Source organism: Cupressus sempervirens, chromosome 1 (assembly GCF_028749045.1).
Source record: "Cupressus sempervirens isolate cs-2001-9-10 chromosome 1, ASM2874904v1, whole genome shotgun sequence".
In the NCBI taxonomy this organism is placed as follows: Eukaryota; Viridiplantae; Streptophyta; class Pinopsida; order Cupressales; family Cupressaceae; genus Cupressus; species Cupressus sempervirens.
The window spans coordinates 772,841,534-772,985,712 of NC_143118.1; the positions used below are offsets into that span (position 1 = coordinate 772,841,534).

Sequence of the window (144,179 nt, forward strand, 5' to 3'; positions counted from 1 at the left end):
GATATTGTATAAATTGTTGTCGGTGCAATAATTGTCACATTTTTTTGGGCTTTCTGGCTTTGATATGTCTTTTCATCCACCATGTTTTCATCATAAAAAATTGTATAAAATCTAGGAAAATATTTTGTTGCGTGGACGAGAAATGAGTTTTCCTACTTTATTGGTGGCAGATGATAGTATTATCTGAATTTGGTCATCCACCCATTAATACCTTGGGGAATGTTTCTTGTTGACAATTGACAATCTCGACTTTACCCCATCTACTAATTTTTAGAATTCATTGCGTGCGGGTGGAGAGTCACTTGTTCTTCTCTGTGGTGGGCATAGTTGCAAAGGAAAGCTTTCTCTATATTAGTCTTTATGTTTAGGTATTTTCCTATTTCTTGTTGCAAATTTTGAAAGATTATGTTTTCAACATTCTGTTGATTCTATTATATTGTAATTTTTTTTTGTTGATTCTATCATACTGTAAAAAAAATTCATCCACTTTACCGCGGTGTAATATGAACATTCGGTGGTATGGTAATTTCTTAATTTTTGCAGTTTGACAGTTATTTTTTTATACTCTTCTGATTTTTGAGTTGTATAGATAGGTTTTTGTGGATTTCTATACGATTGTTGAGGGGAGGCATTTTTTTAGAAACTTGAGCGACCCATCTTTTGCGTTTTACTCAAGTTCTTTAAATCAACTTTTCAACTATTGTAATTTGGTCCACTTAAGCATATATTTGATGTCTTATGTTACCAGATTGATTGCAAAGTCCAGTCAGCTCCAAATTATAATGTATATATATGTTTACCGAGCACTTCCATCAAAACTGTTAGTTCATTCTAGATCCTAATTTAGGTTCTCATCATCATTACATTTCCATATATTTTGTGCTTTTTATAAAAATGTTTTGCTAGTTTCATTTGGAAGCTCACATGATGTTGAAGAAGATAGGCGATTTCAGTTCTTAGATTTGGTAAGCATATTTCATTGTCATCTATTGTTGACAATCTATCCAAGTCACTATTATCTTCTTTTAATCTGCCTTCAATGAATATTTCCAATACTACAGAAATACATTACGAGTATTTTTTTTCTAGTCACTCATGTTATCTTTTCTCTCTTGGCTTTCGATTAATTGGGCCTTTTAATATCATAATTAACTATATTCTAGTGCAAGGAATGTCATCATCCACTCTCAAACAAAGGATAAGTTGCCATACAAAGTGACACATATCATGACTATAAAATGTTAACACATCATGTTTATAACAAGTGTTATTAAAAACAGAAATGAAATGGAAGCAATAATATTGGATCCAAATTTTTTGCCTGTATACATATATACGAATTAAAGAATTAAAAAAATTCCTAGATACTATTGTTATACATTAGCATTGGACTTTATTCTTGAATTCTAACTTTGATAATAACCAATTTTAGGGGAACTGCAATCTCCTCAAGTAATTATTGTTGGCATTGGGAAGGCCAATGTAAATTCTCAATATGTTGATTCAGTATTTGTTAAAAATTAAGTAAGCGTACGAGATGCAAAGGTCCATTGTAGGTGTACAACGAGAAGTGTACATAGCTACAGGCACACTATGATATATGCTATCTAATTGAAAGAGCACCTAATCATTCATCGCAGAAGCATCTATAACTGGCTGACAAATCCTTCATTGTAGGAATCATCGATTTATAATAAGTCTATAAATTTTTAAACCTTGTAACTCCTCGACAACTGATTCAAGTTGTACAATTGATTTCTGTTAAAAGTATTTGTCTAAAGCTGCAAATAACCAAGGTAAAATGATAGATTCCTATGTGTCATATTCAATAAAGAAATTATTTGCCAACAGAAGTAATTGTCCCAAGAATTTAAAATTTAATTCATTGGCTAGGTTTCAACAAAACATTAAAAATTTCTAAAGTGTATAGAAGAGTCAATCCTCATGGAATTCTTGTGCACTTAGGGTCATTACTAAAAAAATATTTCATAAATAATTTGGAATACCCTGCACATTCTAAAAATTTATAGATTATTTTGTGGATGTTACTGTCATGACAATCCCCCCCTTCGAGCGTAGAAGATTTGAGGAGTGAAGACAAAGTCTGAAACATTCTTGTTACTCGTTTAAGCCAATTTTAGTTTGTAATCTTGTTAAAATATGATTAGTCAAATTATATTTTTCTTCATTAAATTTGTACAATGTTAATTATAAATTATTTTCTTTTTTCTATTTTATTATGATTGAGTTATGTTTTAGTTTAAGAACACAATGTCATTTAGTTTTGATTATTTTCACATGAAAGATATTATTATGTAAACATAAATTAACTTAAAATTCATTAGGTTTTCATTCAGTTTTTAATATTTTTACAATATTGTAAAAGAAGATGATGAGAATCAAATTTATTTAAAATTGTACAAAAATCTAAAATTTAGTTTTCACAATACAGTTTTAAACTCCTTGCCTCAAAAAAACTAGTTTTTAATTAATATGACATGGAGATGCCTTAACTGAAAAGAAAAAGAGTCACATTACACTATTTCCAGAAGCAACATGCCACTACAGCTTGAAGTCACATCAATTAACCATCACTCAAATTATTAGAAATAAAATAAAATAATAATAATAATGCAAGATTCATCTTTAAATCTTGTGAGGAAAGAAGCATTGTAGGTCTTCCCTTTAACAAAAACCCACACAAACTTAAAATGCTAAGTATTGGTTAAATTTAAAATTAAAATACATAAACAATTATCATATGCATTGCTTCAGTCTCCTGCATGATTAGTATAGCAATCTAGAGGGTAGATTAAGATAATAAATTGCAAACTTATATACAAAGAAAATGAAGAAATCGTGTTTAATAATTTTAAGCTTTAAAACATCTAATTGAATAATATTTTGAATATAAAAGTTTGGCATTAGATAAATTAATAATGTTTAATGTTATTATAAAATTTTAAAAAGATGAGACGTTTTATTAGTACCAAAAAAAATATTTATAGAAACAAAAATTTATCACAATACATACAACCCAGCTAGCACCTGGAGACGAGGATCCAATTTATTACAATACATATTAATTAATAATCTTAAAATTTTATTTCATTTAAAACAAATATTTATAATGACATGCATCAATATACATATGAAAACAAAGACATACAAAAGAAAAAATAATTGAAAGATGAGATGGAGAATCTAAAGATACAACACTATAAAGTCAACAATTTAAATTTTGAGAGTGAGAATTGATGAAAATGATGTCAAAGTAAGTTTCACTTTGAAGTACAAAGACAAAATTATTGATGCATTTTTTCCCCACATCGCAAATACCACATACCACGAAGATATTCTAATGTGGATTGTTCATTGTCAAAGCTCAAAGCCACTTTACATTTTTGATCTAATATCAGTTAAATTGTCAAAATCATCTACAAGATTGGACCAATGTGAATCAAATTCCAACTTATACAAATTTGACTAATATCTTTCCACATTTGGCAATGTATCTGTCGTGAATCAGAAATCAACAAAATTGAGAAAGTAAAATTACACAAATAATATACTCTTTGACAACTAAAGATACTTGTAAAAAATGATTTTATTTGTCCTTGTCAATACCTTCTTAACTATAATTACATATTTAAAAAAAAAAAAAATCTTTCAAATGCATAGACAACCATGTTTCTTAAGACTTGTATAAATAATATTTTAGTCAATAGAATACAAGCAATCATACTTTAAAATCATAAAAGATTAAAATTACAAATAAACTTTTGGCAGGAACTTGACGCTTGTTAATATTGCAACAAGACAAGAAATCGTATTTTTATTATTATGATTACAACAACGTTCACAGGAATATATGTCTTTCGGCGCTTATGGACGTAATTGTTGTCTTCCTCACTCTTACTGATGATTGAGCTTCGGCGGAGGCAAAACCTTAACGAAGTAGTTACCAGGATTACGAGGAGAAAATGTGTCGTTTTCGGCACTTGTGGTCAGAAAGATTTTGTAAGGACAGTAACAGAAAGAAACAATGTTGTGCAACGATGTTCAATGCTTTACTCACCTTACATGGCTACACCATGTTTAAAAATACAGACGCGCCTCGATTATTTGACAGAACAGAGGCGGAATTCTGAAACAATCTTACTTTCCCATATTTCAGACTTCCTCATAATCATATTGGGTTATCTTTCCAATCTGCCATGGCAGTAGGAAATGGGGATTTACCCCATGCTGGTCAGGTTGAGGTGGCCCAACCAGCCATGGAAATGACAAATGGGGACTTGCTCTGTTCTACTCAAGTTGAGAGTGGTTTCTGTGCTGGTCCATCAGCCATGGGAAAAACAAGTAAACACTCCATCCACTGTGATCGATCAGCCCTAGAAAAGGCAAGTGAGGATTCGAACTATGCTGATCAACTAGCAGAGAATGCATGGAAGCTCAACTTCAACAAGGTTTCAAGGCCTGAAAGGGGTGATAAGCCTCAGCGAGGAATCCAATGTCTGAATATCGGTTTGTGCTTGTTTCACTTTCCACCATCTTATGATTTTTACCTTTTTGAACTTTTGTTTGAGTCTGTGCTGAAATCAAGAATACCCTGTTTGATTGATTTTCAGTAATCATAATAAGCTGATTCACTTCATATATTTTTAGAAAAAAAATAATGGGTTAGTTGAATTATAGCTCTAAGCTAATATGTTAAGAAAAATGTTACTTGCGAACAATCAGACTCATAGTATATTTCTGAGTAATGTTCAACGGTTGACCAGTAAAACAGTATTTCGTACTGGAGGAATGGGGTTGCTGTCAAAAGCTTTCGGAATTATAATTTTTTTTTTTTTAATATTGAAATAATGCAAATTACAAAGGTAAAAAGAGCAGATGACGGAAAACTGCTCGAAAGAATGAAGACAACATTACAGTGGAGAAACAAGAGGCAAAACAACCCACAGGGGTACATAGAGAAGAGAGCACAATTTCAAATACAATTTATCAGAATTCGGATAAGAGGCTGTAGACTATGAAGCACACCATTTTGCTGATTCTTGATTAGCTGAATTACTTGGTGCTGGATACATTGGACCTGATATGTTATCGTGGTACTCTTCCTGGAATCCGCCTGCAATTGAGAGAAAATAGAAGCAAGACAATAAAATATGTCTGAATAAAGTTTTAGAAAAGCAAATTCCTGATGATCATAGGAATTATCAAAAGTTGCTTTGCACCGGACTCTCCAGATGTGCAATAAGATGGTTTGTCGAACACTTTCAGCAATGACATTGTTTCGAAGCCCAACTCCAAGTAAAGCCTCCTTCCAGTTTAGGTAATGCCAAAAGATAGCAGGAAGACAATGAAAAACAGAGTTCCATAACTTCTTCGCAAAAGAACAGCCCCAAAAGATGTGATACATGTCTTCAAATTTCTTGCAAAAAGGACAATTAATGGGATTTCCGATTAACCATGATATATTTTAGCCTGCTACCAACTGGTAACTTGTGATGTAATATCTTCCAAGCCATTATTTGTGCCTCCGTGTTAATCTTTGACTTCCAAATTTTAGCTGAGAGTTTTGCCCAGAACTTTTCAGTAAATTTACAATTCCATTTGCTGTTCAACCGAGACTTCATGGGAAGATTAGGCAGCAGCTGTAAATTAATTTTCTTCAGAGGAAAAGACAAGAAAGGAAATGCTGAAAGCCATAGCCAGTCTTTGAAGAAATTGCATTGAATAGGGGTACACAATTTCATAGACAATTCTGGAGGCACTAGAGATTTCACAAAGATAAAAAATGATTTGTATTTATTGTTTAGATTAAATTGGGCTCTAATGACATCCCATGGCAGCCAATCTAAAATATTGAAGTCCCAAAGATCTCCCACCGTGTTAATACCTTTTTTGGACAGCAAATAAGATAATTTAGGAAAACTCAAGGCCAAAGGCTGATCATGATACAATATATGTCTGTTCTACCAAATAGAAGAAGTGGAAAAGCTAAAACCATGTTGGAGATGTATATGAGCAATGTTAGTATGCTAATAGAAACCAAATTTAAATAAAGTTTCTACAAACTAAACAAAATTCATAAGCTTCAAGATAGACTAAGATGAGCTCTTAATTGAGAATATGAGCCATTAATGGGCTCTCTCAATAAGAAACTCTCTTGTTGAGTAGCTTTGTCTAAATAGATAGGATGTATGCTCAAGCTTATGCTTCAAAAAAGGCTTCAAATGGAGTTGGAATTTGGGTGTGAGTGTATGGTTTTGATATAAAATGGCTTCTTAAAATGGCATTATGACTTTACTTCATGAATTGTGTTATTTTGCAAAGGGGAAAGATTCAATTTATAGGCAAAAGGCTTGAGGGATTGAGGGCTAAGATGCAAGGATGGGAAAAAGCTCATGGAGGGCTCAGATTGCATGAGAGGAGAGCACATGGATTGTGCTTCCTTACAACCAATCAGAGAGTGACACATGTCACAGGGTGAGAGGATGGAGGAAAGAGGAAGGATGAGTCAACAAAGGAGGCTCAAGGGATAAAATTTTCATAAAGACCCTCATAATGGCTTGTAAGAGCAATAAAAAGGCTTGGAAGAGTCATTTATGGCCTAGTGGGCTTCATAAAGTTTTATGGTTGAGATATTTTGAGGGAGATGAGAGCAATTTCGACTTGGGCTTGATTAGGAGGGTTTTAAGCTTGCTTAGGATTGTGCAAATGATTAGAGGATGAATTAGGATGGTTTAGGATTAGCTTAGGGATAGGCAAGTGGATGGCATTTAATGAAGGTGGGTGAAGGAGGAGATATTTGTTAACTTTGGCTTGGGTTAGTAAGTTTTAACCCATGTTTAGAGAATGTGACAAGGTTAGGAGGGGATTAGGATTAGGTTTAAAGACATCTTCTAGAAGAGTCTAGAATTTGGATGAGGATAAAGACTTTCTAGAATAGTCTAGAACTTCCTAAGATGAGGATGAAGACTTTCTAGAAGAGTCTAAAACTTCTTAGGATGAGGATAAATTAGATTTTTAGGAAATAAATAAAGTTTTATTTATTTCAAGGGTTTGGGTTGAGGAGATATTTATTAAAACTTTTTTAATAAACATGAGGATTAATATTTAATCTTAATTAAATATTTTGAGTTGGGATTAGGGGTAGGAAATGATGGGATTAGCCTTTAATCAAAATTAAAGAAGGATTAGAAGATTTTGGAAGAGGTTAGTGGTCTTAAGGAAATTGGCCAAGTTTTGGGCAAAATTTTATTTATTTATTTATTTTGGATTTTTTGGTCAATTTATTAATTAAATAATTAATAAATAAGGAAATAATGTTTAAATAAGATTTAAACATTTTTGGGAGGGATTCTTTAATTAAATATTTTTAATTAAGATAAAGGGATTTAATGGCATAAAAATAAATAAATTAATTAAATAAATAATTAATTAATAAATGATGATGTCATAAAATTTTTTTCAAAAAATAAAAATACTTTATTTTCTAAAGGTTTTTAGGTGTCTACATTTTGCCCCTTTTTGATGTGATGCCGCAAGTGGCATGGCATCAAAGATAAGAAAATAAGATGCCCAAGGCTAGAGCAGAAGAGGAGAGAATGGACTGTGAGATGCCCTCTCAAGAAGGCGGCGGGGAGAGAAAGCGAGGCTCGATGGCTTTTTGAAAAGTACAAGAATCCGAGATGAGCAAGAAGACTCAGATTGGCTTAAGAGAAGAGGTTTAGTTAAATCAAACTCTCACTACGGGAGAATGATAAAGGGAGAATCAGAGGCACAAGAGGAAGCAAGCTTAAGATCTCAAGGATTGCAGAGGATGAAGGAGCGGAGCACTATAAAAGGAATCCAGGATGGGGAGATGGATGAGGGGACTAAAAAGCTGATGCAAGAGGATTTCAAAGAGTCAGATTGGTGGAAGATGGGTTTCGGAGATCCCTAGGACTAGGATTGTGGATCTCGAAAGATGAGGCTTGGTAGATTGATTTGGATTGGTGGATTCCTAAGACTAGGATTGTGGATCCCTAAAGCTAAAGGTGAGGAGTGATTCAAAGAGATATTGATGCATAAGCTGAGGTAGGAGAGACGGATGCTAGATATGGATGGGGGATAATGGAGATGAAGGAAAACCATTGAAGCTTTTTGAGCGGGGGGATACTTCAAAGAGAAGTACCACCATGTAGTTGAGCACTAGATTTGCTATAGGACTGTTGGTTAATTGCCAAGGTTACCAAAAACATCAAGGCCTTTTCACCAACTGTCCAGAGGACTGATGGACTGACTCAAAACAAACACGCAAGGATTGCCCCAGCATCACACATGAATCTCGAAAGAATCAGAGTGGAACCGACACTGGGTAACCCACAAGCAAAAAAGAAACAAACGAAAGACTTGATCAAAACCGTACGCTCAGAGTGCCCCATTCGCAGCATACCATGATATGGAAGATCGTGGCAACCTTGAGGAGGGAACAAAAAGATTGCTTGGAAAAGATACTTCAAGACCCAAAAGGGAAGATTCCAAATCAAAAGAAAGCGAAAATCCAAAAGAGAACCGTTTGCCAACGAGATGGGTAGGACGAGGTACTAACAGACCAAGATCAGACATGAGGAAAGCTATATCCTGCAAGGACCTATCGGAGAGCACCTAAGCTGGTGGATTTGGATGAGTGATGCGTCTAACAAGCTGAACTAAGAAAGATAACACTTTGGTGACAGGAAATCTAGCTAAAGGATGCATTGGAATAGCTAACCAAGATGTGCGATGGGTGCAAGATGCTGATCAAGGACGAACTGACACGAACGCTGGATAGATACAATGGTACTAAGCTAAAGAAGATGTACAAGCTGATGGATCAAGATATGTTACAAATGTACAAGTTTGTTCATGTTTTGGTTTTTGTGAGATGGAAATGTTTCTGAAGGATGGGATGTCTATAATAGGTGATAGGTGGATAGGTAGATGGTTTGCGAAAAGCTTAAGTGAAAATGGGATTTTGTGTGTGCATGTGATAGTATACAAGCTAGGATACAAGATTATTTACAGGCTGGAATATGGTACAAACTTTGAACAAGATTCGGATATACAAGGTATGGTACAAGATTTACAAGGTATAATACAAGCTTTGGTACAAGATTTTACAAGCTGAGGTACAAGATTTTACAAGCTGTACAGGAGGTATTTACAAGCTCCATTAGATTTTGGATATTTGGTTGGAACACCAAGGGAACAAGCAGGTGTTTTATGGGATGGTGGGTGAATGGATGAGGGATAGGATAGTGATAGATAATGGATTAGTCTTAGTACACAAGGCGCCTGAATTACCAGGTTTTCACCAAGGTACCTATCCAAGGCGCTTGAATTGCCAAGTTTTCACCATTGGACGCTTATTTCTCTTTACTATTTTTTTTGACTTTTTGACTTTGGACTTAGCTGGAATGATTTTGGCTTCCATCAGCTATTTTGGCTTTTTTGGGATTTTCACTGGCTGTTGGAATGTTCAATTTTGTTGCTAGTTGTTGGTACACCAGATGTGTGATTTATGCAATAGATTGGATTAGATGGGATTGACGGTAGGAGATGGAGGGATGAAAAGGTTAGAAAGGAGCATGAGATGGGGATGCTTGCAAGAGCAACATTGGCACATGTTGGGACGAGTGTGAAAAGAGCATATGGGGGATAGATGGTAGATGCGGGCGTGATGGAGGATTTGTGGAAGTGTGCTTGGGGATATAGGCACCCAAGATGGAGTTAGGAGATGGGGGACATGAGTCATTGGATGGAGGATTAGCAATGGTGGATGCCATTATGCATTGGGTTTCAACTTTTTTCTTTGGGATTCGCATGGTTTTGGATTTTCTTTTCATAGGCTTTTGCATTGTTTTGCATTCTTTGATTGGATTTTGCCTTTTTGGAGTATGTTTTTTAGAATAGAGATATGATTGCCTAGGATGTGGATTTTTAGCTTTATGCATTTTGAAGTTGGCATTTACATTGCTGTGGTAAGCTTTGGGAAGATGGTTAGGAGAAGCTTTGTGAGATGGAGAGGATATGGGAGAGCATGTAGGGGGATAATGATGGATGATGTGCCTCGATATGTGCCTTTGCTGATCTTGCATAGGAATGGAGGGAATAGGATTTGAATGATGGCTGATAGGAGGATGGAGGATGGTAGATTTTGGGACATAGGGACCCAAAATGGATTTAGCGGATGAAGGGGGGATATGGTAGGTTGTTTTAGTTTGCAAAGATGGTGGAGGGGGGATGACATAAGATTTTTTGAAGGAGTGATGGGAGGCTGGCATGGGGGGTTTGGAGATAGGCTTGGTTTGGGGGTGTGGTGTACCAACACCTTTAGATGGTGAGCCTTTGGATACATATCCAAGACCATCAAATCCTAGATTTTTTTGTGCAATAATAGGCTTTCTTATTCCTTGCTCTTGTGGTCCTAAACCTTGACCTTGATAATGCCATCGATTGAGCATTTGAACTAGCTGAGGATACTTTTTGCTTGCAGAAAATGGTGGAAGTGCTTTATCAGATGTACTGCAATAAGGAGATATTATTCTTAATTCTTCTGCTGAGAGGAGGCCACTATGGATGAATGTAAGTGAACCAAGAGGGTATATTATAGATGGTGAAATAGCTTGGATAGGTGGTAAGATGGAAGCATGGAGTGGAGGAGATGGTAGGATAGGATCATGATTTAGCTGATGGGATGAAAAGATATCTTGCAGTAGAGGAGGTATGGCTTGAGGTTTTGGAGATGGAGGGGATAGTGACTGCAATATGGATGGAAGACATGGTACGATGATATCTTCATTTATGCTTTGGGGGATGTCAACATGCTTTTGGGCAGGATCTTGATAGGATTGGTTTGGAGTGGATGGTGCGATAGGAGGTGAAGGGATGGACTCTTTAAAGGCAGCGGATGGATAGATGGGAGATTCAGTAGTGGAGATGGGTGAGTAGAAGATGGATGCATAAGGGTCATTATGGGAGATTTGGGAAATGCTTGGAGGTGATGTAGATAGGATTTGGAGGGATTTGACAGGTGTTGGGATTTTGACGCTTGTGGGAAGTGGAAGGATTTTAAGCAATTTGATGGATGGTATGGGGATGGTTGCTATGGGAGATGGAGGTGATATTATAGATGGGGAAGCTTCATCACTGACTACTTCACATGGTTGGATTAGATGACATGGCTTATCGACTATTGGAGGCGGCTTTTCTTGTATTTCCTCTAGGAGATTCCTTGGAGACTCGTGTGTCGGAGGTGGAGGTGGATTGACAGGAATAGCTAGTGTGATGGGGGTGGAAGATTGGAAGCTTGTTTGATTGGGTGATGGAGGAGAAGCTGGGATATCAGATGGCATGACTAGATAGTTTGGAAGAATATGTGGATTTTGGGGGATGCTTGGGGGAATGTTTTTAAGGCTTTCAATATACTCATCATAGCCAACAAGATTTTCATCATCATTGGAATAGGAGGTTGCGGGAGCAAGGAAAATACGACCGAACACATCATGATAGGTTTGGGATTTCATGTTTTGATGATGAGTCGGATGGGGATGGGGTCTTGCATATGGATGAACACGGAAGCTCATGGTTGGATTTGGATTAAACGCAGATTTTGGATTGGCTAATGAAGGATTTCCTAGGGAGAGTCAAAGCTGTATGACAGACCTAAGGAGGATTGGCTGGAGATTTTTGGCTTTCCTGTGGATGGAAGACTTCAAGGGCATGCCGTCAAAAAGTGAGAGTTTTGCTTTCCTATGCGCTGGATTTGCTGGTGGCTGTGTCAACTTGAGGATAGACTAATGATCCTATGGGCATGACACGAGATTGACCACTTGTGGATCCCAACCTTTAGCTCAAGGTGATGAGGGATATAAGTGACAAAGCTGGATTACCCTAGACAATGCTCTGTCAGAGGGATAACCTTGGTGAGATTGGTTGATTGGTCGGATTGATTGGATAGCAAATTCTAGCAGAATGACAACAACTCTCTAAAGGCTTGGGTGTGATTTTGGATTGGGTTGCTAGCTGGCTGGGGGGGATGATTTGGAGAGACTTTGGATTTGGGATTGTTCTAAAGCAAGGAACTAGATAGATTCGGTTGCAGCGGGGGAGCTTGGATGATTTTTTGATGAGGCAGTGACTGTGCTAAGTATGCCTTTAGCTGGGAGGTTTCTGCTTTTTTGGGATTTTGACCAAAGTTGGCAAACATTCATTCAAAAGCTATCAACAAACAAGCAGACAAAATTTTGGAGCAAGCACGTCAAACACACCAACATCCTAGGAAGCTTTCTACAAGGATGAAATTTGTTATAGCTAGGGAGTCCTCGATATACGCAAGGTACATGAGGCCCAAATCCGTAGATGAAACCAAAAAGATGTCACACAGCCGAGAGGAGCGGTAACCCACTTCTCCTCTTTCACTTCTCAAGGGTATAAAGTTCCTTGAGGCTTAGCCTAAGTGACGAAATCTTGATTCCAAGAGAGGTGTCTTTGGATTCACCTCCCGATTTTTATACTCCGTCGGAATGCTGGAGTTGAGGTCGTCTCAAGTGGTGATGAAATCCCCAAGCAGGCCTCCTAAAAAGTGTAAAACAAGACCACATACATGATCTTGGGCTTTAAAAGACACGTATTTATTCCAATTGATGATTTAGATTTTGTAAGCTATGATTGAAGACACTTGTGATTATGGCATACAATGTTCATTCCAATTTGACAGCATCGTCAGCATAATGGAAGTCGAGAGATCGTCAACATAAGAAATGCGAGCATCATTGAAAATGCGTCAAAACCATGCGATGTTCATTGATTGTTTAGGCATTCAAGATTGAGTGTGAGTTTGTTTTAAGCCCAAAACAAAGATAGGTGAAACTCGATTTGTCAAGCGCGTGCCCGGAGGCCCTCAACGTCAAGAGTTGTTCAATTTTTATGCCCAAATGAAGTGTTAGCGAGACTAATGCGCATTCAAGGAATTTTCTAACTTAGAAAAACTACTAAAAACCCAAGTGAGTGGAGTTTGATTTGTATGGAGCACTTAACACCCTCTTAGGTGGACCCATCCCCATAGATGGCGCTAAGATTGCAATCAATGGTTAAATTGATGGGTGATTAAAGAGGGTGAGTCCAACGACAAACTCACTCAAAGCGTTTTTATTTGTTTTTATAACTTAAAAGATTACAAAAATGTAGATCCTTTTTATGCTCCAAAAGATGATTATTTGATCTATGGCATTCAAGATTGGATTTGTTGTTTTAATCATGCATTCATAAAAAAAAACAAACTTGATTTTAATCCATGGCACTCAAGAGTGATTTTAGCAACATGCATTCAAAGATAAGTGATTAAACATTCAAGTTTTTTCCTTTGAGCATTCAAGATTGAGATTTTGTGTGTTGTTTTAAGAACTTTGAAGTGCTTTGTTTTAACCTTAGATCATTCAAGATTGTTTTGGACTCAAAAGTGAAAATGACTCTTTGGACTTTGGTTTTCATTCAAGATTTTGTGTTCTAGTTTGCATGTTTTAAGCCCAAAAATGATATTCCTAGGTTGTTTTGATGCATGAAAAACCTAAGAAACATTCAAGATTTTGCAACAAGACATATGTTTGGAACAAATAACAAAACTTTCAGGACAATTTTTGGCAACCATTTAGGATTCTTAGTTTTCATGAGATTTTGGTCCCACCGGGCGTGCCAAAATGTATATGAGCAATGTTAGTATGCTAATAGAAATCAAATTTAAATAAAGCTTCTACAAACTAAACAAAATTCATAAACTTCAAGATAGACTAAGATGAGCTCTTAATTGAGAATATGAGCCATTAATGGGCTCTCTCAATAAGAAGCTCTCTTGTTGAGTAGCTTTGTCTAAATAGATAGGATGTATGCTCAAGCTTATGCTTCAAAAAGGGCTTCAAATGGAGTTGGAATTTGGGTGTGAGTGTATGGTTTTGATGTAAAATGGCTTCTTAAAATGGCATTATGACTTTACTTCATGAATTGTGTTATTTTGCAAAGGGGAAGGATCCAATTTATAGGCAAGAGGCTTGAGGGATTGAGGGCTAAGATGCAAGGATGGGAAAAAGCTCATGGAGGGCTCAGATTGCATGAGAGGAGAGCACATGGATTGTGCCTCCTTACAGCCAATCAGGGAGTGACACATGTCACAGGGTGAGAGGATTGAGGAAAGGGGAAGGATGAGTCAACAAAGGGGGCTCAAGGGATAAAATCTTCATAAAGACCCTCATAATGGCTTGTATGAGCAATAAAAAAGTTTGGAAGAGTCATTTATGGCCTAGTGGGCTTCATAAAGTTTTATGGTTGAGATATTTTGAGGGAGATGAGAGCAATTTCGACTTGGGCTTGATTAGGAGGGTTTTAAGCTTGCTTAGGATTGTGCAAATGATTAGAGGATGGATTAGGATGGTTTAGGATTAGCTTAGGGATAGGCAAGTGGATGGCATTTAATGAGGGTGGGTGAAGGAGGAGATATTTGTTTACTTTGGCTTGGGTTAGTAAGTTTTAACCCATGTTTAGAGAATGTGACAAGGTTAGGAGGGGATTAGGATTAGGTTTAAAGACATCTTCTAGAAGAGTCTAGACTTTGGATGAGGATAAAGACTTTCTAGAATAGTCTAGAACTTCCTAGGATGAGGATGAAGACTTTCTAGAAGAGTCCAGAACTTCTTAGGATGAGGATAAATTAGATTTTTAGGAAATAAATAAAGTTTTATTTATTTCAAGGGTTTGGGTTGAGGAGATATTTATTAAAACTTTTTTAATAAACATGAGAATTAATATTTAATTTTAATTAAATATTTTGAGTTGGGATTAGGGGTAGGAAATGATGGGATTAGCCTTTAATCAAAATTAAAGAAGGATTAGAAGATTTTGGAAGAGGTTAGTGGTCTTAAGGAAATTGGCCAAGTTTTGAGCAAAAATTTATTTATTTATTTATTTTGAGTTTTTTGGTCAATTTATTAATTAAATAATTAATAAATAAGGAAATAATGTTTAAATAAGATTTAAACATTTTTGGGAGGGATTCTTTAATTAAATATTTTTAATTAAGATAAAAAGATTTAATGGCATAAAAATAAATAAATTAATTAAATAAATAATTAATTAATAAATGATGATGTCATCAGGAATTTTTCAGAAAATAAAAATACTTTATTTTCTAAAGGTTTTTAGGTGTCTACAGGAGAGAGCCATCTCTCCATTTTAAAAGATGGCTGACCCTTTGCCAAGCTTTCCAAATTGACTGGAGAGAAGGTGAAGCCTTAATAGACAAGAAGGGAGCATGAAGTAACTTGTCCAGCCACCCCACTCCTTGCCATTTTCCTCTAACTGTAGCAAGAAAAATCCTATTCCGAACTAGGACTTTCCAAGGTTCATCCCCTTTAGCAACTCTAATAATCCATTTCGCTGCCAAACAAAACCCTTGGGTTTTCGGGTCAATTAATCCCAAGCCTCCTTTATGCTTTGGTTGTATGCAATGAGACCAAGATGTAGATATAAACCCCTTACCGCCATCCCATTTAGTCCATAAAAAACGTCTAATGATTTTTATTAATTCCTCATAACCTTTGTTGGAGGGCATCCAGTTGGATGAATAATAAACATGCGTGGCCAAAAAAATCTTATTAGCAACTTGGATTTTCCTAGCAAGAGACAGAAATTTATTACCCCAATTAAAAAGTTTGGATTTGACTCTATTAAGATACCAAGTCCACATATCAGAAAGAGTGACTCCTAGACCAAAGGGAATCCTAAGATATCTCATAATTTCACCGTGCTTAATATGCTTCCAGTCACGTGGAATCCAATGGGGAATATGCCCATCTCGAATCATCAAAAATTCTGTTTTTTCATGAGCTAGCTTAGAGCCAGAGACAACACAATATATCTCTAAAACGTCCAAAGTATTAGAGATCTCTTGCTCAGAGTTTTGTAAAAATAATAAGCTGTCATCAGCATAATGTGAGTTAATAACAACAGAACTTTGGGGAATAGAAACACCTGAGATAAGTTTCAGCTTTCTTGCACCTTGCGACATATAGCCTAATGCATCATCAGTTAGAACATAAAGGTAAGGGGCAAGAGGACATCCTTGACGAATAGATCGTTGAAGAGGAAAAGGATCAGTCATCATATTATTGATAATGATTCGAGAGTTAGCATCTTGAAATAACATACGAACATGAGCTTGAACTTTAGGGCCAAACCCCAACCATTTGAGCATGCTCAAAATAAAATTCCACTGGATTCTATCATAAGCTTTATCAAAGTCGAGTTTGACAAGAATAGCATTTTGACACGTTTGTTGGGCCCATTCGCATGTTTCCCATGCTAAAATCAAATTATCAAGAATATATCTACCAGCAATAAAACCAGTTTGTTCAGGTCGAACAATTTCTTGCACCACCGGTTTAATCCTATTAGCAACAACTTTTGCAATAATTTTGTAGGAAGTATTCAGAAGTGTAATGGGACGCCAACCTGAAATAGAATCTTCATTTTTCCCCTTGGGCAGAAGTTTGATTATACCACCATTAATAACGGGACACAAGGATCCTCTCTCAAAGGCTTCTAGGTACAAGTAATAAAAATCTTCTTTGATGTGTTTCCACATTGCTTTGTAAAACTCCATAGGAAGCCCATCGCTGCCCGGACATTTATAAGGAGCCATATTAAAAAGAGCATTTTCCAGCTCTTCCAATGTAAGGAATCTATCAAGATATCTGCTGTAATCAGCAGCTATATGCTGAGGTATGTGAACTTTAACAATATCTTCTAGAGCCTCTTGAATGTTTGGCCATTGATCATCTTTGAATAGATGTTCATAAAAATATTTAAAAGCTTCGCATATTTCAGCCGGGTCAGTAAGAAAAGAACCGGATTTGTCTTTAATGGCACCAATCTTTTCCTTTTTGTGTTTATAATTGAGATAGTTAAAGAAATATTGTGTACCCTTATTACCTTCTTTTATCCAATGTAATCTAGATCTGATTTTTGCTCCCTGACCTTTATAATTGTCCATCTTGCGCAATTGGTTTTCAGTACCAGCAATAACAGATTGAAGGTTTATGTTATTGGGATCAGCACTAAGGAGTTTTCTTGCATGCACAAGTTTACCTTGGAGAGATCTTTCTTTACGCTTCCGCTGCTAGGCCATTTTTTTTCCAAAAGATCGAAGGAAATTAGTGCATTGAGAAATGGCAAGACACCACCAATCAATCCAAGAATCTCCTTCTTTGGGTTTAGGGATAGAATTCCAAATCTCCTCAAGGGCAGCAAGGCAAGTAGGATTCTTTAAATGAGAAACATTTAGTTTGAAAGGGAGGGAACTCTCTGAAGTTAAATTTTGAGAGAAACTAATGCTGCATACAATAGGGAAATGATCAAAAAGAGTAGAAGACTGATCCACTTGAACACAAATCCTCGACGGATCATAAATCAGCGAGAGACTAGAGGAAATATAAAACCTGTCCAACCTACTTAATTTTCTACTATCTCCCATTCTGCAGTTGGACCAGGTATACCAGTTCTCTGAATGGCTAGCAAATTTGTCATGAATGGGGTCAATTACACCAATGGAGTTACGACAGAACACCCAGCTATCAAACTCATCTCTGCTAAGTTTTAAAAAACTATTCCAGCTGCGTCCTGAGAGTATTCAACCATTTTAAAGTCTCCTCCTAAAATCCAATCAGCATTGGGTAAATTATTAGCCAACCAGTCCCATAGAGAAAATTCTCTCTTTAACAAGATTGGAGGCATAAATAGAACAAAATCCTATAAGCTGTCCATTAATAAGCATAAGGGCCCAAGCACAACTATGGGAGGGATCTTCTCCTTTGTCAATGATATAGTTTGAAACCCAAGGAGCCATCCCAATGACAGCACCACCTTTGCCATCCAAATGAGCCGTATGGAGAAATGTGGCATATTTCCATATATTATGTAAAGAAGCATTAAGTCTAATATCATTGATTTTGACCTCTTGGAGAAAGACAACATCAGGTCTCCACTTGATCACCATCTCTTTAACTTTATATTTGCGATGAGGGAGAGAAATCCCTCTGACATTCCAAGACAATAACTTAAGTTTCATGAGATAGGGGAGAGACATCACCTTGGGCCAGCACACTAAAACTATTGTTAAGGGACAAATCATGTTCTTTGAGGTCTAGACTTGGAGAGGCGGAAGGGGATCTGGATCTGGATCGAATTTGAAGAGGTGGGGGCTCAGAAGAGAGTGGTTGGGGAGAAGTATGAATCAAGGGCAAAGAAGATGGTTTGGACAAAGATGGAGAAGATGGAGAGGGTGAGGCATGGGGGGAGGATATGAGTCGCGGAGATGGACGAGTGGGTGGGGTGCGAGAAGAGACTGGGTGTTCTTTCCTCTTCCTCACAACCCTCCAACCATCTGACATGACAATGTCTTTATATGAAGGGGCAGATTCATCAGACACATCAGAATGAGTAGAAGGGATGGGGGAAGGAGGGGAACTATTAGTGGCAACTGGAGCATGATGATGAACACGATTACTGAGTGGCGAGGTCTGCGCCATTTGAGCCATTTTGTTTTTCCTGATGGGACAATCACGAATCAAATGGCCTTCCTGTCGACAGTAGAAACATGCATTTCGCTTATTCAAATAAACGATTGGCTGGTCTAATTCAAACCCAAGACCAAATAACTTAATGTTTTCAGGTAGAGGGTTATTTAGATCAACTTCCACACATGCTCTAGGATGCACCCTTAGGCTTGAAAACTTGTCCTAGTTATGTTTGCACCAGATGACTCTGCCTAAATAAGACACAATGTCTTTCAAAAATGGTCGGAATGCTAAGTTAAGAAAAGGCAATTCAACCCACATAGGGTAGTGGGAACGAGAAGGCTCTTCAGGATGAAAATTAAAAGTCCAGGCTTGCAGGTAGCAGATTTGTCCACGTATAACCCAGGTACCATACTGTAAAACAGCCTGAGCATGTTCAGCTGATTTAAACATACAGGAGACATACCCTTTTCCTAAACCTCTTAAAGCCTCAATCTCCCATCCCCGACTTTCCCAGTTATAACGAGCCCATTTATAAAAATCTGCCTCAGAGGGGATACCCTTGATAAAAAACAAGATTACAGTTCTGTTTTGGCATTCATCAATAACTTCTACAACGTCATCAGGAAGCTGAATTTCTAGAACTTTACCAGGCTTTTGGTCAGTTTGTTCCTTGTCCGCGCCAGAGTTTTGGTCCCTTTGTTCCTCTGAAATCTCCAACTCTTTACCCACACAATTCGTATCTCCTTTGTTTTCTAGTTGTTTTTCCTGTTGATCTTCTGCCGCATTAACATTTTCCTCCTCCATTATTGCGTTTGGACTGCTCCCCAATAGTCTCGCCTCAGTCTTGAGGCGCATTGCAACGCACAGAGATGGAGCTAGGGTTTGAAAACAGAGTACGTTCCTGTTTGCGTTCGCTCGTCCGTTCCTCCTCGTTCGTTCGTCTCGCTACTTTTTCCGGAATTATAATTTTGTTGACAACTTTTGTTTTGACTCTGGCTTTTTTTGTCGCTGGCCCAAACTTTTTTATAGGCTATGATTTGGAACTGCTTGCGGGCTCATATTATATGTATATTTTGTTAGCTTTTAACAATCATTAAATATGAGTTGATCCGCTTCATAAATCTATAGAAATATGCGGATATAAGTATCATTTAGCTGATTGAGTGAGAACTGAAAATATAATTATGAATATTTACGTTTATGTTAGCTTTCTGAACATTGTTTTAATCTAGGAATGGTATTGCTTATTAGAGTTATTGCGGAGGTTATTGCTGATTTTTCCTTGACCCACTAGACTGGGTAACATGAATGTTCAACTGAGTAGTAGACAATAATATAATATCTACCAAACCCAGTAAGTTGTTCTGCCTGTAAAGAACATCTCGTTTGATTTTTTTTACAGTAGTTTCAGTGATGATATAGTTACTGGTGTAATCGAGCAGAAACGTCTTTATCGTGGTCTGCAAATGAAAATTTTGGTGGTTTTTGAGCAGCGATTTCAATGATGACAATTTGATGGTTTGAAAGAGCAGGAATTGGATTTTATATTAGTTATCTTTACTAATTCATTTTGAAGACTGTATTTCCATATCCTTTTTAAAGTAGCTTAATTTAGTAAGGATAAATCTTTATTGCGCTTCAAAACAAATTCAAACAGCAGAATCCTGTAGTAAAGAAGACTAACAACCGAATGTGTTTTGTTTCAATCAGTATATCCCCGTTGCTCATACATAATAAAAAGATCATAGTGAAATCCAGAACATCAGCCCTTGCTCTCCTCCGTCCTCTGGTTTTGGATAGGCTATGTTTCTGTTATCGATAGGCCATGCTTCCAGTGGTATTGACACTAATTAAGCGCAATGAAGAACCCATAATGTTGGAATTGTACCAACAAGGACTTCCTGACGAGGAGGTCTCCACGGTCACACTGTTGTTGGACCCTGCACAAATGAAACACATCTTTCAAAAGCCATTTGGATTTTTTTTTGGTGCATATATCCAGAAAACCTCGGTTTTTCCCTTAATTCAACTGAGAATTTTTTAAGAAGGTTTCACTTCATTCCATCCGATTGTATCTTTAATTCGTTTAATGCCTACTCTGTTCACAGGCTCCTGTGAGTATTTTAAATCTTGCTTGATTTTCATGTGATAACTCTGTATACGAAGTTTGAGTGTCAAACGATATTAGACAAATGATATTGATGGTATATCTATTTAGTAGTAGATTGCTCTGTAGCCCCTAGATAAATTAGGCTGCTCGTTAATTGCTATCCTCTCTAATATGGTAGGCGCTGTCGCAGAGATGGATAAAAAGAGATTGAATTTGTGGTTCTCAGCAATGAATCTTTAGTGTTCTTTGACAACACACTTGCGGGCAAAATTATCCTTCCGTAAAGTAAAATTGGTACTAGTCGCCATTGCAAATTCAATGACAGTGTATCTATTATTCGTTAATTGTAATGGATGTAAAAATCAAATATGCAGAGGTATGTGACGCAGCTGTCTAATGATCTATTCCATGCAAGTGTTGGCACTCTGGGAATTGAATCAGAGGCTTATATTGAAAACATTAAATTATAATTTATAACTAATCAATAGATGCAGAGGCTCTTTTGATAACTTATACCAATGTTAGTCTTGTGTGATTTGTCATGGGCAGTGAGACAATGTGGTTCAATCAATTGAATGCCTACGAAGGAGTCGTTTGGTGTGGCAATAGTCTTTTTTCCCCAATCAGGGGAAAATTTCTGGAGATAACTGTACCAGGAAATATGCAAACACCAGATCTTCATTGTTCAATTCTGGAAGTACCTTTTAACGTATGTTACCCCAAGTTTCCAGAATGGGGGATGGGGGACAGGGAAGGGACTTCTGGGACATTTTTTGTTGCCGGAACAAGGAATGGCCACACACACACACACACACACACACACACACACACACACACACACACACACACATATCTGAATTTTTAAATATATTCATGAATTTCACATTCATCATAGCAACATAATTTAAAATAGTCAATACCATTCATCAAATAATCATAGAACATAGCTATCAGCATCAAATCGAATCATCATAAACATAGCACAATTTGAATCATATAAGAATACTAAAGTCTTAGAATAGGAACATAGGATGAAATCAAATGAATCAAAAGAGAGAAGGAAAAGCATCATAGATTCATATATAAGGCTGCAAGTTTCAAGTTTCAAGTTTCAAACTTTCAACAAAATGAAAACATCGAAACAGTTAAAAGACTTAAAACTTCTGTAGTATCAACTAATAGTGAATAAACTGTGGAAAAAACAGACTTAAAACAATTTATAATAATTATAAATAGGGGCAAAATAAGCCTAACGGTGCCCTTGTAGTTGAAATAATGCCGCCCATGCTGTTGGAAAAACCTTGCTACCTGCAAAATAATGCTGCCTGCAACCCTGCCATCGTCCGCCAGCATGGAATAGGGAAAAAAGAGAGTTTCTAAATATATTAAACCCAAAGTAACATATGTTATTTTATTATTAACATTTTCATGTGTTCAACATGTGGGGCCCATGTGGGAAAAAATAGTTTTTAACATTTTTTGGTTTAATTTTTTATTTTAAAATAGGAAACTTTTCGCAGTCCTTGGGATGGACAAGAAATGCCCAGGACGGTCAATGCAGTCCCCAGGACGGTCAACGCAAGCTGGAAACGTGTTTCCTTTTCTTCAGCTTAGGTTGGGATGACTTGGAAACGTCTCCGGTCATCACCAAGTCCCCAAAACGGATATGGTTTCGAACTTGGGGCTTCGGGCCGGAAACACGTCCCAGGTTAACGTAGCTTTTAACTTCAACATGTTGCTAATTGTGCACAGCTAGGGGTTTAATCTATTTATTAAGTTACGATACTATAGGATTTAAATCTTAAAAAGAATAATTGCAGAGTATTCCTAATTGATGAGACATTCATTGAGCCTTGGAGTATTTAACTTTGTTTGTTCCCTAGATAAATCACTCAAGTTAATTTGTCTAAAATTGGAAGTGAGGAAATTTAGAAACTGCCTAGTTTGGATTCTTTTTATTTTTAGTTATTTACCATAGAGATCTATGTTTACAATAGGCTCATGGGTTGCAAATTTGACATTTATACATTCAATGAGCATACACCTTTCCTTTCTTAGCAAGCTTCTAAAACATATCTCCATTAGTATTGTAAACCAGACTCTTTATCTTTTGTTCTGGAGATGCCTGCAATTATATGAGTTACAACACCATAACCTTAAGTGGTTTGGGTTTACTTACAACATCGAAAACTTGGAACATGATTTTGGCTGTATGTCTTTCTTTTGTTGAGTCTTAGTTACCCATGTGTGTTTGATGATGTGTTACATTCACCAAACATCAGTTAGCATTATGTTAAATTTTGATTAGATGTATTACCATTCAGGAAGATGTTTGCAAAGGCAAAGAAAGTAGGAAATGATAACTTATTGTTATGATTCTTTGTAATGTCCCCTTTATGGGATTGTCCTATTTTTTTGCCCTAGAATCACAAATTCCATTAAATTAAGAATTGTAAGATGGTTAGAAATCTGACTTTACCATTTAAGATGCCTTTCAACAAGGTAAATCCTGAATTACTTTGTAAACAATGTCAACTGATTCTACCTTCAATTCTAGTGGTTTGACATGTTGTCAAACACTTATCATGCAAGCTCAGATACCACTGTAAGGAGCTTTGCTGGCTCACTTCAAAACTATGCTGAAGAATGCCTTTTTTTGTGTTTTGCATTTTTGAAATTTGCAATTCTCTGTCTTTTGTTTTTGAATATATAGAAATGCTCATAAAATAACACAAGTTGAAACTAATATGAAACGCCTGCACAATGATCGCAATTGCAATTATCAAATTTTCAAATTAATTACAATGCAAATAACTCAATTATTAAGGAACCTAATTTAGATAATGGCATTGGAAAAACAAGTTGCAGCAGAGGTGAATGGAGACTGTGGTATAGCAAAATGCCATGCTAATCCCTATAATTCTCAGCCTTACGGAAAAATGCTGCAAGTAGTGAGTTGTAATGCTGCTGGAGACCAACACAGCTCACAGCTTGATAACGCTGTCCAATGTGCAATGATCGCACATGTAAATAAAGCCCAAATGCTGCTTCAATCAGGTAATTGCAGCACACGTAAACACTGTTAATTACAGTTGTATAAACGCTTGCAATAATGGTGTCCAGACTTATTCTTCTCAACCAAATTGTAGCAGATCAAATGATTGGATGATTTACAACAGCATCATCCAATTCTCAATAGATGATACACAATTCACTAGTATGCAAACCTAGCTCAACGTGCAAACAAATTTGAGGAAGGGAACCAAATGATGCAGAGATAAATTCAATGGAAGCAAAAACAAAAGGAACCAGCACCAGAAAGAGATAGATAACAATATTCTTTAAATTGATTCATCAAATGAATAGTATATACACTTTCTCTCCTATAGATTTCTTCTCCCCGTAACTTGGTATCCAAAAACTTCTATCTAGAGCAACTTCACTAAAAAAAAACTTGTCCAACTCTAAACCTGAAGACTCCATTTATACAAGCTAAAATGGTCTAGGGAACATTCTAGATTATTACATAGGAAAACTGACCCTACGAGACCAAACGGCTTATAGAAAGATCTAGATCCTTATCTCTTGCCAAAATGGCTTATAGATTGTTCTAGAACAATATAGAATAGGGTAAACTGACTCCACAAGGACCTGTACAAATCCCAAGATAAACTCCTCCAGTTGGTTCGCGCAGAACTGATGCTCGGTAGTGACTGATTGGCATATGTACATTCTTTATTTGGGTGCTTCTGCACCATACTCCCGGGGACAATGGAATCCAAGTCCCTTGGATTGGCCTTCCTCTTTCATGCCTTCCAATTCTTTGGTATTTGCTGTTTGTACTCTTGACTAGTATCCAAATCAACTGTCATATGTGCATAAACTTTTGCCATATTCAAATGGAACTCCTAGAAACCTACAATGATGGATTAGATGGAACCTCATTAAATAAGACTTCACCAATTTGGGTTACTGTAGAAACTGCTGCATCCTTTGTTGTGATGTCTTTATGCTGCAATATCTCCATGCTTGACAAATTCATCACTATTGGAGCCTGCTCTATCCTCAGCTTCATCACAAGTCTTTTTCCTTGCTGCTAGTATCCTTTTGATAGGCCAAACCACCTTCTTTCTTAAATTCAAATGCCATTTCTTGGTTGCATTAAGGACCATCACATCTAGCTTTTTATGAACCAGGTCATCACAATGCTCATCAACCATTTCAACCTCTTTTCTATCTTCAAGAACTTCTGTATCATAAGTTTCATCAAAAACATGTTGTTGCTCACCTTGTATATCTACATCACTGTGTTCATTTGGTATGTCAGCATCGATCTGTTCATTTGGTATATCAGCATCAATGTGATCAGGTTGTTCTTTCAACGGACAACTCTTCTCTTCCAATGTCTCAGTACAAGCTTCTGTAATCTGAATTGGTTGATGCTCCAGATCTGTATTTTCTTTTTCCATATTTTTCTGCAATTCTTCTTTTAGTCGCACTGAATTTTCTTCATGCTTTCTCAATTCCTGTGTTAGAAATTCCATTCGTTCTTTTATCTCTTGATCTATTCTAGCTTCCTCTTCTCTTTTCTTCCTTTTCTCTTCCGCTCTTTTCCTTGCTTCTTTCTTCTTGTTCTGAAAATCCCAATATGAAACTCATGCATCGAATAGTATCTTTTGATCATGAGATAAATCTCCTCTTGTGACCATTGTCTCTTATCTAGGTTCTCTCCACTCAACCTAGTCTTTTGACCACACTTAACGGGTTCTTTCCTCAACCTGTTACAAAATCCAATTCGCCTTAGAAGCTGAAAGCTTTTCCCAAGCTTTTCCCAAGCGCCTTAGGATCTTTCCCCAAGCTTTGATACCAAAAATGATGCAGAGATAAATTTAGCAAAAGCAAAAACAAAAGGAACTAGCAACAAAAAGAGATAGATAACAATATTTTTCTAATTGATTCATCAAATGAACAATATATACACTTTCTCTCTTACGGATTTCTTCTCCCCGTAACTTTGTATCCAAAAACTTCTATCCAGAGCAACTTCACTAAAAAAAAACCTATCCAACTCTAAACCTGAAGACTCCATTTATACAAGCTAAAACGGTCTAGGGAACATTCTAGATTATTACATAGGAAAACTAACCCTACGAGACCAAAACGGCTTACAGAAAGATATAGATCCTTATCTCTTGCCAAAATGGCTTATAGACTGTTCTAGAACAATATAGAATAGGGTAAACTGACCCCACAAGGACCTGTACAAATCCCAAGATAAATTCCTCCAGTCGGCTCGTGCAGAATTGACACTCGGTAGTGACTGATTGGCATATGTACATTCTTTATTTGGGTGCTTTTGCACCACCAAATTTCCTCCAAACTCACGTTGAAACCCTTGGAGCTCAATATTATCAAAACAAAGATGCAATAATGGAATAGGTCGATTTGTTTCATGAAGGCATTTCATAACATTTACAAAGCCCAAATCTTCAACAACACACTAGATGCCCAAAGCTTCTTAGATACACCTTTCACTTAAAAGCCCTTTGCTTTATACTTTGGCACATATTTGAATTATACAATTTATTAACTCTCTTTGGCTCCAAAAATGACCTTTGTAACAATATTATGATATTCTGAGAGACAAGCTCATTGTTTCCTATGCCCAAGATTAAAAACTTCTCAACCTAGTTCTAATGAGTTATGACACTAAGGTGGCCAATAAACAATACCAACAAAATAGATGTTTACCGCATAAGTTAACTAAGAAACGCACACAAACAAAGAATACGAACATGAACAGCAACCAACAGAACTCTTATTATTATTCGCATATGCCCACAGTACATTATGCTTCCATGGTAAGATATCATGATAAGATCTAATGATAAGATGAATACAATGCTTCTCGAAGGGGTTATAAATACTTTCCGAAGAACTTTCCTGAAGGAGTCCGTCGGCCACATACATGTCGTTACATAAAAACCTTTCCGAAGGGATCCGTCGGCTGATGCACAATTTCCTTTCCGAAGGGACCCGTCGGCTGATACACAATTTCCTTTTCGAAGGGACCCGTCGGCTGATACACAATTTCTACCGACGACATCATCCCCCCAAAAAGAAAAGTCGTCTCTTGACGACTATTACAAAATCTCTGAGAGAAATCAACAACCAAAATACATTGACTGACTAACTGGTCTTCAACACTATCACCTTAGCCAATCTGACCTCTGACCCTGATAGCCATGTGTGCCGCTTTCTGCCTTCCAATTCCGAGTACACTGGACCAAGTGTCGCTGCACTGCCTCCAACTGGATGATCAGCTCCTCTCGAGCTCTCTACGCATCCACCAAGACAACCTCATGGCCAACACCTACTCTCAGTGCCTCCGGTACACAGACACTCCATGCCTGTAGCAGTTCTAAGTCTTCTCAATTGGTCAGACTCCCACGAATGATATCCGCAACGACTGGGGGTCCAGGGGGCAACGCCCCCGGTGGGGTCGAGGGGTAGCGCCCCCGCGGGGTCTTAGGGCAGCGCAGTACAGGGCGGGGTCCCCTCGCCGCCAAGACCAAATTAGCACTCTGAAACCCCCTACAAAACTGCACTGAACACACTGTTTCTGTCATTTTCTGCCGATTCTACACTCTTTCTGGCAATCGTTGGTTCTTCCTCTACCCTGTGGCATCATCTGATACTCATTCTGAGCACTCTCGATTTGTCGACTTTTTTTTTTTTTTTTTTTTGTTAGAAAACCTCCTGTCACCCTTCTGTGCTACAAATGTACAGCTATACCATACATCCTGCCATTGTATCGACTCCTTCCTTATGCAATATCCTATAATGTCCTCCAAAGTCTGAATGCAATAGCAAGTAGAAGCCGTACACCAAAACCCCACTCTTCAAAATCTGTAATCTCGCAATCCAAATCCGTACGCATGATATGCTTGAAAAATCCGTACAGTCACCTCGCATTCCAAATTGCAATTTCCGTACGCTGTCTTTACTTCCAAATTCTGTGCACCGTACGGCCAAATTTCGCAGTGTTAATGGCTTTCCTCAAAAATCCGTACAGGGATACCGTACGGTGATTTTACATGGTTAAAATAGCTAAAAATCCGTACGCTCCAAGTTTTCATAAAATCCGTACGGTGAGTAGTGAAATCCACACAGTGAAAAAGTCCGTACTTTCTCAGGCTATTAAAATCCGTACGGTGGTTTGTGTTACAATATGCAACTTTTTTAAAAAACCGTACACTATAAGAAAAAGCCATACTACAGCAAAACCGTACACCAACCTTCGAAATGGAAGCCGTACGATGTTCTTCCCTTCGACTATGAAATTCGTACGGCACTGTTTTCTTCAATATGGAAACCATATGGCACTTTCCATCGGCTATGAATTCCGTACGGTACTGTTTTCTTCAATATGGAAACCGTACGGTACTTTCCTTGAATTATGAAAACCGTACACTTAAATTATGAACATTTTCCTCCAACCATGAAAACTGTACAACACTTAAATTATGAAATTTTTTCTCCAATCCTGAAAACCGTACGACACTTCTTTTTTTCTCTCTCTTTTTTTTTTTTAATAATATTTTTTTTATATATATATATATTTTTGAATAATAATGAATAGAAAAGTCAGTTTTCCCTTCGACCGTCGTCATCGTCAGTCTGCAATGACGAAGGGGTCTCCCGAAGGCCATTCTGTGACACAGAAGTCTTTTGGCCGTGGTATACCTTCAGCGTCGAGCCATTCACTGCTTGAGGGATTTCCTGTTCATCCAAAGTCCATAATTTTATTGCTCCATTGTCCCCTACTTCTCAGATCTGATACGGCCCAACCCACTTAACTTTGAACTTCCCTGGTTTGATCTCATTCCGGTCGTCGTACTTCAACACCCACTGTCTGAGTTGAAACCTGCTACGCCTGTTCTGTGTCATCTCCATATCGCCCAATTTGTTCCCAAAGCTCGCTACCATGGACTCCGTCAGCTACCCCTTCTGTCCGTCAATAACACTTTCACTCTGTACTGCTACAACTTTTATTGAACCCTTCCTCTTTGTTGGCTGTGCAGACCGTATCATGTGCCTTCCTTGCTGTGGGTACCTTTCTGCTATATCTGTGGTTCGACGTAACTTTCTTCCTGCGCAGTCGTACAGTAAAATTTTTCCTTCTTTTGGGTTCGTACTGTATGTTCTGTCCTTCAGCTTCAGTCATACCCGCGTTTCCTTCTTCGGCTTCTCTATATTGCTTCGAACATTCATTTCCTCCTTTGGCTTCTCCATGTTCCTTCAGACATTCATTTCCTCCATCGGCTTCTCTATGTTCCTTCGGACATTCATTTCTTTCTTCTTTCTTACCTTCGTCAATCCTTAGCATATTACAACTTGGAAAGAGCTCGTAATCCTCTATCTGCCAGTGGTAAAGACCATTTACTGAATCCAGATTGTCATCTCCTTCCAATCGTAGGACTCCCTCCTGATTGGGTTCCATACTCTGTCTCCTCTCATCGTCTTCTCCTTCAGAATCCGACGATAGAGCTTCTTCTCCAACCATCTGAGTGTGTAGATCGATGACATACTTCCGGCCTTTGCTTTCAAGTGATAAAGTATTTTTCTTCCAATCGTGCTTCGCCTTGGCTTGTATCAGCCACCCCCGGCCCAGAATGGCATCATATCCTCTCCGCTTCAGTGGGATCACGACGAAATCCAACAAGAATGGCTGTGTTCCAATCATCACTGGTTTTGTTGTCAGGACTCCCAATGGCTTGATTCCATGTTGATCGGCCGTTAGCAGCTGGAATGTAGGTGGCCATAATGTCGGCTGTCTCAACTTTTTCCAAGTGTCTTCAGGCAACACATTGACACCGGACCCTCCGTCCACAATTGTTTCTGTCAATACAGTCTCGAGAATTCTCATTTCAATGACTGCCGGATAGCGTCCGGATGAAAGAGCTAACAGCATCCGATCTTCTGCACTTGTGCCACTTTCCTTCTCCTTTTTGTCCGCTGCACTTGCTCCACTTTCCTGCTTCCTTCCATGTTCTCCTGGTAGTTGAGCAGCGGGAACGATGTTTGTGAGTGCCAATCAGAGCCGAGGCATAGTGAGCAACAGATCACTTATCCTGACGGGTATCTCGGCTTGCAATATTTGCCGTACAATGTTCTTTTTTGCGCAGTTCCGTACGGAGGTACTCGGCATGTCCTTCAGGTGTGCTGTTTCTGCCTGTGTTGCTTTTTGGATCTCTTCCCTTGCTTCCTCCAGTCTCTTCTTTTCTTCCGCTGGGTCAGGGTATAGCTTCACTTGCTTCCGAGTGATTGCCAGGACTTCTTCCTCGTTTGTCCCTACAGTAATCAAGTTTACTCCGGACTTCAGGCACTTAGTATCATCATGATCGCCAGGTCCACACCATTGGCATAGCAACTTCGGTGTGTTCGTCGTTGTGCACTCTCGGGCGAAGTGACCCCACAGATTGCATGCGCGGCATTGAACAATTGGCCGACCATTCGCATCGTACTGAATTCGACTCCTTCCTCCATTGTTGTTATTGCTGTTGTTGTTTGGACTGCGCAGGTTGTTTATGTATCCACCTGATGTGGCACCTTCTGTACTGGTGTTCTCGTTCCCTCCTGACGGGGATGCCTCCTATGACAAGAACACTTGCTGCGGTGTCCTTGTTTTTAAATTGAAAGGGCATTCCTTTACTGAGTGTCCGAGGATTTGGCAGATTTCACAAAATTGATCTTTTGGGCAGGATCCCTTCGTATGGCCTTATTTCTTACACTCTGTGCACCATAGGTCATTACCCTTAGTCTCCTTGTTCATGTTTTTGAATTCCTTCATCATCCGCATCATGTCCTTCTGGAGGGCCTGTACCTTCTTATTGCTTTCTTCGTCATCGCTGCTATCTGCTCCTGAAGATGCATCGTCTTCTGAATCGGACGAGCTGTTTTTCTTCTTCTTCTTTGTCTTCTGGTCACTTTCGAGGTTCATTGCCCGGTTGTACGCTTCATTGTATGTTGATGGTGGCACGATCTTCATCTTTTTCCGCAGCTTCGGATGAAGGCCTTCAATGAACCATCTTTTCTGGAGCCCATCTGCCGGCTTATTCTCCATTTTATTGATTAAGTCCTTCAATCTCCTAGCAAAGACCCGTACTGTTTCATTCTTCTTTTGCTTGGTATTGAATATCTCGGCTACAATTTCATTATCATCACGCAAAAGTTGAAATTCTACGATTAACTCCTTAATGTTATCCCAACTATTTAATTTCTGTGGATCAACATCAGTAAACCAATCAATCGCAACACCCCGTAGGGTAGCAAGAAATTGTCAGATCCATTCGTTTGTATCTGTTATGCCATTTGCCCTCCAGATCGTTTCACATGTTTTACAATGTCGAATGGGATTAGCTGCTTCATCACCATCAAATTTAGGCAATTTTTCCTTCGGACCTGCCATTATCACTGTATGTTGAGGCTTTTCTTGTGTACTTGCGCTATTTTGCACTCCTGCACTATTTTGAACACCTGCACTGCTCTAAGGTCCCGCGCTGTTTTGAACACCTGTGCTGTTCTGCACACCCACGCTGTTTTCTGCTTCCGTGCTGTTTTCAACACCCGCGCTGTTTTAGACTTCCGTGTTGTTTGGTGAAGAAGAGGGTTCGGCAACCAAAGCTGTTCGTTCCGGAAGTATATCTCGGACGAAGAGGTCACTCCACGCTCGTGCTCCGTCGGCACTCCGAGCCGTGCGAGTCGATCTCCTTCTGTCAGGATTCTCTTCCTGTGGCGTATGCAGGTTCAGAAACTCCTCCCTCGCTTCTTCCACCAAATCAAGCCGTTGTCGAGTCTCCTTCAACAATCCTTCCGCGCTCTTGTTTCCGTTGGGAATCTTCTGAAATCTCCTTCGACGCTCTATCTGCTGAGCCAAAATTAAATTTTCCTACGCAACGCGTATGTCATCTTTTTCCTTCAGCTTACTCTTATCTTTGTTCAACTGATTCGGCATTTAATTCAGATCCGCCTGCCTGCGTACCAGGTCCATCGGGCAACGGCGCCAAATGTTTACCGCATAGATTAATTAAGAAACCAACACAGACAAAGGATACGAACATGAACAACAACCAGCAGAACTCTTATTATTATTCGCATATGCCCACAGTACATTATGCTTCCATGGTAAGATATCATGATAAGATCTAATGATAAGATGAATACAATGCTTCCCGAAGGGGTTATAAATACTTTCCGAAGAACTTTCCCGAAGGAGTCCGTCAGCCACATACATGTCATTACATAAAAACCTTTCCGAAGGGATCCATCGACTGATACACAATTTCCTTTCCGAAGGGACCCGTCGGCTGATACACAATTTCCTTTCCGAAGGGACCCGTCGGCTGATACACAATTTCTACCGACGACAATAGAAACCTCAACGTATTTAATTATATAATAATCATAATTCACCCATTTTGCAAAAATGATTGAAGAAGCATCAGAGTCAAAATTGGACAGCACAAGAGTGATCTTGATGAAGAAAGATGATGAATGAACCTGACAGGGTGGCTTACTAAAAATAGACGCTCCCTCCAAGATTCTTAGAGCCCAAACAAAAGCCAAAAATAAAAACAGAGAGCATCATCCAACTCCTCTTAACTCATTTGAGCTCATCGGAACCATCCGTTGACTTACTATAAATAGTAAGTCTCACCAAACGGAGCCATAACCCTCAACAAGGTCCTTTAATCACTAGTATTAGCCTACAAAGACCTAGTAATAGGCTAAATCCATCCTCTATCATGATCATGCTAAAAAGGGACATTGCATACTTCTTCCAATAACCAAATAAGGGATGAGGATGAGTGCAGACATATATATAAACTAATTATATTATTTGTGTGTCTATAGATTAATTATATAGTTACTATAATATAATCTTTCTTAAGCTTTACAAATTGATAATACAAAGAGATATACAATCGTAACCTAGGGATTTGGTAACAATATAATGCATACTTAGGTTTATGAAAGAAACATACTTATAGCACTCAACTTCCATGATCTTAACCATAATAAGGAATGAGCTAAGAAAGACGTGATGAGGTGCCCTTATTGTCTTTGCCCTAGGCCCAAGGGTGGAAGTGCTGAACTATCCCCCTTGGCCCCATGCTTCATGGGGTTGGCATACCTAGAAGAACCTTTATAGTGTTCCCTGCCATCACTCTATCTTAATCACCTCATATGCTTAAAGATCCTTTCTTTAGCTATCCCAAAAAATCTCCCATATGCATTGGTGGAAGGATTATAATAGGTGCCCTTAACTCAACCCTAGGCCCAAGAGTGGAAACTTTGACCCCCTTGGTGCCATACTTCATGAGGCTGGCGTACCTAGTGAGCCTCACGGTTCTCCCTTATTGGAATTACGTTCCATCCCCTATATGGACTATCCTTCACAAATAGTGCCTTTGTATGATGTAAGCCATGCCCATTCCGCCACATGTCTTCTCTATTGCCTTTGTATGATGTAGCAGGGTCCATTCCACAACAAGACTTGTATAAATAGTGCCTTTGTATGATGTAATCCATGCCCGTTCCACCACAAGACTTATCTATTGCTTGTGTATGATGCAACATGGTCCATTCTACTACAGGACTTACTTCTTGCAAGGTATTAATACTAGTTTTCATTGTTGCCTCTAAGAATAATATATTATTCTCCCATTTGAGCTCCCCTTTTTCATTTCTTCTTCAAGGAACCTTCTCTTAATAGTTCTTTAGAGTGTAGGGAGTTGCACCCTTTCATTTGTTAATGCCCTTATGAAAGGGTCACGTCTTTTGATTATGAAAAGGTACATATGTTTGACAACAACTATTGCCCCTTTTACTCCCTATTTAATCTTCACCTATCTTACACATACTGCCTTTACTACTTTTTAAATCTGCACATATCTCGTTTATGGTCTGCATATACTCTTCTTATTTTTTTCTTTCCTTCTCAATTCTTAATTGAGATCCCTCCTCATACTTCTGCTCTAAATCTGCTCTAGATCTCCTCTATTCCTCTTTTCCCCAAATGAAGTTCTCATTTCTCCCTTTTATACCCCTCATTTGAGAGGGACACAACTTTTCTATTCATGCCTTTTGACCTTTATCTAACTTAGCTAATATTTAATTATTCTTTTATATTTTTAATTTAATTATTATTGTTTATTATTTAATCCTATTTCAAGAAGGGGACATGGCATTCTCTTTAGTCGTGTCATGTTTGCAATAATTATGACCTCCATGGCGGAAGTGGGAAATGTTATCCACACTAGTCATTAAATAATTATCCCTGTCAAAAAGAAGAAAGAGAAAATACAACTAATCATTGAAATGCCTCTTTTTTGATATTGTTGAAACGTCTCTTTCATTCACAAAAGATATCATAGTGCTTAGAAAGTTCGGTGCTTGCTTTGAACTTGAACTAGCAAAGGATTCCAGATTCTGATTGTATGCAAGCATTGCTCACAAATCCCATTTAATATTACTTCGTACATATTGTTCTTCTCAATAATCTAGTAAGATTCAAATCCTATGCTCAAGACTACTTGTGGCTGCAAACAGGGAAGCTCATCTTTTAACCTGTACTAAAAGACATTGATGTACATATGTAGAATATACAAGAGTTTCTGGTTCTTTTCATCTTGAATGACTTCTTTTTCATTGTCTTTGATTAACTATATTAAGATAGATAGCAATAGTACATTATTTTCAGACGGATATAGAGAAAAGTTCTTAAGAGTTTTATGGTTAAGATGCACACATGTACTAGCTGTTTCTTCATGTTCCTTGGCAGGTCCTGGTAATGGAGTGGCTCAATATTATCAGCAACAAGAGGTGATGCTTGAGGGCTTTACAGAAATGGATGCTGTTTCCGAACGTGGATATCTGCTTGTCATGTCTGAGGTTTGGTTTAATCCTTTTTTGGTTATTCACATTCATCAAAGAAGCCAGTACATCAGTGAGCCATATTTTACCAAAGGATTATACAAACTGATACTCTTTCCTCAAATTCTTTCAGGAAGATCGTGAAAAGGTTGCAAGAAGTGAGAAGACTGCAATTCTCCTGTCCAACTTTGCAAATGTTGTACTTTTTGCTCTAAAAATATATGCAACAATAAGTAGTCATTCATTGGCCATACTTGCTTCAACTCTGGACTCACTTTTGGATCTTCTGTCCGGATTTATCCTTTGGTTCACTGCATTTAAGATGCAGAGTCCAAATCCCTATCGCTACCCAATTGGGAAAAAGCGCATGCAGCCATTGGTTGGTCCTTCCTATTTCTTCTTTTTGAATCTTATTTTAAATGTATCATACACAACCATATCTGTCTTACTCAAACTGAAGTTCTGTTGAATCATCAAATCTGGGATCTGTTTGCAGTTTTGTTGTTTCTTAGCCAGATGTTTCTTTCTAATAGAATTTTTAACTACTCTTTCAATTCCAATATGCTAAGAATGTGATTGTCATTCTAATATGGCTTATTTCCTTCTAAAAGTTTGAGTTGATGAGTTATAACCAGTTGGTAAGAGGCAGTTTCCCATTAGTCTCATCTTTTGAAAGCTTTATTTTTATGGTTGAAGAATGGGAACTCTTCCAAACAAAATTATGTTAAAAAAGCTTCAGTGATCAGAGATATGACAGCTTCTAAGAAGTGAGGGCATTCTTGGTGAAAGGAACAATAAAGCATAACCTATCAAGCAATATCAGTCAGATTATCTTGCTTGTCTCTACCATAGTCAATCTCAATCTCTAGAGATAATCCACACACAAATGTCCCTGCCATTCGATCCATGTCAAATTTGGTATTCCAGAATCTGTGCTGGTATTTTTTATAAATCACAAGGAAAGAAGACATGCAGTGCACTATCTCGTGAAAAGACTGCCAACAATAACCTAGATGTTTGTGTCAGATCCTAAATCCCATGTCCCTTGGGAAAAACTTGTTACTATATCATTGGGTAGGCATGAAGGCACTTGTGGCTGTCCCTTTACACTGCACTGACCTATTTTAGGCTTGTACGGAACTGAGAGATAATTTCAAGCATAACGGATTCCTTGGATACCTCATCAGTAATTTGTTTGGAGGCATGAGAAGGTAAGGCATTGCACAAAGACGTCATTATTAGTTTGAATGTCAGAGCAAAACTTGCATTTTTCACCATTTTAAGAGTCTTATGATGGATTCCTTCGTCCATAGTTAGAGACAATAAAAGCAATTCGGATTTGAGAAACCACTTGATTATTTTATTTATCAAAACTTCCTTACATTAAGTATATTCTCCATTCTAGATTCTGCAATAACAACAATATGGCATGTATCCAAATCTATGGAGCACACATTCTATATTCTTTTCTCTCTGAGTTAATATATCTCGTTGGCCATCCCCTCTATATTTATAGTCCATTTATCTCGCATTAATGTGATGGAGGTACTTGAGGAGACCATGATGATTGTTATAATTCTTGGTAACAACTCTCATCAATTTCAAGAGCATCCAAGAGTGATGCAGGAGCATCTTGGGTTGCATTGCTATCATGCATGTTTTTCTTGTTTCTTAGTTATTGTCGAGTTCTCTATTGCTGCCGAGCTTGTGGTTGTTGCCGAGTTCATGGTTGATGCCGAGTTCGTGGTTGATGTCGAGTACATAGTTGATGCCAAGTTCATGGTTGATGTCGAGTGCCTATTGGTGCCAAGTTCGTGTATGTGCCGAGCGTTGCTGAGTACCAGCGTTTTCCTTGGACCTTCTTTGGTCAAGCCGTCCGTGTCTGGTTCTAGTTTGAGCTGACCTTGCGTATTTAATTTTGTATATACATTTAATATTTGTTGAGAGCCGACTTGTGGCTTGGTTATGCATTTAATGTAAGGGTTTATTTAGCTAGTAATTTGCAACAGGCCGACTTGTGGCCATGCAAGTATTTAATGGGGTCTTGGGCAGAGTCTTAGACATTATAAGGAGGATTCAATTAAGAAGAGTAAGGATGGTAGAATGCGAAGATCATCATTGAAGATCAAAGTCTAAATTGTAATGTTGGCCGTAACCCGAAAGGCCTCACAATCAAGCATGTATTTGGTAATTTGATGAATCAATAAAGTGTTTTGCTCTTCTATCTCCTTTGGTTGTTGTTCTTTGTGTTGTGTTTCTGCTGTGTTTACTCTTGCAGGTGGCTTTGGTAGTTGGGTGTGCCTTTGGCCCTAGTTTCCATTGTCCTTCATTTACCGTTAAAATTAGTTAGACAAAATTTCTTAAGTAAAAACTTGAAACACCATCAAACGAAATTACTATAGAAATTGAAAACCACATACCTCAAAAACTAAGATCGAAATCAAAACTAGGGATGCTTCTGCAACCACTCGGGTTAGTCCTCAAATACCACTATAATAATATCACATGATGACTATCATCTAAAAAATACTATCTCAAAATCAAATGATGATTACAAGTAAATACCACTATATTTAAAATTAGGGCATCACATACCACTGTATCAATTAGGGCATCATTTACCATCGGTTCATTTAGGGCTTCTAATACCGTTGTATCACTTAAGGCTTCCGATACTATTGATTCAATTAGGGCTTCTAATACCACTAATTCAAATAGGGCTTCCAATACCGCTGTATCATTTAGGGTTCCAACTATCACTCAATCAATTAGGGCTTCCGATACCACTGATTCAAATAGGGCTTCCAATACCGTTGTATCATTTAGGGTTCTAACTATCACTCAATCAATTAGGGCTTCAGATTCCTTTCCTTCTGATTACTTAACTGTTGTAGGAATTCAAGATTAGGAGATATGCTCATATAAATGAAAGTTTTTATATCAATTTATTAGATAAATCTATCCTTTGCATCTAAGTATAAAATAATTGTAACAATGAAATAACTCAATTAATCTTACCTTCTCATATATAAAAGTGATAATACCTGTTTCTAATAAACATTTGAATGTATAACTTATCTTTGTTTGTAGAACGTCCGACAACTTGGGGAGAGGTGAAACATTGTCAGGGGCTTAACCACCCAACCTCGGACCAAATCTTATCCCCACATGATCTCTAACGAGAAAGGCCCTCCGTACCTGGAATAGGACTTGGAACATCTTGACATCAGCTGAGCAACTTGGTACCCCTCGACTTGACAACAGGAGATTTCATTAAACAGAATCATGCATGAGCTATTAAATAATTCATATTAAAATGATAAACATTGTCGTGTCATAATTGATTACTATTTCATGTTGTTGCAGATTTCCTTTCATTCACCTCGTCACCCATTTTCTTGGCTACACAACCGGGTGAGTACTAGGTGTTCGAATTTCTCAAAACAACCGGTTCTGCCAATTATACAAGAAGATTACATTCATCTAGTATTTTACAATCTATGATTACATGATTATATTCTTTAAAGATTTCAGGATTGATTGTTTAATTCTATATCCAGTGGTTTAATGATTTTTGGTTCCATACTTGGTTATTATACTATCACTTGCCTTGAACAAGGCTAATTATAAGAAGTTTAGACAGCAGATTCAAACAAGATACCAATTTATGGCAAATGGTTGCTTCTAGCATTTTGCATTTTGTAATTTGGAACTTATAGAAACTCTTTGCATTTTCGCTTCCAACGAATTAATACTTTATGATTCCAAGACTTGGTACTTTACTAAACATAACAAGGTTTTCCTATGGTTAAACAAGATTGAATATAGGTTGCAATTCTATTGTTAAGGAATCTGATTATGAAGAAAAATAAATTTAGCAATATGGAGAGACTGTTTATTCACATGACCTGGTTTTCTATCTAGAGTTGCCAGAGCTTGCTGCACACTAGATATTCATTCTTCTTCAATCAAATTCTCAGATTGTAATGGCAGCTTCAATTTCAAAAGAAAATAAATACAGCAGTATGCATGAAATGTCAAAACTTAATCTGTAGAGGCTCCAAGTTTGCTCAGGGTTTGATGGTATTGGAAACCCGAGCTTAGAGCTTGGAACTATTAAGTGGAATGAGGAAAGTTGGATTTAATAGGGTTTATTATGGAAAGATACCTCCCGCAATAAAGCAGCCGGGTATATGAAATACAACAATGACTTCCAGGCATAACCATACAATATCAATCTCATCATAGAAAAGAAATCACTTATGGCAGGGAATAGAGCCAGAATGAATAAGGAAAAATGTTAACTGATAAGAAGGTCGGGAATGTGTTCTCCTCCCTAAGGAAACAAGAGACTCCCCACTCGATAATCAATCCAAGCTCGGTTATCAAAGGACAAGAACATGGCAGAAATGTTTTATTGAGATAAAAGAACATAGCACATCAAGGTAATCGGGTATATTTAAAAAGATGTCCGCCTCCATACACGGCTTCCATAATATAAGAACAAAATCGTAACTCCTTGGTTCCCATCGGTTACAAAAAGATTAAAGTCGTGACTTCTTGACTCCCGCAGGTTAAAAGATTATAAGCCATTCAAATGCATCACAAATTTGAATGTAAAAAAGAGAGAAATAAAGAGGAAAAAGGAATAAGAAGTTGGAGATTTTAAACTTTATTTTATTATTATTATAAGCCCTTATGTACGTTTACGTATGTATATCGATGAGGTGACATCAATAGATTATATAATTATAATTTATTGGTGCCACTTCATTTATATATATGTATTCATATTTAAGAGTTTATAATAATGATTAAATAAGAAAATTTAATAATAAATCTTCAAAGGTATGAATTATATTTTAATTCAATTATTTTATGCTTCTAAATTTATTTATTTAAATAGCTCATGTGGGTCCCACAGATGTATCATGTTTTAAGTCGCCAGGTCCTCCACCCATCAGCCCAGTGATGGTGATGCTCCTTGTCTAATTCTTTTCTGACAGTGCTTCCACCCCCTTCAACATGTTTCCTGCAAGGAAATTCCTGGTAGTTAAAATTATATTATTTTAATCATAATTAATCATAATGGTTAACCATCTTCTCAATTCCATGAATTTGTGATTAACGGTCAACTAGCATGTTAGCTTCACTTGAAATCATAACGACTAACTATCTTACCATTTCGTTAGATTATGACAAATTAAACCGCTAACTGACTTCATGTGAACCTCAACAACCATATTTCAAATTAGGTCAAAAATTGGGATGTAACAATATCAATGTCTTGAAAGATGAGGAGATCTTGACAAAGAAACATGAACAAAGACAAAGAGGTAGAGGTGGTAGATTCCAGAGAGGTAGAGGTAGATCTTATGGAGGTGACAGATCTAACAATTCTGTGCAAGATAAGGGCAAATCTGAATGGAAGAGTGATGACAAAGGCAAGACCGAGTGGAAAGGTGGTGACTCTTACCGAGGGAGAGGTAATTCTTATTCTAGAGGTGGTTTTCGTGGTAATTGCTTTAGATGTGGTAAAGAAGGGCATAGATCCTCTAAAAATGGGCAAGGTAATAGAAATGCTGTGGTTCAAGGAGACATTGAGGATTCGCCGAATGGACCCGAGGTTGGAGAAAATTTGATGGTGAGGAGAACCTTATGTAATAAGGGAAGTGATGAGGAACCTATCCTAAGGAGAAGTCTTTTCAAGAGCAGATGTAAGATGGCTGGAAAATGTTGCAAGGTGATCATTGACAGTGGAAGTTGTACAAATTTGGCATCTAAGGAGTTGGTTACAAAGTTCTAGTTGCAGAGGCTAAAGCATCCTAAACCCTATCATGTTTCATGAATCAAAGATTAGCATAAGATATTGGTAGGTGAACAATGTATTGTAAAGTTCAAGATTGGACATTATTTTGTTGAAGTTCTATGTGATATAATGCCTATGGATTATTGTCATATTTTATTGGGTAGACCTTGGTAATATGATAGATATGTTATACATGCTGGAAGATTGAATCAATATACTCTTTGGGTGAATGGGAGAAAGCAAATATTGTTGCCTTTGATTGAAAGTCCCGATGAGGTTAATTGTACTACTGTGAGAATTTGCATGGTTAATGGGAAGCAATTTGAAAAAGAAATAAAGAGGAATCAAGTCTATTTTGCTATAATTCCTAAGAACCCGAGTTGTACTAGTAGCAACCAAGTGAAAAAAAATAGTGGTGATTGAGTAACAGCTAATGATGGCCGAGGAACAGAAACTAGTAGGAGCCAAGTACTGACAGAAATTGAGAATTTGTTAAATGAGTACAAAGAAATTGTTGTAGAGGATATTCCTAATGGTTTATCACCAGTAAGAAGCATAAGTCATTATATGGATCTAATTCCTGGATCTGGTTTGCTGAATAAAACACCATATAGATTGACACCTACAGAGAATGAAGAACTTAATAGGCAAGTGCACGGGTTGCTGCAAAAAGGTTTGATTAGAGAAAGTTTGAGTCCATGTGTTGTACTTGCTGTATTAGCACCTAAAAAGAATGGAGAATGGAGAATGTATACTGATTCAAGAGCTATTAACAAGATCACAATGAAATATAGGTTTCCTATGCCGAGGATGGATGACATAATGGATTGTTTGAGTGGAGAAAAGTACTTTACTAAGATTGATTGGAAGAGTGGCTATCATTGGATCAAAATCAGAGAAGGTGATGAATGGAAGACTGCTTTCAAGACAAAAGATGGTTTGTATGAATGGTTGGTAATGCTTTTTGGTTTGATTAATTCACCTAGTACTTTCATGAAGTTAATGAATGAGGTTCTCAAGAGATTTTTGGGTAAGTTTGTGATTTTTTATTTGGATGATATTCTGATATTCAGTAAGACTAAGGAAGAACATATTGAGCATGTTAGACAAGTATTTTAGGGATTGAAAGAGGAGAAGTTGATGATTCACTTGAAAAAGTGTTCTTTTAAGCAAGAGGAGATTGTGTATTTGGGATTTGTGATTTTAGCTGATGGTTTGAGAATGAACCTTGAGAAGGTTAAAGCAATTTTGGAATGGCTTACACTTGAGAATGTGGGTGAGGTAAGATCATTTCATGGTTTGGCTAGTTTTTACAAAAAGTTTATAAAGAATTTCAGTTTTACTTGTAATGCTATGACTGAAACAATGAGAGGAGACAAAAAGGATTTTAAGTGGACACATGGAGCTGATAAGAGTTTTGAGACTTTGAAACAACAGGTTGTTGTGTTACCTGTGTTGGCTTTGCCTGATTTCAATAAAGTATTTCAAGTTGAATGTGATGCAATTGGTAGTGCAATAGGAGCTGTATTGAGTCAAGAAGGTAAACCTGTTGCTTTCTTTAGTGAGAAGTTGAATGTGTTGTTAGTAATTCTATATTGTAGCCAACGAGTAGAATTGTATCCTAAAGGGCGTGTGACGGTTGAGTCACCCCTTCAACAAAGTATATGTACACTGTCTGGAAGGGACTTTGGAACATCATCATAATTAGATTGTAAGCATTGGAGAGCATATTGCATATATGAATAAAGTATCTATTTTGTGTTATATCTTATTGTACTACATGTGATAAGTATCCGTTTACCCTGTACGGTAAACATTTGGCACCATTCCCACTCGAATCTGGAACGAAGGAAGTGTTATGAAGATTAATGCTGAATTTGCTTAACATGGATAGGAATAAGATAAAAGATAAGGATGAGATATGCACAACACAGGAAGTTTTAATTTTAGCACAACAAGCAGAGCACAGATAGAAGCTTCAACAGATTACCGACGGACACTAAGAGGGTGAGGAGCACAGACAGAGGGAGTGCGTTCACCTAGCAGACCAAGGAGCGCTGAGGAATTGCTAGAAGAGACTCGATAGTGACTGAATTTGGTGAAAGAGACAAGGGAGGAGTTCCTTAACTTGTAAATGTCGAGGGTAGAGAATTCGAATGGAAAGGAAGCAACTCGCATGAACCGAAGTGCTGAAGGAGCAAGAGTGTGGAGTGAACTCTTCATTTCCGATACACTCGACGATTGAATACAGGCGGAGAATCAGACAAATTCACTTGAGGAAGATCTTTTCTCACTAGGTAACGTGGTTGTTGGAAGTAGGACGGTTGTCCAAAGCAGTGCAGTTTTGCAAAACAGTGCGGGTGCTCAGAACATCGTGGGTACTCAGAACAACACAAGTACGTAGAACAACGTGGGTGCACAACAAGCACCGCCACTTCAGAAGAAAGTAGTAATGATAGGATCAAAGGAAAAATTGCCAAAGTTCAATGGTGATAGGACGACAGATCCGATTAGACACTGCAAGACATGTGAAACGATATGGATGGCAAACGGTGTAACGAACCAGGATGATTGGGTCTGATAGTTTCTAGTGACCCTATGGAGTGTAGCAATTGATTGGTTTGTGGATGCCGATTCTTAGAAATTAACTACATGGGCAGACGTTAGGAAGGAGTTCATAGCAGAGTTTCGACTGCTAAGGGATGATGACAAAATTGCAGCAGAAATATACAGTACAAAGCAGGGAAAGAATGAAATGAACCGTGTATATGCAAGAAGGTTGAAAGAGTTGGTGGGGAAGATGGAGAGCCCACCGGCTGACGGATTAAATAAACGATGGTTTGTTGAAGTGCTCCAACCAACACTAAAGAAGAAAATGAAGATTGTACCTCCAACATTGTACATAGATGCGTATAACCAGTTGATGGATTTGGAGAGCGAGCAGAAGATGAGCAAAACGAAGCGCAAATTGTCGGACCGAGATGATTCATCTTTCGAAAGTAGCAGCAACAACGAAGAATCAAGTAAGAAAGTTTGAGCATTATAGAAGGATATGCTACGGATGATGAAGGAATTAAAAAATCTGGAAAAAATCCTGACATGATGAAGGGGGAATTATGGTGCACAGACTGTAAGGAGGAGGGCCACACAAAGGGCTCCTGCTTGAAAAAATAATTTTGCGATATCTGCCAGATTGTGGGGCATTCTACAAAGGAATGCTCATTCAATATGAAGATGAAGGGACAACAACAAGTATTACTGACGCAGGAAGTGTCCACTACAGGAGCAAGAACAAACATAATTAATGATGCAACCTCAGGAGGTTATTGGAACAATAACCGACATGGATGAGGTGGTAATAATAATAGCAATAATAACAATGGAGGCTGAAGTCGGATACAGTACAACTCAAGTGGACGGCTGATGATACAATGCCGTGCATGCAACCTCTGGGGGCACTTTGCCAGAGATTGTACCACGAAGGAGACACTGCAACTATTATGCAGATGGTGTGGTCTGGGAGACCACAAGGATTCAAAATGCCCAAAGCAGGGGGTGAACTTGTTAAGCATCGAAACATGTGATGAAACACTAGCCATTACATGTGAGCAAGGAAAGAAGGCAAAGTACTCTAATGCAGAGAAAGAAAAGAAGAGATTGCAGTAAGCACGAACAGAGTTGGAAAAACAAATAGAAATGGAAAAGTTACAAACAAAAGACACTACCGGCACCTCCAAGAGGAACTTGGCAGAACAAAACATGATAAGGCAGGTAATGCAAATAGAGGTTCCTATAAAATTAAATGACCTTTTTACAATGGCTCAGTTGTGGATGGTGATACTGAACATGAAACCACTCCTGAAAGCATCGAAAGAGATAGGAAAGGATGGCAGCGGAGCAACTGCAACAGACCCAATGCTATTGGCCCTCACGACAGGAAGACATCTGGTGGTAGTAGAGATGGGTATCCTCAAAACCGTACTTACGAACACAATTGTGGACAGAGGGTCAGGCGTAAATGTGTTACTAGAGAATATATGGAAAAAGTTGGGACAACCTACGTTGTGTCCACCTACATTTTAGTTACTAACTACAAATCAGCATGGAATCAAGCCGTTGGGAACCCTGATGGCGCAGTCGGTAACTATTGGAATGCAACCATTTCTATTAGAATTTGTAGTCATTCCACTAAAAAGAATAGGGTATGACGCTATCCTTGGACGAGGTTGGTTGATGCAAGCAAAAGTGAAACATGATTGGAAACGAAATAACCTATCCATAGAATGTAGAGGCCGAAGATTTATAATTGACCTGCACACACAGATGGTAGGTGAGGAGACGATGTTGTCAGATTTCGAAGGTGAAGGCAAAGGTGACGATGAAGGAAAGAAGATAATGGAACTAGACGAAGGAGTATTGAGATTAGGAAGGTCGAATGATGATGACCTAGACTCGGTGAATGACGTACTCCACTCGTAGATGGAGGATTACGAGCTCTTTCCAAGCTATAACATGTTGGGAGTAGAAGAGGGAAAAGAAGGGAATGAGTTTCCGAAGGAGTATAGTGAAGTGAAGGAGGGAAATGCCGATGCATATGTTTAGTGATAATAAACCTATAAAGTATGAAGAGCTTACTGTAAAAACAATGAACTTAGGAGATGAAGCCAATCGGAAAAATATTCTTGTGGGAGATGATTGGAATCCAATCCTGAAGGCAGCAGCATTCAAAATATTTATGGAGTACAAGGACGTCTTTGCATGGACGTATAAAGGTTTGAAAAGAGTACCACCAGAGTTATGTGTTCATTAGATACCATTAATAGGAGGTGTAGTACCCGTACGGAAGTGGTCGTACCGAATGAACAAAAATTATGCCGCACGGGTCATTGATGAGATCGATTGGATGTTGGAAGCAAGAATTATTTTTAAAGTGCAGACAAGTGAGTGGGTATCATTGATTGTGATATCTTTGAAAAAAGACACCATGTAGATAAGAATATGCATAGAATTTCGATGCCTAAATGCGGTAACGATCAAAGATCTGTTTCCGATACCATTCACCAATAGCATTCTAGAAGAAGTTGCGGGACATGAGATTTACTCATTCATGGATGGGTTCTCTGGATACAATCAGATATCCATTGCTGAAGAAGATAGGTTGAAAACAACATTCATAGTGGAAGATGGAGTATATGCCTACACTAGGATGCTGTTCGGACTGTGTAATGCTCCAGCAACATCCCAAAGAATTATCCTGCACATATCTGATAAAATGTCTGTCGAAAACTTTAAAGCATTTTTGGATGATTGGTCAATTTTTAGTGCAGAGGATAAACATATAACAACACTCGGAGAATGCATGGAGAGATGTAGATGGGCGAGACTGGCACTAAATCCAAAGAAGTGCAGGTTCATGGTTCTACAGGGGAAGCTATTAGGACAATTTGTAAAATAGGGCTGAAGACAGATCTTGACAAAGTTCTTGTAATTTTGGATATGCTACGGTCAACGGATGTATTAGAAGTAAAATCATTCTTTGGACACATGGATCAAAGTAACATGACTCGGACCCGACTCGGACTTGGCAAGGGTAACTTGACTCGTGACCCGGCTTGGACTCGAAAATGACTCGGTGGTGACTCGGCAAAGTGAAAAAACCTCGAAATTTTGTGATTTTTTAGGATTTAAAGAACATTCCATGCACCCATTATTGAATAAAGCTTAAAGACACAATAACATCATTAAATAGAAGATAATTTGATCATAATGCACATACTTAAAGTTAAAAGTCAAATATACATTGATTACATAAGTACAATACTACAAGGGTAAATTGCTAAATACTATATTACTAGTAATTAAAGTTTAAACAGTAGCTGAAGGAAATATTATAAAAGTAAAACATAGAATCATATATAAAATGATAAATCCATGCAACCCATCAAAATGTATATGTATTATGAAATCCGACACATCAAGATTCAATAGTCATCATCAAATGTTCCAAATTCTGATCATATATTATGTTAAACAAAAAGTTAAAACAAGACTATAGCTATGGCTCCTAGTCGGAGTCCTCATCATCATCCTCATCCTCATCGTCACCCCAACCTCAACCTCAACCTCAGGCTCAGTATAATCTATAAAATGCCTCTTAGTAAGGCTTCTAAGGTAGGTCCTGGATGACCGATTAGCCATAGCATCAGCTTATGAGGTGCCTCTAGGAACAACTGTAGTCTCTGGGTCTACCAATGCCTGTGAGGTGCCACTAGGATCAACTGTAGTCTCTGGCTCTGCCAATGCCTGTGAGGTGCCACTAGGAACAACTGGAGCTCTCTGGTCCTCTGTTGCCATAGCCACAGTCTTAGCTTGGCCCTCTCTATCTGTCTAGTCAACCCACTATAGGTTATCATCATCAAAGATAAGTTCAGTAGCCTCAGTGATCCACTCAGACTCTAGATCAACCTCTTCTAGAGTAATTGGAGAGGTGTCACTATCCAAAATCTCCCTGGTCCTAATGCACAGGTTGTAATGCACAAAGACTAGCCTATTCATTTTCTCCACAGACAACCTATTACGCCTCTTCGAGTGGATGTGCTTGAACATGCTCCAATTGCGCTCACATCTAGAAGCGCTACTTGGCTGGCTCAAAATGCGGATGACGATTTGCTGAAGGTTTTTGGTTGAAGGCCCAAACATTTGCCACCATCTATCTGAATTTTGAAAAAAGGAAAAGAAAAAAATATTAGTCTCATTTCAAAATTTGAACTTTAAAGTTTAAAGCTAGAAATTTAGAAACTAGATTGTATAAGGCTTAAGCTGCAATTTTTACCTGGCTGCAATTTTGTACGACCTTCTTTGCAAATTTGACTTGAAAAAATGGGCCCTGATGCATTATTATAGGCATCCATCTCAAGCAATATATCTATGGCATTAGTGGCCATCTTTGATATCATAGTGTATAGGCCTCTAAGAACCTCCTCATTTGCCTTGAAATCTTCACGAGAACGGTATGCCGGATTGAGGTAATAGGCTGCTGCATGGATGGGCTTATGAAGCTGATTTTGCCATCTCTTATCAATTATGTCCCAAATAGGGCCATAGTTTTCCTCAACTCCTACATATTTGGCCTTAATAGCCTCCTTGATCCTATCCATGCCCTCATATATGTAGCCCATAGAGGGCTTCTCTCCATTAGCAACTCGTAGGAGGGCTACAAGGGTCTTAGTGATCTACAAAACAATTAAACAAAAAAGCAATTTAGTGAATGATGAAACTTTGCAAAGTTGCACAATGAAAATAAAACAAAAATATGTATGAGATAAATTAATTTATAAAATTTTAAGACTTAGGCTTTTAAAATTTAAATTACATCCACAATCTTTGAACATGGCTCCCAAAAACCTTCATCATCATAAATGCATTTTGTTGCATCTATCCCTGTAGGTTTGGTGGCAAAGGAGGAGGAACTCCATTCTGGACCAACAAACATGCACCTCAAAGCTAACCTTGAACTCAACAAGGATTTTAGTGTGATAAAATTAGAGGCAAATCTTGTGATACTAGGACGAGTCAACTCCTTTCTCTTCGTGTATTGCCTTATAGTGCTGAGGACCAAGGCATGATTACAAATGAACTTACAAAGATTTTTGGCCTTAGAAACACATGATTTCACCCATACAAGCTTGCCAATATCCTCTAACACGAGGTCAATGCAATGGGCCGCATATGGAGTCCAAAAGATTTTTGGGTGTCTCTCCATCAAAAGTTTTCTTGCATCAATTTTAAATTAGTTAGTAAACAATAAATTTTTTTGATTTATTAAACATCTTTTAATTTTCAAAATTTAATGAAAAACTAAAACAAATTTTTTTAGAACTTAGAAAGTTAGAAGTTAAAATTTTACTTGCAGCAACATAATTAGCTGCATTATTAGTCACCACTTGGACAACATTCTCTTCCCCCACCTCCCTTATGACCTCCTCAATAGCCTCACATAAGAATTTTGCATTTTTCACATGTGAGGAAGCATTTATAAACCTCAAAAACATGGTGGATCCTGAAAGTGAAAATTAAACAAAATAATTATCATTCAAGAATCAATAGTCAATAAAACAAAATTTTTGTTATTCAACAATACATTAAATTTTAGACTTCAAGAAGTAGAGGATGATGAATTACCTCCGCTAGAAACAAGAAAATTTAGGAGGGTCCTATTCCTCCTATCTATCGATCCATCCGTCATAATGGTACACCCCTTTTGGCTCCAAATCTTTCTATGGTCCTCCAACTCAAGTTTCATCTCCTCAACCATATCTAGTAAGAGGGGGTCACTCAACTCATCTTCAGTGGGGGCTTTGAACTCCACACCACAGATGGAAACTGCATCAATCATCCTCTGCCAATAAGGAGTCCTATTACATTTATAAAAAGATTTTAATTAACATATTTCAAAATTTCAACATCAAGTTAAAAGTATAAAATTGAATTTAAATTTTAAAACTTAAAAGTTTAAAACGTAAAACAATCAAATATAAATGAAGTTGAAGTACCTGGCTGCTATAAATGGAATGTTGCAGAAAAATCAAAACTTGCAAATTGCTCTTATTCCAGCTTCATGTATCTCCCTATTCCAGCCCAAGCTCTCAAGTGAGGTTTGTGCACCAGAAGTGAAACGCAGTACAAAAAAATTGTCCAACCTAGATTTTTTGACTCTAGGACGAAAGGTAAAGCCAGTACTACTAGAAGGGGTAGTAGCCACAGCACCACTAGCAGTGCAAGGAATAGATGTAGAAGAAGTACGATAAGCAGAAGCACTAGGACGATAGGGGAGAAGGGAAGAACCTTCTAGTGTGGAAGGGAATTAGAACCAATCTGAGCTAACTCTGCTAATTGTTTTTTTTTTAAATTCCTTTTCTTGTTCATATTTTTCTAAGGCAATGTAACAAAAATTTTGAGCCTCAACAGTTGCAGCTCTACAAGGCTCAGTATCATGACCACGTATGCCAGCAATATGGTATTTTAATCTATTTATCTCCCCACTATTAATGGTTTTACAAAATAGGCATTTTGTTTGAGTTCTGGTTCTACTCGAAAAGTCTATGGTTTACTTCCAACACTCATCTTTTTTATTGCCTTTAGAGAGCTTGGGTTTTTTACTAAAGGTTGCTGCAATAAGACATTTTAGACCAAATATTACCATTTAAGCATTGTATTTTATGAAGATCTAAAGTTTTAAAAAAACCCATAAACAAACAAAAAAAATTCATCCAAAAAACCCATAAGCATAGAGAAAAAAATCATCAAAATCTAAAAAATCAACTCTTACCTCTTTCAAATGCTTTGGGAAGTGTTGAGAAGAGCTCCTATAAACTCCTTGATGATCTAAATGCAAGCTCCAATGTCACAAATGCAAGCTTTTCTCCTCTTTTTTTCAGCTGGTTGCAAAACAAGGACACTCTATTTCTCTTCTACTTCTCTCTCTCTTTCTTTTTCTCACAATAGAGTGTTATGAAAGCCCTTTTAGGGTTATAAGAATAAGAAAGAAAAGAAAAATTTAAAAATTATGAGTTTTTAATGTTTTTTGGCCACCTGATTTTTCGCTGCCACGGCCAGGTCAGCCTGCTCGTGACCCGCGAGTCACGACGTTACTCGTGAGTTAGGCAAGTCAGGCGAGTCACGTCACCTGACTCGCTGCTCACGAGTCACGGGTCATTATGACTTGGCGAGTCACGTTATTCTACATTGGATACTACTGGAGCTTTATCAAGAACTTTGTGAAAATATCTTACTCGCTGGACAAGCTAACCTGCAAAGGCAAACCTTATTAATGGAAAGCAGAGCAAAGTGAAGCTTTCGATGGATTGAAAACGAGATTGGCGACAACACCAATCCTGGCTTATCTCAATTGGGATAAGGAGTTTCATGTTCATGTTGATGCATCGAACTACACGATTGGAGCAATACTGGCATAGACAGGTACCACGCATTGGACCATCCAATATATTTTACAAGTAGACTATTATCTAAAGCAGAGAAAAATTACAGTACGATGGAGCGAGAGGCACTCAGGATGGTGTACGTAGTACAAAAATTCAAACTATTTATTGGCGACGCCATTTGTATTCTATGTAGATCATCAGGCACTGCTATATTTGGTAAATAAACCGATCATTCAGGAAAGGATAAGTTGATGGTTATTATTATTGTAGAAGTTCACATTCAAGATTGTGGAGCAGCTAGGAAAGAGTCATGTAAGTGCGGATCACTTGTCGAAGATAAAATCAGGAGAGCCATCGGAGGGGGTCAATGACAATTTTCTTGACATGCAGTTATGTCACATTGCAGTACTGCCATCCTAGTATATGCATATCAGAGAATACCTTTCGATGGGCCAATTTCCTACGCAGATGCCACTAAACGAAAGAGGGAAACTGGTACTAAGGAGAAGAATATTTCAATTGATCAACAGGTTACTGTACAAAATGGGACCCATCAGATTCTAAGGCGATGCATTCTGGAGGAGGAAATTTCGAGGGTGTTAAAGGAAACACATGAGGAACCAGCAGGACACATGGAGCCAAACACAACTATGTAGAAGATACTTTTGGTAGAGTTATGGTAGCCAATAATGCACAATGATGCTAGGGAGTGGGTTATTGCATGCGACACATGTCAGAGAGCTGGAAAACCACTGAAGAGAGACTTCATGCCTTTGAATCCTTTGCATGTGTAAGAGTTTGAAAGATGGGGATTGGACTTTGTCGAACCCCTTCAGGTAAGTAAAACTAGAAGGTGCAGGTACATCGTGGTGCGACAAAATACCTGACCAAGTGGGTGGAGGCACACACGCTACTAGACAACTCTGTGGTGAGCACAACTAAATTTATTTATGAGAAAATCATCATCAGGTATGGGATTCTATTGCAATTGACAAGTGACCAAGGAGGACACTTTGTCAATCACGTCATCCGATTGCTCACTACCGAGTTCAAAATTTATCATTCATTGTCGAGCTTGTACTACCCGAGAGCCAACGGACAAGCATAAGCCATAAACAAGATCTTGGTCAGGGTGATTTATAAATCTTCTATAGTCGAGGGACAAGATTGGGAAGAAAAACTACCATCAACATTATGGGCATACCACACTTATATATGGCAACTACAGGACACACTGTTTTAGTTGATGTATGGGCAGGAGGCCATGGTACCTACAGAATTCATGGTATTGAGTTTAAGGATCATGATCGAGAACAAACTAGGAGATATGGAAATTCTGAGAGAGAGGTTGTACTGTTTAAATAAACTGGATGAGTGACGACTGTAGGCACAATGGGCCATGAAAGTTACACAAAACAGGCAGAAGGTATGGCATGACAAGCATTTGAAATTGAATAAATTTCAACTGGGCTGGTTAGTTCTGAAGTATAACAGGTGGAATGAGATCAGACTAGGAAAGTTCAAAGTCAAGTGGGTAGGACCGTACAAAATCTATGAAGTCAGTGATAATGGAGCAATCAAATTATGGACACTCGATGGGAAGGAAATGCTTGACGTAGTGAATGGGTCGAAGTTGAAAATCTATCATGAAAGTAATAACGCGCCCCCACAGATGAACAATTGAGAGACAATATAAACAATAAATATTTATGTATATATGTAAAATAAAGTGAAATAAAATATTAATTTTTTTTGAGTAAGTTAAAGAAAAGAGATAAATATTAATATGTATAATGAGGAAATATGGATTCAGAGCATACGGTCTTGGTTAGGAAACATGAGAACATTTAAGGAAGCACAGAAGGCATATAAGCTCACTGTACAGTCAGCTATGATTATGAAGAGGTATTGTACAGCCAGCTTAGAACATGGACAGGAGAACTCACTGTACGACCATGCAGTAGGAAGGAGGAACTCATCGTATGGCAATAGGAAGACAATAGGCAGCCGTAGGTCATACAACACATAGGAAGCATTGTAAAAAACAAATAAGGAGAGAAACCGTATGGTCTGTATGGCCTTCATACAAGACATAAAGAAGTGACTCGATCATACAACTGTATGGTATAAGGAAGCCAATAAAACAAGGAACTCTGCCAAATCGTAGGAGAAGCAGACCGTACGACTGTAAGGACAGGGAAAGAGCAAGCATAGGTGCCGTACGGATGTACGAATTTGAGGAATGTAGAAGGGGAAGACAGTAGACCGTACAACCTAGGAAGAATATCGTATGGCCTAAGAAGAATACCATACGGCCTAGGAAGGACATTGTACGACCAACCAAAAGGTCACAGGAGATAGGAAAGACCCGTAGGACCAATACAAAAGGGAAAAATGATATAATACGACATACTAAGGAGTATTTAAACTGTACGAACAACATTGTGAGCATAGTAATAGGAAGCTGTGTATGGCCTGAAGAGGATTGCAGGAGGAAGGAGCAATAAAGCCGTATGAAAGGCAAGGAGTGGCATACTGACTCCTCACATGGGAGAAGGGAATACTATATAGCCGTACGACCCTGCAATAAAGGGTTACAAATACAGTAAGTCTAAAGTTATAGACTCCAATAGAAGCAAATTGAAGAGTAGCCGTAACAAACCTTGGAGAGTGATATTTCATCCATACGGCCACAGTAGACAGAAGAATGCAGTCGTACAACAGTAGAGAAAAGGCAAACTTAGAGTAAACGAATTGTACGGATCTGTATGAACGAAAAAGAAAGGGGAAGGAACTTTGAAATAACATTGTACGAAGGGAGGTAATTGACCTAATAGATTTTTGTTTTTTATTCGAGAAAAATGACAAAAAGGTGGCAGTTATGCATTCAACCGGCAAGAGAGCCTAGAAAAAGAAATTGAACAAAGATTCAGCAACAACTACAACCATAAATAGGAATGTGAAGACTTTGCCATCTGGAGTCTGTGTAATAGGAGGAACAAGTATAGGACCAAGCAAAAAAAAAGTGAAGCAACCAACACAGTTGACTGCGACGGATAATCCTACAATGCAGAATGTTGCATTTGAAGGATTGAAAGGAGCAGAATGTAAGAAGTGGTGGCAGAAGACACTTGATAACCATCCAGTGAAGGCCAGCATTCGGAAGGCATAGGTCGAATGGGTGATACAAATGCCTATGTTCTGTATTAGAGATTATGAAGGGTTTTTATGCCTCATGATAGAAATGTATGATAGGTTCTCTCGAACTAGTACGTTTTCTTACCTTGGTTGCAACTTGGTGATATCATTCAGACTGGTGAACTTCACATAGGTATTCGAGATACTTGGTCATGCACAAGGGGGAAGGCAAATAGATAGCAAACTAAAAAAGTTGAGTTAGGAGGTAAAGACACAATTGATACAGCTAGTATGTGGGGATTTGACATAGATAGAGCAAGAAGCTCTCACGAACACATCGAGGGGCAGAGGATTGAAGACATCCAACATGCAGGAAGGTCACTGGTGTTGTCTTATGGACATTGTGAAGAGTCACCTCATAGGCTCTAGCCGCACCTCAGATATTTCATTCCCATAGGTGGCGATAATGAACGATATTCTACAAGGAAGAGTGTACAACTGGGCTGCATTGTTGGCTGAACGGATGTATGAATTTATGGCATTACAACACAAGACATTTTACATGCCGCATTATGCCATTGGCCTATTCTTGGAGGCAACAACGTGGATGATCACCTATGATGCATTGGAGGACAAACTGGGACCATTCGCACCAGGCGAACCCCCAATCATGCAGTGGAGACATCTTCATACACTTGGCACCAAGACGATGGAAATACTAACAGTGGTCGTGAGGAAACTTCTTCTGAGGAAAGTGGGATAGACAGGGAGGAGGAAGAGGATGAGAAGGAAGTAATTACAGCTACACTATTGAGATTCCCACAGCCTGCACTTTCAATGACGGCACACTTGGCTCTCGTAGGTATACATGGCATCCTGGGGTTTGGTCAGTTCAAGCAGCCAGTGGTTCCAACTTTAGGTGCGATTCAACCCATAGCAGAGACACTAGCTATTCCCGAGGCATTAGCAAAGGCACATCCACCACCAATAAAGACAGCCATTTCAGAAGTAATGATGGAACCTACTCACGAGGTTTCACCAGAGGATGGGGCTGAGGTACTTTTACCTGATGCAGAGATGGACATTGAGGAAGTAGTAATAGAGATACCGACAAGCGAGGGTTTGAGGGTGCTAGGTGTTCATTTGGACGCAGTGAGTTCAGATGCAGTGGTTACGATGAATACGACATTGTTAGCATCACCTGAGCTAGACAGAGAAAGCAAAACCCATAAATTGAGCACGTACCTAAGTATGCGGTTTCACCATACCCTAGCGCCTTAAGTGACATACTTGCATACACCTACGCGAGAAGTAGTTCTGGAGGAAGACCCTTTATAGGCACAGGTAGAGGAGCCGGCACAGAATGATGGACTACCACATAGCGCTGTTGAGAAGATGGAAAAAGCAATAGAGAGGGCTATGGGTGTGCAGCAACAGCCTCCAGTGGTGCCAGAAATAATGATGAAAGAGGCATTCTTTGTTGATATAGCAGCTCTAGCAACTTTGGCTCACCAAATGGTGGCCTCTGCAGAGATACAAGCTTTGGACTCAGTCGTAAAGGAACTGGAGAGAGTGGTATCCTTCGTGAAATTAGGATGCCTGATGGCCTTTATAGTTTGTTTTGATGAATGGGGATGGCCGAGTGTGGAAACTGTAGAGATGCGCCAGGATTGGACCACTACGACAGGTCTGAGTATGGAGAGCCGAGTAGAGGTATACAGGGATGCATATTACACCCTTTGAATGAGCCAGGCAGATCAGGTAGCAACGGAGAGGGCTCGGGAGGAGTCAGCAACCAAGCTAGCCACGAAGAGGGTAGCTTGGGAATCTGAGAGGGAGGCCTTGTTAGCCAGATAGAGTCAGCTGCAGAAGGTGGCAGCGAAGAAGGAACAATTAGCAATGAAGGAGCGGGTGGCAAATGAGAAAGAAAGAGAGCTAGGAGAGATTGCTGGGATGATGTAGTCAGCTTTGGAGCTTCAGATGGAGGCTGAGGCAAAATTGAAAGTTTGGAAGGAGCAAGTGTACAAGCTACGAGCAGAACTGAACGAGCTTAGGGCACGGACGACCATTACACCAAGGTTCCATCCCTCTTCTTAGTATCTAAACATGGATGCAATTAATTGTCTTAGTGAAATTTGAGTTTTGTTGTCTTTATTTTGTCGTTTGAAGATGACTTTACTTTTTGGGGGGGATGATGTTGTTGGTAATTCTATATTGTAGCTGACGGGTAGAATTGTATCTAGAAGGGCGCGACGGTTGAGTCACTCCTTCGGGAAAGTATATGTACACTGTCCAAAAGGGACTTTGGAACATCTTCATAATTTGATTGTAAGCATTGGAGTGCATATTGTGTATATGAATAAAATATATGTTCTGTGTTATATCTTACAATACTACATGCGATAAGTATTTGTTTACCCTGTACGGTAAATAGAATGAAGCTAGAAGGAAGTACTCTGTGTATGATCAAGAGTTTTATTCAATTGTTCAAGCCTTGAAGAAGTGGAGACATTATTTGATTCCTAAGGAGTTTGTGTTGTATACTAATCATAAAGCTTTACAGTAGTTGGGAAGTCGACATAAATTGAATCAAAGACATATGAAGTGGGTTGAGTACTTTTCAAGGTAAACTTTAAGAAACCCCCCTCTAGAAAAAGATATAAATTATTAGCGAATCTTTCATTATTTTAAAAAATCAAATTATTTTTATCAACAGATCTCTCAAGTTTTTTTAATTTTAAATATTATTTACATTGGCAATAATTTTGGAATCATAATTTTTGAGTAGAAAATATTGGTGAATCTCAATAATAATAGGAAGTTTGCTAATCGTCATGGAATATTACTGTTATCCTTTTGACCTATTAGTCCAAAAAGACAAGATTGTGTTGGTGGCATAACTTATTTCTCTACACTGGATATTTCATTTATTTTATGGATTATGAATTACATTTTATGACGAAAGCATAAAAGAGGCAATGTATAAAACAGATACAAAATGTCTTCCGAAAATGTAAGTTCATTTATTAAATGTCCATAGTGTTTCACACATGCCATGAAAATAACCAAAATATACATCAGAATCAGACTTTTACATATAAATGCAAGTACAAAAGGAAGTAACATAAAAGTAAAGGGTTCATAGGTCACAACCATTGCCTGGAATGACTGGCTTGCCACTGGTTGTCCACACACTTGCTTTTGTTGTCCCGTCTTGCCATGCTTCCAGTCCAGATTCTGCAGATGCAAAAGTTTGAGTTAGATCAAAATGATCTAAGCAATGATCGACAAGCTCAACCTTTACCTCATACATGCATTTACATCTAAAAATCCAAAAAACAAAATCCTGATCTATTTTTCTCTAATAGGTTTGTTTCCTGTGCAGCATCCGAACCCTTACAAGTACGCGGATATAATCGTAGGCTCCCACAAGGGTTATTGAGCCCGGCGTGCTTGTAAGAGATTGGAGCATCAAAGCTGATTGAAGACTAAACAGATATCAAAGCGGCAGTTTTATATATCAGTACGAAATCTTAAATCGAACTGCTATCTTTTAGAATCCATCATGATAACAAATAGGGAATGAGACATCCAAGTTCATGAGCGACCAATGAAGTAAAGAGAAGAAAGCTTATTCAACGTGATGCTGATCAGAATAGTGTCAAGGTGCTGCTAGTAATATAAGATTGCTAAGCTTACATTATGAACTGGCAAATAGCACAGTTATAGAAAATGGAATGCATAGTAAGAAGTCAAGCGGCAAGATTGATAAAGACTACAAGAGCAGTGATTCAAGTCCTAGAAGCCACAACTAAGGAGTTTGAAAAAATAAGCTTTCAGAAGTCCATGCCATCAAGCAGATAAATAAGTGTGATACTGATCCAGACCGGGAGTCTATAAAAGATTTGGCAAAGCATCTATCAGATGTTCCTGAAGTTCAAACTGAAGCTGAACAAGAACTCCTAAGACAGGATATAAGCCAGAAGAATGTTGCCAAAACATTGAAGATATTGTACAGTCATGCGAACATGAAAGCTGTAAAGGGATCATCAAGGTAGAAATATTGCAATAACTATGAAGAACAGAGATCTACAAGGTTGTTAATGATTGGTCAGCATCTACCACTTCATGCTGCAAAGATAATTTATCTGTGATGGAAAATCATGTTTGTTGCCAAGGAGCATCAACCATTAATGGAATTGGTGGCCCCGAATATGAGTGTTTGATCCTGTAGAAAGTATTGCATAAGAAATATAAGCACCAATGACATGTTTACAGCAAGTGTCTCTAGAACTGTAGTTTCAAGTGGAACTGAATAGGGTGTTGATATCCTTAAATGAAACACCCACCATGTTGTATGAATGGAGAAGACTCACCTATAAATTGGCTTCAGACATACCTAGCAAGCAAAGATTATACTACTTCTTACACTGCCTCAAAATGCATGGCAAGAAATTCAGAAAAAGCCATGGTCGTTTAAAGAAAAAAACCAGACAAAAACTCAATTGAGCTAGCACTATACAAATAGTTTCTTCAAGCTGGAGTAGTACGAAGAGCAGAGATGCATAGACAAAAAACCCACATGAATACGGATCAGGAAAAGATAAAATGCAAGAAGACGTCAGATCTAGTCTTTTTTCTAAAACCCAAAAAGATGAAAATCATTTTTTCTTTTTGCAAGAGCATAACAGCCAAAAGAGACCTGCAAATATATGGTCAAACATGGCATTTTTTTTACAGCATATGTTAAACACGTGCCCTTAAAAATCAGAGTTGTATGAGAAACGCCCAGAATTTTGTTTCCAAAAAACAATATTCATACAGTAGAGGAAAACGTGCTTCCAGCACAGAATGGCAAGCAGCAAAGCAGAATTTTCTTTCAGCAAAACATGCCTCAGAATCAAGAGGTTTACCTCCAAAAAAAAAGGCTCCAAATGATGACAGCTGATGGAAAACGTGCTTCCAGCACTATATCACAGCAGATGGCATGATTCAAACTTAATTCGAATGCTCCCTCAGGCATTATCATGGCGGAATGATGAAATCTCTTTCAACAAACCCTAGCTGACTCCAACTATCTCTCCAAGCATTTGCGAATTACAAATGATTTAGGTTTGCAAATAAAACTGTTCATAAAGCAAGTCCCATGTTGGATTTCATAAAGGTTTGAAGTCTGACATTTTTATGGGATTTTTATTGTATTTCACAAATTTTTTTTTTTGCTATGTCTAATGCCATTGGGGGGGGAGGGGTTTGGGTAGGAAGTTTATATCATGGCTTAATTAAATGTATTTACATTTGCATAGTGTTGTATAAATAAACTATTTAATGGTCATTATAAACCATGAAATATGTTTGTTTATTTTTTTAGGAAATGCATTTAAAGACTAAAGCCATGTGTATTTTGTCATTTAATGGAGATATTTGGAGTCATAAGTCAGTTTCAAAACAGGTGCAGGGAATATAGGAGACCACAGGTCAAATTTGACCTTGTCTTATCAGTTGGAGAGTCTTTATGATCATTTGGAGAGTTTTGTGGGCAGTTTATAGTGAGTCATAAGGTTGTTTATGACTTAGGAGATATTTTTCAGAGGTGCAACTTTATGATGGAAGTTTCTAAGCCCTTTTTCCTAGGCTTTTTTCTAGCATCTGACCTTAGAGGTTGTGGAAAGTGATTAAGTGAGTTATGAGCTCATTTTTTGGGATTCAGTTCCAGTTGGTGATTTGAAAGGACTTAGTGAAAATTTGTTCCTTGGTTTTTTTGACATCATTTTCTTTGTAACTCATTATCACTGAAAATCAATATATTTAGCAGGTATTTCTTACATTTTGCAGAGTTCTTTATCCTACTCATTACTGCATTTAGTATGACATGTGATTGATGAAACAAAAATGCAGATGTTTTTCCCTTTAAAACATTTTGTTTTCTTTGTAGTTTTCTGTCTCACTTACCTTCATCTTTCTGCAAGTGACTCTTAGTGCAGGTTATTAATTGTGTTGTAGAGGTGCTAACTACTAACTTGTGAAAAATCATCTTTCCTTGCTAGTGTTTACATTGTTCATACTTGTTAATGAAATATTTATGCACAAAGGTCCATAATAGGTTGTGATTTTCTTTCTCTGCATTTTGGAACCAAGTATTTGTCACAGAGCTATTCACCTCGTTTAAGGTTTTGTTTTAATTTTCAAGGTTGTTTTTTCTTTAAAATTATCTTTTTCTTCCCTTTTCCTTGAAATTAAATAGTTTTGTAGTGTGAGAAAGTTAGGAGCCGGCCTTATTCGGAGATTCACTTCTTATACAGTTCACCCACAGCTTAGAAGTGTTTCCATATTTCCTTTTGAAATTCTTTAGTTTTTTTGTCAAGTTTTAATGGGTGTAATTTCAAGAGATAATAGTTTTTGGCACGCCCGATGGGACACGTTTAGCAGACCGCTTATCTTGCTGGTTTTACTGTGCAAACCTGCATTTTAAGTCTTCTTTCAACACAGTTGGCGACTCTATTGAGAAGAATCAAAAGAATCAGTGCTGTTAAGCTTTTATGAAAAGACATACAAGAAGTTCAGAGAACTTTCAGTACAGAGAGTTGCCTCCTCACAGAAGAGGAAAAAGGACATTTGAAAAGGTTCAAGAAACTCTTGTTTATACAAGGAGAGCACGGTCAACACCTCCTATTGCAAGAGTTAGTACTGTTACAAATATTTCAGCTGCTCAAGTCCAGATACCAAGAAGCAGAACTTCACCAGCTCAAATGGCTAGAACTTTTGCAGCTTTTAATCAGGGCAGTCCTTTAAATTTGAACCAACATGATGATATACTGGTGGCAGCCCTCAAAAGTCTGCCTTATTTCTCAGGAGAAGACCAAGTTACCCCCATTGAGCATATTCAAGATGTTGCAAATCTGTGTGCCTTACATCATATCACTGAAGATAATGTTGCTGTAAGATTATTAGCTGCATCTTTCAAAGGAAAGGCTCTAGAATGGTATAGAAGATTAGTCGTAGGATCAATAGCAGATTGGGATCAACTTGGTGGAGCGCTATGTGATTTTTTCAAGGATAATTCTGATTATCTATCATTGGTACAGCAGCTGGCCACCATTCAAAGAGCACCATTTGAGCAAGTTTCAGATTTTAACTTTAGATTTCAAAAAACTTGGGAAAGAATTCCCATGACAATAAGACCTACTGCTGAACATGCATTCTTATACTATTTAAGAGCTTTTAATAGTAGTATTGCTGTTATGATCCAAACATTGGGCGGAAATACTTTACCTGCAGCTTACCAGCTAGCTATTAGAGCAGAGAATAATTTGATTCAAGCTGGCCAGATAGCTCCAAGGCCATTGATGCCTATTTTCCCTGTAGCACCAGTTATACAGCCCACAGTACCACTTCAAGAGGCCCCATTAGCAATGATACCGCCATCACCAGCACTACCGGCCCCAAATTCACAGCTAGCAGTAGTTGCAAGTGGCGTGTCAGCACAACCGAATGATTTACATGAAATCAAAGGTTTTTTACAAACATTCCAAAATGAGTTGATGAATATGAAGAAGCAACAATTCCAAAATTCAAGGCCGTACCAGTCAAATAATAATTTTCAACAGCAAAATCAAGGCGGATATCAAGGGTACAGGAAGAATTATCAAGGTGGATACCAAGGGAATAGGCAGAATGTAAATTCAAGGCCATTTCAGCCATACAATCCTACTGCAGCTAGTTCTTCAAAGGATATAGTACCTACTCAAAACAATCTTCTTGTTGATTATGAGTGGTGTTTTCCATGCAATCAGCCACATAATCAAAGTACATGTGCAAATGGAGTGATCAACCAAGCATTGATGGTACAAAGTGTGCTAATGGCTCAACAAGAGGTACCTCATGATGATGCTATTTCACAACAGAATCAAACTCCAAATGACACTGGACTTTTGAATTGGCAAGGGGAGGAGTTCTGTGGTGTGAATATGAATGATCCTGCAACTGCTGTTTACACTAGAACTAAAAAGAGAGCTTTTGAGCTCAATAATGTAGGTGATAAAGTAGCTGATGTAGCACAAACTAGCTAAAACAAATAACAAAGATGAAGCAATTGCACAACCATCCAATCCACAAATACATGTGCTACAAAGAAATCCACCCATTGTATCAAAAGTACAGCCTCATACGCAAGCTGACCGTGATATGGAACAACTTCACCAAAAGGTAAAACCTGCTGTACCATTCAATATTGTGGATAGCATAAAGAAATTGAACGTGAATATGTCAGTATGGGACACGTTGGCAATTTCAGGACAGAAGGACATGTTGCAAGTTGCTTTAAAGGGACTAAAAGGCGAAATTGGATCCACAACATCAGTAAAAGGCAGTGTGCTTACAAATTATCCACAAGACAACAACAATGCATCAAGTACTGAGGTAGTGAAAGACCCTAAAACCCCCTCCTTTCTATTTAGCGGTGATTGTGGGTAATAAACTAGTCCATAACTGCATGGTGGATAGTGGTGCCAGCAGTTCCGTTATGCCTAAGGAAATAGTTGATAAGTTAGGACTCAAATATCAGCCTTTAGAGAAAGGTGTTGTCCAGTTAGATGGAACAGCAATCAATAGCCTAGGAATCATCAAAGGGTTAGATCTCATACTTTATGCTTGTCCTAATTTTTCTATTCCTCAAGACATTTGCGTAATTGACTTACCCTCATACTTTGCCATGTGTCTTTCAAGAGATTTCATAGCCAAAATAGGTGGTTATTTGTCTGCTGACTGGTCACATATGCTGTTTAGAACACGATATGGGACAAAAGTGACTAATAAATCAGAAAGGTTGGCAAAAGACCATATAGAACCATATTTTCCCAGTGTTGTAAATGTAATTTCAGATGTAGCAGCAGTGAATCATGCTGTTCTGAACAGCAGTGAAAATGGCAATATCCCTGATGTTTTATTACGTGAATGGGCAGAAGAAAATATTGTTGATAGTCCTGCTGATAAAGTGGTGGAAACAAGTATGGGTTTGTATACACCTATTTCTATTCCTGAGAAAACTTGGAGTGACATCAATATGGATTTTGTTCTTGGATTACCTTAGATAGCAAAGAGGTATGATTCTATATTTGTTGTTGTGGATAGATTTTCTAAGATGACCCATTTCATACCGTGTAAGAAGACATCAAACGCTGAGCATGTTGCTGAAATTTTCTTCAAAGGGATTGTTAGATTGCATGGATTATCAAGAAGTATTATTTCTGGCAAAGACAGTAAGTTTGTTGGTTACTTTTGAAAATTTTTGCAGAAGAAGATGGGTACTGAGATGAAGTTTAGTTCTACATTCCATCCATAGAGTGATGGATAGACAGAGGTTGTGAATAGAAGCTTGGGTAATTTGCTGAGATGTTTAGTTGAAGATAAAACACATAATTAGGAGTTGGTATTGACACAAGCTGAGTTTGCATATAATAATTCTGTGAATAGGATTACATGGAAAACACCTTTTGAGATTGTTATTGGAATGCAGCCTAGAGGAATATCAGAATTGAGGGTGAAAAAAAAGAGAAGTGTTGCAAGGGTAGAATTTGCTGATTTTATGGATTCTTTGCATAAGGAAGTGAAGTTGAGGTTGGAACAAAGTAATCAAAAGTATAAGGAGAATGCTGATAAGTCTAGAAGCTATCATGATTTTGAAGTTGGTGATGAGGTGATGGTTCATTTGAAGAAAGACAGATTTCCTAATGGAACATATAGTAAACTGAAGATGAAGAAGTTTGGACATTGTAAGATCTTGAGGAAGTTTGACAATGGTAATGCTTATGAAGTTGATCTACCTGATGACATGGATATATCTCCTATATTCAATGTTGCTGATTTGTATAAGTACCATGAGTCAGATAATGAAGTTATTGTATCAGATGATTATCCTAAGAAGCAGATTGAAGAGGTTGAACAAGTATTGAATTAAAGAGTTGGTAAAAGCACAAGAGGAAAAGATTACTATGAGTATTTGGTGAATTGGAAGAATAGACCAGTTGAAGATGCTACATGGATTTCTCAATCCGAGTTGGATTCAGCTCAGGTTGTGACACTTGCATGATTAAGGAGAATCATTTATTTCAACCCCTGTTGTCTGATGCAGAAGCATCTTGGGTCGCATTGCTATCCTGCATGTTTTTCTTGTTTCTTAGTTGTCGCTGAGTTCTCTGTTTCTATCAAGTTCATGGTTGATGTCGAGTTTGTAGTTGATGCCAAGTTCATGGTTGATGCCGAGTGCCTGTTGGTGCCAAGTTCGTGTATATGCCGAGCATTGCCGAGTGCCAGTATTTGCCTTGGTCCTTTGGCCGAGCTGTCTGTGTCTGGTTCTAGTTTGAGCCGACCTTGCGTATTTAATTTTGTATTTGCATTTAATATTTGTTGAGAGCCGACTTGTGGCTTGGTTATGCATTTAATGTAGGGGTTATTTAGCTAGTAATTTGTAACAGGCCGACTTGTGGCCTTGCAAGTATTTAAAGGGGTCTTGGGTAGAGTCTTAGGCATTATAAGGAGGATTCGATTAGGAAGAGTAAGGAGGGTTAGAATGTGAAAATCATCATTGAAGATCAAAGTCTAAATTGTAGTGTTGGCTGTAATCGGGAAAGCCTCACAGTTGGGCATGTATTTTGGTAATTTGATGAATCAATAAAGTGTTTTTCTCTTCTATCTCCTTTGGTTGTTGTTCTCTATGTTGTGTTTCCATTGTGTTTACTCTTGTAGGTGGCTTTGGTAGTTGGGTGTGCCTTTGGCCCTAGTTTCCATTATCCTCCCTGCGTTAAAGAGGTCAAGTAATCTTGCATTACTCAAGAGTTCCTTTCATTTTGGTCTATTTTGGTTGGTCTACACAATGGACTAGCTGTTGTTTTTTGGTTTGAAGCATGTGTTGTGAGTTTGGTGTGTGATTTTAGTTGTGTATGTTTCGGACCCTTAGTAATCTACGATGTTCTCGTGAAGGCCAGTAGTTGTATTGTTAGCATGAGTGTCGATGATATTCCTATGGGGGAGTATCCTAGCATTGTTGGAGCATTGGAGAGATTGACAACATGACTTTGTGTTGCATTCATTACTATGTTTGTCATTAATGTCAACATACTAGGAAGATTGGCAGATTAGCAGACAGAGATTGAGATTGTATGGATGGAGGATTGAAGATGAGGTTATGCGCACTTGACCTAATATTCTACATAGTCTCCAGTTGGTACAGCTGTGTGTGTGTGCTAAAAGTCAAAGACTGGTAGCAGTTATGTTTGATTTACAGAAGATAGTTTGCAGACAAAGTTCCTGAGAAGTGGTTCTAGTAATTGGATTATATCTCTTAATAGGGATAGAATTTGGTTAAGTGCAGTTAGATAGAGGTAGTAGACAACCTGATGATGATGTTAGTGGGTGAACGAAGTTTGAGGTCGCATGTGTTAGAAATTGTAAAGACTATGATCCGATAGTATTATGTAATTATGAAAAGATGTAATGTAGCGTGTTATTCTAATGAGGTCCTATTGTAATTGTAATTGGGAAAGCCTGAAGGCTAACTCAATGAATTATTTTGAGGACTTGGTATAAAGAAAGTTATTTTCCTTGTGATGAATTGTGAATGTATGCAAGTGATTGTAAATGCGAGTAAGCAATCAAAGGGATTATTGTGATGTGAGTTTGTGGATCTGGTATTGAGATCTGAGAAGTGTTTTGGTGTGGAAGAGGCACAGTAAGAGGACAGAGCAAGAATCTGTAATGGACACCTAGGAATGCCCAAAAGCTGAACCAACTGCTGAAATTATATTAATTCTAAAAATGCTGCAATCAAGTACAAAGAGATGTATTCCAAAGGCCAAACCCTAAGGGAATGACGTCTAGAATATTACAACAGAGAATGCACGTCCCCTATTGCCAAAAAAGAGTGTGATTCACACATCCAAACTGTTATCAAATGCAAGTCATAATCATTCGATACAATAATCCCATGCTAAACAATGAGACTCTCACCCCTATTTATCCTATTCCTTCACCCTTCTAGAAAGAACTAAAACATTAATTAATTGCAAGTGCTAGAAGCTTCCCCCTTCCAATAATTAATGCACTCTCTAGAAACTCCTCTCTTGCAATAATTAATTGTGCTTCTAGAGGCTTCCACCTTTCCAATAATTAATACACACTCTAGACGCATCTCCTTTGTAATACAATAATTAATTAAATTAATTAAATATAAAGCCACCTTTTAATTTTAATTTATTTAATGACTTTATAAGAAATTAATTTAATTTTTTCTTATCCTCCACTTAGACTTTGGAGAACGTGAAGGCCAAAAGATGGGATCATTACAAATCCGCCCTCCTTGAAATTGCTTGTCCTCAAGCAATTAAGTAACATAATGAACTCCAACCTCCACCTGGATCCCAATTGAAGTAATATGTGATATCCATATGGACATTAAACAAACTAAAAATAAACATCATTAAGACCAACCACATGTCCTGCAAGTTAGCTCCCAAAACTTGTGCTGATGAAGTATAAGTCTAGATGTCACCAGAAGGCGGCTCCATAGAAGATCTATGAAATCTCTTCTTCCCAACTGCTGCAACACAAAACTGAATCTTTGTAGATAGTGAAAACAAAGCCCAACTCCACTCAGGAGAGTGATCAATATCGACCGCAAACATCAAATTGTCATAAGACAATGTGGCATCCATGTTGAACATAGTACTATTGCAGAAGTGAACATCAACACTTTGTTGATCGATAGTATAATATGACTCTGTCACTATATCACTCACCTCATTAGCAATAATAGGTGTACTATCATCAAAGCACACATCTACAACTGCATGCATACTGCTAAACTTCTTGTTGGATGGTTCAATTGACACAGAAGTGGTTGCTGATATGACAATATCCTCACATTCTCCTAATCCCATTATTGCTGCATTGCCATCCTCTGACAAAGCTTCATATGTGGACTCCTGACTATCACCAATAGCATAGCCCGGTGGTGTCTCGATCCCATCTGAAGAATCAACTACCTTCTGCTCTGGAGCAACATACAAATTGTCAATGTTGATGCCCATCTTTTTTGCCATAAGTTGCAACATCATATCCATTCGCCTATTTTGCTCCTGTTGCATACGACGCCCCTTCTCTAATGTACCCAGTAATCTAAATATTACATTTTCTTGATCTGGACTGATATATATTTTGTCAAACACTTTTCCCTCTATCCGGCTATCTATAAGATCTCCACAGGATGGCACGACTTATAGCTCTGATACCACTGTAATGAACACCCAGGAATGCCCAAAAGCTGAACCAACTGCTGAAATTATATTAATTCTAAAAATGCTGCAATCAAGTACAAAGAGATGTATTCCAAAGGCCAAACCCTAAGGGAATGACGTCTAGAATGTTACAACAGAGAATGAACGTCCTCTATTGCCAAAAAAAGGGAGTGATTCACACATCCAAGCTGTTATCAAATGCAAGTCATAATCATTCGATACAATAATCCCATGCTAAACAATGAGACTCTCACCCCTATTTATCCTATTCTTTCACCCTTCTAGAAAGAACTAAAACATTAATTAATTGCAAGTGCTAGAAGCTTCCTCCTTCCAATAATTAATGCACTCTCTAGAAACTCCTCTCTTGCAATAATTAATTGTGCTTCTAGAGGCTTCCACCTTTCCAATAATTAATACACTCTAGACGCATCTCCTTTGTAATACAATAATTAATTAAATTAATTAAATATAAAGCCACCTTTTAATTTTAATTTATTTAATGACTTTATAAGAAATTAATTTAATTTTTTCTTATCCTCCACTTAGACTTTGGAGAACGTGAAGGCCAAAAGATGGGATCATTACAAATCCGCCCTCCTTGAAATTGCTTGTCCTCAAGCAATTAAGTAACATAATGGACTCCAACCTCCACCTGGATCCCAATAGAAGTCGTATGCGACATCCTTGTGGACATTAAACCAACTACAAATCAGCATCATCAGGACCAACCACATGTCATGCAACCTAGCACCCAATACTTGTGCTGATGGTGAAGAAGTTAGAATGTCACCAAAAGGTAACTCCGTATAAGATCTATGAAATCTCTTCTTCCCAACTGTTGCAACACAAAACTGAATATTTGTAGATGGTGAAAACAAAGCCCAACTCCACTCAAGAGAGTGATCAATATCAACCTCAAACATCAAATTGTCATAAGACAATGTGGCATCCATGTTGAACATAGTACTATCGCAGCAGTGAACATCTACACTTTGTTGATCAATAGTATAATATGACTTTGTCACTATATCACTCACCTCATTAGCAATAATAGGTGTACTATCATCAAAGCACACATCTAGAACTGCATGCATACTGCTAAACTCTTTGTTGGATGGTTCAACGAACACAGAAGTGGTTGCTGATATGATAGTATCCTCGCATTCTCCTAATCCCATTATTGTTGCATCGCCATCCTCTAACAAAGCTTCATATGTGGACTCCTGACTATCACCAATAGCATAGCCCGATGGTGTCTCGATCCCATTTGAAGAATCAACTACCTTCTGCTCTGGAGCAACATACAAATCGTCAATGTTGATGCCCATCTTTTTTGCCATAAGTTGCAACATCATATCCATAGTTGCATTTCCATTATTCTAAAAAGAATAATACAAAGACTAGTTGAACAATGAGTTTTGTGGTCTTGCCCTTGAAGCTATTTGGACAGTGGGTCCTTCTGCCTTCTAAAACTCCTAATAGGGTTGGCACAACTCCTAACAGGGTTGGAATCTCCTCATAGGGATTCAAAGTCTCCTAAGAGGGACTGATATGTACTGAATGTATTTCATTGGCTCCTAACAGAGTCTATCCTCTTACAAGGAACTTAAATATATGCACATCATTTTGTGGGTACCATCCCCATCGGGGTTTTCCCTCTAATCAATTGTTTACCTAGTTAACATATCTAGTGTTATTGTGTATGTGAATCTTCTTATGGTTGTTGTTTATATTGATCACATGTTTGAAGTTTAATAAGGTTGATAACAATTGTATTGATATGATAATTGATTCACCCCCTCTCCCCCCCTCTCAGTTATCTTGGTGGACTTTACTTTCTAACAGGCTAGTAGTTATAATAGTGGTGTCGTATGGGGCAACATCAGCTACAAAAGACTCTTTTTTTTATTTTGGAGTGAACCCTCACAAAACTACACAGAGTAGAATATGTCCCCAAGGTGTTGTCAGCTTGTGTACAAGATTATAGAGGCTATGTGAGATCCAACCACACATTTAGGCTGGATAAGTTAAGGAGCTATTCTCTGGATGACACATAGAAAACAACAAACACCTGTCAGCCGACAGGATGGTCCCGGTGGTGTTTCTGTAGCCGACGGAATGGTTGTCGTCGGTGTTTTGTATTTTGTAGCCAACGGGTAAATAGTTTGTAGCGGATGTAATGTTGTGGCCGACGGACTCCTTCGGGAAGGTTCGGCGGATAGTATTTATATCCCGTCTGGGATCATTGTAAATGAATCATCTACTATTACTCATCTTATCAAGCATAATGTAATGTTTGGCATATGCGAATAATCTAAGGAATTCTGTTGTTCATGTTCCATTGTCTGTATGCGTTGATTTCTTTACCCATACAGTAAACATTTGGCGTCGTTGCCTGATGGACCTGGTACGCAGGCAGGCGGATGGAAATTAAATGCCGAATCTGTTGAATAAAAATAAGAACACGGTGAAGGATAAAGATGAGATTCGCGCAGCTCAAGCTAATTTAATTTTGGCACAGCAGGCAGAGCGCCAGAGGAGATTCTAGAAGATTGCCGACGGAAATTGAAGCGCGGAGGAATTGTTGGAGGAGACTCGACAGTGGGTGGATTTGGTGGAAGAAGCACGGGAGGAGTTTTGGAATTTGTGTTCGCTGAGGGAAGAAAATTCAGACGGAAGAGCAGCAACTCACACGGCTCGCAGTGCCGAGGGAGCATGAGCGTGGAGTGACCTCTTCGTCCGGGATAGACTGCCGCGGGAAACAACTTTAGAAGATCCTTCTTCTTCACCAAGGTTTGTAGCTGTCGACACCTCCGGTGTGGGAGTGTAGACCACCGGTGTGAGAGTTCAAACTGCTAGTGTGGGAGTGCAGACCGCCGGTGTGGGAGTTCAGATTGTCGGTGTGGGAGTGCCAACCGCCGGTGTGGGAGTGCAGACCGCCAGTGTGGGAGTTTAGACCTTCGATGTGGGAGTGCAGACTGCCGATGTGGGAGTGCAGACCTCCGGTGTTGGAGTAAACAGCGCCAGTGTTGCAAGATCCAGTAACGCCTCTCTACCAAATTCAGTTGTAATGGCGGGACCCAAAGAAAAGCTGCCGAAGTTTGAGGGTGATGGTACAGCCCACCCCATCCGACATTGTAAGACATGTGAGACGATCTGGTGGGCAAATGGAATCACAGATGCCAACAAATGGGTCAGGCAATTTTCAGCAACCCTACGAGGTGTGGCGATTGATTGGTTTTCGCATACGAATCCACAAAAGCTAAATAACTGGGATAACATTAAAAAGGAGTTCATGGTGGAATTTAAACTCTTGCGGTCGTAGCAGAGATTTTCAATACCAAACAGGGGAAGCACGAAACTGTCCGTGTCTACGCCAGGAGATTAAAAGACTTAATAAACAAAATGGAAAGCAAGTCGACGGATGGATTGCAGAAAAGATGGTTCGTGGATGGTCTATGCTCGAAGTTGCGGAGGAAAATGAAAATTGTGCCACCGTCGTCATATGTGGATGCGTATAACAGAGCACTGGACCTTGAAAGTGAGCAGAAGACAAAGAAGAAGAAAACTAGCTCCTCTGATTCTGATGATGACGAGCCTATCGGAGATGATAGCAGCGACAACGAAGGTGGCATCAAGAAGGTTCGTGCCCTACAGAAGGATATGGTTCGCATGATGGAGTTTAAAAACATGCAGAATAAGCCAAAAGGCAGTGAGCTGTGGTGCACGGAGTGTAAGACCGACGGTCATACTAAATGATCGTGTCCAAAGAACCAATTTTGTGACATTTGTCAAATCATGGGCCATTCGACAAAAGAGTGCCCCTTTAACATGAAAACAAGAGGATCTGTGCAGGTGTTTCTCACACAGGAGGCTTCCCCGTCGGGCAGTAGCAGAAATACAAATAGTGCAGGTGCCACATCCGGAGAATACATAAATAATAGCAGAGGGCAAAATAACAACAATACAAATAATAACAATAATAATGGGAGCCGAAGTCGAATTCAGTATGATGCAAATGGATGGCCGATCGTTTAATGCCGAGCATGTAATTTGTGGGGTCATTTTGCGCGGGATTGTACAACGGAAAACACACCGAAATTATTATGCAGATGGTGCGGACCCGACGATCATGAAGATTCCAAGTGTCCAAAGTCTGGAGTAAACTTGATCACTGTCAGCACGGATGTAGAGGAGGTTTTGGCAATTACACGGAGGCAAGCGGAGGAAAAGAGAAAATTGGCGAAAGCGCAGACGGGAATTGCAAAGGCATCGTCAGCGGGGACATCTTAGTTGAAGGACATCACCGACACCTTGGCAAGGAACTTCGCAAAACAAAACATTGTACGACAGATCTTACAAACGGAGATATCGGTCAAGATAAGTGACCTTCTCACAATGCCCCAGTTACGGACGGCCATTCTAAATCATACACCATTTTCGAAAGCAATGGAGGACATAGGAAGGGACAATAGGGAAGTGATGACAACAGACCCAATGCTGCCGGCACTCACCTCCGGATGGCATCCGGCAGTCGTCGAGATGGGGATTTTGGGAAACGTTTTGATAGACACAATTGTCGACGGAGGGTCCGGCGTGAATGTGTTGCCAGAGGATAATTGGAAGAAGTTGGGAAAGTCGACATTATGGCCACCTGCATTTCAGTTGCTCACGGCAGACCAACATGGAATCAAACTGTTGGAAATCTTGAAAGCGCAACCGGTAACCATTGGTACGCAACCATTTTTATTGGATTTCGCAGTCATTCCATTGAAAAGAAAAGGATATGATGCTATTCTGGGACGGGATTGGTTGGTGCAAGCAAAAGTAAAATATGATTGGAAACAAAATACTCTATCAATGGAGCGCGGAGACAAAAGATTCATAATTGACCTGCACACACAAACGGTAGGTGAGGAGGCAGCATCGTCAGACTCAGAAGGTGAAGGCGACAGTGATGATGAAAGAAATGACAACAAAGGAAAGAGGAGAATGGAACTGGACGAAGAAGGAATATTGAGACTAGACGGAAGATCAAATGACGACGACCTAGACTCGGTGAATAGCCTTTACCATTGGCAAATAGAAGACTACGAACTCTTTCCGAGTTGTAATGTGCTAAGGGTCGACGAAAGTGAGAAAAAGGAGGAAAATGGGTGTCTGGAGGAATACAGAGAAGCAGATGACGCAAAGGAGGTTACGGCTGAAGAAGGGAAGGACATACAATCCAGACCCAGAAAAAAGAAAGATCCCACCATTCGGTACACGGTGAACGGACCACACAGGAGGAAAAGAACGCATTGCACCATAAAATTACTTGAAGGGTACCAACAGCAAGGAAATAAACTAGATGCGCGACAACCGCAGGCACAGTGGGCGACGGAGGTAACACAGAACAGACATAAGGCGTGGCATGCCAAACTCAGAAGGTTTCAGCCGGGGCAGTTGGTACTCAAGTACGACGGTCGGGATGAAATGAAACAGGAAAGGTTTAAGGCAAGATGGGTTGGACCAGATTAGACCCGGGAGGTCGGCGACAATCGGGTGATAAAATTGGAGACATTGGACGAGCAAGAGGTGCCTGTGGTAGTCAACGGATTTAAATTGCAACTATATGATGCCAGGAAGACTCCGTCGCTGTCACAGAATGGCCAGTTGACTCCGTCGTCGTTGCAGAATGGCGATGCCTGGAGGCAAAATTGAGGTGCTGTCTTTCTATTTTATTTTATTTTTGTCAAAAAAAAAAAATTTAAAATTAAAAAAAAAAAAAAGAAAAAAAACTGGGAAAAAAAAAAGAAAAAGAAAAAAAAGGCGGCCTCTGCGGGCACCTGGCCACGGGAGGTCCTCCGTGGACCTCCTACGCGGGAGGAGGTGTTCGGCGGACCTCTTCTGCGGGAGGTCCTCCGCGGACCTCTCCCGCGGAGGTGCCCAGCCTTGTTGCGACCCTGCGGGTTTCTCATTTCCGCGGGCTTCTTTTTCAATGATTTTTGCCGCTTGTAAAACAGTCTCCTGCCAGTGTTAAGAAATCTCCTGCGGTGTTATGGTTTATGCTTTTTTGTGGTGCCGGATGGCAGTTTGCAGTGGGGGGTTGAGATAAGCAACTATATTTTCTGGGAAGGAGGTTTTTTTTTGGAGGTTGAAGGATTGGCGTTTATTATTCCAATAGATTTTTCAGCTTAGGCGACAGTTTGATCTGGATACGGAACGCATGCTAGAAGGGAGCATGTGCATGTTGTCAATCTAGCAAGCGGCAGCTTTGGCTTTGGGTGAAGGTTTGAGTTAGCAGTGGGAAAGGTGTGTGGCGGACTGGAAAATTTTAGTTGGAGGATTGGAATATAGGAGGGGGAAAGAGGTGTGTGTAAGCCTGGAAGCAGTCAGAAGTGAGGAGCTATTAATTATTTAAATTTAAAAAAAGAAAAAAGAAAAAAAAACGACGACAGATTCAAGTTGTTCGGAATGAGTAGTAGACGATGCCGAATAGAAAGGGAAGCAACAGTGTTTACCAGAAAGAGTGCAGAATCGGCAGAAAATGACAGAAATGGTGTGTTCTGTGCAGTTTTGTGTGGGTTTCGAAGTGCTAATTTGGTCTTGGCAGGGAGCACTGCCCCTTGACCCCGCCGGGGTTGTTGCCCCTTGGACCCCCAGTCGTTGCGGATATCAGTCGTGGGAGTTTGACCAGTTGATGAAGACCTGGAGCTGTTGCAGGCATAGAATGTTGTGTACCAGAGGCACTTGGAGTAGGTGTTGGCTGTGAGGCTGTCTTGGTGGATGCGTAGAGAGCTCGGGAGGAGCTGATCGTCCAGCTGGAGGCAGTGCAATGACACTTGGCTCGGGGTACCCAGGAGTTGGAAACAGAGAAAGTAGCATGGGTGGCTATCAAGGTCAGCTTGAGAAGACAGTATTGTGTTAGTAGAGGCTACAGATGCAACGGATGAAGTTGAAAGTGATGTGACAGGAGCAGATTTTTCTTGTTACAGTTAGTCCGTTAATGTATTTTGTTTGTTAATTTGTCTCAGATATTTTGTAATTGTCGTCCAGAGACGACTTTTCTTTTTGGGGGGGATGGTGTCAGCTGACTGGATGGTCTCGGCGGTGTTTCTATAGCTGACGGAATGGTTGTCGTCAGTGTTTTGTATTTTGTAGCTGATGGGTAAATAGTTTGTAGCGGATGTAATGTTGTGGCCGACGGACTCCTTCGGAAAGGTTCGGCGGATAGTATTTATATCCCGTCTGGGATCATTGTAAATGAATCATCTACTATTACTCATCTTATCAAGCATAATGTAATGTCTGGCATATGCGAATAATCTAAGGAATTCTGCTGTTCGTGTTCCATTGTCTGTATGCGTTGATTTCTTTACCCGTACAGTAAACAACACTCTTTTTAACAATCACATTTTCAAGAATGATCAAAAGTTTTAAAGTGGCAATCAAAGGCATAGAAGAATAGTATGGATACCACAAAATTGTAAGATGGAAGTTCAAGAATTAAGTTTTTTGAAGTTTTAGTTTCCTTGGAATGCATCCATTTGGAATTGTTACTTAATTTTAACTCATGTTAAAATTCAGTTCTAAAAATTCAAATTTGTATTTGCTGAAAAACACTTTCATTTGATATTTACAAAGGAATAGAAATGTCCTTGTATTATTCATTTTTTGAATATACAGCTGATATTTACAAAAGAATGAAATGAAAAGAAAAATGCTGAAATTAAACATCTCACACAAGCCGTGAGTTTAACTATTGCCTTTCATACATATTCAGAATATAAAAAATAATACATATAAAGGTAGGGTTAGAGGCAACCGGTCATTGCTTTTTCAACTTTTCACTGGTTAAGTGATCCATAATGTTGTTTCTGGTCCAGCTCTTGATCCGCCAAGTTCCGGTCTTCATTTCCCTACACAAAGAAAAAGAGGGGTTAGATCTTGAAAAATCTAAGCAATGACTGAATACCTATAACTAGTCATCCCACACATGTATTGTCTTTCCCTATTCTGAGTATATATCAAAGATAGTAAAGTACATTCTCAGTGCTCAGGGGAGGAAAAAACAGAAGTATATAATGTTAAAGGGACGGATTATTTTTGATATGAAACCTTTCATTATAATCAAGTATAAGCTTGTTAAGTTCACAAGGAATAGGTGCAAATCATAGAAAGTGGTTTATGAGTGTCACGAGCTCGTGCTCGAACCTCATAAATAATCTTTATTTGCTGGAGTTGTATCTATTTCAAGCAAGGAAATGAAACCCCAAAGTTTAAGCATACTCAAAATAATCAATATAAGCCCAGCTGCAAATGGACAGCGACATTATCTCATAATATATTGGTTTCAAATTCCAACTCATAGTAGAGGCAGAGGAAGTGCAAGATTGGAAAACTAAAACCCATGTTTTAGTCATAGAATTTCCAACAAACATAAAGTGTTTTACAAATCAAGAAGCTGGTTAGAAAACAGAAATCTATGCTTACAAATGAAAAGAGTAAAGTTGTACTGGTGAACTCAAAATATTGCAAACAGCAGGGTTAGAAATATAAAGGCAGGAATATGCAGCTACAGTACAAGCCACAAAGCAGAACCAAAATATTATAAAATGCCTATGGAATTAAAGGAGATCAGGTTACAACAATTGAAAAATGCTAATTACAATGACTAAGAATGCTGATGGAAAAGAAGTGTTATCCTTTTGACCTATCAGTTCAAAAAGAAAGGTTGTGCTGCTGAAATGATTTATTTTCAAACACTTGGCATTTCATGCCTATAGATTACATTTTATGACCAAAAAACATTACTCAAAAATGCAACATATAAAACAAGTACTACATGTTTTTTCGAAAATGTAATTTTATTTATTAAATGTCCATAGTGCTTCACACAAGCCGTGAAACTAACCAGTAAAAAAAGAAAAGTTAGAACCTGATTTTTACACATAAATACAAGTGCAAAAAGAAAGAATAGAAAAGAAAAAGGGTTCATAGCTGCCAGCCATTGCCTGGAATGACTGGCTTGTTGCTAGTTGCCTACACGCTCGCTTCCATTGTCCTATTTTTCCATGCTCCCACTCCAAATCCTGTAGATGCAAAAAATGAGTTAGATCAAAATGATCTAAGCAATGGCCAACGAACTCATCCCCTTGCCTTGCACATGCACTTACATCCAAAAAATCCTTAAATCCTAATCTATTTTTTCCTAACATGTTTGTTTCCTAGGCAACATCCAATCTCTTAACAAGTACGCAGATATAACCGTAGGCTCCCACAAGGGTTATTGAGCCCGGCATGCTTATAAGAGATTGGAATATCGGAGCTGATCAAAAGTACAATCAAAATATCAAAGGGATGTATTCATCTATGAGACTTTTATTCTCAAAAAAAAGAGTGCTACAGCAAGTTATTCCCTTGGAAATGAAGTATATTTATTGTGACAAGCGGAGAACAAGAGAGAAATGAACATGATAACCAAATCTTGGTAGAAAATTTGTACTTTCTAAGGAAGAAACATTTGCAATCAAGTAATGAATTTAAAAGTTCAATCATAAATCCTTTAGAATTACCTATGACATACATTATAATGGCAGGATGATTGGTAATCATGACACAAATTCGCTATAGATTGACCCTGAGATTCAAGACAGTTTTCATGACAAAATGGAGTTGAAATTCTAGGGGATGCGGACATCACTCATCAATCTAAGGCAGATAATTTTTGCCTTGTTGGTCATCATGAGTTGACGAGGTCTACTGGTGTTGATATCTGTGGTTATGAAGATGCTGATTTTGGAAATGGTAGTAAAAAGAATTTAGAACCAGGAGAACCTATGTCAAAGACTTACAATGGCCTTGAATAAATAGGTATGATGACTCAAAGTTTGGGAAGCAGCAAGAAGAAGGTTTGCTAATTTTGGAGCTGTTTGATGGAGTTGATGCTAATGCTTCTGCTTCTAAAGAATTAGAGCTTCAAGGGGTACATTCTGACATTCTGACTATGTAGAAGGAGAAAGTTACATATTCTTTAAACAAAATAACTGTAAAGTTCAAATGTTGATAAAGCAATCTCCAGATTCTTTCTAAAAACTAGCTTTTGAGGTCTTTAAAAGTTGCAACAACAAGCAATGAAAATGGTACAGTAACACCAAAATGGAAAAGTGGTGAATGATCATGAAAGAAGTTAGGGTTCTCCTACAGCAACTATGGAAAGATCTGAGGCTGACAAACTTGTTGATAAGATGGAATTTAGTGAGCTGTGCAATGAATTTGAGTGTGTTAGTAGCCCTTCTGTAGAGGCTATAGCATGACAACTTGCTAGAGATATTCTAGAGATGCGAGAAGGGAACAGAGCATTGGGGACCTTTGTGGTTTTTGTTAAATACAAGGATCCATTGAGATCTTTCACTAGTCGAAATAAGTACAAGAGACCTTCATGGGCAAGAGGGGCTTTAGATCGGCCTTATGTGATGGTGCAAGAAATGACAATGCTGTCAACAAGTGTTTTGAACATCAAATGGACAATTCAGGGAAAAATCTGAAATTTCAATGATATTTTTACAAGATGTGATTTTGAGCATCAATTCATTATTCACATTGAATCAGATAAGTGGTCAAGTGATTGAACATCAAGAAGATTGGGATCTCTCTGCATCATCTGTCTTAGGACAAGCTTATTTATGGGCATCTAGGTGGTTGTATGCTGCAACTGAAGCTGGGAAGGATGTAGCTGAAGTAACAAAGGATGTAAAAAGTCCATTTGATAAAGAAGAACAATAACAGTCGCGTCTTCTTTATCATTCTTCAAAATAGTGCCTTACCTGTGCACGTCAAGCGAACAATAAGAGGAGGAATATAGTTCAAGCTTTGCAAAAAATGAATGAACACATTCAGGTTTTTTTTTTTAAGAACATTTAATAGTAAGAAAATCTTTTGTAAAACTACCTGAAATATCAAAAGAACCTCCAAAAATACACAAGATTCACCCTCTAGGAATGATATTGCATCAAATTTCAACTCCAAATACGTCCAGAAATGGCAAAGCTACAGCCACGAAATATCATGGAAATGGAAGAGGGAAAACCGCATGAATATGGGTCCTGCAACAATGAAATAAAGTAGAACATTTTAATGGCGGCTAAGATATCCTTAATGGCAAAAGAGGTATCAATAATTTTGCATTTGAGAGAGGATCTTACCCAGTAATGTTTAGCAACAGCCAAATAGCAAACCTCCAACAGCAGAGACTCCAGAGGTGGAGGCAAAACAGAGAAAAAGACATTAATGGTGGAGGGAGTTATGAGTTTTTTCGCCTTCAAACCTTGAGTCGACCTCCAACCTTAGATTTCTAAAGGGTCGACAAGTATGAAATGAAAGGAGAGTCAAAAAATCAGATATATATTGTCCCCCAAGTCATATTTGATAAACTCTTGAGGCCTGATACTTTAGTGGGGTTTGTTTTATTTTTTCTTTGCTAAGTTCATCTTTTTATATTTTGTTGTTGTTGGGGGAGGGAATTTAATACCCTAGTCTTACTATGTCATATGTCATTTTTTAATGTATTGCACCTTGTAAAACAAACTATTTAATGGTATTTATAAACCATTTGAATACATTTGTTATTTTTAATGCATTAAAAGGTCAAAAATGACGTGTAATTTGATATTTAGTGGGATGTTATTCTTAACTTATGAGTTATGAGTCAATTTGGAGACATGTAGAGGGAATATAAGAGACTACAGGTCAAATTTGACCTTGTCTTGTCAGTTGAGAAGTCTTCATGGCCAGTTGGAGTGTTTTGTGGACAGTTTGGAGTGAGTCATAGGGGTGTTTATGACTTAGTGGATATTTTTCAGGGGTGGGACTTTATTTTGGAAGTTTCTAGGACCTCTTTTCTAGGCTTTTTTTTGGCATCCAACTCAAGGGGTTATTTGAGGTGGATTAAGTGAGTTTTTGAACTCATTTTAGTTCACTTCTGACTAGTGACTTGAAATGACCAAGTGATTTTTATCCTTGGGGGTTTTTGACATTATTGGTCTGTAACTCAGTTGTTTTTTGGAAAAATCAATATATTTGATAGGTCTTATTCCATTGCAGAGTTCTTCATCTTACTTATTATTGCAGTTCAGTGTGTCATGTGATTGATAAAGCAAGAAATACAAATGTTTTTCTTTTAAAACATTTTGTTTCATTGTTTCTGTCTCACTTACCTTCATCTTTCTACAAGTGACCTTTTTGTGGAGGTTATTAACTGTCTTATAGAGGTGTTTCAAATCCTAACTTGTGAAAATCATCTTTCCTTGATAGTATTTGCATCATTCATACCTATTAACGAAATATTTATGCATTGGGGTCTATAATAAGTTGTGATTTTCCTTTTCTTCGCATTTGGGATTAAGTATCTTTTTAAGCTATTCACCTTTGTTTAAGGTTTTCTAAGCTTAGGTTTTAAGTTTTAGCTTCCTAGTTAAGTTTTCTTCCCTCTCCCCTTTTCCTGGAAAGTCAAGTAGTTTTATAGTGTGAGTAAGCTAGGAGCCGGCCTTATCCGTAGATTCACTCTTTTTATAGTTCACCCACAACTTAGGAGTGTTTCCATTGTTATCTTGAAATGTTAAATTATTGTCAAATTTGATGAAGGTGTAATTTCAAGTGATAACAAGAAGAATTATACCTTCTGAACATAGAGTATTATCATAGATCACCAGGACAAATCCAAAAATATCTCTAAGTCTCATGAAATATGCTAAGAGAAAGGGAAGAAAGAGAGAGAAAAAAAAAAAAACCCTTCTGAAGACAGTAATAACAAAAATCTTGAAAAAGCGACTTATATAAATAAGGTATGCTCACCAAACAATGATTTTGCAAGAGGAAAGCACTCAGAAGATGTCTAAAAGTAATCAGAAAATCACATGGGAGGCTATTGCATCATCCACTCAATGAGTCTCAAGGGAAAAGCTTTCAGTAAGTCCAGATTTGAATTAACAAAATGTCCTTAAAAGGCTTCAAGAACCCTCTTTCTTCCATGAGCAGAATAAGATCAAAACTGCAAAGAGAAGTATGTATTCTAATCATAGAAGATGGCTTCAAAGAAAAAGAAGCTCTAAAATATCATGGCAATTTAAAGGCAGTCACGACTTCAAATAATGGTAGCTCAAAATGAGCAAAATTCAGCAGAACTGAACTCACATGCAAAAATCCTTGCATCTACAGAAATCGTTCCAGTATACTCCAACTATGGCGGTTTCTAGCTTCATAAACTCCAGATGTCTTATAAAATGTAGAAAATGTGAAAGGAGCAGCTCATAATATCAACAATGGCGGCTAAGGAGAAAATGCAGAAACTAGAAACCCTAGCCGCAAGCTCTCCAAGCAATACAATATAAAAATGTAAAGAAATGTACAAGGTTTTCAACTTCATAAATGGTAATGGCCGCCTCAAAAAAAAAACACAGTAATGCTATAGAAGCTTCAAATGGCGGCTCAAATGAATCACCAGCAAGTATCAAACAGACAATATTACCTTCAATATTGCGGCTTCCAGTTCTAATATACTTCATAAATGGTAATGGCATCTAAGGAGAAATACAGGAAAAAATCACAACCAAACCCTCATATATGGCGGCTCCAACAGTAAAAAATCATATGCTAATATAGCCGCTAATGCTTTAATTCCAGTCGCGGCTGTCAAATGGACACTGAAATGTGCCCATTCCAGTGAAAGAAGGTGGCTTCACAGAAGAGTGATTTCGCAAAACTGTGGCGGCTATCAAACCCTAGTCAAGCTCTCCAGAAAAACAACTCATACACAAATGAATAAGCTTAGGGTAGCAAAATGATATTATGCCCTTTCTCCTTTTTGATAATCTTTGAAATCTGCCGACATGGGAGAAGCTTTGAAGTTTTTTTTCTTTTCTTTTTTAAAATTTCTCAAAACTGAAATGTAATATATATGCCGTGGGCTTTGGAAAGGGGGGAGTTTTAATTGTTTTTAGGTTTTATTTTATTTGCATGAGTTTAATATTGTAAAACATAAGTGTTAGATGACATTATAAGTCATTTTAATATTTTTGTTATTTCTTAAATGCAAATAAGAGGGAAGGATAAAATTTGAATTGGTCTTATGACTAGTGAGTCAATATGACATGTTTTTTTAAAATACTAAGTCTTAGGAGTTATTGTTTTGAAAGATTTAGTACTATCATTTAAAGTCATGGAGAAAATATCTGGGGGATTTTTGAGTCATTTCAGGACCGTGGGTCAAATTTTGACCTTGTCTTGGTAGTTTGAGTGTCTTTATGACCTTTTTGAGTGTTTTTAGGGTAGTTAAACATGAGTCATAGGTTTCATTATGACTTAGTGGAGTTCATAAGGTAGTGAATCATCATTTTCAGTGGTTATGACTCCTATTTCAGAGGCACTTCTCATGGATTCGACCCTAAGGGTTTGTGTTTAGTATTTTGAACTCTGATTTTGAAGGGAGTTATGATTATGCAAAGGAGACTTACGTGACATTTGTTTTGTCCTTAGCAATTTTTGTGCAGAAATTTGTAACTCATTTTGGAAAGATCAAATACAAGTGATAGTGGCTGAGTTTATTTTGGAGCCTTCTTTTCTTTTTGAAATTCTGTGTGTATTTTCAAGTGATTTGATAAAGAAAACTAGTGAATCATCATTTTTCCATGTTGCTTTGTCTCACCTAAACACCTAGTTGCAGAAAAGTATGTTTGTTTGCAAGTTGTAGTTCATGTTTTAAAAGGTGAAGCTCATAAGAAAGGCACCTATTTTCCTCCTTATTCTGGTTCATTTTCAGACTTTATTTCAAAATATTTATGCAAGCCTATACAGAAAGGAAGTGTTTTGTATTCATTCAGATATGCTAGTAATTCCTCCTAGTTACCAGTGTTTGAATTTTCATATCATATTTTGGTGTATCACCTGGTTCTTTAGTTTAGAGTTTAAGATCTTGGGTTCATTTTAGTAACTTCTATCCCTTTTCCCTACAAGTTCATGTTAGTTTTTTGGAGTTATTGTTGATTATCCAATAGGAACCAGCCTAGAATCCGGAGGTTTCATTTCTATGTAAGTATTTCCCACATGCAGAAATGAATCCCATGTTAGGCAAGATTGTTATACTTGTTTAGTTTAACAGGGTGTAAAATTTTAGCATTAATAGGAATAATTGTTTTTAGTGACCATTGAAGACCATGAGTTATCACGTCAATTATTTAGCACATGAAGCTTAAAAGTCATGTTGAATAAAAGGATAGCACTTTCAGATTGTGTTCTGGAGTAAATGTTGCTAGTAGTAGAAAGTGACTAGAAAAGAATAACCAAGCACACTTTCACTTAGCACATAGGCATTTGACTTGGGAAATAACTTGAGAAAACCTTATAAATTGAGGGATTTTGTGTTTGTTTTGGTGTTTTTCAAATGGGTTTGTCCTTAGGATTGTTGCAATTCCACATCTCTTCTGCAATTAATGTAAGAGTGTTTTTTCTAATCCCATTGTTATCTTCTCATAGTTGCTGAGATCTAACCACACATTTTAGGCCAGATATGTTAAGGAGCTATTCTTTGGATGACACATAGAAAACAACAAACACTTTTTTGACAATCAGATTTTCAAGAATGATCAAAAGTTTTAAAGCAGCATTCAAAGGCATATAAGAATAATATGGATTCTGCAAAATTGTAAGATGGAAGTTGAAGAATTAGATTTTTTGAAGTTTTAGTTTCTTTGGAATGGAGCCATTTGGAATAATTGTTTTTAGTGACCATTGAAGACCATGAGTCATCATGTCAACTATTTAGCACATGAAGCTTAGATGTCATGTTGAATAGAGGGAGAGCTCATTCAGATTGTGTTCTGGAGTAAATGTTTATACTAGTAGAAAGTGAGTAGAAAAGAATAATCGAGCACACTTTCACTTAGCACATAGGCATTTGACTTGGGAAATAACTTGAGAAAACCTTATAAATTGAGGGATTTTGTGTTTGTTTTGGTGTTTTTCAAATGAATCGGTACTTAGGATTGTTGCAATTCCACATTCTCTTCTGCAATTAATTTAAGAGTGTTTTTCTAGTCCCATTGTTATCTTCCCATAGTTGCTTCTGTTGTGTACTCTACACAATTGTTAGCTTCTTGTTAATTTGAACTATTTGCGGTTTGCAACATTTTCCTTGTCAACATTTTTTCTCAGCCTAGTTTCTTTGTTTGTCCCAAAACAACTTGACTTATTCAATGGATTGCTAGAGGCTGTTGGTGATGGCCAAAATTTTCAGACCTTAGGTTGCAAACTGCACCAGAAAGTTTTTCCATCTCCCATTAATTTACCTCAGCCTTTGCTCTCTTGATGGGCTCCCATCACTTGTCAATATAATCTGTCCGCTATTTTATTTGACTTGTAATCATGGGTAGCCAACCAAATCTCCCTTTCGGAGGGTGTTGGACAGTTCATCTCTAAAATAGTGTTTCGACTCCTTTTCAAGTAATTACTTTCACATCGCCTTGTCTTTTAGAAAGTATAGTTATTTTCTTATCCTTTAGGTGGAGCAAAAAGTTTGGATCCTTTTGTCACTTTCAATAGAGGATAAGAATGTTGTATAGGCCAAAGACTTGCACTCTTGAAAGGTTTGCAATTAGGCCTCTAATCACTTACTCACCTCAAACCACTAGCCTTGGACCTTGAGTTTGAGAGTTCTAAACTCTCCTCTATGGATTGGACTTCTCTTTGCTCAAGCACACCATGTAAAGTTGAGTAAAATTGTTTGCAAACTTTGCACATACTCTTCAAGTTGCTAAGTACTCAAAAAGAATTTGTTGGGCGAGTCTTGTCAAGTTTAACTCTCAAGTTTTTACAGCTAGAGGGAAAATGTGGCTAAAAATGTCTACAGAGGTAAAACACTAGTTAAAACATGTTTTTTTTGTTATAAAACCATGCATATTCTCTTTTGAGATGTCAATTTTTAATGTAATACATTTTGTAATTGAATTTTACAAAATAAATGTTCAAGATTTTTTTAAATTTTTTTAGTACTTTCTAAGTTGCCGAGTTTTTGTCATGTATTTGTTGAGTTTTTTGTCATGTATTTGTTTACTCAAAATTTTTAGGCTTCTTGAGTACTCTCCTGTTTACCGTACAGGGTGAAAGGATAATTAACACATGTAGTATAGCATGATATAATGCAGAAAAAATACTTTATTCATATATGCAATATGCTTATTATAATAACTCCAATGATGATGATTACAATTTCCATTTTGGATGGTGTACATATACCTTTCCGAAGGGGTGACTCAACCGTCATGCAGTCGTTCGGATACTATTCTACCTGTCGGCTACAATATAGATTTCACCAACAACATCATCCCCCCCCAAAAGAAAAGTCGTCTTTGGACGACAATTACAAAATATCTGAGACAGATTAACAGAACAGAATATTAACTAACTGTAACAAGATAGATCTGTTTCTGTCACATCACATTCACATTCTTCCTGTGCTTGCACCAAACTAGTCTCCACAACACGTTGCATCTATAACCTCCGCTAACACAATACTGTCACCTTGGCCAATCTGACCTTGATAGCCACCTATGCCACCTTCTCTGCTTCCAACTCCTGGGTACACTGAGCCAAGTTTCGCTCTACTGCCTCCAACTGGATGATCAACTCCTCCTGAGCTCTCTATGCATCCACCAAGATAGCTTCACGTCAAACACCTACTCCCAGTGCCTCAAAGCGTAGCATCCCTCTCGAAAGGCTTGCTCTAGTGCTCTCTCCACCTTTGACACTCGATGCTTGCAACAGCTCCAGGTCTCATCAACTGGTCACACTTCCCACGACTGATAACTGCACTGACTGGGGGTCTTGGGGGCATCACCCCCAGCGAGGTTGAGGGGCAGTGCCCCCATGGGGTCCTAGGGAAGAGCCCCAGGTGCGCTCCCTGTTGTGATACAGGGCGGGATCGAGGGGCAGCGCCCCCGCCGCCAAGAGCAATTAGCACCCTCAAATGCACACAAAACTCCATGGAACAGACCATTTTTGTGATTTTCTTCCGATTCGATACTCTTTTTACCAACCGCTTATGTTTTCTTTATTACCTGTTTATGTCTATCCCTTCGGTACCATACGTTTTCCATTCTCAAATGTTTTGATTTGTCGTCATTTTTTTTTAGAACCTCTTGCTTCCTGAAGAGTACAACTCCTTCCTCTTGAATGCTCTGGTACGACCTCCAAAGGGTAACTTTATTACTGTACCTCTATCAGTGCAGCTTCTTTGATCCCTTTCATTATATCACTACTTAACTCTGTACAATATTGTTTTGAAATCCCTCTTCTGCCTTGGCATTCGTACGGATCTGTACGGCCCTCCCTTAAAGTTCTATGAAAGTCTTTTGTATATGTTCCGACCGTACGACATTTCTCAAGAGCCGTACGGTGTGTCTTGCCTTCTGTTTGATCGTTATGAACTTCTCTGAACTTCTCTGCTTCGTACGTAATTTATTCTCCTTAATACTGTACACTGTACGGTTATTTTATGCATTGTTGGCCATACATTTGTCTTTTCTAAGCCGTACGAAGCGATTCATTTTACGGTCTTCTTGCTTTCTGATCTTCTCTTCACCGTACACCGTACAACAAATTTCTTTCCTCCTGAGTTCCCGTATGGCCGTATGGCATTTATGTTTGCCTTGTTCTCTTATGCCGTATGAAGCTTTCTATGTTTAGCTTACTGTACAAGGATATGTTTTTAAGGGCCGTACGAAGACCGACGTATAGTACTCAATTTACTCTTGCATGTGCTTGCCTCTTGACAGACCTTACACCGTATGGTAACCAGCCTAGTCTTCCTTTTGTGTTTCGCCTGTTGGGTTTTGTATGGATGTCCGTACAGTTGCTACTTGCTTACTTTGTAGTCGTACGCTAGTGTTTCTTATGGGCCGTATGGTGGTTTAGTCAGACTTCTTAATGTTTCCCTTGACTATTCCTTATTATGTTTTGTTAATTAAAAATTGAAAATGCAAGATTCCCTTTTACCTTACATATATACATTATTTACTGTCATTTGTTTCTTTATTACTTCCGTACCCGCACTTAGAAAACCTGTTCAACTTTTTATTTTATCTACACTTAGTTATCTTACATATATACATTATTTACTGCTTTTATACTGTCTCTCAATTGTTTGTCCACGGAGGTGCGTTATTTCTTTCATGATAGACTTTCAATTTCAAACTATTTACTACATTGACTGCTACTTCCTTCTCGTCGAGCGTCTATGATTTTAGTGCTCCGTTATCGCCCACTTCACAGATTTTATTGGTCTGACCCACTTTATTTTAAATTTGCTTGGTCTGATCTCATTACGCCCATTATACTTCAACACTAGTTGTCCTGATTGAATTCTATTCAACTTCAAGTGCTTGTCGTGCCATGCCTTTTGCCTTTTCTATGTAATCGTCGTGGCTCATACCATGAATTCCATCAACTGCCACTCCTTACCGTCAATAACTGTATTCTTGATTCTAGAACTTTCACTCCTTATTGCTGAAGTTTTTATTAAGCCCTTCCTCTTTGTTTCCTGTGCAAACTGTACGATGTGTTTTCCTTGCTGCCTCTACCTTTCTACTAAATCCGTGTTGCAGGGTAACATTTTCTTTCTGCGCAGTTCATTCACCGTGTAATGCACAATGGAATCTTTCCATTTGCTGGGTTTGTACGGTATGTTCTTCCTTTCAGCTTTAGCTGTAATCGCCTTTCCTTCTTCCACTTCTCTGTATTCCTTTGGACATTCCTTTTCCTCTCCTTTCTCACCTTCGTCAACACTTAACATATTACAGCTCGGAAAGAGCTCATAATCCTCCATCTGCTAGTGGAATAGGTCATTCACCAAGTCTAGGTCGTCATCATTCGACCCTCCTAATCTCAATACCCCTTCTTCATCTGGTTCCATTCTCTTTTTTGCTTCGTCATCAATCTTACCTTCTAAGTCTGACGATGCTGCCTCCTCCCCCACCATCTGTGTGTGTAAATCAATTATGAATCTTCTGCCTCCACGTTCCATGGATAGGGTGTTCCATTTCCAATCATGTTTTACCTTTGCTTGCACCAACCACCCCAGTCCAAGTATGGCATTGTACCTTCTTCTCTTCAGCGGGATGACCACAAAATCTAGTAGAAATGGTTGCGTCCCGATTGTTACTGGCTATGCCATCAAAGTTCCCAATGGTTTTATCCCATGCTGATCTGCTGTGAGTAACTGGAAAGTAGGTGGCCACAACGTGGGTCGTCCTAGCTTTTTCCAAATATCTTTTGGTAGCACGTTCACGCTTGATCCTTCGTCTACAATTGTATTTGTCAGTACAGTGCCCAGAATGCCCATCTCAACTACTGTCGGATGCCTTCTTGTTGTATGTGCCAATAGCATCGGATCTGCTACCGTTATTCCATTACTATCTCTTCCTACTTCCTCCATCACTCTTGGGAGTGGTGTCGTATTCATAATAGCCGTTCACAACTGTGGCATCGTGAGAAGGTGGTCATTTAATTTAATAAGAACTTCTGTTTGCATTATCTGCCTTATCATGTTTTGTTCTGCTAAGTTCCTTTTTGAAGTCTCAGCAGTGTCTTTTACTTGTGATTTTTCTATTTTCATCTGCCTCTTCAGCTCTGTTCGTGCTTTTTGTAGCCTCTCCTTCTCTTCTTTTGCATCAAGGTATTTTCTTTCTTCGCCTGCTCACGTGTGACCGCCAAGACCTTCTCATCACATGTTTCAATGCTTAATAGATTTACGCCTTGCTTTGGGCATTTTGAATCTTTGTGGTCCCCCGGACCACACCATCTGCATAGTAGCTATGGCGTCTCCTTCGTAGTATAGTCTCTAGCAAAGTGGCCCCAAAGATTGCATGCATGACACTGAATCATCGGGCGTCCACTCGCGTCGTACTGTATTCGGCTCCGGCCTCCATTGTTACTATTGTTATTGCCACCCTTTCCGCGTCTATTATTGATGTGATATCCTCCCAAAGTTGCATCGTTGCTTGTGTTGTTTCCGATGGACACTTCCTACATTAGTAACACCTACTAGTGTCCTTTTGATTTCATGTTAAACGGGCACTGCTTTAGGGAATGTCCCGCAACTTGGCAGATGTCACAAAACTGTTTCTTCAAGCATGAGCCCTTTGTATGGCCATCCTCTTTACAATCTGTACACCACAATTCTCCCTTCACTGTGTCCGGATTCTTTTTCAAATTCTTAAATTCTTTCATCATTCGGAGCATATCTTTCTGTAACACTTGAATCTTCTTGTTCAATTCCTCGTCACTACTGCTACTTTTAGATGATGAATCGTCTAAATCCGACGACTTATGCTTTTTCTTCTTATTTGTCTTCTGTTCTCTTTCCAAATCCATCATGTGATTATACACATCGGCATATGACGCAGGTGGTACAATCTTCATCTTCTTTTTCAGAGCCGATCATAGCCCCTCCACAAACCATCGTTTCTTCAATCTGTTCGTCGGTTGACTTTCCATCTTCCCAACTAGCTCTTTCGGTCGTCTAGCATAGGCCTAGATTGTTTCATTCTTTCCTTGCTTGGTGCTATATATCTCCGCTACTATTTCATTATCGTCCCATAGCAATCAAAACTCTACTATGAACTCTTTTCTAACATCCGCCCATGTAGTCAGTTTCTGAGGGTCGGCGTCTGAAAACCAATCAATTGCCACACCCCGTAGGGTTGCTGGGAACTGTTTGACCCAATCATCCTCGTCCGTCATGCCATTTTCTGTCCATATGGTTTCGCACATTTTGCAATGTCTAATTGGATCTGCCATTCTATCACCATTAAACTTTGGTAATTTTTCTTTGGGACCTACCATCGCTACTTTCTTTTGATTCTTAGGTACTTGCTGAGCACCCGCGCTGATTTGAGCATCTGCGCTGTTCAAAGTACCTGCGCTGTTTAGAGTACCCACACTGTTCCGAGTACCCACACTGTTATGAGCACCCACGCTATTCTGCACAACACTCATGCTATTCTATACAACCGCACTGCTTCGGACAATCGTCCTACTTCCAACAACTGCATAACTTGGTGAAAAAAGATCTTCCTCAAGCGAAGTTGTTCGATTCTCTTCTTGTATCCTTTTGTCGGTTGTATTGGGAACAAAGAGTTCACTCCACGCTCGTGCTCCCTCGGCACTTTGAGCCGTGTGAGTTGCTTCCCTTCCATTTGGCTGCTCTACCCTTAGCGTATACAAGTTAATGAACTCCTTTGTTTCTTCCACCAAATTCAATCATTGTCGAGTCTCCTCCAGCAATTCCTCGGTACTCCTCGGCCTACTAGGTGAGTGCACTCCCTCTGTCTATGCCCCTTCACCCCCTTGGTGTCCGTCGGCAATCTGCTGAAGCTTCTGTCTGCGCTCTGCCTGTTGTGCTAAAATTAAAACTTTTTGTGATGTTCATTTTTCATCCTTGTCTTTTACCTTGTTCCTATCCTTGTTAAGCAAATTCGGCATTAATCTTCATAACATTCCTTCATTCCAGATTTGTCTGGCAATGGCGCCAAAAGTTTACCGTACAGGGTAAAAGGATAATTAACACATGTAGTATAGCATGATATAACACAGAACAGATACTTTATTCATATACACAATATACTTATTAGAATAACTCCAATGATGATGATTACAATTTCCATTCCGGATGGTGTACATATACCTTTCTGAAGGGGTGACTCAATCGTCATGCACCCATTCGGATACTATTCTACCCATCGGCTACAATATAGATTTTATCGACAACATCTCCAAGTCCGAGTCTATGAAGTGTGAACTATGGTTGAGTGCATGAATCTAATGGGATCCTCAATGGTTGCATCAAATCATTAGAAAAGCTTTGACTTGATTGTATGAATATGTTGGCTATGGTTTAGGCCTCTTATTTTAACTCATTGGCTCGATGAGTTAGATTGTTGGCAATGAGATCAACTTTCTCCCATGAGCATTTGAGGTTATGATACCTAGTAGTTATCTCTCCAACCTGGGCCTTCCAATGATGTAACTCCATTATACTTTCTTACATCTATTTTGCAAACTCCCTGGTCATTTATTAAGGCATATACTACTTGGGTCTTTGAGAGAAGTGTTGGTCAATAAGAAGTCATTGTTCCTCTATTACTTGGTCCAATGAATGTCAATGAAAGTAGACCTAAGAGTTAAGTGTGAATAATGGATAAATTAATTAAAGGGACACACCTATAATAAAGGGGTCCTCATAGAGACAAAATCCATAAAATATTTATAATTTAACTTAACTAATTAATTAATGTAAATAAGTCTTGTGATGCATGTTCTCCTTGTGCCTCTTATTCCATTCATTTATTCAGAAAGATAATTTGACTATAGCTCCTATGACTTCTATATAGGAGGGCTTCTTCTTAATGTTGGGCCTTTTGCTTCTTGTTCACTTTGAGATGTATCCCCCTTTCTTTTTGCTTTTCCCATCTCACTTTTAGTTTTCGTTCTTGAGAATTTTTAGGCACACCTTGGCACCTTTGGTTCTTCTATTGTTCGTTCCTATCTCAATGGTTATGGGCCTTTGTACAGGCATTTTTGGCTCTTTTTGAGGTTCCTTTCTTTTTGTTTCCATCTATTATTTTGAACCTAGTTAAGGTTCTTGCACTTTATTTTGCCATTCCTTAACATTGTGCCCAATTGGTGAGTGACGTTGGTCCTTCTTTGAGAACAAGTTTGGAATTGGGTGTTCAAGCTCTTAATGGGGAAGTCATCATCTTTCCATCAAGACCCTCTTTGTTTAGTGCTTTCCCTTTATCCTACCCTTTTCCTTGGCTTTGTTCTTCTTATTCCTTGGTAACATCGAGGGACAACTCTTTCATTGGTATCACGTTTTGTATCCGTATACCTATGCGCACCTTTAATTCTTATATTGGCTTTTCCTTTTTAGGCTTCTTTTTGCACATGCAAACTTTTCAAATTCGTATTTCTTTCATGTCTCATTAGGTTGTTTGCCTTATCATCTATTTTTCCCATTCCTAGTCTTTGATGTATGCTTGTTCAACCTTTTACCTTTTGGAATTTTGTATCATTTTCCCTATATGCCTTATTTTGCCTCGTCATTATTTCTTTGTTTTATAGGTTATTTCTCAATTTTTTATTCTTGTGTACCTCTTACTTGTCCCTTCTTGTGGGGGATTCATTCTCAGTCATTGTCCTTTTCTCTTCATTTGTCTATATCTTCTTTGCTTACCATCCTTAGTTTTACTTTGCCTTTATTCTTTATGCGTCAAAGGTTTGTTCTTCTAGATTCTTTTAATCTATTCACTTTTTAATTTCTCCTAGCTGTTATTGTTAGTGTGAGAAGAACAAGTTTTCTCTAACTAGTTTGTTTTTAGCCTACAGATTTCAGCCATATTCACACTACACTTAAGCTCATTTGGAGAGAAGCTAGAATTTTGTCTCAATTCAGAATCACCAAGTGTCCCAACAGTTGTCCATAGAGTCCTACACTTGTCTTACTTGTGGATAGATAGTCAAAGTTTCAATCCTGCATTCTCACCTCTTCTTGATCACTCTTATAAACAAGGCCCCTTTGTACATTTCAAGTAATTTCTTATGATATTTCTCATTTTGCATATTGCTTATTCTGAAGAGTTTTCTATTTCGTAAGTTGTTCGAACATGCTATCAAAGTATTCTTGAAAAACATCTCTTTTCTGATTTTGTGATGCTTCAAATTGTGTGTTTTGGAGTGAAATGGACATCATGGTTGCACTTTGGAGGACCGAGAAACAAATTTTGAAATATAATAATTGCATTTTTTGTGACTGGTATGTTTTAGACATTTTTGAGGCATACATGGTAGGGTCATATAAATCTATATGGTGTACTATATCCCTTAGTCCGTGCCAGAGTACCAGGTCTAGGTTCACATGCTCACCTAGGTTGGCCTCATACAAAAGCATTGGGAATTTTAAGCAGCAATTTAATAAAAAATTGATTGTGCATGTACAAACCTAGGTAGGGGTGATGTCATCCGTTTACAGGCGTAGGAATTATTCCCTACATAGGGATGACGTCATCCCTACATAGCCTATGGTAAACTGATTTGCACTACAAGGAATATTTTGGCCACGAGGAGTATTTTGTTACCTTTTTTCTGCCATGATGCACACATGTCAATACCTACCTCAACAAACTGTACATGATGTCATTAGGTCGCTTTATAGAATATTTTGAGGAATATTTTCCTTGTATGGGAAATTTCATGTTGATATTAACATTTCCCTCCTACTTTCGACCCCCATTCCATTGACAGGTTTAGTTTTTTGACTTTGGGAGGTTGTTTCTCAATCATACAAAGGGCTCTTTGATTGAGCTTTTTTTCACTAATTTGTTTTTGTAGAATGATGTAAAAATAAAATTCCAATTGTCAATTACTTTTAGGACAGCTTGCACAATCCCAATTTCCGAAACTTTCAAAGGCTTGTTTGGGCTCATCTGGTCACCTTTTTGGGTATCGTTTGTCTAACTTGCATAATATTTGAGCTCTTCGTAGTGGAGAAGTTAGCTTTTCATGAAAAATAGAATACTAGATTTTGAAAATTCAATTGTGTAACTACACTAAAATTAAGTTCCATATCATGTTATATTTGTAGGGTTTTGTACTTCTCAATCGGGGGGGGTGACTCAATTTTTAATTTTTATCATTGCATTGATGTTTGAAAGACTTGATACATGTCTTCATTGTCCATCTTGAGATAAAACATGTAAGAACTTAGTTCACAAAAAATATTTTTGTAAATGCACTCATATAAAGTGCTACAAAATTGAATGCGAGTTCCTTATGGAGAGTATGGTTGATCTAGTGCTGGCTCTCATTCTTTTGCACATCATTGCACCCAATTTTAGTTGGTTTTCCATTATCACTATCAACATTAAGGGGGGGATCATGACATGGATATGGTAACAATTTCTATTTTTAGAGCCTTATGGACTTCACAAATTTGTAGGGGGCTACATAGACCTGCTAATTTCATCTCTCATATGGGGATTATCCCTGTGGATCACTTTGTTAGATTCTTGTACCTATATAGAGCACTGAATATTTTAGTAGTGTACAACAGGTCACTTGTGCTTTGTTGATCTTTTCTATCATAGTTCTATCTCTTGATACACATCTTTGGTGGTCCATTGATTCCAACATACGCTAGTTCATCTTTCAGAAGAATTTACAACTTTTGGACATGATTCAGGAGTTGTTAATCATGTCTGTCTTCAGAGGGATATTTTTATAGGAGTTTCCATCCTTTCCTATCTCTCTTTTAGAAGGGAGTTGTATTCCGACAAGGTTTTCTCCTTTTCTCTGTTTATGAGAGATTTTCACTTGTTGATGAGTACCTTATCAAGCCATGTTGTTGGGACTCCTCTTTTTGTTAATAATCTTAATCCCCAAGAATCACTTAATGGGGGTGTTAGTGTGAAAACATATTTTGTCTCAGTAGTTTTCTTTAGCCTACATAATTGAGTCCTATTCATTACACTTAAGCTCACTTGGAGGATAGCTAGACTTTTTGCTCACTTCATGTAGACTCACCAAGTGTCCCTACACTTGTCCATAGAGTTCTACACTTTTTTCACTCTTGGAGTGGTGGTCAAAGTTTCACTCCTACCATTATATCTTTTCTTAGTTGCCTTTGCAAACAAGGCTCCTTTGTACTAGTAGGTCACTTGTACTTTGATGATCTTGTTCTTTAATCATAGATCTATCTCTTGATCTACACCTTTAGAGGTTCTCTGATTCCAGTATATTCTAGTTCATCTACCAGAAGAATTTACATATTTTAAATGTTCTTCATCATCATATTCATCTTCACATAGGCATCTTTTCAAGAACTCTTATACTTTGGTTTTGTTTGTTTAGAGGACAGTTTCATTCCACATGTTTTTCTCTCTTTTTCTTTTTATGTGAGAACTTCATTTGTATGTAAGTACCTTATTGGGCCATGTTGTCAAGACTCATTTTTTCAGTGATTAGCTTACTCCCTATGTATCACTTAGGCGGGGAGCAGTTGTTAGTGTGAAAAGTGTTTTGTCTAACTAGTTTGCTTTTAGCTTACATAGTTGAGTCCTATTCACATTACGATTAAACTTACTTAGAGGTTAGCTACACTTCTATCTTGCCTCATGTAGATTCACCATGTGTCCCAACACTTGTCCATAGAGTCCTAAACTTGTTGCATATTTGGTGGGGTAGTTAGAGTTTCACTCCTATCTTCTCACCTCTTCTTGGTTGCTTTTATAAACAAGGTTTCCTTGTACTTTTCAACTAATTACTAGTGATATTTTTCATTTTGCATATTTCTTATTGTTGAGAGCTTTTTATTTTTCAAATTGATCTTGGTTGTTCCAACAATTGCATTTCACACTTATTTTATTGTTCTCTATATACCTCAACCAAAATTTGCCTTTTATAATATTTTGCTCCTTCTACTGCTAACCCTGGTGTGTCTTTCATTTCTTTTGCAGAATCTTGTGCATGTGTAAGATTCAAGTGGCCACTTAATAAATTCTTGACACCTTGTGATTCGTGTCATAATCACTGTCCACAACATTGTTGCACCTAATCTCTAGTATTTTAGATATTAATCTTCAGCAATTGCACTCAACCTGTAGTAGTTTAGAGATTAGTTTCTGTGATAATACAGACTTTCCCCAGATTGGTTATTGGTGACTACTCATATTGGCCACTAGGGGTCGATCATTTTTCCAAATTTTAGCATGAACAAAACAAAGTCCCAATTTGAGACGTATTAAAGTAAGAGGCTCATTAACAAATTTGAGACCTGTCAAAGTAACAGGCTAATAATCAAAATTTGAGAATTTCGGATCTGTTAAGGTAGTAGTCTCAGTGTCAAAGTTTTAAACCCCATCAAGGCAACAAACTTAGTTCAAACAAATTTGAGACTTGTCATAATAACAGGGTTTCTAAAGAAACTTCACATCAGCCAGCAAATATTGTCACCAAAGTGCTTGGCTGACAGAAGTTTGAGCAGTTCAAAATATTGTTTGGTTTCATTGTAACCCCTTTAGATTAAGGGGGGAATGTTAATGTATTAAATTATCGATTGTATAGGTTAATACATTTGAAAAAAAAATCAGTTTAGATATGTATGGCAGTTAACTTTTTCATCTGCTATTAAGTGTTTTCTATAGAATCTTCTTTTTGGTGTGCAATAGAATATATTTCTATTCTGCCCCTTCTGGGCCTAGTATTCTTTGAATTCATTGATCTTCTATAGGGACTTGTGTCCCAGAAAGAAAACTGAATTTCTGAATTATGGTAATGACTAAAGACAGCAATGAATTACAGCAAAATATAGTATCCAATTTTCTTTTCCTGATCTAAATAGTCTTTCCTTTTTCTTTGGGAAAACTAAAATTCTATCTTGCACTAAGAATCCGAAAATGATCCTTGGAATCTTTGGAAACATGGGTATTTTTGGCGGGATGGGCAAGTCAGAAAACAGCATAATCGTTGAGGTAGATTTCTGAAGTAAACAGCATGAAATGGTATCAGAAATCCCTACAAACTCATCAAAGTGCGTATTAGAAAAAATTGAAAACATCCATAAAGCAGAACTCCAGCAGTAGAATTATCCTGAAATTCATGGAGAGTAGACGAAAACCACTAGAAATGTTTCTGAAAGTCTTTGAAATGCTGGAAGTGTTTTGCAATCCTTGAAACTGGTTTCCATGCTATCACAAATGTGTTGTTGGAGCCAAAGGGAAAATGCATTGTTTATCTGCAGGGAAATGTTATGTCTTTTTTCATTTTATCCTGTATGAGATCTTGAAGAGGGTTTCATTGCTTCTTCCTCAGGAATCAAATTTCTAAATGTTCCATTTATTCTCATGAGAGATGGATTCTTGTGAATCACTACTCATGAAACATGCGTCATTGAGTTTGACTCAAAAACTACACAGTTAAATCCTGATAGCAATATCATAATTTGACTTGCTGTGGAAAATATCTCCTACATTATCAATTGATGAGCTTTCGGGGCTTTCTAATGAATGGTTCATAAGGCACAACACTTGGTGAAGGTTTTGCAAATGGGGTTGCAAGCAGAGTGTGTTTAACTATGGAGGAAACTCCGTAGTTAAGTGCGCTCAAGCTGGAGTAGTACTGGGATGGGTGACCTCCTGGGAAGTCCCGGTGCTTCACCTAGATCCAATGAGTGCTAAGTGATCCATTTATTCGCATGAGAGATGGATTCGCGTGAATGACTACTCATAAAACATGGGTCAACGAGTTTGACTCAAAAACTACACAGTTAATCCTGATAGCAATATCATAATTTGACTTGCTGTGGAAAATATCTTCTACTTATCAATCAAATTTCTGTTTACTTCTTTCTTTTCTTGCACATCTTTTTTTTCTTGAACACATTGAAGAATACACATCTTCCATTGGAGTGATATCAAATGCCAAATTTATCTCCTGAGGTCATATTTTAGTGTGAGATGCTAAGGGTCTGTAATAAGGCTTTCATGAAGACATGAAGTATTCATTAGTTACATGGAATAGCTCTGCAATTCCATGTTGTAACAAATGTTAGATCTAGGATCACTTGCTGACCTATGAAAAGGTCTAGTTAAAAATCGTCACCATAAAACTCTTACAACTTTGTTGGTTGTTAATTAGTCCTTCCACTTTTAAGTTGTTCTTATTATCTATTATGCATCTCATGCTCTCTGAAGCTACTTAGAGAACATTTCAACTGCATTTCGTTTTTTCTCCTGACTATCTGACTCCTTATCCTTTGGCTTCTTATTCAAGACATGATAAGAGATCCTATGTAGCAGTGGGGCATTCATTTAGGAAACTTCAATTTGTGTATTTCAAAGCTCCAAGAACCAAAGATGTTACTGTTTTTTAGCCTTAGTCTTTGCAACTTGATGTTTTGTGTTGAAAATTGCATTTATTTGCTACTCTCAATCCCTAGCAATGGAGGTTTAGTTTCAGTTTAAGAATAGAATGAGGCTTATAACATATTTGATAATTTCATAGTGCATATCAATATAACCTAAGATGAATTATAATCTTGATCAGTTAAGAACTTGTTTGTTTTTATTTTTCTTATATAGTTTTTATTTTTTATTTTTTTTAGGCAAAAGTGGACTAACCACTGTATATATATATATATATATATAAACTGATTCGATGACTCAACTAGGAAAGAACCAGTGAAGAACCTGGCATCCTTGTCTGATACACATAGATAATATCATAGAAAATACCTACGCATACACTAGAATGACTTCAAGCTTACCCCTTACGTAGGTTTTTATCAATTAAAATCAATCTATGCATCTCATTGTCCTTAGTAATAATATCAACTGGATTTAAAGATATGATATTCAAGCCGTCACATCCCAGATTTGCTAAATAATCTGCCAAGGCATTACCTTCACGAAGAGTGTGTGAAATATAAACCTCTTCAAGAGAATCTAATAGTTTTGATTTTTACTCACTATCATTACTTGTTTCTGCGCCACATTTCATGGCAAACTGAAAAACCCTCGGATCTTTCTTATGCATATGCATACTTGATAAATTTTTGTAGGCTCATATTCTTTTTGTTAATTGTCTATATTTCTTGTTTGAAGCATGATTGTTATGGATTCCCCAAAATTTATTGAGTTTTGATTCTAATTAAAATGCTCTACGTGCAGGGTATTATGGTTTTTGCTTCAGTTATGGCTACTTTGGGAATACCTATCGTGGTAGAATCTTGTAGACAGATTGCTTCAGGGGTAAATTTCTTGTTCATGCATATACATTTAAAAAGGGGATATCTATTTTTTTGTATGGCTCTTATGATGGCTTGAACTTTCCACAAGCATACAGGATATACTATGTGCTCATTTGGATGTTTCTTTAGCTTTGTGTCACATGAATACATATACAATGTTTTTCGTGCAGGATAATCGTAACCATAAATTCTATCTATCATTTTCTTTAATTCCTTTTTATGGCATTTTTTTTGGAAAGTTTAAATAATATTTTTTTTTTTGGAGGCACTAATTGCTTGCTTAAATACAATAAAAAAATTTGGAATATTGTTTTTGATAGATTTACAGTATCATCAGCTTGAGCTGTGTCTTAATGTTTTAGCTAAAAGCAAGTCAGTCAATGCAAATGTAAATACTCATAGAGATCATTGATGTTGAACTTTGCTTTGCCTGACTTTCATGGCTTGCCTGCAAAAATAAGCAAAATACAGGCCAATGTCAAGGTCCTGAAAGCCATCAGTTTTATTCTAGTTTATTCTGATCTTTATTCCAGAGCCATAAAATGTTACATGGTTATGTCTCACAGATAATGTTTCTGGTTTTTATTTCCCATCTGTTTTATGTTCTGTCCAGCATTAGTGCATTATCTTTTAAACAAGTATGCTGCATTTGAATATTACATTTAAGTAATACCTTTACCTCAATTATTGTCAAATTTTACAGGAGAAAAGTTTATCATTAGACAAAGAGGAGTGGCTCTGGGTCGTTGGAATTATGGTTTCTGTCACTATTGTGAAGTTCTTCCTTATGATCTATTGCCGGACTTTTACCAATGAGATTGTAAGGGCATATGCCCAAGATCATTTCTTTGATGTCATCACCAATTCAATTGGTCTCCTTGCCGCAGTTCTTGCAAGGAGATTCCAGTGGTGGATGGATCCTGCTGGAGCAATAGTTGTACGCGCTTCTCAAACCCTTCACTTGACTGACACTTCTCAATTTCTATGAAGATTTTTCTAGATTTTCTTTGTGATATTAATATGCCTGAAAAGAGCTTTTCATGAAAATCTATGTTAAAACATTACTTCATATGGATTAGTGTACATGCAGATGTCCTCTCCAGAATTCATAACTGCCTCATATGTTATATGTGTAGACACCTAAAAATCCTTTAAAAAATAAAGTATTTTTATTTTTTGAAAAAATCCCTGATGACATCATCATTTATTAATTAATTAATTTTTATGCCATTAAATCCCTTTATCTTAATTAAAAATATTTAATTAAGGAATCCCTCCCAAAAATGTTTAAATCTTATTTAAACATTATTTCCTTATTTATTAATTATTTAATTAATAAATTGACCAAAAATCCTAAAATAAATAAAAAATTTATTTTTTGCCCAAAACTTGGCCAATTTCCTTATGACCAATAACCTCTTCCAAAATCTTCTAATCCTTCTTTAATTTCGATTAAAGGCTAATCCCATCATTTCCTACCCCTAATCCCAACTCAAAATATTTAATTAAGATTAAATATTAATCCTCATGTTTATTAAAAAAGTTTTAATAAATATCTCCTCAACCCAAACCCTTGAAATAAATAAAACTTTATTTATTTCTTAAAAATCTAATTTATCCTCATCCTAGGAAATTCTAGACTATTCTAGAAAGTCTTTATCCTCATCCAAAGTCTAGACTCTTCTAGAAGATGTCTTTAAACCTAATCCTAATCCCCTCCTAACCTTGTCACATTCCCTAAAAATGGGTTAAGACTTACTAACCCAAGCCAAAGTTAACAAATATCTCCTCCTTCACCCACCCTCATTAAATGCCATCCACTTGCCTATCCCTAAGCTAATCCTAAACCATCCTAATCCATCCTCTAATCATTTGCACAAGCCTAAACATGCTTAAAACCTTCCTAATCAAGTCCAAGTCGAAATTGCTCTCATCACCCTCAAAATATCTCAACCATAAAACTTTATGAAGTCCACTAGGTCATAAATGACTCTTACAAGCCTTTTTATTGCTCTTACAAGTCGTTATGAGGGTCTTTATGAAGATTTTATCCCTTGAGCCTCTTTTGTTGACTCATCCTTCCCCTTTCCTCCATCCTCTCACCATGTGACATGTGTCACTCCTTAATTGGCTATAAGGAAGCACAATCCATGTGCTCTCTTCTCATGCAATCTGAGCCCTCCATGAGTTTTTTCCCATCCTTGCATCTTAGCCCTCAATCCCTCAAGCCTCTTGCCTATAAATTGGATCCTTCCCCTTTGCAAAATAACACAATCCATGAAGTAAAGTTATAATGCTATTTTGAGAGCCAAATCCATACTAAAGCCATATATCCACACCAAAAATCCACAATCATCCATTGAAGCCTTTGGAAGCATATTGAGCATACATCCTATCCATTTAGATAAAGCTACTCAACAAGAGAGCTTATTGAGAGAGTCCATTAATGACTCATATTCTCAATTGAGAGTTCATCTTAGTCTATCTTGAAGTTTATGAATTTTGTTTAGTTTGTAGAAGCTTTATTTAAATTTGGTTTCTATTAGCATACTAACATTGCTCATATACAATATGTTGGTAGTTGTTCTCTTCATTTTCACATATATACTCAGCTTTTAGGGTTTTGTACATTCCTGTATGATTTCCATAAATATATACTTCAGTAGGTGTTGATTGAAGTTTCCCAAACACATAGATTTGTATGGTTTATGCATTTTTACCCATTATGTATGTAAATATTTACTAAATGAGAATATTTGGTTAGTAGACAATTTTGTAGCCTTCATTTCTCCTCTCACAGTTATCTTTACACTCTAATAAATGGTGATCTAATCTGAAATCTCAAATACATCACCAGAGTTTTTGCTTTGATGATTGCATGTTAAGATCAAAAAGATTGTATCCATTTAAGATTGATAAGCCAACATTTTTAGGACCATACTATTTGTAGGTCTCTATTATTTGAACTAGTTTTAAGCATGCAATGTAGTTTTCTGTATTGTTTGACTCTATCACTCGAGGTTACTAAATTATATTGCATGGTGTCCAAGTGGTAGAGATCAAATGGTTAAAGTGTTAGGGTCCTCACTGTGAAGACCTAAGTTCAAATCCTCCACATGACACTTAAAGTGGAATAAGTGTTGACTCTTGGTTTTCCACTATCTGGCTTCTAGTAGTAATTCATAGCTTGTTGCTCTTAAGGAGCTGACTGCTAAGGACCTTGTCAAGAGAAATACAGAGTTGAAGGCATTTGCCCTGTCAAAAATGATCTCAGTTAGGTTTATCATTTTCGTTATAGCTGTCTTTATGCTAGTAGTGCATTGTAGTATCTAAATGGTTAATAGAGTCAGAGGATGTCTAAATGTGTCCTCCTAACTAGCTTGCATAACCCAGATTAAATATAGAACATATTTCCACTTTCTGCTAGTTAACTGATTTCAGAAAGTTTGAATATATATAGCCATCTGCCTTATTTGATTTACTAAATTCTGGAGAACTTAGTTGTTTAGAAAAGTATTGTGGATTGTGTTGCCTTAGAGATGATAGTGACGACCATTGCAAGGTATAAAGAATGTGTTTGGAACAGAGAACAGAGACTGCAGCTCACCAGTTGTTCTTTACCTCCATACACATATGGATACACATTTTCGTCTGTATAGATGATGCACAATGATGTTTTTCACAACGTACCTTTAACTTTGGAAACATTTAGAGTACTAAAAGCTGCAGGCATGCACTTGAGTCCCTCAAAAGGATGCCATAAATAATCCCTTGCTAGAGATGGGTAAATTGTAGAGATATAGTGAGGAGGATGTATCACGTTCTGATTTAAACTTGATCATTAATGTCTAGCAGGTTATTTAAACACTTTGAGTGAGTAGGATGTACAGTGTTCTGATCTCTAAAGTCTAAACTATCCTTACTTTTTCCAAGATTGAAAATATAGATTGTCCTACATCCTTTGAGCTCATCCCAAGTACGTTCCACATTTTATGTTAATATTTGTTGTTTGAAATACTAAAGCTGATGGTGGATCTTTTGTGCAGCTAGCACTCTATACAGTCCGGACATGGTCAAACACAGTTCTGGAAAATGTGAATTCCTTGGTGGGAAAAACAGCTTCACCTGATTATTTGCAGAAATTGACATATCTCTGTTGGAATCATCACAAAGCCATACAGCATATTGATACAGTCAGAGCTTACACATTTGGCTCTCAATACTTTGTTGAAGTTGACATTGTGCTACCTGGTGACATGCCCTTGCAAAAGGCTCATGACATTGGAGAAACGCTTCAAGAAAAATTGGAATCTCTTCCTGACATAGAACGGGCTTTTGTGCATATAGACTATGAATATAATCACAGGCCTGAGCATAACAACAAGCATTCCTAGTTGTTTACTTGATTGGTTATATACTTATTGCAATTGTTTTCCAACTTGCATGTAAGTCAACTATTGCTGCCAATATCCCTCTTCCAATGTGTTATTTAATCACTATCAATGCGTGGCAATTTATAGCTTTTGCATCTATTTTTAGTGGCACACTTTTGTTTCAAAGTATATTTGCACAATTGGCAGAAATTTTTGAAGAACTTCTGCTGTAGTTTCTTAGCTACTTGTTCTATGCAAACATGATTAAACAAGCTCCAAATTAAGACCTTGCTGGAAATCTTCAATGCTAACATTCTCAAATACATATTCTCCGAGCTATGTGATTCTTTTTATGCAGTAAAGCTTTAGTTGATTTTTTAATTGCTTACAATGCTGATGTTCGAATGTCTGAATTCCGCATCTATAAATTCTGATGTGTTTCTCTGTTTAAAAAAAAATCATATGATATATGTAAGGGAAAACTCCTGTATATGTTGCTTATAATTTATTCTCATGGATCACCATAGAAGAAAGTGCAAAGATTTTTGTGGTCTGAAAGTTTCAATTACCTCCAGAACAGTTGCCCAACCATAGCTACAGCTCTCAAACCAACCAAAATGATGTACCAAGATTTGCATAATTACATTATGGCAAAGACTTTCACTCGAATCAGAGATGGATTTATTGAGTTAGTGAAAGTAGTTAACTTGGTGACTAAAAAACTTCAGTTGTAGTAGAACTCTTTGTGTGTATTTAAGAAAGCAAATATAAAAAACATAGGAACAGGTGAGTGAATATTGAATTGTCAGTGCAGGACAAAGACAATGGTGCTCTGTGTAATAAAAATTCTAAGGATGTTAATGTCTTGACAAAACAGTCAGTAGTCATGAGATTGAACCCAGTTGAAGTTGGACAATTTCAGCTGGTGTCAATTGCATCACTATGCAGTGCACTCATCAGAGATTCTTTTGCTCATGGCCAAAACAGTTTTAGATAAGACAAAAGACAATTCCTGCACGGTTTGAACAAAGCTGAAACACTCAAAATCCACAAAGTTTCAGTTATTGAGGACTCCTGGGCTCCTCTCTGACATTGTAAGTTGTGTTTATAAATACCTCCAACAAAGGCCATTGCAGACAAATTTTTTGTGGTATTTTTGTAACAAATTGCTTCAAATGAACTTATGTTACTTCTGGATGGCTTAAACATCACACAAGAAGGCTTGATTCCTTGACTAAAAGTGTTAAATAGTCAAAGATGACTTTTTTTTTGCCAAGCTTAATTTTTTCCTTGGTGTGTTATGTTTAAGAGTTACCTATTACTTCTGCTATAGTTCATAAGACAAGTTGATGTGAAAATTTTAAAGCTTCAGTGGTCTTTGGGTATTGCGATTTGTGCAAGAGAAGTTCATGTAGGCCTCTAGTAGATAGTAAACTATCAATTTAATTCATAAGATGATGGTTTGAGGAGATCTCTCTCAATTTAAGTCCCCTCAGGTCCATTACTGTTGTATTTTTCATTTCTCTATGTATTATATGCTCTTTAATTGGTCATATATTCTTCCTTTCAACCGTATTTGTACTTAATTAGACAAGAGTATATATGGATTTTTTTTGCATATTTTGTATAAAATACATCTTTACAATCATTGTATTTAAGGTTGAATAAGATCCACATGGATGAGTTATCTAGTGGACTATTCATACTAATGACAAATCAGTATTGTAAGAGCAAAGTTTTCTTCAATTTAATGAGTTTTTGTGTCCACGATCATTTTTATAGATTTATGCCTATGATTAGATCAGCTAGTACAATTGGAAAGGTAAAGTTGTTTCCTTTTAGCAGGACAGAGTCCAAAGATTGGGTAAGAAGAGTAAGGAGAATGACCCATGATGATGCTGTAGCTCTCAATAGAGGAGATTTATTAGGTTGGAGAAGGATGCAGCAAGTATTTCCTGTTATATAGGGAGAATAGAATGCATTATAGAGGCATTGTAGGATGAATGATGTCTTTTGAGAGTCTAAAGCCAATGAACAGCTAGTTTCTAATGATAGAGTAAGCAGAGTTCTCTGACACCTCTTTTCAAAGCCAAGGCAAAGACACCAGATCAGCCATACAAAGGAGGCAAATATACTAAGAAATTTTGGTATTAATTTGCATAATTAGGATTATATTTCAATGAGCACCATCTATTGAAAAACAACAAATTTCTTCATTATACAAGATTGACAAAGTATGATTATGTACTTGGCTGCAAGCAAAATGGTGACTGAATTCAAGCTAATGGAAAAGAGATCTTGAGTCATAATCGAGAAAGTTTTATAGTAATGAGTTTCTTATAAGAGTTGCCACATGGATAAAGATATTTTAATATGAGTATATTAATGTATTTAATAGCCATCTAAGGAGCTTTGTGTTACTCTCAAAATTGAAGGATATAGATGAGGCATGCTTTCATGTTCACATCCGAAGGGACATGGCAAGAAGTTCATCTCCTTCAAACCCAAGAACATCAAAGTTATTTAGAGGCCAAAGACAAAAAAGTAGGCAAGTTGGATGCTTTTATTGCCATTAAATTTTATTCACATTGTGATGTTAATAGTTATTTGAGAGAAACATGTTGGAAACAACATTTGAAATTGTGCCCATGGAAGAGGAACAAAGGAAAATAGATTAGGAAGGCTATGATTTCTTTTGAAGGCCAAGAATCTTAAAGTGACATCTAGAAATAGGAGGTATCTTTTCCTCATATAGAGAGATTCCATACTTGTGGGATTGAAAGCCTTCTAAGTGGGAAAGTGTATTCTAAAGTTGATTAGCTAAGTTGGGGAAACTAATGTAGTCACTACATGTTCTTCTAAAGGTGCTTCCTTTACTAAACACTATTAGCGACTTTTACTAAGTAAACACATGAACATAGTTATAGAATATCATTTTTTTAGCGTAGAACTATAGGAAAAATAACTTAAATTACTTTTGTTCTATTCTACTCACTATTATGATGTTTCCTAAAATAGTAGTAAATAAATTAAAAATAGGTAAGAGCTAAAAAAAAAAAACAAGTATGGAACTTGAGATTGAACATGAAACGTGAAATAAAGTAGGAAAAGGCTAGATAAGGTTTGTTTCTTCAAACTTAAGAGCTAAGGAAGTATTTGTAGAAGTTTTCAAGAATTACATAAGATAATAGCAATCTTTTAGTGCATTAATGTCTAGAGGTCATACTATTAACTCTTTCTCACTCTAATGAGCTTTATGTTTCTTTAGGGACTTATACCTAGCTTTAATCTTTGATGATGCATTAGAAAACTTCCTAAAATAATTGGGTCCTTTGATTGGTGTGACCTAAATAAGTTCATACCTTCTCACATAATTTTTTGTTGCAACAAGAATTTTTTACAAGTGATTGAATTGATTTCAAAAGTGTAACAAAGCTTTTAAATATTTTTCAAGGGAGAGCTAATCAAAGGTACAAGAGGTTGATCAAGTTTGGAGTTGGAGAGGAACCAAGATTTGGCTTGGTGGAAAGTTATAGACATTTGATTGTGAGAGTACCCATTTAATTTGAAGACAGGACAAAGATGGGCCAACTCAAAGTCCAAATTGTCAGCATTGCAAATATGATAGACTCAAATGGAAAGGTTTTTAAGGATTTGCAATTTGTGGTTGGGGGGTGTTGTCCTCAATTTTGACATCGCAAAATTGAGGCAACCTTACAAAATTTTCTCATGGATTTGTAAGTGCATCCTCTTTGTTCTATGCACTGATGAGGCATCATGAAAACAATTCATTATCTCTGAATTGTTCTTTGTGTAGTCTTGTCTATGTGTTCTTTTGAAGGTTTTCCTTCGAGATTATCCCCAATTGTTTATAGGAAAGAGTTTTCCTTCTCCCACTACAAATACTCTATTTTTGGTTAACTTTCTTGTTTTTTCTTTGTGTTTTTTTGTATTGTAAATAATTTTTGCTTTTATTTTTGCCTTCGGTGAATAGCCCTTGGGATTTTTCTCGATTCAAGCTAACTTAGGTTCAAAACAAAGTTGTTCAACTCAAGTTATAAGGGAAAAATCTCATAAAAGTGAGTTTTTTTATTGGCAATTGCATGATATAAAGTTATATTTGATATTTAAAGTGGATTTTGTAGTCTATTTTGAAATTTCAACTCATTTTGAGTTGATTTGACCATAGTTTTTTATGTTTTATGAAAATAACTCATTTTAAAGTTATTTTTCATGTTACTTTATTAAAATTATGGTAAAATATAATATTATTACATGAGATGTCTTAAGTGCATAAGTGGGATTTTTATTTCATATTGCATATATCCACATGCAAAATACTTCATGAAAATCCACTTTCAATAAATTCTAAGTTTGAGCATCATTAAAATTGTGCTTTTTATATGTGATTGTGTTTAAAGTCCATTTTTAATAATTAAATGCATATGTGTTTTTAATCATCATTTAAAGTGGGTTCTTGAAAGTCATTTACATTTAAAGGTTAAATTAAAATGAATTTTTTATTCATCTTAATTTAAAGTGGTGATTTTGGTCCCGAATACATATGATGCTTTTAATAGAAAAATACATTTTCCTCCTTAAAGAGCAAAAGTGGTGATTTTCTATCATTTTGCATGTGTTTTGTATATATGCGAATGCCTTTTAAAAATGCATTCAAGACTAAAGTGGCGATTTTCAACCATTTGTCATGTTTAAAAGTCCACGTGTTTGCCTTCAAAAAGTGTGTTTTGGTCTTCATGACATACGGTGGTGATTTTTCTTGACTTTGCACATGTTTTTATACATGTCATTGCCCTTTTAAAAATGTGTTTTCATTCATCAAGCCAAAAGTGGCAATTTTGAAGAATTTGCATATATGTTAAGACATGTTAATAAACTCCAAAAGTGCATCATTAACTAGAAGGGCAAAAGTGGCAGTTTTTAATGCTATTACATGCATTTTTTTGCTCTCTGAAAGCATGTTTAAAGGCAGCATTTGAACATGTCTACATATGGTGTTGATTTTTTTGTGCTATTACATGTTTTTGGCATATGTGTTTTCACTCAAAAAATGTGTTTTAACTTTTAGCATCCTTTGAGAAAGTTTTTGGGCATATTGTGGTGTGTATTGGGTCTCCAAAAGTGCGTTTTAGTATCAACAACATATTGGCATATGCATTTGCCCAAAAAAGACTCATTTTAAGTCTAAGTCAAGGCGTTTTTGGAGGCTTTTTGAAAAGTGGCAAATTTTGAAGGAAATGCATGTGTTTTAATACATGCATTTAATAGAAAACAACTCATCTAGGGCCCGTTTTCGGTCAAAAACTTCACATTTCTTCATGGATAATGTTTTCCATTTACTTCAAGAAGCATTCTAGGGTAAGTATTTCAATTTCTAGCTTGTTCTTCACCATTTTGCAAGCTATTTTCTTGCCCTAGATGTCATTTTTATGTCTTTGCATTTGGAGTTACTAAGTCAAATTTTGTTCCACTTTTTGTGCATTGTGTTGTTCTACATTTTGTCACCACAAAATGTTGGTAATAGCACAAAACTTTTTCAAGCTAGTTTCATGTCTCTCTAAGTTGAATTTGCTATTCAATTGTTTAATGTTGATTGATCAATCAACTCTAATTCGTATATCAAATCGTTTTATTGAAGGCTTTCTTCAAGTCTTTTTCATTTTGCTTTCTGTCGAGCCTTTGCTTGATTTTTTAAGCCTTCATAATCTTTTTCTTTGCTTTTGAGTTTGTGTTTGTTGGTTTTTAGTCCTTTGGTCTTGCTAAAGTCATGACTTTCAATTTTTTCTTCGATTTGATCTAATCTAGAGCGTAATCGGAGTTGTCAATCAAGAGATATGATTGTTTTGGTGCCTCAAAAATGGACTTTTTTGATGCAATAACACAAATTAAAAATATCATGTTATATTTTTAATTTGGCATTCACTTTTTGAAAAATATAACTTAAATTCACTTTATGTTATGTTTTAAAATTACTTTATCATTTAAATTTTCACTTAAAGTAACTATAGTGCACTTTATGTTATAATTTTAAGTTGAGTTACTTTTTGATTCTTCACTTAAAGTGACTATATAAACTATATAGTTTGAGATTAATTTTTGACATTTAAATCAAATGCTTATTTAAATGTTACTTTTTTAATGATATGTATGTGTTATATTTTTAATATGATATATGAATATATTTTATGTCTCATTAAAGTAACATTTTAATAAAATTAACTTGACATATGTATATTTAATCACTTTAACTTATTAGAAGTGGACATTTTATATGCTATTACATGTAAAATCCATCAAAAGTGGACATTTTACATGTCATTGCATATAAAGTTCAACTTAAAAGCATAAGGTCATCAAAAGTGGACCTTTTTGGTGTCAGTACACCAAAAATGTGAGCTTTCACTTCAAATGTGTCATTGCATCAAAAACATGAGCTTTACCTTAAAATATGAAATCCACCCCAAAAGGTGCAACTTTAACCAAAACCATATTTTAAAACATGTCATGCCTCCTAAAAGGTCCGATTTAAACCATTTTTCATGTATTTACTCCCAAGAAACCCAATTTTGGAAGAACGCATGTAATGAGCCTCCAAGAACCCAATTTTGGAGATTGTGAGAGATCCACTTAATGGTTTATCATGAGATCTTCTCCAATAGGGTCATTTTTTCTCATCAATGGCTTTTCTAACATCAAAAATAGATTTATCTTGCTTAAAGATATTTTTCTAAGCTCTATCCAAGGGCATGTTTTTGGTGAAAACTCCATATAAATCCATTTTTGGCCCACGTTTTTGCTTAAGGAGGAATAAATTTAGCATATTTTAGAGATTGCATTACATCTTGGTACATGTTTTGGTGTTTAACAACCAAAATGCTTTGATCTTGATGGGACTTAAAGTTGCATTCCTGTTTTGAGTACCATTCCAAAATTTTGAGTCAATTTGAGCCCTTTATGCGCTTTTCTTACATGTGTACCTAACTATTGTTTTGATGCCTATGAGGTGTTTAATGTTTCTAAAATTTTGCATTCAACATATTCATGCATCCTATAATGATAAATTCTCATTCTGAGTCATTCCATGAAGTTTCATTTTGAGCAATGTTCAGTTCTGCATTTTTGCTCTAGTGTCAAACAATGACAAGAAGCCTAGTTTGCATTTGAATATCTTGCACCCAATTATGTTTCATGACTCGCCACTTTGGGAGTGTTTATTATGTATGTCAGAGAACCTATGTTTCAATTTTTAAGTTGTTTCGATATGTTTTGACTAGGTTTTGAATTCCTCAAAGTTGGTCACTTATCTCTATCACCTTGATGCACGTGTTCTGTATTATGAGAGGCCTTGTTTGACTGATTATAACTTTGACCCAATTGACCATATCGAGAAAATTTCTTTTCCATTCTATTCTAGAGGTCACACACTTGCTATACTCTAGATTTGAGCCTATGACGAATCCATTTGATCAGTTTTCAAATGTAATTCCAGATGCAACTTGTGAACTTTTATTGATCTCATGAAATGCAGATTGATCAATACCCCTATTTGGGATGTCATAACTTTGAATCCATGCTAGAAAAAATCAAATGGTTTGTACCACTATGTTCTACTCTAAAAATTCTTCAAATGTGCCAATTTTTGAATCTTGACCAATCCATCTGCATACTTTCCCAGGTCCTTTTTATTTGCAAAAACCACAGTTTTGCTATTGTTTCCAATTTTGTAATTCTAAGTTCCCCAATTTGCATGCTTGCCAATAGCGCCTTGTTATTCATCATGAGTCCAAATCACAGATTCATATTCTCCCCATGACAGTAAACTAAAGTCCTAGTTTTTGTGCCTTAAAGTATTCATTTAACCTATTTATGAAGCTGAAACCAAATGCACTTTCCTATTTCCTAACATGTTTATTGGTAGGGAGTTCTAACCGAGCAACTTTTAAAGCCAATATCTTTTGACCTTGAAGTCCTCAAGAGATGAAATCTAGTAGGGTGCAAGAATGTAGAGCAGAGTATCAGTATATCAAATCTCAAAGCCTAATAAGGTGTTTAAGTTAGTTTTTAAAACCAGCTCAAAGGCCTCCCTGTTGGAAAATCACAGTTTGCAGATTAGTGGTAAAATGAGTTTTTAATGATGTTTCAGTGGTCAAGTTTGATTATAATCAATGCTAGATGATTAACAGACCAATTTGAAGTGTCACTCATTTGAAAACAAAATTGTTTTAGTTAGCCCCACTTTGGGGCTCGACTAAATTCATCAAATCACTGAAGGGGATGAAATCTTCTTGGTAAAAAGGGACAATTTTAACATGTACTTGTCATTATCATTGGTCATCAACTGAATGCATTTGTGCACAACCTAATACATGAATTGGCATATGTTTATAATCATGTGAATTTTAATTAGTGGGATGTTTGTCAGTTGATGAAAGGGTGTACTCTTAATTGTGTCAGCATTTTGTCGATCATTTCACATGTTTTGATTGCCTTTCATCTGGACCAGAATGGCCTTCCACACTAAGACCCCTAATGATAATCTCATTATAATAGTGGAATGCCATCTATTATACTTATATTTTAGAGTGGTAGATGGTATGTTGGTAAGGTAAGAGATTATCATGCTAGGGATGCCATTTTTGACCCAATCCATATGAAGAAGAAATTGGAACAAACATTTATGCTACAATTCATATGTTCATAGGATGATGTAAGATTATTTTGAACATAGGATGGATCTGGTGGAGTTGGAGATCAGTGTATAGAAATTCTTAATGAGGAAGAGCTTGTGGAGGAAAACATTGAAGTTGCAAGAAGATGATGTTGTAGGAAATGCCCTTTAGAAGTGTGACCAGATTGTAATCACATTGTGTGAGGAGATTATAGGCAGTTGATGTAGGAGCTTTTAGTGGCTTTCTAAGCAGGAGCTTTAAGTAGTTTTTAAAAGCTTTTAATATTTTTCTTAGTTTTTAGAAAGTTGGTTTTTATTAATAACCTCAAAATATTACTTCCAATTTTGAATGTTAGTTGGCAGTTCATTTTATCTTAGTTTTAGGAATCTTCACGAAAAAAATCAGCTTTTTTTGAGTTGTTTTAAAAATTACCAAAAATGGCAAAAAAATAGTTTTATGAAAAAATTGCCAAAAATGGTAATTTTGGATTTGTATTTAAAATTTCAATTTCTCTCATTACAGGGGGAAGAGAATTGGGAAGATGAATAAAGAATAATTTGGAGTTTTACTATTTATTTTGTACTCTTTCTGTATTATGTTTATGTTAATTATTTGAAGAATTTTGGCTGCATCAACAGTGGATCAACAACTCTCAAATATGTGTTGTGATAGACATGCAGAGGTGGATGCCACTTTGACAAAAAATGTAACACAGGGGGATATTGATGCTGCATGCAGTAGTAGAGACTCTTCATTTCAACCAAGTTTGAAGACTTATTAGCTTGTCAAGGTTATTTTTCTTCTTCTTCTGCATAGAAGGAAGATTGGAGGAGGTCTTAGATGCTAAGGGGTTTTAACTGGTAGCAAAGAAAAATTTGAAAAGTTTGAAGAATTTTTCCATTCATTGTCATCATTGCTGAAATGCAAATTGTTTTGCATCGACAGTGTCATCATTTTAGGAATATGATCAAGTAGCTAGAAATCATGATAATGTTATGTGCCTTCCTATTAGTGCAAGCTTGATAAAGGAAGAGCTCCACCCATGTTAAAGGCATGCTACAAAGATCCATGTAGGAAGGAGATGATTCATGTATAAGAACAACCCACAATAGTTAAAGGAGTAGGCACAACAAAAAAGGCAATAAAGAGCATCCATGATAGAATGTGAAGTAGTCCACGACATTGAAGAGTAGAGCTCCACATAAAATAGAAGAGGAGCAATATGCATTATCATGTTAAGGAACCCAATGATGCCAGTAATGAGATTTTTTCATGCCAAAAGTGGGATTAACTCGAATGAATGAGATGCATCGTTTACCACACCAATATTCTTCTAGCATACCCCAACCATGTTATGAGGTCTTTACCTGATATCACCACACCCAGGAGTAGAGGACATCGATCAAAATGATTAAGATTGCACCAAGAAACATTAAATCCCCATGAATTGCTCAAGATTCTTCTCTTGTGGCCAAAAATTACAATGTTTGTTGATCTTAGATTGGTTTTGACAAGTGTTTGTACACTTAAGTCATTTACTTAGTTCATGCCGAACAAGTAGCATATGCTGAGCACAACGTGTATAAGTTAGAGCATGTTGAGTCAACAGTGAGTGCCAAGTCACTCAAGTTCCTAGTAGACAGTATATGCCAAGTGATTTAGGAGCCAAGAAAGTAGTGCATATTGAGTCATTCAAATGTCGGGTCATAGTATTGAAATTAGTATATGCCAAGCATTAGGAACTATAGATGTTGAGTAACATAGTTTTGTTATAGTTGTTTGTATTGGCACAGACTACTATGTAAACCATTTTTGAGCTAACTTACATATTGAATTACAATATTTTGGTGATAAGGATGAATCTTAAGTTGGAATCCCTATGCATTACATGCATCCAATCAAGTAAAGGAAAGGTTTAAGTGGCAATATGGGTGAATCACAATCATTGATTCATACCTAACCCTAAGTCACTTTTGTCTTCTTAAGGAGGAAAAACCCTAAATATTATATGAGCGTGAAAGAGAAAGAATGAATGATCATGGAGAGTTTTGCATGCGCAAACCAGGACATTCATGGTGACCAAGGTATTATGATCTGAAATTGCATTGCAGAATCAATTAAAGAAGAACAGAGGAAGGAAATAGTGAACAATAGAGAGACATCTGATCAAGAAGGATCTAGTATACACCAGTTTAGAGGTGATCTATCATCAAGTGACAAAGTGCTAATTTAGGATCAATGCCGAGACATTCTAACAAGTGAATCAGTTAAATCTCTTAACATAATAGTCCTAATAGGCTATATTGAAATCCTCTAACAAGGTGATTACTTAATTGTAAGTTGAAGTCTTTTAACAAGACACACTTTTAATAGGGTGTTGGAATCCTTTAATAGGGCAAGACCTAACAGTATTTGTAAGCTTTTAATAGGACAGACCTTTCATAGGGTAGATCACGTTTCATCATCAAACATTGTAACCTTCATTAGATACACTTTGTTACTATAGTAATGAAGATTTGTAAGATTCATCCCCACCCTAATTTTACCTTCTCATTGGAGGGTTTTTGGGTAATCATATCTGGTGTCATATATGTGTGAATGCTTACTTTTTTACATGCTTTACAAAGTATTTCAGTTTACTTATTGAATATATGAGATGGATTTGTGGTGAATATTTTATAGGTTAAAATTTTGAAGCACTGATTCACCCCCCCTCTCAAAAGTTTACCTTTTCTATTGTAATTCCAACAATTGGTATTAGAGACTAGTTCTCTGAAACAAAAGCTTTTCAGCTTTGAAGAAATATCTTAAAAATGGAAGTCTACAAGTTGGGAAAGATCATTGAGAATCAAGAAATTAAAATACAACTCATTCTACATTAGCTGAATGAAGCAAGAGATGACCTAAAGAAGTCATTGAAGAGAAGGAAGAAAATTTCCATTGAGGAGAATGACACACAATATAGAGAGATGGACATAACTAAACTATTTGCAAAAGGAGAGTCAAATGAATTTGATGTGGCAATTGTAGATCTAATGGAAAAGAATAGAGCCCAAGCTGAAGAAATCAAAAATCTCAAGTTAGAGAAAGAATTATAAGACATATTACTATGTGAGGTGACCAAACAGAAAAAGAAAGCAGTGGAAGACAAAACCATGATTGAAGATGACAAAAGAGTTTTGACCAACAAATTGGAAGAGAGATCATCAGAGGTAATCAGGATTGCTAACATGCAATTAGAAACTTTGGGTCAACTGATGAACAATTGAGTAATCATGTGAAAAGGGAAAAGGAGATTGTTGAAAGTTTCAATAAACCTAGTGAAGCCATTAAATACTTTGAAGAATTCATGAGATCCCCTAGATCTAACAATGATATATCTGGACTAGGATACACAAGTACCGAGGAAGGAGAATCATCCAAAAGTGCTAAAGAAAGGAGCAAGAAAGGTAAAAATTCCAAACCTACTTGTCATAATTGTGGTAAGAAAGGACATACTACCAATGTGTGTAGGAGCAAAATTATAAATTAGAATGATAAGCAAAAGAGCATGGGTCAATTGCACAAGTGCAATAAACAAGGTCATCAACCACATGAATGTAGAACCAAGACCATGCACACTCAAAGATTTGAAAGATATTGTTACAACTATCAAGAGTATGGACATATTCTTGAGAACTATATTAGAACACACTTCATGAGTGACTACAAAAGGTGGTTGAGTCAAACCACATGTTTTAGCTATTTGAAAACTAGTCACATCAGCAAATATTATCCAACAAGGTTAAAGGCACCAAGTTGTGACTTCAATAAAGGTGAAGGCAAGGAAGATATTGAAAATGTGAAAAATGAAATGAACAAGACATGGAAGAGAAAGGAGGATTGAAATACATCAAGTGGAAAAGGGATCACTTCACCCAATGGGTCAGTTCATCACACCTCATCAAACTAAGCAATAAAGAAGTATGTGGAACTAATATTTAAAAGTTATACCATATATCAATGCCAAAGGATTTAGTTCTGAAAAGATTACATAAGCATGAACAAAGATGCAAAGAGTTACTAGGAATCAAATAAAATCTTTAAATTTTGTTAGCTTTTCTTGTTACTATCGAGCATGAAAAGTTTCCCATGATTACCGAGTGAAATTCTAGTGGATGCCGAGCTAACAGATTGGCTACTTTTTTTCAAGCTTGTAATGGTTGCTGAATGAATGGAAAGACTAGTGGATGCCAAGTGAGCTAGAAATTAGTTGATGCTGAGCTTATAGCTATGTAAGCACTTAGCATTAATTACAGTATCTCAAAGGGGTATTTGATCAATTTTTTCTCATTTAACATCATTTGAATTCAAGAGAAAGCAAGAAGAGATAAAAGCAATCTAGAAATTTCATCCAAAGCATTTGAAGGAGATTTGAGCAACTATTCGACATCATTTTATCAAGATTTACAAGGTACTTATCGTGTGCTGAGCTATGCTATTTTGAATTTTGTAAACCCCAGATTTGTAAAATAACATCTAGTTCTTCAAAAGCAAAAGGTATAGAGGAAAAAGAGGTTTTAAATGTTTAGTTGGTTAGCAGCAAGGTAAAATAACCTGTTTTCAAGGCTATTCCAGACATATCATACAAACAAGATCCCTCTGGTGTGCTATCTATGATATCACCAACATTTTTAATGATTCAAGATGTCAAAAAGTGCTATAATTGTAAGATTAATAGTATTGGTGACATAGAAATTAGAGAAGCATATGGAAAACTATGTGAAAATGGTGTGTTGAGGGAAGAATTCAGGATAGTAGAGAAGAAAGGGTTAACTCGTGCCCTAGATTTCCCTAACATTTTCAAAACTAAATGGATTAGGATTGTTTTGAGTAGAATTCATGATAGTTTAGTGTGGTTAGATAATAGGCCAATAAAAATCACAAAAAGAATAATCCATAGGGTAATAGGGCATCCAACCCTAGATTGGCCAAAGACTATGAGAAGTGAGTCCAAAGAAGTCATTGAAAAGAACATGGGAGATGTGTGGAACAAGAGAGGAATGACCATAGACATCATCAGAGATCCTCTAATAAATTTTTAAGTAAGGGTAATTGCACATAAATTTTATCAATCAAGTAGATTAAATAGTGTACCCTACATTGTAGTAGATATGAGCTACAAGATTGTGAAGAAGGATCATACATATGATCTTGTCGAGCTGCAACTACAACAATTAATTGACAACCTAGGAGCAATAAGGAGAACAAAGAGTGCTCAGTATAAATTTGGATCTATTTTGATATGTATCTTCTTTTATGTACAAAATAAATTTCCTACATTTGGTATTGTTGCATGGAAGACAAATAGGTCTGTTGTAGTTCAAATAGGAGAGTTTATTGAATGGTTAGGTGTGAAGTTTGATTTAGTAATGACTAGTTATTTTTAAGATTTCAAACAATACATAAACAAGAGATTAAGGAATCCAATATCATTAGTGGAAAGATATTATGATGATGTTTGTTTCCTAGTTGATGTTGATCACACATTTGTTTAGGAAACAATTTCTAGAGTAAGATCGCTAGGGCCATTAGGTTATGAAATTAATGTTGATGAGGCCTCTACAACAATAACAACATTACTTGTAGAAGAAGTAGACAAAGCTGCCAAAGCATTTGGTAACTATGAGATGTCCAAGTCGAAGATTACTATGGAGTTGAAGACTACCTCTATCATAAAAAAGAAGGATAAACTGGTAAATAAAATAAAAGAAAAATTTGGTGAAGGTTTTGAGCAGGAAGATAAAGTGGAAGAGGATGAAGATGAAGAAGACACTAAGATTCAAGCACTGCTTGTATTGACACAAGGATGGGGTGAGGATTAGCAAGAGGAAGAAACAAAAACTATAGAAGGTGCTAAGGAAGAAAAAGTTGAGGAAGTACCTATTCCTACTAATCAGAAGAAGAGAAAGGCTAAGGCACAAGAAGTGACAAGACCTAAGAAGGTTACTAAACCAAGCCAGCCCAAACCAATAGCACTTGCCACAAGGGTCAGCACATGTATCATTGCACAAAAGGCTAAAGAGAAAGTCAAGCCTACAAAGTAGGAAGGTGGAGCATAGAAAAGACCAAGGAGAAAATATATTGCTCAATCTGAAACTAATGAGGAAAGAACTAAATTTGATGACAACAACCAATTCCAAGTGGTGAGTCATAATCTATCCTTAGATCTAGACAACTTATGTGAGATTGTTAAAAATAATGCAGTTTTATTAGGTTTTTCTCACATTGATTTTAAAAATCTTGGAAAAGTTGAAAAGAATCAAGTGGAGGAGGCAATATATGCCATGATGGTTACTTTTAAGAAAGCTCCTCTAGAGATTTCCAACTCCATACTTAAAACCTATACAAAAGAGTTGAGCAAAAATGACACTATTATTTTGATATAGAAAAGAAACTTAGAGAAACAACCCTCGCTCAAGTTATGCTAAAAATTAGCAAGGCATAGATAGAACAAGCCACAAATAAATATGCTATTAGATTTGTTCCTAAATATAGAGCATTCAACATATTATAGTATAACATAGAATATCTTGTAAAGAAAAACACACAAATGTGGAAAATTACATATGGGATAGCCACAACTAAAGTAGGAGAACAAGAGCCTATTGAGGTTAAAGATGATCAAGATGATGACAATAATGAAGGCACAATTGAGGGAGGTACTGAAATGAAAATAGATGATCAAGCAACAACTGAGAAAGAGCAACAACAAGAACATAGTGTACAAGATACACAAATGTCGAATGTCAGCCCTCCACAGATAATAAGTGTAAGTAATAAAAGTGTCAAAGTAAAGGATGTTTCTAATCTTACTATTCAAAACATCAATCCCCTAATAGAGGAAGACTTGAAAAAGATACTTGATCAATCTACACTACATGCTAAATTGTGTAGCAATCTTGTATTGGTGAGTGTAGATGAACTTTAGAAATCAGTGACTAAAACTACAAGGGAGGAGGTGAAAATGCAAGAACCACCTACAATCACCGCTCAAGTCACTAGTCTACAACCTTTAGAAAATGTACCAGAAGTTGCACTAGAAAAGGTTGAAACAATTAGAAAGGATAAAATGGAAACACAAGTCACTAATGAACCATAGAGTCAAACAAATCAGATAGATTCATCTGCACTTCCAACACAAGTTCAAGGTACAATTCAAAGAAATGAAGTAGAAAAGGACAAGCCTAAAGAGAATGAGTTGAGACCCAAGCCAAAAGAGCAAGCAACAATTCAAGCACTTGTAACTTTACTAGTATCTAGCACTCCTTTTAGTCACACTCTTTAGAGGTTGAATATAGATGCAACACCTTTGCAATTCTCAGTGCTGAGTCCAAGTTCATCTAAGGTAGAAGAGGTAATAACCTATAGAGATGTTAGCCTAGATGAAGAAATTATATTGCCCAAATTTTTTCTTGCAGCAATAACAATTGAGTAGATGGGTATACTTCAAGAAGCCCTAGCTAGAAAGAAACATCAAGAACTACTCAGAAGGAAGTATAGGTAGAAGAAAGCTTTGCTTGATATTAAAGACATCTTCTTAGATGCATTTAGTTTGCCTATTCTAGATGAAACAAAGCCACTTATTGAATAATTGACAAACGTAGTGGAAAAGGTAAGTGATGCGTACCTTGATACTAATGCAAAATTATTAGAATGGTCATAGAAGAAGTTTCAAGATAAAATTAATGAGAAGATATCCAATGATATATAAGCACTTACACAAGTTGCATTGGCAACTAAGATATAAAGTGTGAAGTAGGTACTAGAGAACATTTTCTCTTTGTACACCAAACTATGTAATCCTACACTCTTTGCACAAGAAATAAGGAATCACATCCCAAGCTTGGAAAGTCAAATGTAGTCATCTAGAGCTAAATTTCCCATGACTCTAGGTCAAAATAAGAAACACTTCAAGACCCTATTACAAACCTAGAGTCAGTTAGTAGCACTGTCTACAGATGAAGCCAATATAAAGGCTAAATTGATAAGCATCTAGACTACATTGACTCCTCACATGGATATTTTTCACAAAGAGTTAGGCTATGCATAAAATCTTATGAAGAAAGATCCCAATATTTCTACATTAGATGGCCTAGTCCACTTTGCTGCTAAGCTAGCCATCCAAATTAAGTCTTTGGAGGTAGCTTGTGACAATTGGGATGTTTCTCTTAAGATTATTCTTGAGGTCCATAAATCCTTTTTGGACAAACACACTATTAGTGTATAACCCATTGACATTAGTGTCAAAAATGGGGAGTAAGAGCATGAGAGAATAAGAGTATAGGGTAGCAAGCATGGGAGAGCAAGAGAAAAGGGGGAGTAAGAGTAGAAAGAGCAAGAAGAAGAGTATTAGCTAAGGCCAATCTAATCACTAGGAGTAAGATTGAGATTGAACATATAGAATATATCAAACAACTCATGGGGAGTTATAATTTTTTTGAGGTATAAGTTGTTGCAAAATTTTGATATTTTGAATTTTTTTTTATAGAAGTTGAATAATCAATTATATTATGCTCATAAGAATAAAAGTACTAATGCATGACCAAGTGTTTTTGAAACTCATGTCAAAGGGGGAGATTGTTGATCTCAGACTATTTTTGACAAGTGAGTGTCTATATACTTAAGTCATTTACTTAGTTCATGCTGAACAAGTAGTATATACTAAGCACAACATGTATAAGTTAGAGCATGCTAAGTCAATAGTGAGTGCCGAGTCACTCAAGTGCCGAGTAGATAGCATATGCTGAGTGATTCATGAGCTGAGCAAGCAGTGCATGATGAGTCATTCAAATGTCGAGTCACAATATTGAAAGTAGTATATGTCAAGCGTTAGGGACTACAGATGCCAAGTAAGACAATCTTGACATAGTTGTTTGTATTGACACAAACTACTATGTAAACTATTTTTTAGCTGACCTACATATTAAATTATGATATTTTAGTGATAAGGAAGAATCTTAAGTTGGAATCCCTATGTATTGCATGCATCCAATCAGATAAATGGAAGGTTTAAGTGATAATATGGGTGAATCATAACTACTGATTCATACATAACCCTAAGTCACCTAGGTCTTCTTAAGGAGGACAAACCCTAAATATTATATGAGCATGAAAGGGAATGGATGAATGATCAAGGAGATTTCTTCATGTGCAAACCAGGACATTCATGGTGACCAAGGTATTATGATATGAAATTACATTGTAGAATCAATTAAAGGAGAATAGAGGAAGGAAATAGTGAACAATAGAGAGACATCTAATCAAAAGGGATCTAGTATACATTAGTTTAGAGATGATTTGTCATCAAGAAAAAAAGTGCTAACTGCAAGATCAATGCTAAGACATTCTAATAGGTGAATTAGTTAAATCTCTTAACACAGTAGTCCTAATAGACTATATTGAAATCCTCTAACAATGTGCTTACTTAATTGTAAATTGAAGTCCTTTAACAAGGCACACTTTTAATAGGGTGTTGAAATCCTTTAACAGGGTAAAATCTAACAATCTTTGTAAGCCTTTAATAGGGTATATCTTTCATAGGGTAGATCATGTTTCATGATCAAACATTGTAACCTTCATTGGAAACAATTTATTACTATAGTAGTGAAGATTTGTGTGTGTCATCCCCCCCCCTAATTTTACCTTCTCATTGTAGGGTTTCTAGGTAATCATATTTAGTGTCATATATGTGTGGATGCTTACTTGTTTACATGCTTTACATGGTATTTTAGTTTACTTATTGAATATGTGAAATGGATGTGTGGTGAATATTTTATGGGATAAAAGTTTGAAGCACTAATTTGCCCCCCTTAGAAATGTACCTTTCCTATTGTAATTCCAATAGTTTTGTCTCACATTCGTTACGTGGGCAAAGGTTTTTATTTTTAAATACACAAGTTCACAACTAGAAGGTGTCTTTAGGGAATGCTTATAGATATGTGCAAGCGTATGTGGAGGGGCCCACTATGGCCAATGAAAAACAAAGTCAAATAAATTTTGAGCTGTGAAGCTACCAAGAATGTGGTGCCACATGGCATCTTTAGAAGGGTCATCATAAGATTGATAGTTGAAGAAGAGGGACCTACGAGAATCATGAAATCATAAGCAAAAAGTATTGGAGGTAATATGTTATGTTGGTAGTGTGGTCAGAGGTCTTTTAGATGAGTCTTAATTTGCTATGATCAAATTCATAAGATCTTGTATGGTTAGGAGTGTCCAAATTTCATGTTGAGATGCTATGATGGGAGATGGGATTGTATAGTTAGGAAGATAAATATTCCTCCTTGAGATGCTATGGGAGGCTTCAAATTCATAAGATCATGATGGAGAAATGTAAAGCTTAAGATCTTACGATGGAGGTATATGGGGTCACCCAAGTGAGGCGGTGAATGGAAATTCAACAAGTGGTAGAGGAAAGGATGTAAAATGAAATAAAAAATTGGTTAAAGTCAAAAATCTCCAATTTGAATGCCCATATTCTGAAAAATGAAAGATTTGAATAAAATTTGAAATATTATATAGTTTCAACTATTTAGTTTTTTAAAAAAATTTAATTTAATTGATCAAGTCATAGCACGAGCTTGGATTTTTCAAACTAGCATCAGGAGAACAATTTTTAGCTAAAACATAGAGTATTATATACCGTGGAAACCAAACGAAGATGAATTTTTCAATTTTGTAGTCAGATTTTATACAGATCTTCATTTGCAGAGGTTATAGCTAGTTTTATGTTTCTAGGACATTCTCAGTGATATTAAAGATTTGTTATTTCAGAAGGAATGAGATTAGATTGTGACCAAATTTGCATGGAATCATATTCACTAGCAACCATAACAAAAGAATTGAATGATTTAAAGGTAGATGTAGAGGACAAGGTTTTTGTTGGTAGAGATAGTCATGTTTTTACTGTAAGGGCAAAAGAGGATGAGCCAAATCAGATTGAAGCTCTTGCATATCTTATTTGATACCTGATATTCCTGTTGAGTTTCAAGATTTGCACCCTACTGAACTAGCAATGTTTAGTAACCCTTACTTAACATGGGAGTCATTTCATTACATGAGACTGGATAATGAAATGAAGCCTCTAGATTCTAGGCCAGCTCCTATTAGATTTTTTAGTGAAACACTCTAAAACTTAATGAAAAATTGGAGGGAAAAGGTAAGAAAGTGCAGAAAATAAACCTAAAACCTAAAGCTTAAACTAAGGAAAGAGGTGATACACCAGAAGTTACTATGAAGATGTAACACACATGCAACAAAGAGGATTATATAGTTCTATGAAATATAGATAAAACACATCTTCCTATAAAGGCTTGCACAAGTGATTTATGATAAGGTTTCAATACTGAAACTACAAAAAGAGGATAAATTATTATCTCACTTTGACTAATTTCACTTATAAACACACATCATAACCTGCAAGAAGACTTATTTTTCCACAAAAGGTGCTGGAATGAGACAGAAAATAGGGAATAACTTAAACATTCATAGGTTAACTTATCAAATCATTCAAAACACACACAAAATTTATAGAAAGGAAAATAGATTAACAATTTACTCCATAACGCATAATCACACTGCTATTACTGGCATTATTTCTTCAAAATGTTGAACTACAGACCCTGTAACTATTAAAATTATTTAGAATAACTGAGAGGGGGGGGGGGGGGGGGGGGGGGGGGTGAATCATTTATTCAAGGTCCAAAATTCCCTATTAATACCTTTTTCTACTTTTAATGAATCCATATCCTTTTTATCTATTTAGACTTAAATATATCATATAAGCAAGTTACAGTAAATCAACATGCAAAGACAAAACATTCAAGATCAACACATGACACAATGATTTACGTGGAAACCCAATTTGGGAAAAATCACCAGTAACATGCTACTTGATTCTCACTCTTCTGAAGTGATGCCCTGTTAAAAGCCTGCCCTGTTAAAGGCTTACAACACACTGTTAAATGTGACCTTGTTAGAGGATTTCACCAAACTGTTAGGAATGGGCCTGGTTAAAGGTCTTTAGAACATTCACTTGGAATGTCACCCTGTTAAAGGATTTATCTAATGACTGTTAAACCAACCTAAGCCCATAAGATTTATCTTACTGTTACAATTGCTAGAAAGTAACGATAATGGTCTTTTGATCTAATATAACCTACTACATACTTTGCAGATTTCAGATCACTCTTTCAGTTCAATCCTTATGCTTGGCTTCAATCACTTCAGCTTTGATGGCTTGTCTCCCTTTCAAACTTTGTCTCCTTGAGTCTTCTTACTCATTCTGCCAATGCAATCATTCTTGTGGTCATCTATTCAAATAGAGTTCCTGTGCTTTCTTCTCTTTAGCACATTCTACAACACTTCATGCTTTTATGCTTGACCACGGCTCTCTCTCTCTCACTATCCCCTCCTTTCACTCTATTTCTTCATTAACTTATGTCTTCTTATATAGAAGTCTGATTTTCCTTTTTGCTGCTCAATTCTCCCTCTCCAATTTTAGGGTTTCAAAATGGATTAGGTAGGATACAATGTATCTACCCCATATCTTGTTCTTTTCTAGAAACTTCACTAGTTGTATCTACATGGTGTTCTGTGCCACTAGCTCATCATTCTTATCTTTCTTTTAATTCACAGATTTCTAGATAATAACCTTGTCAGCTTAGATCTGGCTAATCCACGATTTCCAAAATAATGCAGCAACTCGGCATTATTGAATTACTGGTGCTCGACACCTCTGTGTTACTCGGCACCTATACCTACTTGGCACTTGGTTCTGCTTAGCACTTGGTTTTGCTCGGTACTTGGTTCTACTTGGCACTTGGTTCTGCTTGGCACTTGATTCTGCTCAGCACTTGGTTCTGCTCGGCACTTGATTCTGCTCGGCACTTGATTCTGCTCAGCACTTGGTTCTGCCCGGCTCCTTCTCTCTAATGAACTTAGTTTGAGCTTTACAAAAGACTTAGCTAAAACCTTAAATCTTTGATATGTTTCAGTGTGCCCATTCTTTGTAATATGTCATCAAATACACTTTTTCATCAATGGCTTAGCTGATCCTTGTACTTCATTACAACATCATAACTTCAACCTTTCTCTAGGTGTTCTAGTTACATCTTATTGATTGCTTCCACCTTGACAATCAACTAATTGATAGTATTTGGATCACTAAAGCAATTGTCATTCCTGCAAGTAGCAAGTTTGACATCAATGACAAAACAATGATTGAGGACATTCTTTACCAGTTCCATATATTATTCCAACAACTTTTCTTATGATTATTTCAATCATTTCCAACAATCTCCCTCTTTGGCATTGATGGCAAACCAAACTGATCAAGTAATCAATTCAGTTACCACCAAAATTGTATACGTTAGCTTGCTGCATTTTCACTCTGATCTCATATATCTCCCTCTTTCATATATATATATATATATATATATATCTATCTCTATCTTTGCATTGATTAGTTTTCAGCATATTTCTCCCTCTTTGACATAAATGCCAAAGATGTAGCATCTTTATCATGCAGAATATAAGCTTTGGCTTCTAGTTTATTTTCTCCCTCTGTCACCATGCTTGTGACTGATTTGGAGTTTCTGTTTCTGTTGTCATCCTTTGCATCAACCTGTTAATATTACAATGATTTATTCCTATTGATGCAAGGTAGCTTTCTTGTTGCCTTAAGCATCTTGAGTTAGGGGTATGACCCCCAACTTGCCTCTAAGATATTCATAGGCATCCTTGGGCAATGGTTTGGTGAAGATATCTGCAGTTTGTTCCTTTGTGTGAATGTATTCCAACTTCACTTGTTTGTCTTCAACCAATTCTCTGACATAATGATACTTGATTGAAATATGCTTGGTTTTCGCATGCATCACTGGATTTTTGGATATATTTATAGCATTTGTATTATCACAATACACTATCACAGGTTTTGTTACTTCTTTCATTTCATTCAATAGATGTGTGAGCCATACAATGTTTGTGCAATTGATTGCAACTACCACATATTCTGACTCTGCAGTGGAATGAGATATACATGTTTGTTTCTTGCTAGTCTAGGTAACCAACCTTCTGCCTAGAAATAATGCACCTCCACTTGTGCTTTTTCTGTCATCAATGTTTCCTCCCCAGTCTGCATCTATATATGCATTGAGTTCAAATTTTCTATTCTTTTTGTAGTATAGACCAAAGTCATCAGTCCCTTTGAGATATCTCATTATTCTTTTTACTGATATGAGATGATTTTCTTTAGGATTAGTAGAGAACCTAGCCATTATTCCAACTGCTAATGCTATGTCTGGTCTACTATGTACAACATATTGTAGTTTTTCAATCATGGATCTGTACATTGTTTGATTGACTTCAGATGACTCATCATTTTTGGATAGCTTATTTCTTGTGGCCATTGGTGTGTTGACTGGTTTGGATTCCTCCAATCCAAATGTTTTAAGAATTTCTTTGATGTATTTTGATTGGTAAACAAATAATCCATGTTTGAGTTGATATACTTGCAATCCAACAAAAAATTTGATTTCTCCAAACATAGACATCTCAAATTCATGTTTCATTTTGTCAGCAAAGCCTTTGCAAAGTACCTCCTTACCACCAAATACTATGTCATCCACAAAGATTTCAGATACAATAATTTCTTTACCTTCTTCTGCTTTGATGTACATGTTGCTTTTATCATCAGTTCTTTCAAATCCAATCTGCACTAGATACTTGTGAAGTCTCTCATACCATGCTCTAGGTGCTTGTTTCAAACCATAGAGTGCTTTATGTAACTTACACACCATATCCCTGTTGTTTTCATCAACAAATCCTTCTGGTTGTTCAATGTAGACTTCTTCTTCTAGTATACCATTTAAGAAAGCGGATTTTACATCCATCTGATAGACTTTAAAATCTTTGTAGGTAGCATATGCAAGTAAAGTTCTTACTCGTTCCATTCGAGCAACATGAGCGAATGTTTCTCCATAGTCTATTCCTTCTTCTTGAGCATAACCCTTGCATACTAATCTGGCTTTGTTTTTGGTAATCTCACCATTCTCATCTAGTTTGTTTCTGAATACCCATTTGGTGCCAATCACATTCTTGTCAGTTGGTCTTGCATCTTTGTCACCAATTATTTGTTCAGCAGGTTGATGTCTTTTTACGTATTTGGATAATCTTGGCTCTGTCCTTGTTTTCATGTTTGATCTTTCGAATTTAGGATCACTATGCACTTTTTTGTCAGGTTGTTCTTCATCATGTATGCTATCTTTAGAATCAAATTGTGCATTTTTTGCATTCTGCACCTCAGCTTCTGAATGCAACTCGGCATTTACTAATTGTGATTCAGCTGAAATCGATACCTGTTGTTGATTTTCAATTTGATTGACATCATTCTCATCAATCATTCCTTCATAAGAATACAAAAGGGTTCTATACTCTTCCATTTTCTTTGGTATTTCAGCTTGGACTTCTGTGTGCTCATCAAAATTTACATTTGCACTTTCCACAATTTTGTTAGTGTTAATATTCAAACACTTATATGCCTTACTTCTAGTGGAGTAACCAAGAAATATACCTTCATCACTTTTTGCATCAAATTTTCCATTTCTAACATCTTTAAAGATAAAAAATTTGCAACCAAACACCTTGAAATGTTTTACATTGGGTGAGTAACCATACCATAATTCAAAAGGTGTTGTATTTGTACCTTTCTTGACTTGTACTCGGTTCAGTGTATGAACAGCTACACTTACAGCTTCTCTCCAATATTTTAGAGCAACATTCTTTTCTATCATTAATGTTCTAGCATAGTCAATTACAAATTTATTTCTTCTCTCATCAATTCCATTATGTGGGGGAGTTCTAGGAGCTGACATTTGTCTTTTGATCCCTTTGTCATTACAGAATATCTCGAATTTATTTGATGTAAATTCACCACCTCTATCTGATCTTAGGCATTTCAGGCTTTTTCTAGTTTCCTTTTCAACTCTGGCCACATACCACTTAAACATTTGAAAAGCATCAAATTTTTGTTTTAAGAACATAACAGTCATCATCCTAGAATAGTCATCAACAAATAACATTATGTATTTATCTCCTCTATAGCTTTGTATTTCCATTGGACCACATAAGTCAGTGTGAACTAACTCAAGTATCTCTTTGGATGTATAGTTTTTGCTTTTGAAACTTGATTTTGTCATATTTCCTAGCTGACATTGTTTGCACATGATATTATCAGGCTTCTTCAATTTTGGTAAACCTTTGACTTTCTTCATTCTACTGATGTTGACTAGATTGTCAAAGTTGACATGACATAATCTTCTATGCCATAACCATTCATCATCAAATTTTGCAAGTAGACAAGAAACATCATCCATGTCAAGGTAAAACAAATTACTTTTTGTTTGATCTCCTTTTCCTATCAGTTTACCATCATTGTCATAGATTTTTGCAGTTTTGTTTCCAAATTCCACTTTACAGCCTATATTGCCTAATTGTGAGACACTCAGTAAATTATAGTTTAATCCTTCAACATAGTATGCATTGTCACATGAAATTTTTTCTGTGAGCTTAATGGAACCTTTTCCTTTGATTTGACATGGAGCATCATTACCAAATCTAACACTATTTCCATCATACTGAGTAAAGTTAACAAACTTACTTTTGTCTCCTGTCATGTGATGTGAGCATCCACTGTCTATGATCCATCTGTCATTCTTGTTTATATATGTCACCAGTGTTGTGGCTTCTTCTTCATCAGATTGGTCCTTCATGGCTACATAAACAACTTCATCATCATTGACATCAAAATTTTCTTCAACAATATAACACTTCTTACCTTTTTCTTTGTAATCTCTCTTGTCATCGTCTCTTCTGTTCTTGTATTTGTTGCCTTCCTTGAAATCCTTTTCCTGTGGACATCTTGCAGCAATATGACCTACTTCATTGCAATTGAAACAAATGATAGGCATCTTACCTTTGAATTTTCCTTTGCCCCTATGAAATCTTCTAGCGAGCAATGCTTCCAACTGTTCCACATCTTCCTCATCAATTCTACTGTCACTAGATACATACTTCATTTTTCTTCCTTTCCTTGATTTTACTTGTTCGGCATCTTTCAGTGATAACTTGGCCTTAAAAGCAGATTCAACATTTTCAGGTTTGTAGTTGTCAAAGTTAGATAACTCAAATGCAGTGAGTCTACCTATTATACCTTCAAAGCTTAGATTATTTCTTGGTATACATCTTAGCTCTTGTATTTCTGATACTCTAATAACATAAATAGGGAGTAAGGTTCTTAAGAACTTACTATTAACAGCATCTTCATCTAGTTGACCATTCAAGCATCTTATTGCACTTACCACTTACTTTATTCTTGCACCATACTGAGCAACATTCTCATTTTTTCCGATTTTCATGTCATCAAACTTTCCTCTAAGACTTTCTTTTTTTGCTCTTTGTACATTCTGATCTCCTCCATAGATGTCTGATAAGGCTTTCCACATTTTGAATGCAGTGTCACATCCTTTGATATCATCAAATTCAGCATAGCTGAGTGCAGAGGCAATTTCCAGCATTGTCTGGTTATGTTCTTGCTTGTTTTTCATGTCTTCTGCAGTAGGAGCACTTGTTGGATCTACATGTTCAGTGACAATTGAATTTTGGCATAATCCCCTATGAATCCAAGATGTAGCTTCATCAAACTTTTCCATGCAACAAAGTTGTCTTTGTTGAGCTTGGGAACTTCTCTTTTTTCCATTATGATCTTTTCTGCTTGTAGTCCCTTTAAATTGAATCAACAGTTGGCTCTGATACCAATTGTTAGAATTCTTTAGAATAACTAAGAGGGGGGGTTGGGGGGGGGGTGGGGGGGGGGGGGTGAATCAGTTATTCAAAGTCCAAAATTCCCTATTAATACCTTTTTCTACTTTTAATGAATCCATACCCTTTTTATCTATTCATACTTAAATCAATCATATAAGCAAGTTATAGTAAATCAACATGCAAAGATAAAACATTCAAGATCAACACATGACACAATGATTTACAGGAAACCCAATTTGGAAAAAACCACTAGTAACATGCTACTTGATTCTCACTCTTCTGAAGTGATGCCCTGTTAAAAGCCTGCCCTGTTAAAGGCTTACAACACACTGTTAAATGTGACCTTGTTAGAGGATTTCACCAAACTGTTAGGAATGGGCCTGGTTAAAAGTCTTTAGAACATTCACTTGGAATGTCACCTTGTTAAAGGATTTATCTACTGGCTATTAAACCAACCTAAGTCCATAGGATTTATCTTATTGTTACAATTGGTAGAAAGTAACGATAATGGTCTTTTGATCTGATATAACTTACAACATACTTTGCAGATTTTAGATCACTCTTTTAGTTCAATCCTTATGCTTGGCTTCAATCACTTTAGCTCTGATGGCTTATCTCCCTTTCAAACTTCATCTCCTTGATTGTTCTTACTCATTCTGCCAATGCAATCATTCTTGTGGTCATTTATTCAAATAGAGTTCCTATGCTTTCTTCTCCTTAGCACATTCTATAGCACTTCATGCTTTTATGCTTGACCAGGACTCTCTCTCTCTCACTATCCCCTCCTTTTGCTCTATTTCTTCATTAACTTATGTCTTCTTATATAGAAGTCTGATTTGCCTTTTTGCCGCTCAATTCTCCCTCTCCAATTTTAGGGTTTCAAAATGGATTAGGTAGGATACAATGTATCTACCCCATATCTTGTTCTTTTCTAGAAACTTTGCTAGTTGTATCTACATGGTGTTATGTGCCGCCAGCTCATCATTCTTATCTTCCTTTTAATTCACAGATTTCTAGATAATAACCTTGTCGGCTTAGATCTGGCTAATCTACGATTTCCAAAATAATGCAGCAACTCGGCATTATTGAATTAATGGTGATCAGCACCTCTGTGTTACTCGGCACTTGGTTTTGCTTGGTACTTGGTTCTACTCGGCACTTGGTTTTGCTCGACACTTGATTCTGCTCAGCACTTGGTTCTGCTCAGCACTTGATTCTTCTCGGCACTTGATTCTGCTCGGCACTTGGTTCTGCTCGGCTCCTTCTCTCTAATGAACTTAGTTTGAGCTTTACAAAAGACTTAGCTAAAACCTTAAATCTTTGATATGTTTTAGTGTGCCCATTCTTTGTAATATGTCATCAAGTACACTTTTTCATCAATGGCTTAGCTGATCCTTGTACTTCATTACAACATCATAACTTCAACCTTTCTCTAGGTGTTCTAGTTACATCTTATTGATTGCTTCCACCTTGACAATCAACTAATTGATAGTATTTGGATCACTAAAGCAATTGTCATTCTTGCAAGTAGCAAGTTTGACATCAATGACAAAACAATGATTGGGGACATTCTTTACCAATTCCATATATTATTCCAACAACTTTTCTTATGATTATTTCAATCATTTCCAACAGTAACAAAGCTTAGGACTCAAAAGATGTCTTAAAACTCTGTCATAAAATTAGAACTCTCCACAAAATGAGTTAAAAAAACTCATTAAGTACCAAAAACAACCCCTAGGTCGAATGCAGAATAAAAGCCACAAAATCAGGACCTAGAAACTTCCAAAAATGAAGTCCCTTAACTCATTTGACTCCACTAACTCATAACTGCACCCATGACTCATTAAAACCTCCCTAAAAATGCTTCAACAAGTCATAAAGACCCACAAACCAACTTGACAAAGCCAAATCCGACCCCCTATATTTTCTCCATATGTTTCCCAACTGCTCTTAGCTTTAAAGACCATGATATGAAGGACTTAAAGACTCATCTTTTGCGTTAATAATAGAAAAACTTTTAATGATTATGACATATCATTAAAATATTTTTCTTTACAGTTAGAAGTTTAATGCAAAAGAAAAAGAAAAGAAAACTTCCCTTTAATTTTTTTTTGTATTTAAAATATAAGAAATAATATTTAAATATTACATTAATATTGTTTCTTATATTTAAAATGAACCATGCATAAAAGCAGTCTTTGCAAAAAAGAAAAAGGGATAAAATATCCCATTGTGTTGCCCACGGATTCCAAAGATTATGCAAAACTAAAAAGGGCATACATATTGAAAAGCCCTAATCTTCTTTCATTTCCCTCATTTTCAACTTCTAAAGGATTTCATAGGAAGAGAAACACGGGTTTCATCAGTCAATTTTTGGAGATTTTGATGATTTTTTCCCGCACGGTGTTTGGCTTTGGACTGGATTTTCTTCACAGTGGTCAGCTTTGAAGGTATGACTGCTGCTATTATATGGTCTTTCTCCTTCTAAATCCATCATGTTGAAGAGTTCTGAACTTTGTTTTTAACTCCACCTATATTCTCTATCTGATATTTGCTCACGAGACCACAAAAATAGTTCATTTTTTATGCTCAGCTCGATACCCACAAAGAAATTTCCAAGAGAGATTCCTTTCAAATTTATAGGCTTGTCAATTTTCTTTTGTTGTATTGTAGAAAAAGAGCTGTTAGTTGATGAACATAACACTCGGCATAGCTCTCCCCTGTGATGTTAAATCTAAATCTCTATATTTTCCAGCCAATATGTCGTCATCTTGATGAAGCCCTTCCATCATGGATCTCTTATTGCGTGATCTTTCCCCAGTTGCACTATTTTGGATTTGATGATTTATTTTGAAAGATCTAAGCTCATATTTTCTTTTGACTGCTTTGGGAAAACAAATTCTCTGTGTGCATAATGATTTGAGAATAAGGTCCTGACCCAAGATTTGTGAGCGCTAACAACCCCTGCCCTATATCACTTCTTCATAGACTCTATTTTGTTTTTTGTTTTAATGTGACTGAATGAGAGGATACCTGTTTTGCAACATCCTCCCAGGCATTTCCCTTGAGCTTTGATCGATTCCTAAGTGACTTATAAGCATCCAGAAGAGTACCAACAGCTCCTTCACTCCATTCATCTCTTTTAATCCTATCAAGCATCTTTGAGACACCATTTCTCCTACCCTTATATTTTGTTGTAACTATTGATGTTGGGCCTGTTGTAGTAGAATTTGAGCGTGAATCTGTTGTTGCTGCTAAAGTAGATGGTTTCCATTTAGCTATTTGTATTACTCTCATACCGAAGCATGCATGTTTTAGTTTGATAAGAATTTTGCAATTTCATCATTTCTAGTGCCAATATATCTTAAGGAACAAAAACAAAATCCCAAAGACAACAAAATAGATAAAGTTGATTCTAGCCCACTGATAAGGAAAATGCAACCAAATTGTTTGACACCCAACAATGCTTCCAATACTCTTTTAGCTGTCACCATAATATTTTGGATCAATAACTCTAGTAACAGTATCTATTGCTTCGAATTGTTTGACTCGACCCTTGATCTATTTGAGTGTCGATGGAGGTTATATCTCATGGCATGAAAAGGCATTTACAATATGCTCTAGCATCTTGCTGGAATAGTCTTGCATTGATTCATTATTTTCCTGGCTTCCATTACAAAGTCAATACCATTTTTCTTTTCTCAGTAAAATTTAAGTATTTCTCTTATTTCTTGAAGAAAATCTCGAATGCTATATGTTTTTGTCATTTTTGAATCCTTGAGCTCGATTTGAAAATGCCTCCATCTACAGCCATAACTCCATTCTTTCTTTAGATTTCAGCATCATGAATTCTTGAAATGTATATATGAAACACTCTTCTTTACTAATAGGATTAAGAATCACTTTATTTAAATTCCATCAGTTAAGTAACACAATTATTTAATAGGAATCCCCAGTTGCAAATGGCAACTCTGTTTGACCATTCATTCTCTTACACAAAACTTATCTGTTGTTTTAGAGTTTGTAGTATTATGTCATGATATTGATCATTATTTCTTTGTTGTAATATTTTCTATTTGGTTGTATATTTATGAGGTTTGAGCAGGGGCTTGTGACACTCACAAATGATTTCATTTCTTTCCGCATTAGATGACAATATCATTGCTTATTTTCTTTTATAATGAAATGCATCAATAGATAGAGTATTTGTAGGAATAAAGCTATGCAGTCATTGCTTAGATCCTTTAGGATCTAACATCATCTTCCTTCATTTTTCTTGCAGCTACTGAAGAACGTGGAGCTTGGATGAGAATGCCAGGGAAAAGTTCATAACCAGTCAAAGCAACAGACAATGACTGGTTATCTCTATTCCTATTTCTTTCATGTATATGTATTTCTCTATTTATGTATTTCTTTATGAAAGAAAATTGGCTAGCTATACTCACGGCTTGTGTGAGATCTTTTCTATTCAGCATATGACCTCATTTCATTGTTTGAAAACATTAATGTACATTTGCAAATAAATAAATACAAGGACATTTCTATTATTTGAATGAAATGAAAAGAACTTCTATACTTTTGTTGCATGTATGCTTAAAATTTTACACATGTACAAAATTTTAGTAACATTTTTGGCAACTTCTGTTGTATGTCTTCCTACTTGACATTTGACTAGTGTTTAAATTGTCCTTATTCCTTGGGCATAGAGTCTGATTATGCAATCCTAGCACCTAAACCTGACACAAAGTGACTCCTAAAGTTGCTGGTTTAGTTTTGAATGTATGTTTGTCAATTTAATAAGACTGGAAATTCTTATCAAATTGATGGGTATGCAGGATCAAAACTCAAGTATCAACTTTAGGAGTTGAACCATCATAGTTGACCATTTGGTTAACATATGTGTAGATGTATGGACTTAAATGACTATATATATGCAATATATGCATGTATATGCAGATATGTATGGCTGACAGCCAGACATATTTAATGTTAGTGATATATATGTGTGTATATGTGCGTGTGTTGGATATGTGCATGCATTTAAGCACACATATCTATGCATGCATGAATGAAATGAGTGGATATGACTGCAAAACAATGTAAACTAGCAACTAAACTAACCTAGACTACCAAACCAAAATAAAATAGAAAATAAACAAATCTAAAATGCAGACACATTTATTGAAAATAGGGAAAACTAACCTATTATATACAAGGTAGGATTGAAACTCATACCTCAAAGCATGGTTTGAGGTGGATCCTATTCATAGGGATCAATAGTATGTCTCCTTTCATGGTAGCCAGGTGGTAAGCATTATGCTGTTTACACTCAGTAATCTAAAATGGCCCAGCCCACATGTGATCAAATTTATTGTGCTGGCTTGGTCTGCTCTTCAAAACATCCCACTTCAGTACCATGTCACCAACATGGAACTCCTGAGCTTGAGCTCTTCTATCAAAGCTCTTCTTGATCTGCATTTGCTGATACTCCATGGTTTCCATGGCCTTTTTCCTTGTTTCCTCCAACTCCATCAGTTGAGCACACCACACTAAAATAGGGTCACCTTCCTCAAACAAAACCAACTATGTAGCAAGGTCAAGTGCGGGTAATTCTGTTTCAATGGATAATCTAGCTTCTTTCCCATAAACAAGCCTATAATGTGAGTTTCCAATAACTTGCTTTGGAGTAATCCTGTCAACCCATAAGGAAACTTTCAGCTTTGAATGCCAATCCCTCTTATTATCGTGCAAATTACACTTAATAATCTTTATAAGGTTCTTGTTTGAAGAATCCGCTAATCCATTACCCTATGGGTAATAATTAGAGCTGGTGCTAAGATAAATCCCATGAGTAAAAGCCCAATCAATTACTTTCATTCTAATGAAAACAAGCACATTATCTGAGATTGTAGAATTAGCTACTCCAAACCTATTCACAATGTCATCATAAAAACTTAGGACTACTATTTCATTTGCATCTTTTAACGCTATTGCCTCAGTCCAGTGCGTGAAATAATCAGTGGCTATGATAATCCACTTGTGACCTGTACTTGATGGAGGGTTAATAGGCCTTATAAAATCAACTCCCCACTTCTGAAAAGGCTATTCTATTTTAATTGGCTGCAAAGGCAAAGCTGGTAGCCTTTCTCTTCCCACAAACATAGCACATTTAGTGCATTTTCTGACATGTGCGTGACAATCTTTGAACAAATTAGGCTAGTAATAGCCTGCTCTTAGAATCTTATAAGCTGTAGTCCTTGGAGAAAAGTGTCCTCCTGAATGACCATCATGAAATTTGTGCAATATTTGAGCAATTTGATCTGAATCCACACACCTGAGAAGGACTTCATTGAAATCTTTTTGGTACAAAATGTCATTAATTAGCACAAAAGGGATTGATTGCAAGTGATAGTATCTTCGCTTTGCTCTATCTAAGGTAGCTAGACATTGACTATTTTTCAAAAAATGCATCATATCCTTTAACCAGCTTGCTGGTTGATTATCAGTTCTAGCAGCTCCAATCAACAAAACTGTATTTTCTTATTTCTCAAGTTCTGAAATATCCTTATTTGCAATTTGTTTACATAATCGCTTTCCTCTAACCAACTTAGTTATCTGAATATCTACGTCATATTCCATGATGTGTGTGATCCAGCCAGCTCTCTTTTCATTTAGGTCCTTACTTAAGAGGAACTCCTTGACACTTGGGTGCATGACATGCAAAATAACTTTTTTATGTGTCAACAGATGCTTGAATTTCTTAAGGATTTTCACAACAACAAGGACATTTTTTTCAACAAAACTGTACCTTTGCTCATACTCTTCTAGTCCTTTGCTGAAAAATGCGATTGGCTGTTCCAATCCTTCTGCATTTTGCTATACCAACATGGTTCAAAACATGTCATAGCCCCCATACATATAAAGAATGAAGTCCTTACTGAAATTAGGATTAATTAGGATAGGTGCTGATGCTAATGCATTCTTGATGGCTTGAAAATTGTCTTTAGCCTCCTTTGTCCATGTGAAAACTGCATTCTTTTTAAGCATAGCTGTTAAAGGCTTGAGGAGTGCTGCTATATCAGGCAGAAATCTTCACATGAAATTGATGTGGCCAATGAAACTTTGAAGGCCTTTCTTGTGCTGTGGTAAAGGTAGCTCCAGAATTGCTGCAACTCATTTAGGATCCACTGTGATGCCTACCTTAGATACAATGTATCTAAGTAATTTTCCTTCATGCTCAAAAAAATGCTCTTTTTTGGGTTTAAAGAGATACCAAATTCTCTACAGCACTCAAAAATTTGCCTTAAATGATCAATATGATCTGCTATTTTTTGTGAGTAGATTGTGACATCATCTAAATAGACCAAAACAAACCTATACATCAAATTTTTGAAAGCCATCTCCATAGCCTTCTGAAAAGGTAGCTCCAATGTTAGACAATCCGAATGGTATTCTTTTATACGCCATTATACCCCATTTTATTGTAAACACTATTTTATATTGGTCCTCTTCTTTGACTAAGATTTGGTTATAGCCTGAAAAGCCATCCAACAAAGAGAACCTTTCAGCCCCTGACACACACTGTAATATCTGCTCCATAGATGGAAGCAGGTGCCTATCTTTCAGCGAGACCCAATTCAAGTCTCTAAAATCTACACACAACCGTAACTCTCCATTTTTCTTCCTTAGAAGGACCAAATTTGCAACCCAACTCATGTTCTTGATAGGAAAAATTATCTTACTCTTGATTAATCTGAGAACTTCTTTGTGCGTCAAGGGTTCTAGCTTTGGATTAATAGGCCTTTGCCTTTGTCGCACTAGTTTTGCTGATGGTTCTAGCTCTATTGTGTGTTGTGCCAATCTCGAATTGAATCCTCTTAAATCACTATATTGCCAAGCGAAAACATCGCTGAATTCTTGAAACAAGTGAAGAAAATCTTCTTTTTCTTCAGCTGAATTGACTTTACCAAATTTCAAACATTTACTTGGTGCAATTTCCAGGTCTACATACTGATTTTCTATAACCAACAAGTTAGCATTTCCAGATTTGAGCTGATCATTTGAATTAAAAATGCTCTCCAACATTACTAAACCCTTTGGCAACTTCTTGTTTTTTTAACTAGATCACCTATTCACCATACTGATCCTTATACCTCTACTAATTAGAATTAGCAAAAACATCTTCTTCTAGCAAAAATTGTAAAATTTATTCATCACTATCAAAAACTTGCCAATTAGTATCATTATCAAGAACTGAAGGCCTGGTAATGATTTTGATGTGTTGCTGATCAGTATGTGCAAACACACTGTTAACAATATCATACTGAGCTCCTATAGCTGCTAGCCTATCAGCATGCTAATTTTTGTTTCTAGGAACAACTAGTATGTTAAATGCATCAAAATGTTCAAGTAAATCCCAAACACGATGTCTATAAGATTTCAAAATATCATTCTTTATAGCATTCAGACATCTGATTTGATTTACTACTAATTCACTATCACCATACACTTTTAAACACTTAATGCCACATTTTCTTGCCCATTCTAACCCTTGGATTAAACCTTCAGACTCTGCTATATTATTGGTAGAATAAAAATTGAATCTAAAAGTGGCATAATATTTTTCATTATCAGGTGAAATCAACATAACACCCTCACCAACACCTTGTCTACCTCTTGAACCATCAAAAAACATGCTCCATAGCTGATCTTTGGACTTTGCCGACTGACTTACTACTTTGACCAAAGCTGGAATGACTTCATTTTGTTCTTGGATAATGTAGGTCCCTAAGTCAGCACTTGTCACATGATAAAACTAATTTTCAAAGGTTTGACTAGAGGCCCATTCATCAAGAAGAATATCTAGGATGTTATCTAGCTGGGTTCAATTTTCAGCTGCTGTATGACACTCCTCTTCATTAAATGTAAGCAGATTTGCATTAACAACACTAGGTGTATAGGGTTCTATATGATTTTTTGCAAGAAACTTAGATTTAATGGTTACTTTAGTGCCATATCTAGTCCTAAAAAGCATATGAGACCAATCAAATGATAAATAACCACCGATCTTTGCTGTGAAGTCCCTAGACAAGCAGATAGCAAAGTATGGAGGTAACTCTATGACATATATATCTTGTTGAATGGAAAAATTAGGATAGGCATGAAGGGTGATACTTGCATCTTTAATCACACCTATAGTACCTAGAGACGTCCCATCAAGTTGGACAACACCCTTTTCAATAGGCTAGTATTTTAGTCCTAACTAGTCACCTATCTTTTTTGGCATTATCAAGCTTGTAGCTCCACTATCTACCATACAATTATGGACTAATTTATTACCAATGATCAAGGAAAGGTAGAAAGGAGGTGGTTTTATTACCTTATTTGATTCCTTGGCAGTTTTCTCACTGTCATCCTTCTTGTCATCAGCGTTGGTTAACACCGCCTTTACTGGTTCATTAATCACCTTTGTGGGATTTGCTTCATCTAAAAGGACCTTTTGTAGGATATCCATTTGACCAAGAATAGCCAAAGTCTCCCACATTGAAATAGACATGTTCATCTTCTTCATATTCTCCACTATATTGAATGGCACAACAAAGTGTGATTTTTGATGTATCTTAGCAGCAACATGTTTTGCTGGTTTGTGAATGGTTTCCTTGGTGACAAGGACGTGAGTGTCTCCCACCATGTTTGTAGCATTTGATGATGGCTCAGCTGTATCAGTTGCCTTACCCTTGTTTGCCGTTTGGTCTACTTCAAGAGCTCTTTTCTTAGCTCGGGTATTTACTGATATTGATGAGTCATTATTGATTGCACAAAACTCATCTCTCTACCAATTGAGGAAAGCAATCTCAAGAGTTGGTACATCATGCTACTATTCAGGTGCATCATTTGTGACATTTTGCTATCCCACTACTATATTTTGCACCATTAATGCCTGATTTATAACTCTATTTATGCACGTAGCTTGATTGTGTGGTTCATTATAGGGATAACACCACTCAAAGTCCGCTGAAAGATTATTCTGCATGGGCACTATGTCTCTAATTGGATTCACAGAATTAAGAGGAACTAGATTATATGGCCGAAAAGGCCTTTGGTTAATATTCTTCCTGTAGCCCATTGCATTACCTTAAAATGGCGGCCTATTTCCTTGAGGTTGGCTTTGATTTTGATGCTAGTAAAGCAAATTTACAGCTGGAGTTTGCTGTTGGTAAGATGACCTAGGCTGAAATTGTTGTTTCTTTAAATTCACCAGCTCATTACTAAAAGTTTGCATCATACTTTCGATTTTGAGCTGACTGTTTTTAATATCTTGTAGCTCTAGTGAAGGACCTAGAGTATTTGAAGGGCCTACCATGATATTTTCTTGGTTGGGAGCGATAGGTAATGGGTTAAATGGTGGGATTATCAATGGCATATTTGACTGAATGTCTGGAAAAATGGGCATTGGAGGCTTAGGGGCTATTTTATCAACTTGGATAAGATGATTCTTAGCTCTAATGGCAATATCATAAGCTTGAGGCAGCGAAACACCTCCCATAGACTGAATCATTAATGAAATATTGGTATTTAAGCTTCTCAAATAATAAAGAAAAGCATGATCTTCTAAAGGTCTTACCACAATAGGAATTCTAGTCCAAGTCCTCTGAAATTAGTTATTAAAATCCATCATTTGTTCTTGTAGTGCATGCTTTACGATTGTGAGCTGCTCCACAAGCGACAGAAAGTCAGACTTATCCTCAAAATGTCTTGTTAAAGTGTCACCTGAAGCATCCCATGAGCCTATAGATCTAACAGCTAGGCTTCTAAACCATTGAAGTGCTTTTACTTTTAATGATGCTGCTAGTAGCTTGTTAGCCACATCCTCCTCTGTAAAATGATGTACGTTGCATAAAGTTGCAACATCTCTTATGTGCTCATATGCTATAGTTTGATTTTATCTTGTGAAATCAGGTAGACTTTTCAATGTAGCCAGTGGTATATCATGGTGTTGAGCAAAATTCAAGGGACTCCCTTGATTAAAAGGCACAAAATCATATGCCCTCACCATTGGTGGAGGTTGCTGAGGTTGTTGTATGGGCTATTGTACTGGTTGCTGCTGTACAAGTTGTTGTTGAAAACTTGTTTTGACTGTACTTGCTGGTATAAAACCAGTACTTGCCAAATTTTTAGTTGAATCAGTAGATGTGTCAAAAGAATCAGCTCTTACTAATGGGCTTGCTGAATGTCTAACTTTTCTTTGATGTGTTCTACTGTATACATGAAGACTAGGGGCTGAAAATTGCCTCCTTGATGCTGGCTTTGTCTTGGATAAGCTCCTTCCACGTCTTTTTGGAGTTTCCAATTGCAGATATTCAAAAGAAGTGGAACTTTGTGTTTGAATCTTTCTCATAAATTCATCACCTTCTGCTAGCCAGTTGAAAAATGACCTTCAGCTATTCCAACAAAGTTGAAAAATGTGCTCAGGTCCCATCGGGCGTGCCAAAATTGTTAAGTTTCAGGATTTTCACCCTATTGAACTGGAAATGTTCAGTAACCCTTACTTAACATGGGAGTCATTTCATTACATGGAACTAGATAATGAAATGAAACCTCCAGATTCTAGGCCGACTCCTATTAGATCTTTCAGTGAAACACTCTAAAACTTCATGAAAACTTGGAGGGAAAAGGTAAGAAAGTGTAGAAAATAAACCTAAAACCTAAAGCTTAAACTAAGGAAAGAGGTGATACACCAGAAGTTACTATGAAGACATAACACACATGTAACAAAGAGGATTATATAGTTCTATGAAAGACAGATAAAGCACATCTTCCTATAAAGGCTTGCAGAAGTGATTTATGATAAGATTTCAATATTGAAACTACAAAAAGAGGATAAATTATTATCTCACTTTGACTAATTGCACATATAAACACATATCATAACCTGCAAGTAGACTTACTTTTCCACAAAAGGTGTTGGAATGAGACAGAAAACATGGAATAATATAAACATTCACAGGTTAACTTATCAAATCATTCAAAAAACACACAAAATTTGTAGAAAGGAAAAGAGCTTAATAATTTACTTCATAATGCATAATCACACTGCTATCACTGGCATTATTTCTTCAAAATGTTGAATTATAGACCCTGTAACAAAGATTAGGACTCAAAAGATGTCTCACAATTCTATCATAAAATCATAACTCTCCACAAAGTGAGTTAAAAAAATCATTAAGTACTAAAAAGAACCACTGTGTCGAATGCAAAATAAAAGCCACAAAATTAGGACCTAGAAACTTCCAAAAATGAGGTCCCTTAACTCATTTGACTCCACTAACTCATAAATCCACCCATGACTCATCAAAACCTCCCTAAAAATGCTTCAACAAGTCATAAAGACCCACAAACCGACTTGACAAAGCCAAATCCGACCCCCTATATTTTCTCCATGTGTTTCCCAACTGCTCTTAGCTTTAAAGACCATGATCATATGAAGGACTTAAAGACTCATCTTTTGCATTAATAATAGAAAAACTTTTAATGATTATGATATATCATTAAAATATTTTTCTTTACAATTAGAAGTTTAATGCAAAAGAAAAAGAAAATAAAACTTCCCTTTAATTGTTTTTTGCATTTTAAATATAAGAAATAATATTTAAATATTACATTAATATTGTTTCTTATATTTAAAATGAACCATGCATAAAATAAGTCTTTGCAAAAAAGAAAAAGGGATAAAATATCCCATTGTGCTGCCCACGAATTCCAAAGATTATGCAAAACTTAAAAGGGCATACATATTGAAAAGCCCTAATCTTCTTTCATTTCCCTCATTTTTAGCTTCTAAAGGATTTTGTAGGAAGAGAAACACGGGTTTCATTAATCATTTTTTGGAGATTTTGATGATTTTTTCCCACATGGTGTTCGGCTTTGGACTAGATTTTCTTCACAGTGGTTGACTTTGAAGGTATGGCCGCTGCTATTATATGGTCTTTCTCCTTCTGAATCCATCATGTTGAAGAGTTTTGAACTTTGTTTTGAACTCCACCTATATGCTCTATTTGATATTTTCTCATGGGACCAAAAAAATAGTTCATTGTTTATGCTCAGCTCGATACCCACAAAGAAATTTCCAAGAGAGATTCCTTTCAAATTTATAGGCTTGTCAATTTTCTTTTGTTGTATTGCAGAATAAGAGCTGTTAGTTGATGAACATAATGCCTGACATAGCTCTCCCCTATGATGTAAAATCTAAATCTCTGTATTTTCCAGCTAATATGTCCTCATCTTGATGAAGCCCTTCCATCATGGATCTCTTATTGCGTGATCTTTCCCTAGTTCCACTATTTTGGATTTGATGATTTATTCTGAAAGATCTAAGCTCATATTTTCTTTTAACTAGTTTGGGAAAACAAATTCTCTGTGTGCATAATGATTTGAGAATAAGGTCCTGACCCAGGATTTGTGAGCGTTAACAGCCCCTGCCCTATATCAATTCTTCATAGACTCTATTTTGTTTTTAGTTTTAATATGACTGAATGAGAGGATACCTGTTTTGCAACATCCTCCCAGTCATTTCCCTTGAGATTTGATTCCTAAGTGACTTATAAGCATCCAGAAGAGTACCAATAACTCCTTCACTCCATTCATCTCTTTTAATCCTATCAAGCATCTTTGAGACACCATTTCTCCTACCCTTATATTTTGTTGTAATTGTTGATGCTGGGCCTACTATAGTGGGATTTGAGTGTGAATCTGTTATTGCTATTGAAGTAGATGGTTTCCATTCTGCTATTTGTATTACTCTCATACCGAAACATGCATGTTTTAGTTAGATAAGAGTTTTGCAATTTCATCATTTCTAGTTCCAATATATCTTAAGGAACACAAATAAAACCCCAAAGCCAACAAAATAGATAAAGTTGATTCCAGCCCGTTGACAAGGAAAATGCATCCAAATTGTTTTACACCCAACAATGCTTCCAATACTCTTTTAGCTGTCACCATAATATTTTGGATCAACAACTCTAGTAACAATATTTATTGCTTCAAATTATTTGACTCGACCCTTGATCTATTCGAGTGTCGATGGATGCTATATCTCATGGCATGAAAGGACATTTACAATATGCTCTGGCACCTTGCTGGAATAGTCTTGCATTGATTCATTATTTTTCCTGGCTTCCATTACAAAGTCAATACCATTTTTATTTTTCTTAGTAAAATTTAAGTATTTCTCTTATTTCTTGAAGAAAATCTTGAATGCTATATGTTTTTGTCATTTTTGAATCGTTGAGCTCGATTTGAAAATGCCTCCATCTACAGCCATAACTCCATTCTTTCTTTAGATTTCAGCATCACGACTTCTTGAAATGTATATATGAAACACCCTTCTTTACTAACATGATTAAGAATCACTTTATTTAAATTTCATCAGTTAAGTAACATAATTATTAAATAGGAATCCCCGGTTGCAAATGGCAACTCTGTTTGACCATTCATTCTCTTACACAATACTTATCTGCTATTTCAGAGTTTGTAGTATTATGTCATGATATTGATCATTATTTCTTTGCTGTAATCTTTTCTATCTAGTTATATATTTATGAGGTTCAAGCAAGGGCTCATGACACTCACAAATGATTTCATTTCTTTCAGCATTAGATGACAATATCATTGCTTATTTTCTTTTATAATGAAATGCATCGATAGATAGAGTATTTGCAGGAATAAAGCTATGCAGTCATTGCTTAGATCCTTTAGGATCTAACATCATCTTCCTTCATTTTTCTTGTAGCTACTAAGGAATGTGGAGCTTGGACAAGAATGCCAGTGAAAATTTCATAACCAGTCAAAGCAATAGCCAATGATTGGTTATCTCTATTCCTATTTCTTTCATGTATATGTATTTGTCTGTTTATGTATTTCTTTATGAAAAAAAATTTGCTAGCTATACTCACGGCTTGTGTGAGATCTTTTCTGTTTAGCATATGACCTCATTTCATTGTTTGAAAATGTCAATGTACATTTGAAAATAAATAAATACAAGGACATTTCTATTATTTGAATGAAATGAAAAGCACTTCTGTACTTTCATTGCATGCATGGTTAAAATTTTACACATGTGCAAAATTTTAGTAACAATTCCTTGAGAGGATGTTTTTCTCACTAATTTTAAAGAAGATAATTTTGCAACAGTCAAGTTATATTTTGATTGCCAGTAGAGGAGAAAAGGAGATGAGTTCAACAATAACAGAAGGTACAATATTTAGCAGGACACTTGGCAGTATTAGATTTTGATCTAAGTCTTCTTTTTCTCTATATATTCATTCTCTTCTCTCATTGTAAGGGTTCCACTTCTGCAGAATTTTCTACAAATATGATACTACGTTTGGTTCCAATTTTTATGACTGTAAGACCACAAGGTTGGCTCCAATTCTATAATTGTGATTCCATATGTCTCAGTAGTTTCTCTATTATGAACATCAATGTATTGATTTTGAAGCATTTAGATTATATGGTCATCCTTTGTGTATTCTCTGAGTTTTGCATATACTATGATGTATTGATTTTAAGGAAATAAATACAAAGTTTTATTGAA

At 36.8% G+C, this 144,179-nt stretch overlaps 1 protein-coding gene and 1 pseudogene across 1 annotated transcript; both read left to right on the top strand.

The window, feature by feature from the left end:
* The first annotated feature begins 4,021 nt into the window (after positions 1–4,021).
* On the top strand, positions 4,022–102,366 carry LOC149580164 (metal tolerance protein 11-like). The gene is made up of 6 exons (XM_089789853.1): positions 4,022–4,527; positions 34,556–34,665; positions 34,781–35,026; positions 97,577–97,657; positions 98,360–98,593; positions 101,703–102,366. Exons 1-6 carry the CDS (start codon positions 4,218–4,220, stop codon positions 102,048–102,050), a joined length of 1,329 nt encoding a protein of 442 aa, XP_089645979.1. The 5' UTR covers positions 4,022–4,217; the 3' UTR covers positions 102,051–102,366.
* LOC149580165 (uncharacterized) lies at positions 77,021–77,594 on the top strand (annotated as a pseudogene).
* Positions 102,367–144,179: the final 41,813 nt, after the last annotated feature.

Bases quoted from the DNA above. Each gene is read 5' to 3' on its own strand.
- LOC149580164 (XM_089789853.1), top strand. From the start codon at position 4,218: ATGGCAGTAGGAAATGGGGATTTACCCCATGCTGGTCAGGTTGAGGTG. The intron at 35,027-97,576 runs GTTGGTCCTTCC...CTCTACGTGCAG, and splicing joins AAAAGCGCATGCAGCCATTG to GGTATTATGGTTTTTGCTTC. The intron at 97,658-98,359 runs GTAAATTTCTTG...CAAATTTTACAG, and splicing joins GTAGACAGATTGCTTCAGGG to GAGAAAAGTTTATCATTAGA.